Genomic DNA, 144,179 nt, shown 5'->3' with positions numbered 1-144,179 from the left:
CACTTCCTCCTCCCCCATCCGGCCACCCCTGGTGACTAACCTGCTTCCCATATCTATGGACTTGACTGTTCTGAACATTTCATACAAATGGAATCAGACAGTACATGGCCCCTCTGATTTCTGTGTCATGCCCCAGTAATGAACCCTTTCTATTAGCCTCTGAGCACTTTCCTCTAGGTCATCTCCTTGGCACCAAGCTAAGATGCCACTCGGCTCATGACAGGGGAGTTAGGAACATACCCAGAGTAATGAAGACCTGAAAAGTTGTTAGCATGAAGGTCATCTTCCCCCAGCCCAGGGATACCTGGGATGGTGGAATCTTGGTGCTGACCCCAGAGCAGGTGCTTACCGGACAGTATGGTATAGCCGAGGCCTTCCACATCTGTCCCTCATGCCATTCACACTATTGAGCAAATCTAGCTGCTCAGAACTTTTGTCCCCCAAAAGTACAGAGGAACATAACCCCAAGATATGGCTGATGGCCAAAGCATTCTGTACATCCTCATTAGCATGACCATCCAGACAGTCCCTAATCTCACGTCAAGATCTAAAGCTACATTCTGCTTTTCCCTCTCTCCTTTTAGGCAGATTTTTTTCTTTGTCATTGAGAACATTGGGGGAATCAGGAAACCAGCGAACTGGCCCCATGCGATTGGCTCTATCTCGGTATTCCGTACTGATATGTATGCAACCTTTTCAGTTGCCCTTGTTCCATTCATAGGAAAGTGGAATCAAACCACCTACTTCAGTAGGATGTTTTGCTTCACCTAGGTGTCTTGCTGTACCAAGGACACAGCTGGCACCTACCACTATTTCCCTCTCCGAACTGAGTCCCGCTTGCTCGTTCTCTTATAGGCAGCGTCATAGCCCCAGTTCTGCTGGCTAGAAGCCCTATGATCACCTGGAACTCAGCCCTTTCCTCTGTACCCACAAGGCATCGGCTCTCAGAACCTGTCCCCTCGACGCTGTCCTTACCGGTCCCTATGCCTCTAGTCCTGTCTCTTTCCACATCAGCCTCCACGCTGCTCCTGTATGAACGCTGGCAAACACTTTCAGCATGTCATGGTCACACCCACGAAGTGTCAAAGACCCCCCCCCCCCGCAATCCCTGCCATTGCCAACCCTAGCGGTCAACTGGGAAGCTCAACCCCATGAACGCAGTATGAGCTCCCACCAGTGGGTAATGCCCCCATCTGGTCTCTCTCTGCCTTGTCCCTGCTCCCACTTCTTAGAGCTCATGAACCTGTCACTATTACTAGGTTCCACTACATGCGCACCTACACACACATCCCCACCCCTCCACCCCCATACACTCACTCCCCAGCACTCCGCACTCTATTCACACACGCACAGCAGCCCATCACACACACACAATCTCACAACAGCCCCGCTCACACACACGCCACCACACTCACACACACATATGCTCCCCCCACTCACACGCACACACTCTCACAACACCCCCTCACCCACCCCACACCCCCACACACCCCACATACCCTCACACACACACTCCCTCCCCACTCATTCACACATACACATTCACCACACCCCCTCGCACACACACACACTCACCCCCCCAACCATGGGCTCAAGTTTTATGGGGTTTCCCCTACAAGAAAGCACAACCAACCCACTTCCGGGGAAACCCCTGCATGCCGGGCGCCACATCTTCCTCATCTTGCTTATCCCGCACCACAAGCCTCTGGAAGCAAATGCTTTCTTCATCTAACAGAGAAAGTGACTGGCTTTAGAGAGGTCAAGGAAATTGCTGGAGTGCTGGAGCTGGCGTTGGAGCCTAGATCTATGGACCCAGGGACCTTGAATTACCAGGTCACCGAAGACCAACAGTCCTGAGGTCACACGTCTCCCGGCATTCAAGGCTTTGCATAAGACAACGTATGAATCCCCAGTGCACCACATCCGCTCTAGCTGTTTATCGCCATTTATCTTGGATGCCTAGTCTCGGGTCCCTAACTAACAAAGAAGTTCCCTCAGGGCAGTGGCAAAGGCTTTACTCATCTTGGGGTCCCTCTCAGGCCCAGAGCAGGGTGCAAAGGATTAGCTCTTGTGGAATAAGAAGGAATTGCTTAAAATGCAATCCAGGCAATAGCAAATTTTGTAGCAGCGTTTCACAAAGACACGTTCTGTGATCTCTGATTACAAGCGGAGAGCAAAGCACTTCGGTGGAAACACTGAAAAAAAAAAAGCCCCAATTAAAACTTGGAGAGGAGGTAATAAAGAATGAAACAAAGTGTTGGTGGAAGGACAGAAGAAGAAACTGCTTATTAGAGCCCGTCTCTAGTGAGAGAGCCTGAGGGGTAACGGAGGTGGGAAGGAGGCTTTGCCCTGAATGCCTTTTTATACCTTTTGAGTTTTGAACCATGGAACTACCCGGACAATTTCAAAAGTCAATGAAGATTAAACTTTTTTTTTTTTTTAAAGAAAAACCACAGCTGAATGAGATATAGCGAGGTGATGGTTTTCGGCTCTTGTCCTGAAATGGTTTCATCTATTGCTCTGCAAATGGAACCCATTTGCAAATGGAGCCTCATCTGGCTCCGGGGTCTTAGGCTAGCACCCTAAGATGCAAGGTGTGCATCCCTAACTTTGCAGGGCACCGCGGTATCCAGCTGCTTCCCCTGATTTGTTTATCCTTCGGAGCCCTGAGAGCCCGGAAGTCAGTCAGCGTGGGGTAGAAACACACAAATATGGGGGAGGAATCTGATTCAACAGCCAATCTGCAGGAAGCTGGATTCCTCTCTTACCTCCAGAGGGCAGTACTAGTCCCAGGAGCTAGAGCTACCTGGGGACAGCTCTTAATGTTTCTCTGGGCCAGAGCAGGAGAAGCCTAGTGTCTGGGACAGCAGTTACTGGGAATGTTCCAGAGAAAATGCATGAGTCATTGGGCTGACAGAGGAGGTGGAGTAGGAGAATCAAGTCAAACTTTGTGCTCCCCTGGCCTGATGAAGCAATCAAAGGATGTTCTTGGTTGAGAAAGTCTGTGATAAATCAGTTAACGACTATAAAGAAACTGACATCATAAAATGATGCAAGATGCATTTTGATCTCAGGGTCCACTCTGTACCCCCATGGGGGTAAATAGAAGTTACTTGAACAGGGATTCAGGGCCCCCACCAAGCCCTCTTTTTCCCCACTCACCCCACCAAGCCCTATATACCTGTAAGTTTTCTGAGTTCCCACAGGGCTGCTGCAACCAAGTTCAAGTCTGCAGCACTCTTTCACCTGTGTACTTATTCCTTATATCGGACTTGGCACAAATCTGAAGTCAGAGAAGAGAGCCTAGTCATCATAGTCTGTCTCTAGACATCGTGATCCCCAGAAGATGAGTGATGTTCACATTCTGGAAACAGCCCAACTGCCTAGGGACTGGAAGCATGAATCAATGAGATCCAATGTGGGCTGAAGGACATGAAACTAAGGGACGATCATCCCCCGGGTTCAAGGTCTAGGTGAGTAGCTAGTGCTGTGGCCTTAATGTCTCTGCCTGTTGTCTTTTTAAAAAAAACTGTGGCACCTGTGTGGCTCAGTTGGTTAAGCTTCCCGTTCAGGTCATGATCTTGGGGTCGTGAGATCCAGCCTCAGGTCTGGCTTTGTGAAAGAGGTGGAGTCTGCTTGAGATTCTCTCTCCCTCTCCATTCCTCTCCCCGGCTCATGCTCTCTCTCTCTCTAAATAAATAAAATCTTTTAAAATTGTGATAGGGACACCTGAGTGGCTCTGTGGGTTAAACCTCTGCCTTCAGCTCAGGTCATGATCTTGGGGTCCTGGGATCGAGCCCTGCATAGGGCTCTCTGCTTGGCGGGAAGCCTGCTTCCTCCCCTCTCTCTGCCTGCCTCTCTGCCTACTTGTGATTGCTCTATCAAATAAATAAATAACATCTATTAAAAAAATTTAAAAATTGTGGTAAAATACATTTACCATAAAATTAATGCCCTTAACTATTTTAAGTGCATTGTTCAGTGATGTTAAATACATTGACGTTGCTGTGCAATCATCCGGCTCTGGAATTCTTTTCATCTTTTAAAGCTGAAACTCCACACCCATTCAACACTTCCTGTTCTCCCCTCCCCGCAGCCCCTGGCTACCACCGTTCTACTTTGTCTTTATGAATTTGACTGCTCTAAGTACCTCATATAAATGGAATCATAAAGTCTTTGTCTCTTTAATGACTGGCTTATCTCACTTAACATAATGTCCTCACGGTTCATCCATGTTATAGCATAGTGCAAAATTTCTTTTTAAGTCTGAATAATATTCCATTGTATGGGCACACCATATTTTTTTATTGACTCACCCCCTGATGGTCACTTGGGTTGCTTCCACATTTTAGCTATTATGAAAAAGTGCTCCTATGAACATGGATGTACAATATATCTTCATGACCTTGCTTTTGATTCTTTCGGATATATACCAAAGTGGAATTGCTGGATCCTATGGTAGTTCTATTTTTAATTTTTGGGGGAACTGCCATATTGTTGGCCACCATGGCTGCACCATTTCATGTTCCTGCCTACCATGCACAAGGGTTGCAGCTTCTCCATATCCTCGCCAAAATTTGTTTTCTGGGTTTTTATTTGTTCGTTTTTGTAGTAGTCATGCTAATGGATGTAAAGTGGTATCTAATTGTGGTTTTGATTTCCATTTTTTTAATGATTAGTGATGTTGAGGATCTCTTCATGTACTTTTTGGCCATTTGTATGTCTTCTTTGGAGAAATGTCTAGTCACGTCCTTTGCTGCCCCCCCTCCCTTTTTTTAATTATTGCCATGTAATGTATTATTTGTCTTTGGGATACAGGTCTGTGATTCATCAGTCTTACACACCTCACAGCACTCACCATAGCACATACCCTCCCCAATGTCCATCACCCAGCCACCCATACCTCACTCCCCCCTCTCCTCCAGGAACCCTCAGTTTGTTTTCCGAAATTAAGAGTCTCTTATGGTTTGTCTCCTTCTCTGGTTTCATCTTGTTTCATTTTCCCCTCCCTTCTCCTATGATCCTCTGCCTTGTTTCTTAAATTCTGCATATCAGTGAGATCATATGATAATTGTCTTTCTCTGATTGACTTATTTTGCTTAGCATACTACCCTCTATTTCCATCCATGTCATTGCAAATGGCAAGATTTCCTTTTTTGATGGCTGCATAGTATTCCATCATATATATATATATATATATATATATATATATATATATATACACATACCACATCTTCTTTATCCATTCATCTGTTGATGAATATCTGGTCTCTTTCCATAGTTTGGCTATTGTGGACATTGCTGTTATAAACATTGGGGTGCAGGTGCCCCTTTGGATCACTGCATTTGTATCTTTGGGATAAATAACCAGGAGTGCAATTGTGGGTTGCCCCTTTTTGAGTAGACTCCATGCCCAGTGTAAGGCTTGAATGCACAACCCTGAGATCAAGAGTTGCACATTCCACCGACTGACGCAGCCAGGTGTCTCTTGCCTGTTTTTGAATGGCTTTGTTGTTGTTGAGTTTTAGGAGTTTTCTATATATTCTGGATATTAATCTCTTACCAGATACATGATTTACAAATATTTTCTCCCATTTTGGGGGCCACCTTTTTACTCTGTGTCTTTTGATGCACAATAATTTAAAACTTTCATGACATCCAATTTGTCCATTTTTTGTTATTGTTACCAGTGTGTTTGGTGTCATATCCAAGAAGTCATTGCCAAATCCAATGTCATAAAGCTCTTGTCCTATGTTTTCTTCTAAGAGTTTTATTTTAGGTCTTACATTTAGGTCCTTGATCTGCTTTGAGTTAATTTTTATATATGCCCTGAGGTAAGGGCCCAACTTCATTCTTTTGCATGTGGATAATCAGTTTCCCAGGGCCATTTGTTGAAAATCTATTCTTTCCCCCATTGAATGGTTTTGGCACCCTTGCCAAAAATAATTTGACCTTGTATGCAAGGGTGTATTTCTGAACTCCCTATTCTATTCCATCAGTCCATATGCCTGTCTCTATGCCAGTGCCACACTACTTTAATTACTATAGCTTTGTAATAAGTTTTGAAATAAAGAAGTGTGTCTTCCAGTTTTGATTTTCTTTTCCAAGATTGTTTTGGCTATTTAGGATCCCTTAAGATTCTGCTTATTGTCTTTTGCCATTGGCTATAGCAATAAGAAATCTTGGCCACTCAAGAAGATGGAGGAGAGGGACCCCTGGGTGGTTCAGTGGGATAGAGCCTTTGCCTTCGGCTCAGGGTCCTGGGATCGAGCCCCACATTGGGCTCTCTGCTCAGTGGGGAGCCTGCTTCCCCCCACCCCCTCCTGCCTCTCTGCCTACGTGTGATCTCTGTCAAGTAAATAAATAAATCTTAAAAAAAAAAGCAGATGGAGGGGAAGCTTTGGGGTACAAAGGAGACTTTCTGCCATCTGAAGGGGAAGAAGGACATATAGGTTGCCACTTTCTCTAAAACAGAAGTTCTTAGGATGGGGCACCACAAATGCTCCTCAGGGAATTGCAAACACCCCCAAACTGAGGGCCTAACTGTGGGCCCATCCTAAGGACATTTTGTTTTTTACTGGGAATAAAGTCCAGAACTATTTCAAATTCTCAAAAGATTCTGAGACCCACTGATAGTTAAGAACCACTGCCTTTGACTGCTTTGTCTTCTGGTGTCCCCCTCCTCTTCCTGTACTCGGTCCCCTCAGGAGCCCAAATCGGTGCTTCAGCCACACTTTGGAAGTATGGGAGAGGAGGACTGAGGAAATCTGGCTAAAACTGGGGGTTCTCCGTGTACCTCCAATTCCTTACACTTTCATCCACACCTCAGTGTTCCCCAGAGAAAACTGCAGTAGGGAGTGTGGGGCTGGGGGCCTGTGGGGCTCATGCTTGGACAGGAAGTAAGAATAGTGTGCTCCTTGGGCTGGAGCAAAGAAAACAGTAGGACAAAATTGTGGCCCTTACTGGTGATGTCCTAGTCAAAATTCCCTTGCGGGCCAACCAATCTCAAAATCCCATCCTGGAGGCGGAAAAGAACTAATCAGCTGATCCCTAGTGCTTTGTCCCAGGCAACATGGAACTTTAGGTCAATGAAAACCCTCACAACCTGCACCTGAGTGGGAAAGACTTGGGGTCAGAGAGTCCTTTTTTCCTGGAACCTTTTATGTATTTTATTTTATTTTTTAAAATTAAAAAAAAAGATTTACTTATTTAGTTGAGAGAGAGAGGGTGAACAAAAGCACACATGAGAGGGGAAGGGGCAGCAGAAACTCTGCAAACAGACTCTTGCCTGAACATGGAGCCCCACACGGGGCTCTATGTCATGACCCATGAGATCATGATCTGAGTCAAAACCGTGAGTTGAATGCTTAACCAACTAAGCCACCCAGGCATCCCACCTTGTGCCCCCCCCTTTTTTTAAAGATTTTATTTATTTACCTGAGGTAAATAATATTTATTTTACCATGAGGTCCCGCCCGCCTGGCCCCTCCTTGCCTCTCTCCCAGAATGCATATATACTTTTAAAAGATTTTATTCATTTATTTGAGAGAGAGAGAGAGAGAGCAGGAGCTGTGGGAGAGGCAGACGGAGAAACAGACTCCCCACTGAGCAGGGACCCTGATGCAGGACTCGATCCCAGGGCTCTGGGATCATGACCTGAACCGAGGGCAGATGCTTCACGGACTGAACCATCCAGATGCCCCCCTCTCCAGAATTCATATTAAGCCTCTCTCTCCTGACTTCGCTCAGCTTCAAGCCCCGGCCTGCTTTGTGTTCGTTGAAAGTACCCGCCACGGGGCCTCTGGGCTCCCCCTTGCCGTGTCCTCTGAGAGACAGCCCTTCTGGGCTTCAAATCCTGCCCATCCTTCGGGGTTTCACCTCCTCAGCCCCGAGCCCTGCCTTGATGAAGGGACTTCCTCTCAGTCTCTTCCAAAGTATTCAGCATAACTGTAATGAACTCGTTCTTCATGAAATTCATTCATTCCTGTCACATCCGCTGGTGGGACTGGAAGCTTCCAGAGAGCCCGGGGCTGTCTAGTTGACCCTCTGAGCTCCAGTCGCCGGACAAGTGTTTGCAGTCTGTGGCCACGCTTGGATTCTTGTTGAGCACAAGAATCAGGGGAAGCAGAACTGACTGGTCCTAAGTTACTGTGACTTTAAAAGACGGGGAGGGACTCCGGGCGAGGAGGAGGAGATTGCTGAGGGACACACGGACTCCGCTCCACGGGCTGGGCTGGCCAGCTGTTCAAGGGGCCTCACTGCAGCCTCGCCTGCCCCTTTCCTCCCTCTTCAAACCTTCCTTTACAGGGTGAGAGGCCCTGAGAAGGGAGAAGGTTTTTATGAGGTGCTAGGGACCCATTTTTGAGTCTTTTCTGTCTGCAGATTGTTGGCAGTTTGAATGGGACACTTGGATTTCAGGTTTGGCAGCCCTGACTGGAAAGCATCTGTGGATCTTTACCAAGTAGGGTGTGGCCTCATGGTGGGGGGGGGCTCTTTGAACCACCCGATCTAAAGGAGTCCCTCCACTCCCCGCCACGACCCCCTGCGGCTGTAAGTTCCAGAAGGCACAGAGCCTGCCCTGTCCACCGCTGTTCTCCAGGGCCCAACACAGAACGGGCACTTCATAAGTATTTATGAAGTGGGGAAATGGTTAATGAGCGAATGAATGAATGAACAAATGAATGGTGAGGCAGGCTGCCAGAAAGGTCCCCGAGTTGCCTGGAAGCCAAGACTGGCTGGCCTGAGCCTTTGTACCTCCTGCCTCGGGCCTTCCCTGGGAGCTCTGGCCCCTCGTCCCAAACAGAAAGCAACATGAGGGCAGGCGCAGGGCCCCCCTACCCCGCGGGCCCATCATGGGGACAGGCACGGAGGGGGGGGTTCAGCACAGGCTTGCTTGCTCCAAAGTCCTCCCCGCAACCCCACCTCCTCTGACTCCCCGATTCGAACCTTCCCAGCCGCTGCGGAGCGCTCTGCTTTCCAAGTTGGCAACCTGCTAAGGGGTGACCGAATCCAAGCATTTCAGTCTTCTCAGAGACCTGGTGGGGGTGGCTGTGGGGAGAAGGGGTCCCTGGGGAAAGCATTCAGACTGGGGAAACGGGGGTGCCTGTGGTGGTTACCCCTCCCTCAGCCTACCTTCCAGAAAGGCCCTGACTTGCTCTCTTCAGTCTCTGAGTTTCTAAGGATACTCTGGGCTTTCAGGGCCAGGGAAGAAGAAAAGTGCCCTCCCTACCCCACCCTCAGTGGTTACCACTGAGGAGAAGCAGGAAGAGGGGCCCAGGAAGGCCCTGGGGAGCCACCTGTGAGAGGCACCCCGAGAGTGAGAGAGACCCAAACCCCAAACTGGTTTCTCTGTCTTTAAATAGGTCACCGAAAGCTCAGAGCCTAAAGGGAGGGAAGCCATCGCCCACCCGGGACAGCCCCCCGCCAGGCCTGCTGTGATAGCAGCTCCCTCAGAAAGCACATTGGCTGGAAAGACATGGTGAGGCCTGGCCGAAATTCCCTCAGGAGAGGCTCTGGTTGGGGCAGGGAAGAGTTACATTTTCTCTGTCTTAGTGTTTCCATTTGGACACCGTCCCTGCTGTGAAAGTTTCTGGCTCTGGAGTCTGGCCCCAGCTGTGCCACTGACTCAATCGCTGTGAGTGAGAGCCTTGGGCAGGCCTCAGCCCTGTCTCCCTTCAGCGTTTGCACATGGACAACGGGGAAGCCCCCTGCTCTGCCTGCCTCAGGAGCGCAGGGACAAGTAAAGGTGGTAAGGAATAGCAAAGTTCTTGGGCAAAGGGAGACACTTTTCTTCTCTCCAGTCCTCTCTGGTCCCCCAAATGGCAGCTGGGCTGTTCCATGGGCCCTGCCTCTCTGTGCCATGATGTCTCTGAGTGAAACTATTCCCAGGGAAGGGAACTGTTGACATGGGACGCTACCAAGGGCTCTTCAATGTCTCAGCCCAAGACACGGCCAAGGCCTGTGTCCCACGGCAGGGCTGAACCTTTCTTCTCCCCCATTACAGCTGACTCCTGGTTTTAAAGAGTCTGCCATTATCAGCATGAGCAACCACTTTCCAAGCACCTCCAGGGGCAGGGACTTGGGCTAAACCCTGGGAATACGGGAGAACGTCAGACTGCTTTCAGACATAGTCTCGTCCTCTGACTGGAAGGAATACAGACAGGGAAGGAGGGAGACAAGGAGAAAGACCTTCTCTGGTGTACCGCTTTACAATTTATCATGTGTTTTCACTTTTTCAGTTACTCTTTAAAATTTCTTTACAGGGGATGAGATGGAATCTCAGAGAGGCCAAGCACTTTGTCTGAGGTCACAAAGCCTAGGAAGACCAGGCCTCAGGGTAACCTGATTTTAAATTCAAGGCAATTTCTTCTTGTTGCCCTTCTGTGATCACCAGGAAGCCCCTGCTGAGGTAGGTAGGAAGTGTGGATACCATCAGTGCCTTTGCTACCCACTAGCACCCTGGCTGGATTACTATAGGAGGGCCCAAGAGGAGAAACAGTGGAACAGAGAGGTCTTTTCTTTTTTTTTTTTTTTTAATAAGTTTTGGAGATTTTTAAAAAAGATTTTATTTATTTATTTGAGAGAGAGTGAGCACATATGCAGAGGGCGGGGCAGAGGCAGAGGGAGAAGCAGGCTCCCCACTGAGCAGGGAGCCTGATGCAGGACTGGATCCCACGACCCTGGGATCGTGACCTAAGCCGAAAGCAGATACCCAACCGACTGAGACACCCAGGTGCCCCCAGGTCTTTTCTTTTGGAACTAAAATTTTTGTTTTGCCCTAGGTTCCTATGCGGTTGTAAGAAACAGCACAGAAAGAGAAGAAGTACCCTTTATCCAAGTTTTCCCAGTGGTGGCATCTTGCAAAACTATAGCCCACAGTCACAGCCAGGGTGTGGACATCAGTATGGCCAAGGTACAGAACGTCTCCATCGCCGCACGGATCCCTCCAGTTGCATTTTTACAGTCACACCCGCTTCCCTCCCACCTCACCCCTCCTCCTCCACCCTGGCAACGGCTAATCTGTTCTCCAATCTTCTAATTCTGTCATTTCAAGAAGGTTATCTGAGCAAAATCAGACCATGTAACCTTTGGCTTTTTTTGCTCACGCCAGTTCTCTGGGAGTTCATCTGGGCTGTTGAATGGGTCAAGACTTGATTCCTTCTTGCTGCTGAGTGGTTTTCTGTGGTATGGACGTAGCACACTGTTTGCTGAACCTGTGGGAGGACATCTGGGCCCATTCTGGCTTTTGGCTGTTATGAATAAAGCTGCTGCAGTCATTTGTGGACAGGTGTTTGTGTGGACATAAGTTTTCATTCCTCTGGGATGTGTGCCCAAGAGTAGAACTGCTGGATCGTATGAGACTGAAGCCATCAGCTTCAGTCATCCCAATGGTTCCGGCTGCCTGAGGTATGAGGTGCTGAGAGGGATGCATAGAGAGGCAGGTGTGAGGCCCCCACACATGGCCTGGACCTTACTACCTCAACTGGATCATGCTGAGGCCTCCAACGGCTTGGGGAGCCCCGGCTAGGGGCTCCTGAGGGAGTCCGCCATACTCCAGGCCTGTCTCATTTGGTCAGTGCCTCTGCTCTTGCTCATCCTTCAGATATAACGCCCTTCCCATGGCTGGCTCCTTCTTTCACTCAGAGAAGCTGCTCTGCTCACACTCTTTAAAATCACAGCCACACTCTGGTCTCTCCCTGTCACATCTGTGTGGCATGTAAACTTCTTCTTGTCTGTCCCATCCAGTAGATCATAAGCTCTCCGGGGCACCCAGGTGGCTCAGTTGGTTAAGCATCTCAGGTCATGATCCCGCGGGTCCTGGGATGGAGCCCAGTGTCAGGCTCCCTGCTCAGCGGGAAGCCTGCTTCTCTCTCTGCCCCTCCCTGCTGCTTGTGCTCCCTCCCTCACGCTCTCTCTCTCAAATAAATAAAATCTTAAAAAAAAAAGACTATAAGTTTCCCATGGACAGGGACTCTGTCTTGCTCACTGTTGGATCTCTAGTGCCTACGACAGTGCCTGGCACAAAGTAGGTGTTCCCTGAATGTTAGCTAACAATCCAGTGAGTTACTAGAAGTGACCTTGAGACTTCACCTGTTCAACAAGTGCCCGGGGGATTCTGCTTCCCCGCTAACGTCTGACGAGAACCAGAGGTAGACAGGGAGGAGACTGGGCCGAAACATGGATGTGCTCCAAACAATCCCCCCTTTAAAATGTTCCCCGCTGTCTTCTGATTTGGCTCATTTGCCCTCTAAGGGGTTAGCCAGGACAAAACTGCTGGTTATCAGAAGATGCTGACCCAGACAGTTTCCCTCCATCAAGGTTCAGGACTAGCCATTGCAATATTTTTATATCTCAGTCTCAGAGTTGATGACGGCAAACTTATGCCTTTGCAATCCGGTCCTGACTTACACTCATAACAAAACCCAGCAGGATCTCCTTGTCTGCACCACAGTTAGCATCAGGGATTTGGGCATTGGAGTGAAGTCAGTCTAGAAGAGTTGTTTTGAAATTCATTACCGTGACCCGTGCAGCATACAGATCTCATATGCCTAAGGTGAAGTGCCTTTGGCTGCATCTCTTGCCCAGCTCTGTGCCCTCCCCCATAACCCCCCACATTTCTAGCTGGATCCAGATTGCCCAGAAGAACGAGCTGCTTTGCTGGCACACGAGTTCCTGGGTTTGCCCGACTGATGTGTCTATGCCGTCTGGCCTCAGGCTGGGGTAGAGAGGCGGGGATATTAAAGGGGATCCAGAGGCATTGGTCTGTGTGGAGAGAAGTAAGCCAGTGGCAGAGCAGCGCCTTGAGACCACTGCTCAGCTCCTGCAGCGGTCAGATGGAAGGGGCACAGAGCACGCCTCTGTTAAGTATGGACCCGAGTGCGTATGCCACCATTTCCCATTTGTGGCTTTTCACAAGCACGCCTTACATCAAAGACAGCCAGACCCTTCCCAGAAAACTTGGGTCCCGGGCAGGGCAAGGCCCCCAAGAGAACAATGAGGCCAGTGTCACCCAGAAGGGCTATTGTTGGAGAGAGGTGAACAGGCTCTTTGGACTCTGGGCCACATGTGATTTGTCATCTGTTGACCTCTGCTCACCAGACCCCCAAAGCCTGTGGCTCTTCGCAGATGTGGCCTCCAGGGTCCCAGAGGAGTGTGGCGGCGACCAATGGCAGTAGGGTCTGTTTTGTCATGTAGCTAGACTCACCCTGAGCTGGCTGGCTACTCTCTCCTTGTGGTTTTTGTTGCATCCACTAAAGAAGGGTTTGTTTTTGCTTTTTAAAAATTCATCCAAGGGCGGGGCGCCCAGGTGGCTCAGTCGGTTGGGTGTCTGACTCTTGATTTTGGTTCAGGTTCTGATCTCAGGGTTGTGGGATTGAGGCCCGTATCAGACTCACTGAGCATAAAGAGTCTGCTTCTCCCTCTCCTTCTGCACCTCCCCCAGCTCATGTGCTCACTCATGCATGTGCTCTCTCTCTCTCTCTCGCAAATGAATGAATAAATAAAGTCTTAAGAAATGCGTCCAAGAGACACTCAAGACCCTATTTGGGGAAAATCCAATGCTCCACGGTGCTTATTTCCCAGGAGTTGTGGAGGTTTCTCATGGCGTTGTTTGTCAAAATGTCACCCTTACTAAGTACCATGCACTGGAAATCAGACTAAGAAGCAAGGTGTATGTTTAAGAGCCAATGACAAGGGCTTTCCTGCCAGTGGTGAAGACCAGGTGGACTGTAAAGAGCATCCTTAGAGGGTCAGGTTGCTTAGAAACGCCTTGATGCCCTTCTAGATGGAGAAACTATTTAAGGACACAATCAAAGTTACTAAAAACAAAATGAATTAAAGCAAGAGAACTGAGAAAGAGTAGGTTTCAGGAGAGGGACCATCTCTTCACTTGTAGCTCATGGAGGACTTCCATCTGGAGAACTCGAGGGAGGAAACAAGAGTTCAGGTCGCCATATTGGTAGTGTCGGCAAACCAACAGCCGGCCCCGGGTGAGGACTGAAGGGGGCGGGTCATCTTCTGGTTATTTCCCTTCCGGTCTAGTACACATCCGGATGGAATTGGGGGAAAATGTATTTCAAGGGGGGCAATCGCTCTGCCATATCCAAGGAATGACTCTGCTGGTGTTGTAGCCATCCAAAGAAACCACTGTTAATGAGAATTACTACCATTTGCCAAGGGCTTGTTCTGTGCCCAGACCCGGTTCCAAAGGCTTTACCTAGATAAACTCAGTGAAGCCTGATGTCTGTCCCCTGAGGTAGGGACCACGGTCCTCTCTATTTTCCCAGGAAGTTCCAGAGGCAGAGGGTCACATGCTGTAAAAAGGGAAGGTGCGGTTAAACCAACTCTGGGTTGCTGGGGGGTTAGTCATTTCCCAAGCAGGAGCTGCAGTATCCTGGGGGTGCGCACGAGAAGGCCTCTTTAGGTTTCACCCCACGAAGGGGAATGAGGGGACTCTGCAGATATTTGCTTCCAAGGACTGACGTCACTCCTTACCCTCCGCCCCCATAGCCTCCTCTCTAGAACACCTGTGGGTGTTTATTCTGGTGTCTGTCTTATTAACAAAACTCATCAATGGTGGCTAGCTTTAAGAACTGTTTCTTTTAAAATCCATTCTGGAAACTTCTTTCTTATTCCAGGCTTTCCACAGCCGGGAAGTAGGCCTGTTAGGGGATGTCTGCTACATTTTTTGGCCTCTTGAGAGAGAGTATTGGATACTCTTGGGGAAGTTTCTCTTTGTAAAGTGCTCTGAACATGGATGGTAAGTGATGATTATCATTACTGGGCTCCTTATCAGCACAGTAATGCCTATTACTAGAGGCGATTAGGCCTCTTGTCTGTGGTCCTTCATATTTAGCGACTAGTCTTCTTGATGCTCCAGTGAGGTCTGCTTGGAGGGCTCCTGTCACCTTAGGGAGACCAAGAGGTTCTGATTGTTGCTGTGACTTTAAGGAGCAGCAGTCAGGAGAACAGGTGATTCTCTCTGGGCCTTTAGTGTGTCCACTGACAGACTTACACAAGTCCAGAATAGGAGGTTAATTAAAATAAAACAGAACAAAAAAAACAGCTTTATGGGCACCTGGGTGGCTCCATCGGTTAAGCATCTGCCTTTGGCTCAGGTCATGACCCCGATCAGGGTCCTGGGATGGAGGCCCACACTGGGCTCCCTGCTCAGTGGGGAGTCTGCTTCTCCCTCTTCCTCTGTTCCTCCCTTCTGTTCATCTCTCTATCTCTCTCTCTCTCTGTCTGTCTCAAATAAAAAAAAAACTTAAAGAAAACCCCTAGCTTGAGATATAACTCACATAACACATAATTCAACCTAATTATTGATAGATTTTCATTATGCACAATTTTAAGCATATACAAAAGTAGAAAGGACAGTAGTCTGAATCCCCCTGCACCCAACTCTCAGCTTCAAAAATGAAGAACTTGTGGCCCATTGTGTGTCTGTCCTGCGTCTCCCCAGATGCCTCACCCCCACATAAATGACAATATTTTGAAACAAATTGCAGACAACTTATCATTTTCCCTGACACACTAGTGTGTGGCTCTACACTTGATCGTAGCCAAAAGGCCGAGAAGCCATTAGTGTGTATCTCTAACAGATGGGATTAGAAGAAAAACAAAAACAAAAACACAATCATAGGCCATAGTCTGTGTCCAGATTTCTAGAGCAGAAGTTTCTGGGATGCGGGGTTCTTGGGTTGAGCGGGCAGGCAGTTCATAAAGGAGCTTTAGATGATCTGTGTATCCTCTGAAAATATGCAAATGTGTGTGTGTGTGTGTGTGTGTGTGTGTGTGTGTGTGTGTGTATTTTGTAAGGGGGCCACCAAGGGAGTGCAGGCCTCTGTGTATATGTTTCCTGGTCGGGGGAGGAAGGGGAAGAGCCAGAGTTTTCGACAAGTTCTCTGAGCGGTATCTGATCCCCATAAAAAGCCTGAAATCTGTGGTCCAGGTGAAGGGTCCAACTGAGAGAACCCTGGTGTTCAGGGACCGGGACTGAGCAGCGGATGCCCAGAGAAGACTGCTAAGAGCATGGGGGCGGACACGGAGCCTTTAGTATTCTCACCTGTACCCTGGGCCCAACTCAGGAAGCAGCAGGGTGTCAACCAGGGTTGAAAATTTCCCTGTGCCTCAGAACACAGCCCACCCTACCCCTCCACACACCCGGTGTGTGATGTTGAGCACTGGGATTCCCGGGCCCACCCTTCAGGATCCTGTCAGTGGGCAACCTTCTCCTGTATCTAAGCTCCTGCTTTGAGAACCTTCTCCCATATCTAAGCTCCTGCTTTGAGAACCGCAGGCACAGCCGCTAAGAGCATGGGTCTCCGAGTCTCATAGCCCAGCGTCTGAATCTTGGCTCTGCTTCTTATTAGCTGTGTGGCCTTGGGCAAGTCACTCAACTTCTCTGTGAAGTGGGCCTTCTTATACGTAGCTGCTCTACCCTGGGGTTGTTGTAAGAAAGAGCATAGATAATACATGTAAAGCACACACATAGCGCCTTGCATGAGGGCTGGAGCCCAGTGGAACAGCCATCCTTATTAAAAAGACCTTGGAAGGGCTCCATTTTCTCTCCCTCAGGATTGTAAGGGTTTATTGTCTTTCTCATAAAACTGAAGAGATTTTTAAAGTATCAGAAAGCTTATCTGATTTGTGGGTCCTCTTGGCTCCCGGCTCCTGCTGACAGGAATGACACGCAGAAAACTGATGGGCTCAGGTCCTGTTGTGAAGCTCCATGGGCCAGAGAGAAACTGGAATGTTTCTTTCCCTGGGTGCCTTCCGGACACTGGTGGTCTTGTTATCTCAGTTGTTGGGAACAGGGTGCCTCCGTCAGAAAACTTCCGATAGCAAAGCCTGTCCCATTTGGCAAGCATGTTTCCTTAGCCGCTGTGAAGACTCCATGAGAGAATGTGGCCCAATCTCCCTCGTGAGGAAAAGGACCCAAAGCGCATGTGCAGCTCTCCGGGGAGCAGGGACAGTGCCACTAGCTAGCATCCCCTCCATGCCCCAGGGCTCACCATCACCCGCTGACCTTCTCTAGCTTCAAAACTGTGGTGGTCTTTGGGGGAACCCAGGACTGGAAGGCACCCGTGCTAGGTCTGGATTTCTTTATAGGAGGGACAGGCCATGTTGAGACTTCAGACTCCCGGAGGATGCGGTCCTCTCTAATAGGCCCCACCAGAAAACTGTAGCATCCATCCAGGTCCCCCTGGCTTTAATCTAGGATGATCTGCCCGTGAACCCTGAGGCCTATCTTTACAGCTTCCCTACCCCAGCCCTTTCCAAGGTGGTTGGACGTTCTCACTTTGCTGCCACTCTTGCTTTTCAGTCCTACCTCCATCCCAGGGTCTACCTGGTGTCTGAGTTTTCAGGTCTTACCTCTTGCTGCTGGCTTTGCACTAGCCCTTGGAAATTAACAACTGAATGTGGCCTTGCCCCTGTCCCTTGTCCCCTACCCCACAGACCCTCTGGTCTCCCAGGAGAGAGCATGTACTTTTGGGGGGGACTTCAAGTAATGGCCCCACCCCAGGGGCTCCTGCTCAGCAGAGCTTACCTGGTCACCTCTCCCCCCAGAGGGGTGACAGGACAAGCTATAGATGGAAATGAGCACTCACGGGCTCCAGAGGGCACTTGCTGTGCAGGTCACTACAAATGTATGACCAGCGAAATGAAGGAGTGAGTGACTCTTCCTTCTTCTAGCCTGTGGGCCTACCTGTCCAACTGTGCTCAAAGATCCAGGGACAGGACAGTGGCCTTTTGGCCATGGAGGGAACATTGAGGCCTGACTGGGGCTAGTCTTGTGTCTGTTCTCTGATGCTTGACAAGCATGGAGGCCACTTTTCTTCCCAGAGGCCTTTGGCTGCAGGTTCACGGAGCCCGTGGGGACGTAGGCCCTGAGGTGTTTCTGGCCGTCTTTGCAGAGGGAAGATTTGACCGGTCAGAATCTTGGGGGAGGGGCTCAGTGTGGATTTTCTGGGAAACTGAGGCTCAAGCAGAAAGCATATTTTGTCATCCTCTTTGTTGGAAGAGTTACCAAAGGGTCTGAGGCCACCTTCCTGCCTTCAGGAGCTCAAGCCGTGACTGTCATAGGCCTTTGGGTGGTGAGTAAGCTTCCTGATTGTCTGGGATCACCGCCGAGGCTGGGGATACACACCAACGGAGTGTAAGATTTTGACCCCAGTAGATGTCCGGGTAATCATGTGTTTGTGTGCATTTGTGTGTGTATGTGTGTGTGCTTTGGAATGTTGTTTTTTTTCTCCCAAAAGGGGAGTTAAGAAAAATGTTTGAGAGGGTCCAAGTCATTGAATCTTTATTTTCCTAGGAATAGAGTCTTCTGACCTAAAACTGTTTTGGTCAGGGATGACCTTGGCTCTGGGAAAATCAGTCAGAAAGCAGACTTTGGGGAGTACGGCTAAAGCTACCTCTTCCTGGGCGCCTTCAGATAGACTAACTTCAAGTTGGATTTCTTTGCTCATTTGAGTTTTCTCATGGGGAAGCAGCCCAGAGGCTACTGATTGAAGAAAACTTTATAGGGCACCCCTGTACTTGATGTTAAGGAAGACACAGAAAGCTAAGGAGCAAGGTTCTGTCATCTAGTACCTGGTAAACCTGTTGAGGAGACACAACACAAATGTAACATAGGGCAGCCCAGATTCCTCTACCAATACCCTCTACACCCTTATTCTGATTTCACGGATTAAGGGCGGGGGCAGGGACCTATTTGATCACACTCCCCAGGACACTTGCCATCTATGGATTCCCTGGGAAGCCAACTAAATTAAGCCAACAAGCTTGTCCGTGATGGGTACTGGACTTGTGCAGGCAAATAGTCTTCCAGAAGTTCAGAGGCGGAGAACCCCCTTGCTTCGCTGGGGTGAGAATGCTCCCCCCCGCCCCGCCCTGCCATGGATAAGTTCCAAACTAGGCCTCCAGGGATGAAGGAAGGATTTGGAGAGAGTGGAGGAATAATACCGCCAAGGACTCAAGGCCATTTGATTGCGTCTGTAGTTCTGTCTGTGCTTCTTATCTGGGGTGTGGAATGGAGAAGTTGAATTGAGGATAAGGAGTCACACGGAGTCCCAGCCAAGGCCTGAGCTCAAATCTCCTGATATTTCTTAGATCTTATGCCTGCCCAAGTCCAGGAACCCTTACTGGGCACTGACCTATTGTTATTGTGGATAGAGACTTAGTGAGGCCATTAATTCATCCCAAAAACCTTTATGGAATGCTTCCTTTGGGCTAGGTCTTGTGTTGTATGCTAAGGATACAGTGATGAGTAAGATACTTTTCCTGTCCCAAAAGGCCTCAGTTTGAGCAGACAGTGTCTATGTGATGGGTGTGTTCAAGGCCTTCTATGAAATATTAGTGCACAAAAGAGAGGCTATGGTTGTGGGGAGGGAACAGGGAAGACCTCCCAGGGGAGGTAGGTTAGACTCACCAGACTGGGGGAGGAAGAGGAGAGCACTTTCTAGGCAGTGGTGGAAGAGAAGTGTACACCAGTAATGCATTAGGGCAGTTCAGAGCCTTATAATCTGTCCCTTGAGGCCCCCAGGGGAAGAGGGAATGATGGGTACCATTGAGCTGGGGTCATTGCTTGTGTCTTATCAAATGTTTACACTTCACCCCAGAGCCCTGGAGAGACAGGGAGGGGCTTTGAAAGCAGGAATAGACTTGGGCATTTTGGAGTTTCAGAATGTTCCCTCTGGTGGTTTTGTAGATGGTGGGGATGGATTGGGTTGAATGATAATGTCCTGCTTAGGAAGGCTGTTTGATGGTAATTGGTATTGCTTTTCTTTCGGTGGGTCTTCTAGTTTTTTTTCATCTTCAGTATGTAACCGCCTGATTTGTCAGCTTGTCGATCAATAGCTAAGATTGCATACCAGTTTTAAAGGACAACTATGCTACGTGTTGAAGATGGGGTTTGAGACCAAAGAATAGAAAGCACCTTTTCTGTACCCAAGGACCTACCTAGCCAAAGACACCCAGGAGATGAATGAGATTATGCTCTCTGGGGCTAGGACTGGGTGGCATTCATAATAAGGCAAGGCTTCCTGGAGGAGAGGAGTGTTGGCTCTTTCCCCATCTAGAAGGAAGGGACAGAAAGATGGGAAGAAGCATGCTAGGTTCCTATCAGGACAACTCAGAAGTCATTGGAGGGTGAAGGGGCCATAGAAAACATCTGGTTACTAGATTCTGGCCCAAACTTCTCATTTCCAAGAGGAAGAAACATAGCAAGAGAAGAATGGGACCCTTCCTGGGTTAGGGTTCATGACATGCCAGCAAGGTTCTCTCCCCGGGGCAGGGGAGATGGAAGACCAGCATGAGCAAAGTCCCAGAGGTGCTAAGAGGTCTTGTGCAGGGAAGAATCAGAGCAGGAGGAGCCACAAAACCAATTGTTTTGGAATGCATGTCAGCAGAGTCGAGGAAGTTTTGTTTGATTTCCACTGACTCTGTGGGCTCCTCTCAACTGTGGTGATGGTGTGCGGCTGGCTCTTGTCACATGCCTCCGCAGCCCAGGCTGACAGCGAACAGATCATTGGCCTGCTCATGCTGAAGCCATACTGTCCGTGGAACATGCTTCTGGCTTTTATTTACCAGCACAGAATATTTCTGATAAGGAACTAAAGCTTTAATTCCAACAACAACTTACATGTTTTCAAACAAAGGAACCACAGAGTCCTCATTTATAACCGTCTGGCTGCCCTGGTGTTTGGTCAGGAAATACCAGTTTTTTACATGGTATCAAAAATTAATTGACTTCCCATCTCCTCCCACAGAAATGTTGCTCCACAGACATCAAGAAGTGAGGGTTACAATCCCAATGCGCTTGGCTTCCAGACTACCTTTTCATGCTGTCCTCATAAATCAGAAGTCAACCCTTTCGGCTGGGTCTGTATTTATCTTTGCAGATGAGCAGGATGCCAAGTTACGGAGGAAAAATCTCCTCTTTCTCCGACTCCCGTTTGGAATCTGCCAGCAGATCCCACCTGCCTTCAGTCAGTGAGGGCTTAGGGGCTGTGTGGAGACCAGAGGATGTATAGTCCTTGACTCCAGAGTGGGTATGCTGTACTTTTTCCTTCCATCCATCCTTGGCTTTTATCTCTCAGCCCCTCCTGGGCAGCTCAAAGGAACTGCTGTCTTCTTGCTGTGGCTTACACTGACTCTGGATCCTGCTTTCTACTTACTGGGCTAAAGGGTTGCCCCCCAGAGGATGGACACCAACAGAACACACCCCTGATATATGGGGAGGTGATACCTGAGGGCCGTAGGATGGGGTGGAGCAAGTAGAGATACGGAGGGAGGGAAGTGGATTTCGTCTCCACGAACCCGTCCTACCTAATAAGAATATAGTCATTTGAAGGGAGAGAGTTTTAAGGAGTTTTAAGACCCAGGGAAACATCCCACTGCTTTTATTTGGGATTCTTTTTTTAAAAATTTGTAAATTTTCTTTCTTTTTTAAAAATTAACATATAATGTATTATTTGCTTCAGGGGTACAGGTCTGTGAATCATCAGTCTTACACAATTCACAGCACTCACCATAGCACATACCCTCCTCACTGTCCATAACCCAGCCACCCTATCCCTCTCCTCCCACCCCCCAGCAACCCTCAGTTTGTTTTGTAAGATTAAGAATCTCTTATGGTTTGTCTCCCTCCCTGGTCCCATCTTGTTTCATTTTTTCCCTCCTTACCCTTCAGGAACCCACTACCCTGCCTCTCAAATTCCTCATATCAGAGATGTCATATGATAATTCTCTTTCTCTGATTGAGTTATTTTGCTTAGCATAATACCCTCTAGTTCCATCCACGTCGTTGCAAATGGCAGGATTTCATTTCTTTTGATGGCTGCATAGTATTTCTATCTATCTATCATCCATCTATCTATCTATCTATCTATCTATCTATCTATCTATACCACTTCTTCTTTATCCATTCATCTGCCAATGGACATCTAGGCTCTTTCTATATTGTGGCTTTGTGGACATTGCTGCTATAAACATTCGGGTGCATGTGCCCCTTCAGATTACTACATTTGTATCTTTAGGGTAAATATCCAGTAGTGCAATTGCTGGGTCATAGGGGAGCTCTATTTTCAACTTTCTGAGGAACTTCCATACTGTTTTCCAGAAAAGCTGCACCAGCTTGCATTCCCACCAACAGTGAGGGAGGGTTCCCCTTTCTCCACATCCTCGCCAGCATCTGTCGTTTCCTGACTTGTTAATTTTAGCCATTCTGACTGGTGTGAGGTGGTATTTCACTGTGGTTTTGATTGGTATTTCCCTGATGCCGAGTGATGTTGAGCACTTTTTCATGTGTCTGTTGGCCATTTGGATGTCTTCGTTGCAGAAATGTCTGTTTCTGTCCTCTGCCCATTTCTTGATTGTGTCATTTGTTCTTTGGGTATTGACTTTGATAAGTTCTTTATAGATTTTGGATTCTAGCCCTTTATCTAATATGTTGTTTGCAAATATCTTCTCCCATTCTGTCAGTTGTCTTTTGGTTTTGTTGACTGTTTCCTTTGCTGTGCAAAAGCTTTTGATCTTGTTGAAGTCCCAATAGTTCATTTTTGCCCTTGTTTCCCTTGCCTTTGGCGATGTTCCTAGGAAGAAGTTACTCTGGCTGATGTTGAAGAGGTTGCTGCCTGTGTTTCCCTCAAGGATTTTGATGGATTCCTGTCTCACATTGAGGTCTTTCATCCATTTTGGGTCTGTTTTCGTGTGTGGTGTAAGGAAATGGTCCAGTTTCATTCTTCTGCATGTGGCTGTCCAATTTCCCAACACCATTTGTTGAAGAGACGGTCTTTATTCCATTGGACATTCTTTCCTGCTCTGTCAAAGATTAGTTGATCATAGAGTTGAGGGTCCATTTCTGGGCTTTTTATTGGGTTCCATTGATCTATGTGTCTGTTTTTGTGCCAGTACCATACTGTCTTGATGATGGCAGCTTTGTAATAAATCTTGAAGTCTGGAATTGTGATGTCACCAACTTTGGCTTTTTTTTTTCAACATTGCTCCGGCTATTTGGGGTCTTTTCTGGTTCCATATAAATTTTAGGATTATTTGTTCCATTTCTTTGAAAAAAATGGATGGTATTTTGATAGAGATTGCATTAAATGTGTAGATTGCTTTAGGTAGCATAGACATTTTCACAATATTTGTTTTTCCAATCCATGAATATGGAACATTTTCCATTTCTTTGTGTCTTCCTCAATTTCTTTCATGAGTACTTTACAGTTTCCTGAGTCCAGATTCTTTGCCTCTTTGTTAGGTTTATTCTTAGGTATCTTATGGTTTTGGGTGCAATTGTAAATGGGATTGACTCCTTAATTTCTCTTTCTTCTGTCTTGCTGTTGGTGTATAGAAATGCAACTGATTTCTGTGCATTAATTTTATATCCTGACATTTTACTGAATTCCTGTATGAGTTCTAGCAGTTTTGGAGTGGAGCCTTTTGGGTTTTCCACATACAGTATCATATCATCTGCAAAGAGTGAGAGTTGACTTCTTCTTTGCTGATTTGGATGGCTTTTATTTCTTTTTGTTGTCTGATTGCTGAGGCTAGGACCTCTAGGACTATGTTGAATAGCAGTGGTGATAGTGGACAGCCCTGCCATGTTCTTGACCTTAGGCGAAAAGCCCTCAGTTTTTCCCCATTGAGAATGATATTCACTGTGGGTTTTTCATAGATGGCTTTGATGATATTGAAGAATGTACCCTCTATCCCTATACTGTGAAGAGTTTTGATTAAGAAAGGATGCTGTACTTTGTCAAATGCTTTTTCAGCATCTAGTGAGAGTATCTATGGTTCTTGTTTTTTCTTTTATTAATGTATTGTATCACATTGATTGATTTGCGGATGTTGATCCAACATAGGATGTTGGATTCTATTGGGTAGCATTTTGGTGAAAATTTTTGCAACCACACTCATCAAGGATATTGGTTTCTAATTCTCCTTTTTGAAGAGGGTCATTGTCTGGTTTTGGGATCAAGGTAATTCTGGTCTCATAAAATGAGTTTGGAAGTTTTCCTTCCATTTCTATTTTTTGGAATAGTTTCAGGAGAAGAGGTATTAATTCTTCTTTAAATGTTTGGTAGAATTCTCCTGGGAAGCCCTGGGCTCTTTGTTGGTAGATTTGTGATGACAGCTTCAATCTCCTTACTGTTTATGGGTCTGTTTGGGCTTTCTATTTCTTCCTTGTTCAGTTTTGGTAGTTTATATGTCTCTAGGAATGCATCCATTTCTTCTAGATTGTCAAATTTGCTGGTGTATAGTTGCTCATAATACGTTTTTATAATTGTTTGTATTTCTTTGGTGTTGGTTGTGATCTCCTCCTTTTCATTTATGATTTTATTAATTGGGTCCTTTCTCTCTCTCTCTCTCTCTTTTTTTGCTAAGTCTGGCCTGGGAATTATCAATCTTATTAATTCTTTCAAAGTACCAACTTCTAGTTTCGTTGATTTGTTGTACTGCCTTTTTGGTTTATATTTCATTGACTTCTGCTCTGATTTTTTTTTTAAATTGTTGAATGTTTTTATTGAATCAACTCATAAAGGTGAGCTAGGAAGTGCTAATATTGTCATCAAGAAAGTAGTACAGCAAAGACAAATTGCACAATTTATTTTAATAAAGGCAGCTTCCAAGGGAGTGGAAGATGATTGCATATTTAAACTCAGGCCTGAAGATGTGTGTGTAAAATAATTGGGACATCTTACTGGGATCAGGCCCTGTCAGGAAAGGGAAGGAAGCAAGGTTGGGCAGAAGGAAAGGTTGGGCTGTACAAAAGTCAATAGAAGAATACCTTGGCCAACCTATAGGGACTCTGAGGCTGGAATGAGCCTTCGGGTTGTCCCAAGTTAGTTTCAGACTTTGGGCTCCATTTTTAGATGCAGGTTGCCCTGTGAAGGGGGCATGATTCCAGCAAGATGGCTCTCTTCAGCCTGGTACAGTGGGTTCTCAACTGGGGTGATTTTCTCTCCAAGAGGACATTTGCCAATGTTTGGGAACATTTTGGGCTGCTACAATATTGTCAGGGGCAAGGGAGTCTACTAAACATTTTATGATGCATAGAATGGCCCCACGACAGAGAATGGTCCAGTCCCAAACGACAATAGTACAAGGTTCAGAAACCTTGGCCTAACATAAATCTTGAAAAGGCTGCCAGGCTTTCTTTGTTATTCTTTCTCCAGCTCCTTTAGGTGTTGGGTTGGGGTTGTATACTCGAGACCTTTCTTGTTTCTTGAAAAATGCTTCTATTGCTATATACTTTCCTCTCAGGACCGCCATTGCTGTGTTCCACAGATTTTTAACAGTTGTGCTTTCATTTTCACTTGTTTCCATGAATTTTTTCAATTCTTCTTTAATTTCCTGGTTGACCCATTCATTCTTGAGTAGGATGTTCCTTAGCCTCCATGTATTTGAGTTCTTTCCAACTTTCCTCTTGTGGTTGTGTTCTAGTTTCAAAGCATTGTGGTCTGAAAATATGCAGGGAATGGTCATAATCTTTTGGACTGGTTGAGACCTGATTTGTGACCCAGGATGTGATCTATTCTGGAGAATGTTCCATTTGCATCAGAGAAGAATGTGTATTCTGTTGCTTTGGGATAGAATGTCCTGAATATATCTGTGGGGTCCATCTGGTCCAGTGTGTCATTTAAAGCCTTTACTTCCTTATTGATATTTTGCTTAGATGACCTGTCCATTTCAGTGAGGGGGTGTTAAAGTCCCCTACTATTATTGTATTATTGTCGATGTGTCTCTTTGATTTTGTTATTAATTGGTTTATATAATTTGCTGCTCCCATGTTAGGGGCATAGATATTTGCAACCGTTAGATCATCTTGTTGGACAGACACTTTAAGTATGATATAGTTTCCTTCCTCATCTCTTATTATAGTCTTTAGCTTAAAATCTAATTTATCTGATGTAAGGATTGCCACCCCACCTTTCTTTCATGTCCATTAGCATGGTAAATTGTTTTCCACCCTCTCACTTTAAATCTGAAGGTGTCTTTGGGTCTAAAATGAGTTTCTTGCAGGCAACATATTGATGGGTCTTGTTTTTTTTTTATCCATTCTGATACCTGGTGTCTTTTGATTTGGGCATTTAGCTCATTTACATTCAGGGTAACTACTGAAAGATATGAGAGGCGCCTAGGTGGCTCAGTCATTAAGCATCTGCCTTTGGCTTACGTCCTGATCCTGGGGTCCTGGGATCGAGTCCTGCGTTGGGCTCCCTGCTTGGTGGGAAGCCTGCTTCTTTCTCTCCCACTCCCCTAGCTTGTGTTCCTCCCCCCTCTCTCTCTGTCAAACAAACAAACAAAACAAAAAAAGAGAAAGATATGCATTTAGTGCCATTGTATTGCCTGTAAGGTGACTGTTACTGTATTTTGTCTGTATTCCTTTCTGGTCTGTTCCTTTTAGGCTCTCACTTTGCTTAGAGGACCCCTTTCAATATTTCCTGTAAGGCTGGTTTGGTGGTTGCAAATTCTTTTAATTTTTGTTTGTTGTGGAAGCTTTTTATCTGTCTTTCTATTTTCAGTGATAGCCTAGCTAGATATAGTATTTGTGGCTGCATATTTTTCTCATTTAGTGCTCTGAATATATCATGCCAGTTCTTTCTGGCCTGCCAGGTCTCTGTAGATAGGTCTGCTGCCAATCTAATATTTCTACCATTGTAGGTTACAGACCTCTTTTCCCCCGAGCTGCTTTTAGGATTTTCTCTTTGTCACTGAGACTTGTAAGTTTTACTATTAGATGATGAGGTGTTGACCTATTTAATTGATTTTGAGAGGGGTTTCTCTGTGCCTCCTCAATTTTGATGCTTGTTCCCTTCAGCAAATTAGGGAGATTCACTACTATAATTTGCTCCAATATACCTTCTACCCTTCTCTTTCTTCTACTGGGATCCCAATTATTCTGACATTCTTTCATCTTATGGTATCACTTATCTCTCAAATTCTCCCCTCGTGGTCCAGTAGTTGTTTTACTCAGGTTCTTTATTCTCCATCATTTGGTCTTTTATATCACTAAATTCTCTCTTCTGCCTCATTTATCCTAGCAGTAAGAGCCTCCCTTTTTTTATTGAACCTCATTAATAGCTTTTTAAATTCCAACTTGGTTAGATTTTAGTTCTTTTATTTCTCCAGAAAGGGATTTTATTTCTCCAGAAAGGGATTCTCTAGTATGTTCCATGCTTCTTTTTGAGCCCAGATAGCACCTTAATAATCATCATTCTGAACTCTAGATCTGACATCTTACTGATGTCCATATTGATTAGGTCCCTAGTCATTGGTACTGCCTCTTGTTCTTTTGTTTTGTTTTGGGGTGTTTTTCCACCTTGTCATTTTACCCAGATAAGAATAGATGATTGAGAGAGCAAAATACTAAAAGGGTAGCAATGACCCCAGAAAAATATACACTAACCAAATTGGAAGAGACCTTAAACTGGGAGAAGAAAGGAGGAAAAAAACGTATATATATATTAGACTGGCGAACAGAACAGAGGCACACACTTGATTTTGGGTGTATTTTAGTCTGTTAGAAGAAACTGCCACTCAAAATTTTAAAGAAAGAAAAACAAATATATGTCCAAAAATAAGGGTAGACACAACAAAGGGATGAATTATGACTGTAAAGATGAAAATTAAAAAAGGTTCTAAAAAATGAATTGATAAGGAGTTGGTTGAAAAAGGAAAAAAATAAAGAATATGATCAGGCTGGAGACTAGAAAAAGCCATGTGCTAGATTTAGGGTATGTTTTCATCTGTTAGAAGAAACTGTATCCCAAAATTTAAAGAAAAAAAAAACCCTATATGTATACAAAAAATAAGGCTAAATAAAATAGATAGAATATGACTATAACAATGAAAATTAAAAACCATTTAAAAAGGTATTGATGAGATAAAATAGTTAAAAAAAACATTAATATAGGAAAGTGGAAAAATTTTTAAAAATAGAATAAGAAAAATATAAAATTAAACAAATTTAACTTTGAAAGACTAAAGAATCATGGGGAAAAAAGCCATGAATTCCATATACTGTATTCCCGTATTTCTGAGGTTTTGCACTTGTCATTAATTGGTGAACTTGGTGTAGGCTGGATGTTCTTGCTGATCTTCTGGGGGAGGGGCCTGTTGTAGTGATTCTCAAATGTCTTTGCCTGAGGCAGAATTGCACTGCCCTTCCCAGGGGCCAGGCTAAGTAATCTGCCCTGGTTCACTCTCAGGAGCTTTTGTTCCCTGAACGCTTTCTGTACAGCTTTGGAGGACGGGAATGAAAATGGTGGCCTCCCAATCTCCAGCCCCATAGGAGCTGAGAGCTCGGGGCCCCCCTCCTCAGTGCACCTTAAAAAAAAGCAGTCAATCACTCCCATCTCCCTGGTCTCCAGCCACACTCTGCTCACCCTGCCTGTGACCGATCATTTCTATCCCTGGCACACAGCCCCGTTTGGAGTCTCCAAACCCAGCAGATTCCTGCCATGCTCTTCCACACTGCTCCTCCCAGAGGAGGAAGGTGAGTCTCCCTGGATCTGCCACTTGTGGGGTCCCTGCTCAAAGAGCAGTGGCCTAACTGTGCCTTGAATCATGGTTTAAGGCAACCTCAAGCTTAGAGCTCCCTCCTTGCAGCCAACTTCCCTGGTCCAATACCTGGCAGCTCTACCACACTGAGACACTGCTGGTCTTTCTGTGACGCTGTGGGTTCTGAGACCACACTGTCCCCACGAGGGCTCCACCCACTGCTTAGCCTCTGGAGCGATGTCCCTTGGTAGAGCAGACTTTTGAAAGTTCTGATTTTGTGCTCTGCTGCTCCACTGCTTGCTGGGAGCTGGCCCCTCCCGCCATGGTCTATCTTCCTGTCACCTCGGATTCACTTCTCAGCATGTCCTGCCTTCCTGAAAATGGTCACTTTTCTGTTCCTAGAATTGCTGCTCTTCTTCTCTTCTATCTCCTGTTGAGTTTGAAGGTGTTTGGAATGGTTTGATAACAATCTAGCTGAACTCCTGGGACCCGGTGATATCTCCTACTCCTCTGCCATCTTGCTCCTTCTCCTTTATGTGGGATTCTTAAAATCAAAGATCTATACTTTGGAAACATGACTTTATACTATTTTAATTTTCATAAGTATTTCATTCTGTTCTTTCATCTATGCAGCAAGTATTTGTTAAGCTGTCTGCTAGGACCACGCACTGTGCAGGTCACAGTGAGGAGCAAAACCACACATGGTCCCGGCCCTCATGCAACTTATGGTCTAACTGCCAAGCCGGTTCTTGAGCACATAATCCTGGGAATGAATGTTAAAATGCACTTGCAGGAAGTTCTAGAAGGGGGAGGTATATGCTCTAGGGGTTACCTCCCAGTAAACCCAACATAAGTTGAAAGTGCATTGAATTTACCTAACCTACCGAAGAACATCATAGCTTCACCTAGCCTACCTTAGATGGGCTCAGAACACCTACGTTAGCCTGCAGGTGGGCAAAGCCATCCAACACAAAGCCTACTTTATAATGCAGTGTTGAGTATCTCATGTAATTTATTGAAAGCTATACTGAAAGTGAAAAATAGAATGGTTGTGTGGGCAAAGATTGGGTTTTAGTGTATTTGTTGTTGACTCTCATGATGGCATGGCTGACTGGTTGCTGTGGCCTCCCCTCCCCACCTGCCCTCCACCCAGCACCAAGAGAGAGCATCATACCGCCTTATCACTAGTCCAGGAAAAGATCAAAATTCAAAATTCAAAATACGGTTTCTACTGAGTGTCACTTTTGCACCATCATAAAGTTAAAAAATTGTAAGTCGAGCCATTCTAGGTCAGAGATCATCTGTATATGCAAAGGCCCTGTGGTGGGTCTGCAAGAAGGCCAGTCTGGTGGGGCAGAGAGTGGGGAAGCACAGTGGAAGCTGCAGCTGCAGTCAGCAGGGCCCCAAGGCCAAACAGTGCAGGGCCTTGAAAGACCTTGCTAAGGAATTTGATCTTTATATTAAGAGCCACAGGAAGTTCTTGGTCAAGTTCTTTTTGAAAATGTCAGCCTGTTGGAGGGGCAGTTTACTACTTAAGAAAGAAAAGTGTTATTTTCTTACTCTGAGCACATGTGGGTCTATTCATAGGCAAATAAATCTCCTTTCTGACCTTCTTGGGTTCCAAGGGGTAAAATTCTCCTGAAATGGAGCAAAAAACTTTAGCCTCGGAAGAACCTGACAAGACAGCAGAGGAGACCTATGGTGCACTAGGAACTGTGGGTCTGGCACTCTTCCTTTAACAGTACTTGTCCAATTGACACTTCCCTTTTATAATCTGGCCCAGGTCTTACTGTCCTCTCCAGCCACTGCACTCACTTATATATTTTTTTCATTTTTAAAAATTGTGGTAACATATACATGACATAAAGTCTACCACCTTAGCCGTTTTTTTTTATTTTTTTTAAAAGATTTTATTTATTTATTTGATAGACAGAGATCACAAGTTGGCAGAGAGGCAGGCAGAGAGAGAGAGAGGAGGAAGCAGGCTCCCTGCTGAGCAGGGAGCCCGATGCGGGGCTCCATCCCAGGATCTTGGGACTGAGCTGATACCTTAGCCATTTTTTAAAAGATTCTATTTTTAAGTAATCTCTACATTCAATTGTGGGGCTTGAACTTACAACCCTGAGATCACCTACTGCTCCACTGACTCAGCTTAACCATTATTTTTTAGAGATCATGTGCCTACCTATGGGGGCATGGAGGGACATGGGGGAGAAGGGGAGAGAGAATCTTAAGCAGGCTCCAAGCCCAGAGTGGAGCCCGATGTGGGGCTTAATCCACAACCCTGAGATCATGACATGAGCTGAAATCAAGAGTCGGACACTCAGCTGGCTGAACCCACCCAGGAGCCCACATCTTAACCATTTTTAAGTGTGGAATTCAGTGGCACCAAGTACATTCACATTATAGGACTGTATCACCACCGTCCATCCACATGAACTTCATCTTACAAAACCGAAACTTCCCATTAAACAACAGCTCCCATTCTCCCATCCCCCAGCTCCTGCTAACCACCATTTTAATTTCTGTCTCTATTTTCTATTGCTTGAGGTACCTCACATACAGCATCTCACTGTATTTGTCTTTTGGAAACTGGTTTATTTTGCTCAGTAAAACGTCCTCAAGGGTCATCTGTGTTATAGTATGTGTCGGAATTTCCTTCCTTTTTAAGGCTAATATTCTAATATATGTATACACCATGTTTTGTTTATCCATTATGTTGATAGATGTTTGGGTTGTTTCCACCTTTTGACTGTTGCAAATAATGCTACTATAAACATGGGTATATGAATCTCTTTTCCAGTCCCTGCTTTCAATTCTTTTGAGTATGTATCCAGAAGTGGGATTGCTGGATCATATGGTGGGTCTATTTTTATTTTTTCTGAGGAGCCTCTGTAGTATTTCCCATAGTGGTCACACCATTTTACATTCCTAGCCATGGGGCACAAGGGTCCCAATTTCTCCACATCCTTACCAACACTTATTGCTTCCTGTTTTTTTTCTCCCAAAGATTTATTTCTTTATTTTAGGTGTGGGAGGGGCAGAGGGAGAGGAAGAGATAACCTCTTACAGCAGACTCTGTGATGAGTGTAGAGCCTGATGGGGGGCTTGATCTCATAACCCTGAGATCATGACTTAAGCTGAAGCCAAGAGTTAGATGCTTAATGGACCACACCCCCGTGGGTGCCCCTGTTTTTGTTGTTGTTGTTTCATAGTAACCATCCTAATGGGTGCGAGGTGGTATCTCATTGCAGTTTTGATTAACATTTCCTTAGTGAGGAGTGATGTTGAGCATCTTTTTGGGTACATGTTGTCCATTTGTACATCTTCTTTGGCAAAATGTCTACTCAAGTCCTTCACCCCTTTGTAAAAATTGGGTTGTTTGGTTTTTGTCGTTGAGTTGTAGGAGCTTTTTATATATTCTGGATATTAATTCCTCATCAAATATATGGTTCACAAATACTTTCCTCCATTCCATGGGTGCACTCATTTTCATAGGATGACTTTTCTTAGAACAAAGGTCCCGGTTATGGCCCTAACTCTACCATTGGCTAAAATGGGGATAACATACTCCACGTTGCACAACGATAACAATAACAAACATTCATCAGGCACTTGCTAAGTGCCAGACACCACTCTAAGTGTGTTCACATATTGACTTAATCTTCCCACCAATGCTGTGAAGTAGGTACTATTTTATTTGCATCTTTATTTTATAAATGAGAAAACTGGGTTAAGAGAGTTTGTGACTTGTCTAAGGCTACCCAGCCAGCCAGTGTTAGAGCTACAGTGTACCAAGGAGCTGTTTTACAACCCACATGCTCACCCATTCCACTGGGCTGCCTCTCTTACTCTGCTCTGGGGATGAGCCATGGTGTGAGGCAGGCCTGTAAACTGCTAAGTGCATAGAGAGACAAGAGATGGTTTGCATTGCTGGGCATATTCAGAGAACAGTGAAGCTTCAGTGATGTGGATAAGCCACTTCTTGGCACACAAGGACCATGAGGATTCAGAGGAAGCTTTTTCAAGGGACAGAGCCCTTGGTGTGGACCGCGGGCTTTCGAGCCCAGCCACAAACACAAAGAACATGAGAAGATATGCCTCTTCTCATGTGGCCTCCCTCAGCCAGGATCCCATTGTAAGTGTTTGTTCCTTGCATCTGTATAACGCTTAGAAAATTAAACATAGTCACCCACACATTATTCCCTCAGATCTACAAGGTGACCCAGCCAGCCAGGAAAGGTGGGGGTTATTGTTACTATTTTACAGATGGGAAAACTGAGACCCAGGAACCTTAAGTGCCTTGCCAAAAGCCCCAGTTGGTGGGCAAGTCAGGAAAAAAAAGATCTTTGAATCTTTTCCTTCATTCTTAAATTTATCTTTTGTACACTCATCAAAAGTGCCCATCCCTTCTCCAACCAGCAGGCCAAATGGGCAGGAAAAGCTGGGTGCATTTGCTTCCCCATGACCTGGACCAGAGCCTGACTCGTGGTTCCCACATCAAAGTTTTGCAGGTTATTGTTCGCTTTTGAGCTCAGCAGCGTGCCCTTGGCTAGAACCATTGCTCTGAGAGTGGGTTACACTGGCCATTATCAGAATTAAAAAGGATGAAAAAATTTCCCAAAGCTCTTAAAAATACATGTCATTTCCCACAGGCTTAAGGTGCTGTGATGCTGGAGATTTTTTTTAAGATTTTATTCATTTATTTGACACACAGAGAGAGACAGCGAGAGAGGGAACACAAGCAGGGGGAGCGGGAGAGGAAGAAACAGGTCTCCCACCGAGCAGGGAGCCCGACGTGGGGCTCGATCCCAGGACCCCCAGACTACGACCTGAGCCGAAGGCAGACGTCCAATGACTGAGCCACCGAGGTGTCCCGATGCTGGAGACTTTTTTTTAAAAGATTTTATTTATTTATTTGACAGAGAGATCACAAGTAGGCAGAGAGGCAGGCAGAGAGAGAGGAAGAAGCAGGCTCCCCGCTGAGCAGAGAGCCTGATGGAGGCTCAATCCCAGGACCCTGGGATCACGACTTGAGCCAAAGGCAGAAGCTTTAACCCACTGAACAACCCAGGCGCCCCGATGCTGGAGATTTTTAACACAGACCCTAACGGAGTTTGCATTTTTGGGTTGATTTTGTTGGACCCTTATGTGCCTGTCACTGTCCCTCATCACAAAGCACTTTCCTGTGTATGGGAGAAGAGATGTCAGATAAAAGCTGTGTTTGGTGTTGGGGAGTGCAGAGAGTATCTGGGCTTTTGGAGCTCTGCTCAGTCTAATGAGACTAGGTTAGGGATTGGAGGAAGGCACTCAGGAGTGAGCACCCCAAAATTAAGTGAGGTGGGCATGAAGAAGCCTCCAAGACATTTTCCAGCTGGGGCCCTCCATTCAGAGCACCTTTGCAACACATCAGTTTTCATTTCCCCATGCAATGCCTCTCTGTGACTTTTCTTCCCACTTATTTAAATTAATTAACTTTGGTAAAGACTTCATTTTTTTTAGAGCAGTTTGAGGCTCAATGCAAGATTAAGGGGAAGTTCCAGAGATTTCCTATACAGTCCCTGCCCCCACACCTGCATAGCTTCCCTCACTACTTACATCCCCCACCACACTGACACATCATTGTGTCAGTGTGGTGGACATTGGACACCCAAGTCCATAGTTTACAGTGGGTTTCACTCTATGAGTTTGGACAAACGTATAACGACACGTATCCATCATCATGCTATCATATAGAGGATTTTCATTGTCTTAGAAATTCTCTGTGCTCTGCCTATTTATCCTTCCACCCCAAATCCTCACAACCACTCATCTTGTTACTGTCTCCACACTTTTGCCTTTTTCCAGAATGTCCTATAGTATGCACGGTACATTACATGTAGCCTTTTCAGATTGGCTTCTGTCTTCGTTTGTCTGGGTTGCCATAACAAAATGTCATAGCACAAGTGGCTGATCAACCGTAGACATTTCTCACAGTCCTGGAGGCTGGAACTCCTCTAAGGTCAGGGTGCCAAGATGGTCAGGTGAATGAAGGCCCTTTTCTGGGTTCTGGGTCTAGAATGTTGGGTTCTCAGTGTGTCATCACATGGTGGAAGACTAGGCTAGCCCGGGGCCCCTATTTTAAGGGCCCTAAGCCCATTCATGAGGGCTCTGCTCTCATGACCTAATCACCTCTAAAATGCCCCACCTCCTAATACCATCATCTTGAGCATTCAGGTGTTCAACATGTGGATTTTAGGGGAATATGAACATTCGGGCCACAGTAGACTTCTTCCACTTAGCAATGCAAATTCCAGGATCTTCCATTCTTTTTGTATCTTAGTATTTCATTTCATTTTAATGCTGAATACTATCCCATTGTCTGTATATACCACAGTTTGTTTATCTAGTCACTTACTGAAGGACATCTTAGGTGCTTCCAAGTTTGGGCAATTATGAATAAAACGGGTATAAACTTCTGCACATACTTTTTTTGTGCGGGCATATAATGCACAACATCTTTCCATATGTTTCTTTGCCATCTGTATGTCTTCTCCAGTGAGTTGTCTGTGAAGGTCTTGGGCCCATTTTTAAATCAGGTTGTTGGTTTCCTTACTGCTGAGTTTTCAGTGTTCTTTGTATATTGTGGGTAACAGTCCTTCAGCAGATGTGTCTTTTGCAAAAACTTTCTCTCAGTCTGTAGCTCATCTTCTCGTTCTCTTGACATTGTCTTTCAGAGAGCAGAAATGTTTAATTTTTTTTAAAGATTTTATTTATTTATTTGACAGACAGAGATCACAAGTAGGCAGAGAGGCAGGCATAGAGGAGGGGGAAGCAGGCTCCTTGCGGAGCAGAGAGCCCGATGCGGGGCTCGATCCCAGGACCCTGGGAATCATGACCTGAGCCAAAGGCAGAGGCTTTAACCCACTGAGCCACCCAGGCGCCCTAGAAATGTTTAATTTTAATGAAGTCTGGCATGTCCATTACTTCTTTCATGGATTGTGCTTTTGGTGCTGTGTCTAAAAAGTCATCACCATACCTAGGTCATACAATGGTCATCTAGGTTCATTCCTATGTTGTCTTCCCAGAGCTTTACAGTTTTGTGTTTTACATTTAGGTCTATGATTTGTTTTGAGTTAAATTTTGTGAAGATTGTAAAATCTATGTCTAGATTAATTTTTTCTTTTTAAAGATTTTTCTTTATTTATTTGAGAGAGAGAGAGAGCGAGCATGAGCAGGGAGACCAATGCAGAGCTCTATTCCAGGACCCCAAGATCATGACTTGAGCTAAAGGCAGATGCTTAACCGACTGAGACACCCAGATGTCCCAGATGTATTTTTTCATATGTGGCTGTCCAGTGGTTCCTGTACCATTTGTTCAAAAGACTATCTTTGCCCCATTGTATTGCCTTTGTTCCTTCATCAAAGACCATTTGAGTATATCTATATGGATCTATTTCTGGACTTTCTGTTCTGTTCCATTGATCTATGGCTATTCTTTACCAATATCACACTGTCTGGCTTACTGTAGCTTTATCGTAAGTCTTAAAGTCGGGTAGTGTCAATTCTTCAACTTCGTTCTTCTCTTTCAATATTGTGTTGGCTATTCTGGGTCTTTTGCCTCTCCATATCAACTTTAGAATCACTTTGTAAATAGCCACAAGATAAATAACCTGCTGGGATTTTTATTGGGATTGCATTGGCTCTCTAGATCAAGGTGGGAAGAACTGACATTTTGACAATATTGAGTCTTCCTACCCATGAACATGGGATATCTCTCCCTTTATTTAGATCTTCTTTGATTTTGTTCATCGGAGTTTTGTAGTTTTCCTCATAGGAAATTTGAAAATCTTGTAAATGTTTTGTTAGATTTCTAGGTAAGCATTTCATTTGTGGGGGGCTGATATAAATGGTATTATGTTTTTAATTTCAGAGTACACTTGGTCATTGCTGACATATAGGAAAGTGATTGGCATTTGTGGATTAACTTTGTATCCTGCAAACTTGCCATAATTGCTTATTAATTTTAGTAGTCTTTTTGTTGATTCAGATTGTCTACATAGACAATCATATTACCTGTGAACAAAGGCAGTTTTTTCCCTCTTTCCAATCTGTATACCTTTATTTCTTTTTTTGTCTTTTATTGCATTAGCTATGACTTCCAATAGGATGTTGGAAAAAAAGTGGTGAGTGACATCCTTGCCTTGTTTCTGATCTTAGTGGGAAAGCTTCTAGTTTCTTGTCAAGAATGATATAAACTGGGGCACCTGGGTGGCTCAGTGGGTTAAAGCCTCTGCCTTCGGCTCAGGTCATGGTCCCAGGGTCCTGGGATGGAGCCCCGCATTGGGTTCTCTGCTCAGCGGGGAGCCTGCTTCCCCCCCTCCCCGCCTGCCTCTCTGCCTACTTGTGATCTCTGTCTGTCAAATAAATAAAAATCTTTAAAAAAAAGAATGATGTAAACTGTAAGTTTTTAAAAACATATTCTTTATCAGGTTAAGGAAGTTCTTTTTATTCTTAGTTTATTGAGAGTTTTTATCAGGAATGGGTGTTGGATTTTGTGACATGCTTTTTCTGTATCTATTGATATTCTTATGATTTTTCTTTTTTAGCCTGTTCAATTGATTTTTGAATATTGAACCAGCCCTATATACCTGGAATGCCTACCATTTGTGGAATAAATACCATTTGCTTATATGTTGTTGGATTCAATTTGATAAAATTTTGTTGAGGATTTTTGCATCTATGTTCTTGAGAGATAATGTTCTGTAGTTTTCTTGTAATTTCATCATCTAGTTTTGGTTTTATGGTAATACTGGCCTCGTGGGATGAGTTAAGAAATAGTTCCTCTGTTTTAATCTTCCAATAGAGATTTTAAAGAATTGGTATAAATTCTTACTTAAATTTTGGTAGAATTTGCCAGTGAACCCATCTGGGCCTGTTGTTTTCTGTTTTAGAAGATTATTATGTCAATAAGTAATTTAAATAGTCAATTTCTATAATAGATGTAGGCCTATTTAAATAGTCTATTTCTTGTGTGAATTTGACAAATTGTGCCTTTCAAGGAATTGGTCCATTTCATCTAGGTTATCAAATTTGTGGGCTTAGAATTGTCCATAGTATTCCTTTATTACCCTTCTAATGTCCATACCAGTGGTCGTGATGTCCCTTCTTTCATTTCTGATACTAGTAATTCGTATCCTTTCTCTTTTATTCTTAGTTAGCCTGGCTAGTTTTTGACTCTTAGAGTTGGCCACACTGAGTCTCCATCAGTTCGTTATAGTTCAGGGTTTGTTGGTTTTGTTTTGTTTACAACCCAGGCACCAGTTCCTGTGGCAGTTTCTGTCAGAGATCCTGGCTTTGAGAAGCCGTGTGTCCCTGTATTTGTTTGTCTGTCTCTCCAGTCTTGGGGACCACAATTTGCCCTAAGTGCTCCCCTCTCTTGTAGACCCAAGAAGAGTTGCTGACTTTTCAGTCTCTTCAAGCTTTTCACTTGTCATTAAGACAGAGTGGTGACTTCCAAGCTCGTACATGCAGAACTGGAAACTAGAAGTTCTACTGCATGACATTTTTCTAGCTTTGCTGAGATATAATTGACATATATCATGGTATAAATCTAGGGCATACAGCATGGTGATTTAATACACACACATACTGTGAAATACCGCAATACAGTTAGTTAACCCATTCATTGCGTCACATAATTCTATTTTTTTGTGGTGAGAACGTGTAAAATCTACTCTTAGCAACTTTCAAGTATAGAATACAGTCTCGTTACCTAGAGTCACCATGGCGTCCATCCATCACGTCCCCAGAACTTGCTCATCTGAAGTGTTGAGGAAGCAGGACAGAGACTCTGATGGTGAGTATAAGAGAGAGGCACTACGTAGAACAAAAGCAAATGTAAGAGCAAACCATGATTTGTTTGTTTCATTTCTGTTTTTGTACATAAATAACCCCAATATATACACATGCACACATATGTATGTACCCATACAACTTTTTTCTTCCCTGGAAGGAACCCAAGTCTTTGGGAGATGAAGGGTAGAGAGGGGGCTTTCATGTTTATTTTATACCTTTGTATGCCATTAGAATTTTTTAAAAGATTTTATTTATTTATTTGACAGACAGAGATCACAAGTAGGCAGAGAGGCAGGCAGAGAGAGAGGGGGAAGCAGGCTCCCTGCCGAGCAGAGAGCCCGATGTGGGGCTCGATCCCAGGACCCTGGGATCATGACCTGAGCTGAAGGCAGAGGCTTAATCCACTGAGCCACCCAGGTGCCCCACCATTAGAATTTTTTTAACCATTTGTTTTCTTTCTTATTTGGGGAGTTCTTAGAGGACAGCTGCCCTGGCTATATGCCTTTCCTTGTCCCACTGACCGGTCATTCAACTCGGGATGCCAAAGGCCTGGGAGGAAGGACTGGGAGGAAGGACTGGGAACTCCTTCTCCAGGATGTTAAGTAATGGAGGGGATAAAATGACAGCAGGAGGCTGTTTGGATAGGACCATGTGAATCACTAATTCCAGACCCTAGGGGTCGCTTCCCTCTCAGCTGCCTGGGCAAGGAAGCCAGAACTGTTCAGTGCCTGACTAGCAGGTAAAAACCCTTTTACTGGGCCAGGCAAGTCTCCCTTCTCCAGCAGGGGTGGCATTCGTGGCTGGGCCTTTGCTCCCTGGGCTGATGGTTGGATAGAGGGGAACGTGCAGGCTTTGGGCAGTGCTGCTTGTAGGGGAAGTGATGCTTGGCGGGGTCTCTGACCACGGAGGAGGCAGCTGTCCCCACAGTGGCCTCACACCTCCAGGCTCTGGACTAAGTGAGGTGTGAAGGTTAAATGCATGTGCTTTCTCTTTCCTGGTGATTTGCAGGTTCGGGATTACTAGTTTGGCCACGGCTGAAGGTGAGGGAAAAGAACGTTGGTTCCTCCTTCCTGAGCACTGTTCCAGCCCCCTGGCTTTTGAGGACCAGGGAGAGGAGGAGAGTGGAGGGGATCATTTTGGAGTTCTTTCCTGGCCAGGGGAAAGGAAATGAACACATCCAGCAAGGACCTGGCAAGGACCTTCCACGTCCTCCCACCTTCACTCCCAACATCATTGGCCCCGTCAGATTTCCAGTTTCTACTCAAGAAAAGGAGACTCTGAAATTGGGTCAATCAAACAGGCAGGCGGATGGATGGGTGTGCGTTTAGAAACATTTTACAGTGTTTACTTACAAACTCTTCTCTGTTCAGTCAGGCCCACACCTGGAGCCAAGTTCGTGTTATTGGATATCCAGCATAAGAGTAAGAAAACTACATTCTAAACATTCTATATAACACGAACTTCCTCAAATCTGGTTGTTTTTCACCACAAGGACAAGCCTAGAGCATGGTGAGTGATGGTGATTTTCCTGGTGTCCCCCTCCCCTCCCTGATCCAAGGTGTCCAGGAGGAAGGATATACTCAGTGACTCTGAAAACCACCTGATGGAGGAGGAAGAGGAGGAGGAGGAGGAGAAGGAGGAGAAGGAGGAGGAGGAGGAAGAAGGCAAGACTGGGAACTACTATTAGCAAATCTCTGCTATGTAAGCATTCCGTCTTGAATCCCTCCAACCCCGGGGAGGCGTCCCGCCCCTCCCCAGTTACCGGGTTCCCCCTCCCCATTCCTACCTCCTCCACCCTGAATGCCAATCTACATCAGACTTGACCTGTTTATAAATGTTGGGGGTTGGAGGGAGTCCTTGCCCTGAAGAGTGTAGTTTTCCCCAGTCCAGCTCTCTTAGAGAATTTCCTGGCTCTGTGGGTCTTTAACTCCTGAATCCCACTGTCCTGCAGACTCCCTAGTGGGTTGTGAGTGCAGAAATTCTGGCGGCAAGCTGAGATGTCCCAATGAATGCTTCCATAGAAGCCACAACCCAGCTCTCTAGCTTGTCCTCCTGGGCTTCGTGAGATGTCACTCTGTCTGGCTGAAGGTGGGTGCTGCAATCAGCAGGGTCACACGGAGGCAGACACTAAACAGCTTTGTCTCTCTCACGGCTAACCTCTAAATGCACAGCTTCATTGCCAGCCTTTAGCAGGAAGGGAACTTGTTCAGCGAGCCTCAGGAGGTATGACTGAGGGGAGGAGGAAAGAGGAAGGAGGGAGACAGCAACCAAAAGGAAAGGGAAGAGAGGCACGGACTGAGAGGAACCTTCTGGAATGGTCTGTATCTGTTCAAGAATGAGGGCATCTCACCATTCTCTGTTTCAGGCTCTTGTGCTCACAGAGATTTTTCAAGAGCCAGATGTTTAAAAGTCCAGGCAGGGTTTTTGCAGTCGGTCCTGAAGGTTTCAGTTGAATTTACCCTGCCTGTATTAGACTCACTGGAGTCAATGGTTGGAGCCAGGAAGATCAGATTCCCTCCAAAGGCAATGGAGGCATTCATCCAAGAGCTGGGGTGGGGGTGGAGGGTCCCTCGCAATGTTTGTGCTCTCCCCTTTGTTGGGAGGGAGCACCTGTCCAACTTGCTTAGTCAAGTTCCTCCTCATCCAGCAAGCCAAGCAGCAGAATGTAAATCCTCCTGGGATTTAAAAAAAGGTGGACGTTCTTTCCAAAAGTCTGGTGGTGCATGAAGGTATTGACCTTCAATCTGAAGAATTTTAGAAACCTGTTCCCCAGCCATTGTCTTGGTAGCCTGCCTTCTTCTCCAGCGTCCACCACGTGACGCTAACATTCTCTTCTACTGGTCTGTTGTCAGGAATGGCTGGCCCTTGGGCATGCGATAATTTTCCAGGCAATGCTATAGGACCACAGATGCCACAGAACGGTAACTAACAACGTACTCCTCTCACTAGCTCTGGGTTACTCAGGGCTGTGCCAGCAATGACCATAGATAAAAGAACAAGTGTAAGGAATGGATTTTGCGGGGACGTCTGGGTGGCTCAGTTGGTTAAGCAACTGCCTTCGTCTTAGATCATGATCCTGGAGTCCCAGGATTGAGTCCCAGGATGGAGTTCCACATCGGGCTCCCTGCTCAGCAGGGAGTCTGCTTCTCCCTCTGACCCTCCCTCCTCTCATGCTCTCTCTCTCTCAAATAAATAAATAAAATCTTAAAAAAAAAAAGAAATGCATCTTGCCCTCTGGAGGCTCAAATTGGAGTGAAGGATATAGGATGTTTGCATGTGAGACACGCGAGGACAACAAGAGACGGTATATGATCACAGGTGAAATGATGATGGCATGATAACAGCAGTTGCTCCCAGTTCTGGAGGGACAGGCCCCATGAAGGGCATGACATCTATTCTCCCAACTGAATCCCCATAAACAACCCTACATGGGGAGTTTCCATTAAAATGTCCATTTTCGAGCCGAGGGAACTCAGATTTGCAAGGAGTGAATAATCTGTTACCACAGGTGATCAGGGCAGGCAGAACTAAGATTTTATCCCCAACTTTTAATTTTGGAAACACTTCCAAACTACAGGGAAGTTGGAAGACTAACATAGGGAAGGTCCATACCATCCCCCCTCCAGTCACCAAGTGTCCACTTCTTACTACATGTGCTCTCTCAGTCCATTCTCTGTCTCTCCTCCCCCCTCCCACACACATCCCTACCCATTTCTTTTCCTGACCTACTTGAGCGTGAATTGCAAACATCATAACAATTCCCTTCTAAATACATCAACATGGACCTCCTTGGAACCTCTTTTCTCACTAAATCCTGATCCAGCTATCCCATGGCAGAAACTTAGGCGGGATTTGAACCCTGCTCTGGCTCCAGAGCCCCGACCACAAGCGAGACAACAGTTCAGTGGGAGAAGCCATCGGTGCGGTCTGGGAATTCCAGATTTTCTGTGGACTCTCGACTCCTGATTATTCCTAGCAGGAGCTGGCTAAGTGATCACAAAACACGTGTAATCAAAAAACAAAAATCTGAGAGTGGTGCCGGGGTGGCTCAGTTGGTTGGGTAGAGATCCCTGGGGTCTTGAGATCCAGCCTTGCCCCGGCCTCCCTGCTCAGCGGGGAGCCCTCTTCTCCCTCTCACTCTCTTCCTCCCCTGCTCCTGCACTCACTCTCTCTCTCTCTCTCTCTCTCTCTGTCAAATAAATTAATAAAATCCTTTAAAAAAATTCTGTCGTTTTCGAAATGCATCCTATTTGAGTGGGAGGGATTTGCATGGATTTGCCTTCCTAATTAGCTTCTTCTCTGGCCAGTATTAAAATGGGTCTTTCCTAAAAATAATAATAACAATGATAAAAATAATAAAGTAGGTCTTTCCCAACCACCTGCTGACGTGACAAGTCCGGGTGGACAGAAGTTATGCACTGATTAAACCATAATTGCAGAAAATCCATTAAGTGGGCAAGCCACATGTGAATCATAGAGAACGGACCATGAATTCTAGCTAGGCAGGAATTCTTGCTAGAAATCTTAGCCATGGGTGAGGATTAAGCATGCAAGGTGTAAATCTAGTCCTTGGGCAGTTGTGTTCCCCCTCAACTACCAAGTTAAGAGGAGAGGGGCCTACGCTCTGCTCTGTTCCAGAGGGCGCCGTCTGCCCGCCCAGTGAAATTTCAGAAGCGGGGTGTTGCCTATTGCGGATAGAAGGGAAAATTGCTACCGACTGGCTAAGAGCCCTTGAGGGACAGGGACCTGGTTTTCTTTTTTCTTCTAATCCGGAGAAGGCCTGTTTAGAAAGGCCGTCAGATTAATGACCCCCTGAACATGCACACAGGAGAAATCTTGACCTTTAAAAAGCCCTTGATTTCTCACAGTCATTTTAAAAAGCCCAAAGCCCGCATGTACGTTTCCTTGGCTTTTCACACGGTCACCAGACACTTCGCAAATCAAAATATTGCAAAATCAGATGTTGCCTCCACATTTCAGATGCCAGGGCGGAGACCCCTTTTTACTGAACTGGGGCTGGGAAAGAGGCCCCCACTGGGTCTTTCAGGTTGCAAGCCTTAGGTGGCACTTTTGCTCTTTCTCCAGTTCTCTTGGTTTTCCGCAGGTGCAACCCGATCAGCGATATCTCCGACTCCACCTAATGCAAACCGTGTTATAATGGGGATGCATTGTGCATACACGATCTCTGCTGGGGACTTCCATCTGAAGGGGATTGAGATTTTACAACTCTAAGGACGGTCATGCCCCTTTCCCTTTCCCTTTGCCTTTCCCTTCCCTCTCTCTTTCGGCTTTATGACTCCAGCCTAGCTTAGGGTGTAAATCATTTTCCTTAAGATTGAACGAGAACAGCTCAGAGGGGTAAAAAAATAGTGTTCAGATTGAGGGCGGGATGTTTGCAACAGGGCTACTTAAAATCCGCTTGGCCTTTCTCTTCTCCGCTCTGCCCCTCACGCCCCCCCACCCCCAGCCTGCAGAATCTAAAATGCCAGAAAGTGACTTGTTCACATGGCCTTCCCCAAGCCGATGAGTGTCCTTCTCTGCCCGGAGGTAAAGGTCTCGGCTAAGCCCAGAGGGCTTCCCACCTTGAGACTCCGCATACTCCTTAGCTCCGCTGGGATACAAACGGGCTAAGACTGAGCATCTGGTATTTTGCACTGAAGATGCTGCAGTAGCGGGAAGTCGGAGGCAGAGGAAAAAGGGGAGTTAACAGTTCGCAGCCTTGTAAGGAACAAGCCCGGCCCTTTTTGGACCTAGTTCAGAAGACAGCGAAAGGCCTCGAGCAGAAACTTTATCTGGGTTTGTGCACCGGCCCGCAGGCGTGGGCCGTGCGTGCGGACCCCTGGCTGCCGAGCTGTTCCGCAGACATGCCCGCGGCACCCGCCCCGGGGTGGCGCAGCGGTTCCGAAGAACCATGGCTGGCTTCTATGCCTGCCTGAAGAATCAAGAGTAAGTCGCGGAGGAGCCGATGGTGGCGGAGCGCTCGGCCGCAGCCGCTGGGGTCTCTCCCCGCCCAGGGTGGGGCGCTCGTTGCCGGCGGGGCCGGCCCGGAGTCAGCCCGGGAAGCCGGGGCTCGAACCCGTCGCCCTGTGGCAGCGCGCGCGGGGAGCCGGGCGCAGGTGGACGTGGGAAAGCGGCTCGGGCCGGGGGTGGGGGGGCGCGGGGAGGGCGCACTCTCTGCCCCCCACGGCCGCAGCACCTGGCTCACCTGAGTTGCCCCGGGCGGGCGGAGGGGTCGGGCGGGGGAGGCGGGGCGTCTCGCTGGGGCCGCTGCGGTTGTCGATTGGTCGCCTCGCAGAGGGAAGGAGGGTCGCCGCGTAGGAAAGAGGTGGCCAAGCGGCAAAAGAGTTGGACCGGGGAGTACCGCTATTCCCGGGGTCCCCCCCCGCCCCACCCCGCAGGAGGCCCTACCTCTCTCCCAGAGCCAGGGTCGTCCGCAGCACCCGGGCAGCCTCCCCGGAGCACGTGACAAATGACTCGAGGGTCTGAGAAGGGACAGCAGCGCCATGAGGACGCTTCCATCCCAGGGGGGCGCGCAGCCAGAGAGAGAGAGAGACGAGGGCCAAGCTACAGGTTCCCACGTGCACGTGTAATAAACGTACATCCCCATCAAATAAAGCGCCCAGCGGACCGGGATTTTACAAGGCTAATTTCATTGACTAGGGACACGGCTGAAATGGCCTTCGCCGTGATCATTCATTCAGTGAAATTGTGGGTTTCAGTGACACCGAAGTGTTTGGTTCTGGCCTTAGTCAGCAACTGGCTGGGCTGAAAATTCAGATATGGGGGGCGGGTGGGTTGGGGAGACGCTGCGGCAAAAAGTGAGAGAGACAAAGGCAGAGACAGGGAGAGACAGACAGAGAGAGACAGAGAAGAAGAAGAGAGAGGACAAAGGAAGGAAAGAGAGATGGAAAGCACAGAATTTGGATGAGTGGAGAAAAATCACTTTAACCTTTCTGAGTTGTCTTCTAAATTTTCTAAATTTGGTGCCAACTGTGCAAGCTGCAGGTTCCCTGTACCGGGTGGGCATGGGCTCCACACCGTTTACGCTCGCGTTGCACCCACCACAGTGACAACAGGAAAAGATATTAAGCCAAACGGACCCACTTGTACGGCTCATTAGCGGGGGTGCGAGGTACGTGATTATTCTCCAGTGCCATTCATGAAGCTGTCACTCTCTGAATCGGGGCCAGAAACTCACCTCGATCACAGCAGGTCTCCAATAGCACATGGCCCCCGCTGCTCTCTCCTCTCATGGCAAGGCACCGGACAGACAGAGACTGGCAGCCTCTGATGCGATTTTCCAGGGTGTCCCCCTTTGGAGGTGGTTCAGGCAGGGAGGGTGGGGACACTGGCCGCCCCCTTCCGCTATTGCCTCAAAACTGGCCCTGTAGCCTGTTCCTGTTGGGCCTGGAGTGTCTACCTATGAAAAGTGCCCTTGGCATCTTTTTGAAAACCCCGCCTCTGGGGCTCACCTGACTGCCCTGGCCTTAGCCTCTGGCCTTGGACACACACGGTGGCAATGAGGGCATTTTCTCTACGTAATTCACTGTGGCACCAGATGACAGAGAGGTTGGCCGTGGAGGCCTTGGGAGGCGAGGGAGATGGAGCCACTGCTGTGGTAAGTGATAAGGGCAAGGTTATCGCTCCTAGGTGAGCGTCGGGCCCTTCTTCCCTGGCCCGAGAGTATTAGATTCTCCTGCTTGAACCAGGGGCCTTCCCCAGGGCCCCTTCATCCCAATGTCTGCCTTCCATGGAGGGGATCCAGAGCAGCCTGAGGCCTTTGGGGTGGAAAAGCGGCCCTCATGGACCAGCGGCTCTTCCTGTCGCCCCGGCTGAAGGCCTGAGCTCATCTGACCGTTTACTGAAACGAGGCTGAAGGAACGGGAGACACCATAAGAAGGCATTTGAGGAGGTTAAGGAACCACGGTCTCTGTAAGTACGTGGATGGGAGTCCCTCGGGGGACTTAACGGGGAGAGAGACCCGTAGACCTTCGAAAACATGGCGCACCTGCTCCTTGGGAAGCCGTGTGCTCAGCACTGTGGGAGGAACGTGTGCTTTCCTTTCCCACAGCCAAGCAGGCACGGTGTCTGACACAAGCATTTGGTGAAGGCGTGTTGTCGACTGAACCAAGATCCCCTTGGGAAGCTTGTCTGCTTAGGGAGCGGCCAGCCGGGTAAAGGGAGGTCTGCAAGAGGTGGGGCGGGGGGTATGAGCTCAGTCCGGGAGAGGTTTCGAAATTTCTTCCAAGCTGTACGAGATGCAGCCTCCCAGCCTCCATCCCCTCAGCGCCTCCAACAAGAGGGGCTCCTAGAATCACAGCTTGGCCATATCAGGAGGGGAGCGCCCTTTCAAGGAACCCCAGTAGGCAGGACTTGGAAGTCGAAACGCGGGTGGAAACACAAGTTGGTTCAGTTTTCTCTGCAGATCGCACTTGCGGTCCAGATTTTCCAGGTGTGGACGGTTATTTGATGAGTTGGAGATGTTTATTTGTTTGTCCCCAGGGGACCGGTTTTGGTGTTTAAAATCTGAACTGGTTATGGTGGATATAGTTCTTGCTTGAGGTAACTAGCCAGTAAGTCCTGTTATTTTCACAGACATGGTGTGACAGCAGGGGACGGCAGGAATTTATCAAGGGATTTGTGAATATGCTTATTGGTAGAAGGGACAAAAATACTAGTGGTCTTGAATTATGTGCCACCGTAATTATGTGCCAGTACATGAGAAGATGAAGGGAAAGCAAAAGAACTTTTTTAAAAAGTGTTTTATTTATTTATTTGAGAGAGAGAGAGAGAGAGAGAGGGAAAGCTAGCAGAAGTGGGGGGAAGGTCAGAGGCAGAAGGAGAAGCAGACTCCCCATTGAGCAGGGAGCCTGATGCAGGGCTCCATCCCAGGGACCCCGGGATCATAACCTGACTCGAAGGCAGGCGCTTAATCTCTTAATTGCTTAATTGACTGAGCCACCCAGGCGCTCCAAGCAAAAGAACTTTCCTAACCAGACAAGATCCTATAACGGTGGCATGGGTGAAAATGTTTTTATTTTAAGGGTGAGGATATCGGGCCCCAAAGACATTAAGTGATTCTCCTTGGGCCACACAGTCAATGACAATTCCAAGATCAGAATCCTGAGTACCCTGACTTGCAGCATAGAGCTGTGGTGTGTAGCGTGTGCTAGAGGAAGGGTCATCTTTTGAGCAGAGAACCGGAAGCATGCGCCCCCTCCTCCCCACCACCCCAGGATGCCGTGGGATCTGGCTGGGGCTGCTGCAAAGGCAGCTCGAGCCCAAGGCAAAAGAGTGAGCTAGGGCAACTTTGTTCTTGGCGACCCCAATCTCTCCAGTTACAGCCCCTTTTCCACTATGGCCCCCTTCCCACTCCAGGTGTTCTGGGCCTGAACATTGCCCTTCCCTCCCAGCCTGTCTTCTCTAAGCCTCTGTCGTCCCTAGGCTGTGAACTTCCCCTTGGCTGACACCCTGGCATCCTTGGTTCTGGGGGCTGGATCTCAGACAAACTGACGTGCGATGTTGGATTCCTCCTGACAATGTGCGTTTCCATAGGATTTCAATGCTTCCGTGCCACTCTGATGCTTGGTGGCCATCTCGGGGAGCTTGCCAGGGCAGTGGGCCCCTCATATCATGCCAGTCGGCTTCTCCGACTCAAGAACAGGGTTCAGGAAGGTGAGGCTTAGTGCTTTGGCAACAGGCATCTGACAGCCGACCGGGGTGTAGGTATTGTAATGGATGGGCCAGCAGGCTCCCCTTGGCTGCAGACCTTCCCTGATGCAGACCTTCCCTGATGCTGCTGGAGACCAGAGGCTACAAATGCTGAGTTTTTATGAGTTCTAGATGCAAGGATTCAGGGGACCAATGCATTCCTTCTTTGCCCTGCGGAGGCCCCTGGCACCCAGAGGCTGGAGGAGGTCTCAACCCGCAGGTCCTTCCAGTAGCTGATGGTCTTGGAGCTGCTCCCCATCCACCTTCAACCTGTTCTCTTGTTCTCCTTCCCCTCCTCCTCCTCCTTTTTGTTTTAGAAGAAAAGCTGGGAAGTCCAGTTCCCTGGCAAGGGGCACAGCCTGGGTATTGCATTTTGCTAATCTGTGTTCTCCCTGTGGCATCTGCCTGAGGCAATTTCCATTCATGGAAGCTCTAGGAGAGCTGGTAGAGTGGCAGGTTCTAGTCTCCCAGCCTCTGGGGAGGCACTGTCCCAGGTCCCCCAGCCTCACTAGGGGCAAGTTCTTTTTTTTTAAGATTTTATTTATTTATTTGACAGAGATCACAAGTAGGCAGAGAGGCAGGCAGAGAGAGAGAGAGGAGGAAGCAGACTCCCTGCTAAGCAGAGAGCCCGATGCGGGGCTCAATCCCAGGACCCTGAGATCATGACCTGAGCCGAAGGCAGAGGCTTATCCCACTGAGCCACCCAGGTGCCCCAATATAGGTAAACTTTTTAACTCATAAAAATTCATTAGGAGGAAATTGTTCTAAAGCTGTTTTTTTTTTTTTTAAAGCTTTTGGAGATCTCTCTGAAGATGTCGTTGGCTCAGTTCATTTGGTCATTAGCAGTGTCCTGCGTGTTCCGTTTGCTGCAGGGAGGTTGAGTTTCCTCGAGAATACACTTAAAAATGTGGAAACGTGTGTTATTTTGTCAAGAACCAAAATTTCAGCATTTTATATGAGAATGTTCAGGCGGGTGTCATTTGAAGCCTTCAAAAGTCCATTTTGTGTTGGACCAGCTTTAGTATTTGGGGGATTCTTTCGCTAATTTCTCAAGGGGCACAATTTTTGTCGTTTGTTATTTCTGGAAATCAGTAGCCAAAATGGGGTATGTGATCTGGTCATTCCTGTCGTTTCCTCATTGATTTGCTCCTTTAACATTCTTCTAGTTTTTTAAACCAACCCGGTTGTATCTTTCCTTTACAAAATTTTTTTTTTAATTTTTATTTATTTATTTGTCAGAGAGAGAGAGAGAGAGAGAGAGCGAGCACACAAGCAGGGAGAAGGAGCAGAGGCAGAGAGAGAAGCAGACTCCCCATTGCGCAGGGAGCCCGATGCGGAACTCGATCCCAGGACCCTGGGATCATGACCTGAGCCAAAGGCAGCCACTTAACCGACTGAGCCACCTAGATGGCTTCCTCCTTTACAAATTCATAGTTATGGTTGGTGGCTAGGAAACTGGAGGACCTAATTGAACAGGACATTCCAGGAATCCCCTCTTGGCATCCTCACTTATGTTCTGTTGCTTCCAATGCTTTTACTCTTTTAATGACGTCTCCAATTAAAATCACCCATTCAAGGCAAATTGCTGGAAACCCTGATTCAGTAGGAGACAAGAGTTTGGGTGAAATAGCTTGTTTTCAGACAGTGAGGTTAAGCTACTGAAAGATTGGCCATCTGATTACTGCAAATACACTGGTAACCTTAAGCCAGAGGTTCTCAGCAGGGACATGGGGTCTGATTTTGCTCCACAGGGGACCGCATGGCAATGTCTGGAGACACTGTTAGCTCTCACGACTAGGGGGAAGGTGTGCTACTGATATCTAGTGCACAGAGGCTAGGGAGGCAATTGGGCATCTGCAGTGCTTGGGAAGAGTCTACCCCACCCCCCAACCAAGAATTCTCCAGTCCCCAATGTCAGTAGTGTCAAGACTGAGAAACGCTGCCTTCCACTAATAATGGTTTGCCCAAGTGGAAGTCCAAAGATGAGCACCCTAAGCGTTCAGACCAGCATTATCTAATAGAAGCTTCTATTGGTGATGGAAGTTTCTGGGCTATTCTACCCAGGAACAAGAACCACTAGCCACGTGTGGCTACTGAGCATTTGACATGTGGCTGGTGTGATCAGGGAACTGAGTTTTTATTTTATTTTACTTAAACGAATTTAAAGTGAAACAGACACATGTGCCAAGTGACACTGTAGCCCTAGGTGTGCGTGGCTCCGGGGCCAGACAGTCCTGAATCCATGCTTATGGACCAACCACTTTCTTTGACAGTCTTGAGTCATCTAAGCCTTCTGAGCCTCAGTTTCTTCATCTGTAAAACGGGGGTAATGATGCGGCCTACTCCTTCGAAGCTGATGAATATTCCATGCAATAATGAATATTGCTCATGCAAGAAAACATGTAGCGCAGCACCCAGCGCAGAAAGCATTTGAACGATGTTAATCATTGCCCGTGATCTGTGGTCAGTATAGTAATGGTCGTCATGTAAGTGGGACTTGCTCAGGGCTTCTAAACAAGATGTCGCCTGCGATATACTTGAAAAGCCACCTCAGAGGCAGAGCCCTAACTCTCGGCTCTCACTGCGTGACCACAGGCGTGCCTCCTTGGGCCTTGCTGTTCTCATCTGTGAAATGGGAATAAGAAACGCGATCGTCACGATAATGCTACTTCCCTCGCCCTCAATTGCTGGGAGGACCAAATGGCTCTGGAGGTGGTTTGAAGAGGACAGAGCCCCTATAAGTGCGAGATTTATGCTTTGAGTTTACACGCAAGAATGCTTTCACTTAGAGTCGGCACAGAAGTTCTTGGGAGAACTTGGGAAGTTCTTGGGAGAATTGTCATGCATTCGAAACAAGGGTGCCTGAATGGGGAAGGTGCACTGGAGAGCAGCGGGGAAACCAGGAGCTCCTCACAATGTCACGCTCCCAGGCTGCTAAAGAAGGAGCAGGGCATCCGGCCCTAGGGGAGCGGGTGGGCCTTGAAGCAGCTCACAGCGGGCCATTCAAGCCATGCCCTCTGAGGGCATGACCAGCACAGTGTCTAGCCTGAGAGCCACACACTCTGAAAATCCTGGGCACAATAGAGTGGAAATCACCTGACACTTTGGAGCCAGACATGGGTTTGAATCATCACAGTATTACTTGCTAGCTGTATGGCTGTGGGTGAATGAAGGCCATAGCCTGCCTGAGCCTCAGTTGTCTTCTCTGTAAAATGGGTATAAGGATTCCTACCTCCCAGGGTTGTCACAAGGATTGAATTAGGTAACTGATGGGGCCCATAGGTGGCCCTCAGTAAACATGAGTTCCTTTGCCCTCTGATGAGCAAATGTTAGCCACTTAATCAGTCATCATCCCCTTTCTGTTCCTCTGGGATGGAAAAGAAAGTGAAAGTGTTGGCTGAGGGCCCTGGAAAACTGTTTAGGCCTTTCTTGAGAGGAGGAAGGGCAGAAGAGCAGTCTGGACCTTTTTGGGACAGGTGAGGGCAAAGGAAGAAAGTACGGGGCTCTGAGTGAGTCACAAATACAGTGTTAAGGAGGAGACTGAGCAGCCTTGCCTGAACTTGGGAGGGCCCTGAAAGAAGTCACCATGCTCTGTGTGCCCAGAGAGGGGCTTTCTGGGGACAGGGGGTTTCCCAGCATTGGGAATTTAAACTTCAGCCATATCCACGGCCAGCCGATCCAGTAGCGGCTCATGAGCAAAGGGCACATGTTAGACGCAGCAAACTTTGTGCTCCCGCAGCCACCGGGTCCCAGCTTTCAACGCCACGGCCATTTACAAAGCCCGCCACCAGGGGCCACCGGAGAGAGTATAGTTAACTGCAGGAAGTCTCATCTCATACTTTTTGGGAGAGAGACGGAGAACAGGGGACACAGGTCGTCAATGCCATGGGATGAGAATGATGATGAGAATAGCTAACAGGTCCTGAGGGCTGACTGTGTGTGACGCCCCATGCCGAGAGCTCTCTATGAGTTAGTTACCAAATCGCCTGTGAGAACGGGACCCTTCTCTTTCCTGAGCACTGTTCTGATCTCTTAGCGCACAGCAGGTGCCCAACAAACAGTTCTAGAATGAATGAGTCCTCACAGGTGGTGTAGGACGAAGGCACTACCCTTAGCCCCACTTCACGGATAAGGAAGTTTAGGTTTTGAACAGCTCACTGACTTGCCCCAGATCACAAGCAACTAATCGACAAGAGGCAGGATTCAAAACTAGATTTGTGTAGCTCCACAGCCTAACCCTTTCACAACTACATTATCCTTCCTCTTCAGAAGGTCAAGGTGCCAGATTTCTCTTTCTGCAAGAAAGGAAGGTCTGCATGGACAGTACTGAATCACACAATCAAGAACGTTGCAGAAAAACACGATATTGTGACCACCATACCTTCAAATTACCTACTCCCTCCACTTCCCAAATTCTGTCCCAAGACAGATTCATTTCATGGCTAAGGAAACTGAGGCATGGAGAAATTACACAATTTGTCCCAGGTCACACAGCTCGTGAAGATCATTATTAGTTTGCATTTCTGTCCTTTAAAAGGCTCAGAGCCTGATAGGGAGAGGAGGAGTTTCATCTATTGGGGCCAAGGCTAAACTGGAAAAAAAAATCAACAAAGGATGCCATACTATTAAAGCAACTTACTTGACTTTTCTTTTGAAAGTAGAAACATAAACCATTTCACTCATCTGATTTGAACATTTGAAGCTGTATTCCTTGTTACAAACACGACAAGATTATAACAATATAATTCATTTATCCACTAAAGCATAGAAGGGAGATGTTCAAAATGAGGAATGGAAACAAGAGGGAAGAAAAAGAAGAGATACAGGGCATGGGAACGTCTAGATATGGATTAGGAAAGAGCAACAAACCAGCAGGCACTGTGTCTCACAAAAGATTGCTACTGAAGATGGCTCAAGTCATGTTGCATTTTTCCATCAATAGGGTCATTATCTCTTATTTTCTGTCCTGCGGACCTCAACGGCCAAGGACTAGCCTATCCTATAAGCTATGGGTCATGTTAGTTCTCTACCCTGCATCAGCTCTCGCTGCTTCAGATCTCCCTTTTCCCTAAGCTCAAGCCTTCTGGACGAATGGAGAGAAAAGTAAGTCAAAGGGGGAATCTCCTTTCTTTAATGCAAACGGACAGAGCTTTCTATGTGAGTTCCTTATTCATGTGTGCTACTTACAGTTTGTCTCCAGAAGCCCTCTAAGGGAGAGAAGTGGGGGGAGATCTCCACGAAGCCTCCATCCCCTGTTTTTGAAGAAGATAGTTTTACTTTGACATGTGAGGAGTGTTTCCACTGTGCCCGTGGCTTCAGAAGCCCAAGTGTCAAAGACCTAAGACCTTATTTCATGCAGAGATGGCCTATGTTCTCTCTTTCAGACTCGGAGAAAACAGGAGGGTCTCTAGAATGAGGTAGTTAGCTCCCCCATAGGAATGGGTTTCTGACTTGAGAAGATTTCAAAAATATATTTTTTGAAAGGGCTGAAAGAATGAGTGGGGAAGTTTAAGTCAAATCTCCTGCAACCCTGGCAATTATTTTGTTGTTTTTTGAAACTGAAGTGTAATTAACATACAATGTTATATTAGTTTCAAGTATACAATATAGTGATTCAACAATTCTGTATGTTACTCAAGGATCATCATGATAGTTGTGCTCTGAATTCCATTTCCCTACCCACCTTCCCTCTGTCAACCAAGCTTGTTCTCTGTATTTAAGAGCCTGATTTTTTTGTCTCGTTTTATTCTTTGTTTATTCGTTTGCTTTGTTCCTTAAATTCCCCATATGAGTGAAATCATATGGTATTTGTCTTTCTCTGACTTATTTCACTTGGCATTATACCCTCTAGGTCGATCCGTGTTCTTGCAAATGGCAAGATTTCATTCTTTTACAGCTGAGTATTATTTCCATATATATATGTGTGTATGTATATATAGATATAGATATAGATATCACATTTTCTTTATTCATTCATTTATTGATGGACACTTGGGGTACTTCTGTGTCTTGGCTATTGTAAATAATGCTGCAATAAACATAGGGGTGCATGTAGCTTTTCAAATTGGTGATTTCATTTTATTTGGGTAAATACCCAGTAGTGTAATTACTAGATCATATGATAATTCTATTTTGATTTTTTTTTTTAAGGAAACTGTTTTCCACAGCCTCTGCTTTTTTAAATGGAAAAAAAAATAGCTTAGGGGGTAGTTGGGTGGCTCAGTCAGTTAAGCATTTGCCTTCAACTCAGGTCATGATCTCAGGGTCCTGGGATCAAGCCCCACGTTGGGCTCCCTGCTCAGTGGGGAGTCTGCTTCTCCCTCTCCCTATATGCACTCTCTCTCTCTCTCGCTTGCTCTCTCTCAAATAAATAAATAATATTTAAGAAAAAGACAAAGAAAAGGAAAAAATTGTTTTCTAAAAATCCTTTCTAAACAATCAAAAAGTAGGAGAGTTTTCTGAAAATATTGACAGGATTCTGAAGGGTCTGTTCTGAAGGCTGGTCCCCTCTTGGCCAACTCAAGCTGGGCTTAGATGGGCCTCTCTGGCCTCTCCAGGGATGTACTGGGCATTTTCATCAATTATCTCAATGAATCATAAAATCCTAGAATGCCCAGGCTAAAAGGAATCCTGGACTCCTAGGTCTAATTGAATCCTTTAGTTCTCAGGTGAGAAAACAGGCCAAGAGAAAGCACCCAACGTGCCTAGGCCTCAGGGCTCATTAACAGCAGAGCTGAGACATCAACTCTCCAAAAATTGCTGTGGTCCTCATTGGAGGGTCAAGTTTTAGAGATGTTTATTAGAAGAACGAAATACCTTCCTTTGTGGTCACAGTCCTCTCTAGATATCATTCAAGTTGCTTTTTCTTCACCATCCGGTCCTGCCATCGATGTCTTATGGCTTCCCACTTTGGCTTTTCTGTCCCAGTCATGCCCAGTATCCCATGTGATTCACAGCAGTGTTTCCCTCAAGGGGGTTGCCTGGACCCTCTACCACAGGATTGCCTGGGAGCTTAGAAAGCAAGCAGGTCTCTGGGCCCACCGCCACCGCCACCGCCAATGAGGAGTGAGAGTCCCCAGGGCTGAGGAGGGCCCAAGCATCCATGTTTGACAGACAGGATGTTGAGTCAAGCCCATTTCTCACACCCAAATCCCTACCTGTTGTAGTTCTTTCAAAAAACCTACTGTTCAGTGAGCACTTCCTTTGTCCCGGGCTCTCACAGCGCTCTTTTGCACGCAGTATCTCCTTTATTCCTTAGATGCTGGCCGGGTCTTTCTCTGTCACTCTCAAGTGGGCAGCAGAGTGGCGTCCATGGTGGGGAGAGGCCAGGTGTCTCCCGCCCCCACTGTAGTGCTCCTCCCAGGTGCTCCCCTCAGTGGGCCTTCTTCTTCTCCTAGGCCATTTTGACCCAAAATTCTTCAATTTTAAGGAAACTTGGGAGATAGCTGCTCTCCAGTTTCTCACTGCCACTCTCCTTTCCCCTGAGGTGGTGACCCTACTGGGAAGAGCTTTGCACACCTCACTGACTTCTTCCAAGTGGCAACCCTGTTCCTTTCCCTGCCAGGGAACTGCATAGCGGGGCGGCGGGGGGAGGGAACGAATGGGCGTGAGAACGTCTTGAGAAAACTGTGCGTTGGGCTCTTCTCTGCTTCTGCGGCCAGAAGTGAACACAGGAGAAGGGAACCCGGAAACTTTGTTCTGCCCTTGGCCATCTGGGCCTTTCTCCCCTCCTCAACTAGCAGCCTTCTGGCCTGGCCTGGCTCCAGGCCCTCCTTCAGGAGATCCCCACCTTCTCTGCCCTCCTGGTGTCTGGAATAGTGCCAGGCTCTGGGCCATTGTATTTTCCAGTCAGTTGCCGTCTGGTGTCCCCTGTCCCAGCACCTCTTCCCGTGGCCCATTGGTATTGGTCTGGGAGCTTCTGGCTTCTTTTGTTGGCGCTGGACCAAAGAGGTGGGATAGTCAGGTATGAGAGCAGACTTGACCCTGGGGCAAAAGGGATGTAAGGGGAGCAGGGGCCGCCATGCCTCATTGTCCCAAGCATATCTTCCTGGGCCTGGGTTCTCAGGCTCTTTCCAGTGGCCCAGGGTCTGTGGCTGTCATCTGTCCTCCCTGCCCCCACCCCTACCTCCAACTCACCTATGCTGACTTTCAAGTAAGTGCCTCAGTGCTCAAGCTGACAACAAATTATTCTGCCCAGCAGAAGGCCCATCTTAAGGTGGGTCTTATCTCTCAGGCCTTTCATGATTCCTCCAGCCTTGTGCTACTTTAAAGGGAGCCACCCACAAAATCACCTTCTAGAACTTTCTGCGGCTACACACTTTCCATTCCCGGATTCTTTCACCTGCTCTTTCCCTTCCCTCTCACCTTCCCTTGTTCTTTGACTTCGAGATCTTAGCTCTCTGGCTTAGTTTTGCTGTTCCCCTCCCCCCTTGGCAATGCACATTCGGGCTTCCTGTTCCCAGACTCTTGGGGCCTACAGACCTCTCTTCTATGTAGTCAGTACTCTAGAGTTTAGCCTTCAGGTCATTGTCATAAAAACGTCATAAGAGAGCACGTGATAATTTAGTCTCACCTCCTCACGTTACAAGTGTGGGAACTGAGGCCACAAAGGTAATCTGTTGGAAGGGCAGAATCAGGACCCAGGCCTTCTGATTCCTACTCAGAAACAGTTCTCAAATTTTTCACGTGTGCTTGTTTCTCGTCAGTGGGGAGTGGGTAATTTTATGTAGATCACATGGGCCCTGGAGTCAGATGACTTCGCCTTGCCTATGGACTTGCCCGTGACCCTGGGCAGTTACTTAGCCTTTCAGGATCCTCCCCACAGAATGGGGAGGATCAGGAATCAATAGTACCCACCTCATAGGATCGAATGAGCTGATGTGTGCCCACATTAACTGTCCCTTAGGTGCTAACTTCTGTATTTCGTCACTGCAACTCTGAACCCATAGTAGGTCTGCAAAAAGACTTTGGGGTTGCAAAAAGACTTTGGGGTAGCAAAAAGAGGGGCCTTGAGAGAGACAGTTCTGACTTTGTGACCTGGTTCAGAGGGAGTGATTCCAATGGTGGGGTTCAAGGCCATGTGGAAAGGGCAGGCAATGCCATGGCTAGGGGAAAAGGAGAGATTTGGGGATCAGGGAACCTTCGGGTAACCCTTCCTGTGACTCTAAGTGCACAGCTGCCTCTGCCTGGCTGTAGGGCTGTCTGTGGGGTTAAGGGCTAAGGAGATCTGGGGTCTCGGGCTCTCAGATATCACCTTGATCAAGAATGGCCAGGGCTCTCAGCTTCTTGGGTGCATCTTTATTTCAGGGGGCACGTACGCTTTGGGGACAGCAGCCTCCTCCCCCAGGCTCCACTCCCTCCCCGTTAAGGCACAGTATGTCCAGAGACCTCTGTTCCCTGCCCTTCAGAACTGGGAGGCCAGGGCTAGTTACCATAACCATGAGGCAAAACTGAGATTGTGTCCCCTGGCCCCCACCCGGTGGGCTTAAAGGGCCTTAAGATGAAACCAAAAAGCTACAAGTTGCCTTTGTCAAAGGTATGGATGGTGCAGCTTGGCATGGGGGGGCATATTCCTGGGGCCTGGTTTTCTCCCTCCTTTAGCTCCCCTACCTCCTCCCCAACCCCTTGCAAAAAATGACTACCTGTGTCTCATCTTCTAGGGGCCTTTCGAATTCAAAAGTCAGGAAGCCTCTGGGCTGTAGCCCACAGGCTCCAACCAGCCCTGGAGAGCTCACTCCCCGCACCAGGGCCACCACCTCCTTTCTTCTTTTGCCTTCCTTCCCCGCCTTGGAGAGTTTTCACCCCCACCTCCCAAACTGATGGATTATGGACTGCTAGGAGCTATAATAATACCAACTACAGCAAGCACCTCATAAAATAAAAAGCCACAGACACACTCTGCTTGGGATGGGCTTGAGTGCTGACGGAGAGGTCGGGTGCAGAGCCCTTGGTGCCCAACACACACTTGAAGCTGTGAAATCCATCCTTGGGGCCCCTTGACTCAATCCTGGCTCTCCCCTGAGTCCCCCAGGGCCCCCACGCTTCCTGCTCCCCTGGCTGGTACCCTACTCCAGCCTGGCAGCCCAGGGGCCCATGCAACAGACATGTCCCCTTCAGTACGTGTGAGAGCTCATTGCAATACGTGTGGCTAGTGAGCCGCTGGGGGCAGGATTCTTTGTTGTTAAACTGGCCCACGAATCTTGATCCAGATGTTAGGGGCTGAGGTTGACCCAGCTAGTTGTCCTAGTTTTGGGTCCTGTCATAGGCCAGCATGGGAGATTCTTTGGGGGGCAGGGGTGGGGGTGAATTTAATGTTTATCAGATTTTGCCAAGTTTGGAGGAAGGAGAGGGTGGTGGTCAAACTTCGGTCTCCCCGGAATCTTCCAGAACTGGGTTTGAGTCCTAGTTCTATTATTCCTTGTGCGACCTTGCACAGATGACCTCATGTCAGTGAGACTCAGTTTCCCCATCTGGGAAACAGGAATGGACATAACAGTGCCCAGCTCACAGGGCTGTTGTGAGGCTTTGGTAAAGAATGCACGTAAAACCAGTTTTCACAGTGCTTACCTGGCACAGAGAAGGGCTCCGCAATTTCATTAACACAAGACTAACTGTGTAATATCACTTGCCCCTGACTGCAAGAACAGAGACTTTAATCATAGGATATGTGGGCTGACGAGACATAATGAGACTCCCCATCAGCTAGGCTCTGGGGCCACTGGACAGATGGCGGAAAGAAGCTTTCCGGCCAAGCTCCTTACATTTGCAACCCTTGGAGGATGGAAGGTGTTAGGGGTGGCCTGAGTTGGGTCTTTCTGAGCTTCTACTGGTTTATTTGGGGGGGGCGGTGGGGTGCAATGGGGAGGGAGGAAAAGCAGACATGGAGGCAAGATAAATAGCTTTTAAATGGAAGCCTGGGAGGAGGACAAGGCACGAAGAAGGAAGAAGAAGGAAGAAGAAGAGGAGGAGGAGGAGAAGTTGCAATCCAGGGCAGCTGCTGTAGCTGCCCCCCTAAGATAAGGGGGGGAATCTTTCCTCTGATGATCAGGGTGCTAAGAGATATTCCTGAAATAGACTTCCCTATCTATGGTAGGGATGTAGAGGGTGGCAGGCTTGCATTTTTCTCTGGCCTCCTCGAGTGGGAGAAAGGCCCGGGTGACAATTTTTCTAGAGCAGGTGTCCTCGGCAGGAGTCTCCTAGAGCATGCTTAGACATCTCTTTGACAGTTGTGGCGGTCATACGCCGGTAGGCGAGGGTGTGCAGTGTAGAGAAGTGACTGTCTATCCCTCGTCCGTCTTCCTCCTTACATCTTTGGGCACTCAGAGGCATGGCTTTGTTGAAGTCACTGAAGATGTCACTGAAGGTGGCCTAAGGCTCCCCGCCTTTAAAGCCATGCGGCACTTCCTGCTTCCAGCAGCTCTCTAGCCAAGGGCTCTCTGAGCCAGACTAAATGGCCATCAGGATTGTTTCCCTCCACCCAGGATATAGGCAAGCAGAAGTTCTAGAGCTAACTGGGCTGGAGGAAGGGAGCAGAAAATCCCGAGGGCTGCTTACCAAGTTCTGTGTTTCATCTTCTGTGGCTCTAAACCTACCCTACTTCTGCCTCCTTCCTCAACTAGAGCTGACTTGTATTCATTTTCTATTGCTGTGTAACAAGTCATCTGCATTTCAGGGTCTCGCACAACACGGATGTACCCCCTCCTGGTGTCCGGGAGTCAGGTGTCCCGGCAATGTGTACATCAGGGCTTCAGCTGTGGCCGAGGACTCATCTGAAGTCAGAGCTTTTCTTCCGAATGGGCTGGTGCATGGCAGAATTTAGGCTTTGGAGATGGTAGGACTGAGGTCCTCCGAGGCTTGTTCTCAGTGACTGGGGGCCACCTGCTAGGCCCTGCCACGTGGTCCTCACACCCCATGACATAGCGGTTTGTTCCTTCCAACCCACCAGGAGAGTGTCTCCCATGGCTTTGAATCTCTCTGACTTCTCTATCTGACCTCTGGACACGCTTTTTAAAAAGAGCTTACCTGATTAGGCTAGGCCCACCCAGACAGGGCACGCCCACTTAGAATTCTGCCCACCACAGACTCTACTTCTGAAAAGCGTTTCAGCCTACTAGATTATTTTCTACAAAGTGAGGCGTAGCATTCTCCACACTGGGAAGGCGGCAAAGCTGTCAAGCAAAATCTGCTGAAACCTTGAAGTTGAACTAGGCTGTAGTTAAAAAATTTCAACGACCTTGGAAGACAGGCATTAGTCCCTTGTGGTTTCTCTCCTTTTTTTCCCGCCTAGAGCCCTTGTTTAGCCCTCAAGTCAGACAGTCTGAGAAGCAAAAGAGAACTGTGAGGCCTAAGCCTCCAGGGTTGGCCAAGGGCAGGTAAGCATTTAAATGATGACCGATAATGAAACTTTATATCCCTGCTGGGTCAGGCTTCCTGACAACCGTTATTACATGACTTTACGCTCCCTGGAAGTGGTTCTGAAGGCCTCTCATTTACTGGATAAAAATGTCCTTTATTTCATCTTTCCCTATTCAACTTGCCAGCTTTTTTGTGGATTTCGTGCTGAGGGGATTTTTACCCACAATGTGTTTTGTATTGTCCCAGTGTGTTTAAAAAAGGGGACTGCTTTCCCTACCAATTTCCTGTTTGTCAGCGCAGCACCCCCTACTCTCTGCTCTTGTGTTCACCCATCCAGAAAAACACGCAGCGCATGCCTCCCGTGCACCTGGCCTCGTTCTAGTTGTTGGTGACATCTGGAGAGGCAAGACATGGTCCTTGTCTTCAAGGAGACATCAGGTGGGATGGAAGCATGCACAAAGGGCCATGAGCATGGGGCGCGGGTAGTGACCTGTGAGCTGGGTCTGGAGGAAAGGGTAGGATTTTAAGGATGTGGGGATGAAAGAGTTGACGTTCTAGGCCAAGTGGACAGAGCACTGAACTTGACAGAATATGGTGCATCTGGGGAATGACAGGTAATTCGGGATGTGAGGGTATGAGTGGGGGGTGGACTTCTAGTACAACGGAAGGGGGGCAGGGGACACCAGATTGCCGAGGACTTCAAGAGTCAAGGACTTGGCTCCCATTCTGCCGGAAGCAGGAAGTTGATGAACTAGTTGAAACCAGGGAGGCTCACGGTCAAGCTGGTATCTGAGACCAAACATTATGACTTTTTTGAGATACCAATGAAATGATAGCAGTTTTTGCTAAGTATCGTACACAAAAGTACAGAGCAGAGGAGGTGGCCCAAAGGCCACTCTTAAAGAGGCTTGGTATAATGAAGGAACCAATACACCTTAGATTTATATTAGCTGTCCTGAGACACATGAAACAAATACAACAATGGGCGCCTCGGTGCCTCAGTTGGTTAAGCGACTGCCTTCGGCTCAGGTCATGATCCTGGAATCCCAGGATTGATCCCACATCAGGCTCCCAGCTCCATGGGGAGCTTCTCCCTCTGACCTTCTCCCCTCTCATGCTCTCTCTCACTCTCTCTCAAATAAATAAATAAAATTTAAAAAAAAAGGAAATACAATGATGCCTCTGTGGAGGGGGGTACTTGGGAAGCAAAGCTCTGGTTAATAAGGTCAGCCTGAAGGCAAGCAAAAAGGACTTTTGCCCGTGGTGGAGGGCTGTTAAGTAGGAAGAGGCAGGATATCTGTTCCTGAAGCTTCCTCTGTGAGGTTCTAGGCTTAGCCCAGCTGAACAGGGCTCCACACCCAAGGTTCTTGTGGCTGGGACACGTAGGAGTGGATTCTCTACAATGAGGACAGGAGGGGCCTGAGCATGCTTGGTTCTGCATAGACAAACAACCTAGAAGCAGGCCCCACCTCACTAAGAGAAAAGGAAGGCCCTGCAAAGCTGGGAAAACAAGGGGATCCCTCCCCCCGGATAAGTGATCCTATAGCACACCTCTACTTCTAAGAAATTTCTGACCACAAAGATGGCTCCTGTGTTACTTCCCCTTCTTTTACTGAATTGAGGCATTCATGCACCAAACATTTATTGAGTGCCTGCTGTGTGCTGGGTACCGTTTTAGGGGCTGGGAGATCCAGTGATGGGCAAAATACACAAGGTCCCTGACCTTATGGAATTTACCTTCTACTAGAGAAGACAGACAAGAAACAAGTGAATTACTATAGAATATGATTTTAAGTACCACTGAGGGCTGTAAAGGTGTTAATAAAGAACCATGTGATGGAGAGAAACTGTAGGCTCCAGCCAGGATAGTCATGGAGGTCTTCTCTGGGAGGGAACATCTGAGCTGACTTGAAAGCTACAAAGGAACCAGCCATGGAACTAGTCAGGGAAAGAGCCCTCTGGGCAAAGGGAGCAACAAGTGCAAAGGTCCTGAGATCAAAAGGGGCTGGGTATGTTGGGTGAGAAGGCCAGTGAGGCTGCAGCAGAGGGAGGAAGGAGGGGTGTGGCAGGATTGGTGGTCAGGGGGGGCACGAGCATGGGGCCAGATCACATAAAGTCCGGGGGTGGGGGTGGGTAAGGAGCTGAGACTTTGAGCATGCTGGCAAGCCACTGGGGGGTTTCTAGCAGGGGGCTGGTAGGACTAACATGGCCACCGTGTGGAAAGTAAGGAGGCAAAAATGGAAGCCGGGAGATGGATAGGTCATTGCCACGAAGCAGCAACCAGATAATGGTGGCTCAGATGGGGCCAGAGATGGCCGGATTCCAGAAATACGTGGTCCTCCCAAGGAGGAGGACTCCCAAGGTTTGCTGTTGGATTAGATGTGGCATAGGATGGAAAAGAGAGGAATCAAGAGCTCCCAAATTTCAGTCTGAGCATTTGGTTAGTGGCATTTTTCAGAGCTGGGGAAAACTGGGGTAGGGGGAAAAGTGAGTATGAGGGGAAGCACGAGTTCCACGCAGATGTTGGCTTGGCAGTTGGTTATGAGGCTATGTAGTACAGAGGTGTATAGATGGTACTTCAAATCTGAACGAGATCATTTAGGATGTGGTAGCTACTAGTCACATGGGACCGTCGAGCACTTGAAATTGAACAGCTCGAATTGAGATGAGCCATATGTGTGAGATGCTAACTGGATTTCAAAGACTTAGCATCGAAAATTAAAAAGAACGTAAAATATCCCCTTGCTATTAGTTTTATGATGATTACCTGTCGAGTCACTACTATCTTGGTTCTATTGAGTTAAATAAAATATGATAATGTTTGGGCTCTGCTGAGGTCAAAGTAACCACCCCCCCACCGTTTTCATTTGCTTTTTAAATGTGACTAACTAGGAATTCTGCAATGGCACATGTGGCTTGCAGTGGTGGCTCATGTTCAGGTTTCTACCAAGGAAGAGGTCACAGATAAAGAGGGCCAAGGACAGAGGCTTTAAGGGCTACAACATTTCAGATCCAGGGAGAGGAGAAAGATAAAGCAAAGGATTTTGAGAAGAATCAGCCAATGAGGTTGGAGGAAAATCAGGGAGTATGACGGTCAAAAAGGCAAAGTGATAAAATTATACAAAAAAGAGGGAGTGTCACATGTTGCTGGGAAGTCTGGGAACCCGCTGTGGCATTCAGTAAGAACCCTTTTGGTAGAGTCCTTTGGAAGGAGTTTGGGTTGGAAGCCTGAATTCACTCTCTGAGCCCAGGAGACTGAGAAGTGAAGACATAAGGATAGTAAGTATAGATGACACAACTTTTAAGTTTTCCTTAAAAGAGACAGGGAGAAATGGGGTGGTAATGGGAAGAGAATTTCAAATCAAGGGGAGGCATGTGTGTTTCGCTGTGGTGGTTTGTTGGTTGGGTGGTTGAGACAGGGAGACAGTTCAGCTGATAGTGGTGTTGTCTACAGGGCCCTTGGGATTCACTTTAGAGGGTGAGGCAAGGGTGCCAGGAAGGATGGGAGACGGTCTACCCTTGAGGGTTAGTCAAATCGAGAAATTCTATTAAGTGCTCTAAGGGATTCGGATACTGCCAAGATGTCCTCTTCTTTGTTCTCCCTCTTGGCTTCTATACTTTTCTCTTTGGTTGTTGCTTTGCTGTCTTCTGCTCCCACCAGTGTTGGGTTAAGGACAATAACCAGGACCACGGCCTGGTAATTTGGAAAACATGCTCCTTTTCTATGGACTTCTCCAAAGCTCAGAAAGAGTTTATTTCCCCAGTGTCTAAAAAGCCTTCTTTAGTTTTGGAGGGGCGGGGTGCTGGTATGTTTTTAAACTGGCCCAGGAACTCACCCATGATGTGAATTGCCTCTGGCCCAAGGAATTCTCCAGTCCTCCCTTGGAATTTCTGAGGCAATTCTGAATTTCTCCATTACTTTGCTCCTCCCAAATCTCCAGGTGGAATGTGTGTGTGCGTGTGTGTGTGTGTGTGAGAGAGAGAGCGAGAGAGAGAGAATTTGTGAGCGTTGTATGGGCTTGGGATTAAGTCATCTGCAGGCAGAACTGTGATATTGGTTCATAGAGTTTGAGTGACTTGAACATAGTATCAATACTTTTCAGCCAGGGCCGGCCGAGACACACCTGTCATCGAACGAGTTGGGTTTATTACTCACCACGGTAAGAAAGAACACACACCCTGGGAAATCACAGGATTTCAAAGTGAGAGGGTCTGTAGCCATCTTGACAGCAGGGCCCTCTCAGCCCTCACCGTGGTTTGGAAGCATTCGCTTTCCAAGGCCTCAGTCACTCTTGCTGGTGACCTCTCAAGTTGGCCTTAACCTCAGAGCCCACGGGCATCCCTCTCTACTTCCGGTGATGTATGGGTGGGGGGTGGGGGTGCATGTGGCTGGGGGCAGGACAGGACCTGCCTGGAATCCATCCATGAGACAGCAATGGCAGTTTGACTATGTCTGGGGGCTGAGCAGATCAGGGGTGGGGAAGGGGCTCCAGAAACTACCTAACCCCCACTTGATGGACCTTCAGCTAGTCAGATCAAGACCCTTGGGGGATTTCTTATGAGGCCAGACTCTGCCCGCCTCTCTACAGCTTCCCATGAATATAGCATCCTTTGTCTGGGCTAGGGTGCTGCTCAGATTCCCCCTCCCCAATCCGCATAAACTCCCATAAAAAATTTCAATATTGATTTTTAATGATCTGGTTATCCACAGACAGGTTTCCCTAGACCTGTCAGCCACCCCCAAGCTTTTGCTAGAAGGTTAGATTGAGGAGAAAATTTACAGTTGATGCTTAATCGATTATCTGTACTGGTGGAGATGGGTGATTCTCCCATGACGTAGAATCAGAGTAATGGGAGAATTAGCCTTTTGATGGTCACTTGGATGGCTTCCAATTTTTGGCTATTTAAAATGATGCAGTGATGAATTCTTGCATGTATATGTCTGTGTATTTGCCTGTTCTAGACATTTCATATACATGAAGTCATGATCTTTTTTTAAAGAAGAGTAATTCTCTCTCATGGCAATTCTTTTTGTCTGGTTTTCCTTGAATGGTTTAAGAATCTAATGGAAGGATAAGGAGTGAGGTAAAATGAGTGTGTTATGCCCAGGATATCAAGGATGATCTTTTGCTTTTTCACTCAATATTTTCCTTTAGTGATCCTACTATGGCTGAATCCCTTAGTGAGGTTTCTGGAAGTCTGGAAGTTCTGGAGGCCAACGATGAGGGTAAGTAGCCCAGTGGAATCTTGCCAACTAGAACTTGATTTGTTTACTGTGTTTAACTCCTAGGAAAAAAATGAAGTCACAAGCAAGCAAGTTACTATCAAATTTCTAATAACATTAGACTCAGTCTGCATTTACTTTGCAATTTTTTGGTCTCTTTTTTGGGGGGATCCATCTCTGATGTCACAAGGTTTGTCTGAAGCCCTGTAATCTACTTTGGGGATGGTTACCAGTTTCTACTTACTAAGGCAGGAAAAGTATTTCTGCTTAATCAGCAAAAAAAATTGGAGCAGAACCATGATCTGAGAGATTCGACTGAGGTTTTACTGTAGATATAATCCAGATTTAACCAACAAATTTGTGGTTTGAAGAATAAAGAGGGAATACAAACAAAAGATGTCACCGTAGGCCTCTATTAAGTGGGACTCAATTTACAAAACTTCTTTTTGTAAAATTTACTCAGACGTGTGCCCATTCCCTAAATTCTGGGGCCACTTAGGACTGATATGTGACTGTGAGTGAATATCAGTTCAGTGAGGCAAAAGTCACTAGACAATGATAAACCTCATTGACATCCCTCATCCCCACCACTGCAAAGGAACCATCAGGCATAAAATAAGACTTTAATTTGAATTTAAAGACAGGACTAAACGCAACAGTTTGCGGGGTTGTTTTCAATTTTTTTTAAAAGATTTTATTTATTTGTTTGACAGAGAGAGATGACAAGTAGGCAGAGAGGCAGGCAGAGAGAGAGGAGGAAGCAGGCTCCCTGCCAAGCAGAGAGCCCGATGTGGGACTCGATCCCAGGACCCTGAGATCATTATAGGAGCCAAAGGCAGAGGCTTAACCCACTGAGCCACCCAGCCGCCCTATTTTCAATTTTTATTGAAGTAGAGCATGATGTGGAAGACTTGATTTGGAAGAACAAAATGGAACCTTCTTGTGGCTTCCTAGAGCCTGATTTTACTGCTGATGTGGAGCTGATGTGTGTGGGGGGGGATGTTGAACCTGGGGCATGGATCCTTGAGGGCAGGGCCTGGGTCTTCGTTTCCGTGTCAACCATTGTTTAGTACTGGGTCTCAGAGAGAGAGGGACCTTAGATATCACAAATATTCAATCAATAAATGGATTTAAAAAAAACAATGATGGGCCTCTTCACCAAGGCAGCCCCCTACCAAACCAACTGACCTATTGTTTTGGATATGAGCTAGACAGATGGCTACAAAAGAAGGCAATGCAGTACGACTTGATGACGAGTGAAGGTAAGGAAATGCCTTTTCTCTGTTTGCAAGATTTTGTTGTTTAAAAGCCCAGACAGTTGGGTATGTTTTTAGAGCTAGTTGTTGCTGGCCAGAGGATAGTATGGCTATTTGGAGGTTGATGGAGAGAAAGGCCAGTTAGAAATTTTTTCTTTCTAAGCAGCGATGCAAGAGAACAAAGTCACTGTCACACGATGCATTTTTAAAGCCTATCAAGTTAAATCCAGGTGGTCTGCCTGTGTGCGCGGTGGATAAGCAAATATACGACCCAGCAGCGATGATTTCTTCATTAGAGTTAACTGTGTTTTTTTGTGGCATGTGATACATTGTCCTCATTGGATGAGGATGTTGAGAGCTCCTGCCTGTTTGGGAATAAGTAGTCCTTGGACTTGGACAGGGAATTCAGTGGCTTTGTTATAGGAAAATTCCAGAAGCTGGCAGTGGGCACCTCACTGCCCACTACTGCAGTGCCTCGGGGCCGGGGGAAGAGGGCACAAGTTCCCCAGTGTGGAGGTGACCTACATAAACATTGCTGGATACAAATGTGGGCTGCGACCTCTACGTCTACCTGCTGCTTAAGTCTATCTAGCCTTTTGGACTACAGCAGCTTTTGAAAACCAGCCTGGGCGGGGCTCAGCTGCTGATGATTTAAAGACACCCCTTTTGCAAAAGAGAGCTTGAAAGGCAATTCATACTCTCCAATATAGGGCAAATGTCTCAGAGTTCAGTGGGGTTTCAGGAAACATAACGTGTGGACCGTTCCTGGACTGGTAGCTACTTCTCAGGGCCCATCTCCACACATGGGGTCTGATGTGGATGGGGCTCCAGAATCTCCCAAGCCAAAACCATCTCTGCCAACAAAGCTCTTACCCCGCACCCTGTCCCCCCAACCTGGTCTAGTCCCAGTACTCAGAGCTATCCCACAGGGACGAATGGAAACATTGTTTTCCTTCTAATGCCCACGGTTGAAAGAGATACACAGTACTTAGGTATTTTGGATCCTCATGGGAAAATAGGTTGGTTTTGGTCAGCAAAAATAGAAAACTGAGGAGAGGGGGACGGAAATTGAAATACATGCATCATTAATGCTAGTCCCTGGTAGAGTTCTAAAGTCACTAGCCATTTTGCTGATTTAGGGACATAAAAAGGTGTTGGTGCCTAATTTTGTCTGCCCATACAATGATTATGGTTGGTACATTCAGTTTTAGAGACCAAATGCTTATTAGAGGTGTTTTTATTCAGTTATTAAATGTTTGTAGATTGCATCATAAGTGCAGCTACTAGCCGCTGATGCTCTCCTCTCTGCCTTTGCTGGTTTGTGAAAAGCAGGTTTGCCCTCCTCCCATCTAGTTGGGGATTTTGAAGCAAGAGAGGCAACAACCAATATGTTTCTAAACACTCTGAGCATAAAGTTGTTCCTCTTTTAGAAAACCGGAAGGAGACCACACGTCAAGAATCAATAAATCTTATTGGTTCTGGGTGAAAACTGGCAGGGACTTTTACACCAGAGAAATAGGCAAATACTGCAGATAAGGGCATTTCCCCCAAGATATCCAGTTGATAAATCTTTTCCAGCAAAGACTCGATTGTAGCAATCAGTACAGTAGAGTAACTCTCAATCATTTCTGAGCCACCCCCAGCATCTTTCTAAATAATTTATCATTATAGAAATTAGTTGAATTTTTCCTGAAAAAAAAATTACAGAAGGAAACTTGAAAAAAATATGTTTCCTTCAGTGTCTTCGTGTTTTAATCTTTCTATCCGCAGATAGAATTGCCAAATTGGTCCCCATCATGACCCTATTTAGATACATCCTGGTAGATGAGAAATGGCCCAACTCATCCCAAACAGGAATTACTTAAGCAGAGATTATCAAGCACACAGTCCTCTGTCTTCTTGTATTGTCCCACCCCACACCAGCTTCTGCTTCTAATCATTATACTGTACAGATCACTATTGATTGATAGATACGGGGCTGCTTCTCCTTATCTATAGATAAATAGAACTGATAGACCAATTGTCCAGATATAATTGATTCTGGTCTTAATGAACAAGTAATTATTGGGGCACCTGGTCGACTCTGTGGAGAGAGTATGCAACGTGTTGATCTCAGGGCTGTGAGTTCAAGCCCCATATTGGGCTTTGAGTTTATGTGAAAACAAACAAACAAACAATTTTTTAAAGAAATGAGTAATTATTGATTCCCTCGTACTAGCTCACAGTTACTAGCACTTGCACCATGCCAGATCCTATGCTAAGCTCTTTACCTACACTTTTTACAACTTATATGAACCCTGACAAGGGCCAGTGTTTAAATTATTGGATGCTTAAGGATGACTCTGCTTGGTGACCTCAATTTAAGGGAATTGACAGATGTCCCTTGGGTGTATGCCTTTCATGGTGCTGGTTGCTGAAGGGATGTGAAGAAGGGCCTGCCTACAGCCTTGATGTGGGGGACAGTAGCTAAGACAGGGAACTGTATCTTATTCCTTCCTCATTGGTCTTAAATATTTGTTGGATGGAAGGATTGGTGGATGGATTGGTGGGTGGATAAATGAATGGATGGTTGGATTGGTGGATGGATGGATAGATAGATGGATGGATAGATGGATTGGTGAGTGGATGGATGGATGGATGGGCTGGTGAATGGATGGATGGATGGAAGGATGGATGGATAGATTGGTGGATGGATGGATGGATGGATGGATGGATTGGTGGGTGGATGGATGGATGGATGGGATGGTGAATGGATGGTTGGACTAGTGAATGAATGGATGGATGGATGGATGGATGATGGATGGATGGATGGATGGACGGATGGATAGATGGATGGATTGGTGGATGGATGGATGGATGGATGGATGGATGAATAGATGAATAGATGGAAGGATTGGTGGGTGGATATATGGATGGATGTATGGATGGATTCATGGACTGGTGGATGGATGGATGGATGGATGGATGGATGGATGGATAGATGGATGGATAGATGGATGTGATTGGTGGACATTGGACTGAAGGTAGGCCTTGAAGTGTAGAAACCTTTCTCATAGGCCATAGGATTCCAAGCTAGAAGGAACCCTAGTTCAGCATTTCCCAAAGTGTGTTTTGCCAGATATTTTGCTGACATGATTTTCGGAGACAACATGGATGCCCAGTATCTTAGAGCATTACTATTCACACAGGCATATTGAAGTTCCAGAAAAGTCTTATTGGAAAGCAGAGACCTAAACTTTGCTTAATCCAGCATTTTTCAGAATGACTGGCCTACAGATCCCTTTGTCATTCAATAGACCAATAATAGCTCTCTGAACACACTTTGGGAGATGTTGATTTGTGTGATCCCTTCATTGCCCTGCTTCCTTCCAGGAGGTTGAATGACTTACCCAAAGTCACTGAGCTAATTGTTCGTAGAGCCAAGTCGAGGATTCCAAACTGTTCTGACTCTTGGGTGGTACTCTCTGTTACACCGCTGAACCTTTGTAAAGGCTGCCCCATTGACAACTCCCTTGCCTGGGCCGTTGCCTGCCAGTGCAGCATTGCTGTGTTGGCAAGAGGCCTTTCAGAGACCAGACTGTTGGGAATTTGGACGAGACACCTACGCTGGTAAATTATTGCATGTGAAAGCAGTCAGAGCTGACTTCTTCCCTCAGAAGAATGCAATACGCGCTCCCCTCTCCTCGTCCCTCTTCTGCTGAGCCCCACTAAAGACACATGTGCTTGTTAGGAAACTAAGAAATGCCCTAACAGATCCTTAGGAACATTTAAAACTCCCATGCCTCACTTCTGCCCTGGTGGTTCACGCAGATGGAGCAAACTTGCAATTATTTACAAGTGCAGAGGGTGGTAGCTAACCCAGACAAAACAGCAATAATGAAAGAACACACACAGTGCACATGGCGCATGCATGCACGCACCCATGCAGACACACACGCACTCACACATGCACACAGTCACTCACGCATGCATGCACGCACTCTTTGCAAAACACTTTGGTATCTGATTCTGTCAGCCTTTTGCACGGGCAGCTTCTTTGCCCCATGGCCCTTTCTTCCCAATTCCAAGCCCTCTCCCTTGCTCCCAAATCCCCTCCTTGAGGACGGCTTCCCTGACTGCACCGGACAGCCCTTACCCCGTAGATCTGCATCCTTTCAGCACACAAATCTGACCAGTCCCAGATCCCACCTGCAACTCCAGGGGTCCTGAGGGGCTTTCTTGCATGTAGAAGCTCATGTGAAATCAGGGGGGTGACCTCTGCTTAGGTGGGCTCAGTAATTACTGTAGATGAGTGAATTTCTTGGGTCAGGAAATCTCCCCCAGAAACTCAGACACTTGGTCCTATGGAATTATAAAAAAGGGAGCAGGCCACACGCATGGTGTCACGGTGTTGTGGGCCCAGGAAAGGGTATGGGGCAGGGCGGGGTGGGGGGAACGAGAACCAAGTCTGCAGGCCACCTGGGATCACGGTCCTTGTTCCTGTCCCAAAGGCCCCATTTCCTCCCCATCTTCCCTTCTACTGTCACACTCTGCCTCGCTTTTGTTCCTTAACTTCCAGTAAAGAAGAAATCCAAATTCAAAGCCTTCAAGAACTTTTTTGGCAAGAAGAAGAAGAAAGAGCCGGAAGGTGCCCGGGGAGGGAGGAGGCTGAAGCCAAGCTTGTCCAGCGGCAGTATTAACATCTCTTCTCTGAAGCCGGTTCGGGAAGGTCAGCGTGCCGAGACCAGGTAAGGGCCAGTGGGTGGCAGTCACTGCCCGGGGTGGCCGGGGCCTGGGGGCCTTTCTCCATGCTCACGCCAATGCTTATTATTGGGGCATGTGGCTCAGTAGGTGGGCAGCTGCAGGACATTGACCCCGAGAGTACTGGCTACAGACAGACCAGGGTGGCCCTCCTGTGTCAGAGCTGAAGGAACTTGACCCACGAGGTGTCTCCCTAACGAGGAGCTGGAGGCCTCCCTCCATTCATTACAATAAAGGCAACCTGCCTCCTATAGGCAGCCAGGCCTGGTTTGCCTGCCCGGCCCTCAGACTATAGATCTGCAATTCCTTCTCCTAATGTGGGATTCAGATATCAGATGCTGAAGCCAGTCTAGCCTGAAATCACTTGTGTTACTGTAAAAACAAACAAAGAAAGGATCAGGCAACAACCCAGGAGACAGGCGGATTGTGGGGGTGGGGGTGGGGAGAGGAAGATGCTCTAACTGGTCCCAGAATGGGGAAGACCGTTTCTCGGCCACCGCTGTCCCACTTTTCATCTGTGATGCGCCCATTTCCGTATCTGACCATCCAGTACCCCCGGGTATTCCTGGTTGCATCAGCTTCCCCCTCTGCACAGTTCCCCTTTGGCCTGTTCGCCTGGCCCGAACATTCCAGACTTATCTGTGCTGCCCACCGAGCTCACCTGTGCTGCTGGAAATGGGACAGTCAGCAAACCTGACAGCACCTTGGCCTCCTTCAGGAGGTCCTTCATAAGTGGGTTGGCTGTGAGTAATTTCAGATAGCTTTGCTGGTGGGGGGATGGTTTGGGACAGAGAGACTTGTATCATACCTCACAAATCATGCCATGATATAGACCAGAGCAGGGAGGAGGGTAGAGGGGAGTTTGGGTCTACTCTGCGTTGTCTGTACGAATTGGCAAGGGCCATCTCCACTAAAGTTTTGGGTTTCCCCCTTCCTACTTGTCCCTCTGCCTCCAAAGTGGCCAATTGGTTCTGATGCATTCTCCACACTAAGAAGGCAGGTGCATGCAGAGCTTGCAGGTTGTGGGGAGGATAGGAGGGAGTGGGGGGACAGGAAGAAGGAGAGGAGGGGGTGAATGGAAGTGTGTGAAATAATTTATACATGAGGAAGAGTGTTTTTCTAAGTGTCTGAAATAGGTCTTTTTTTGAGGGGGGAGAGGGCAAGGAGCATAAATTAATTAAGAGTATAATGTAGTAGTTCTGACATTTACCCCTGACCCCAGTCACTTGCTTCACGTGTTAGGGGGAAAACCCTGGAGAATGTCACTCAGCAGTTGGGAAGAAAAATCAGCCTCTATCCGTGGAAGCTAACAAAACGTAAAGCCAGCCCTCCCCTCGCCTATACGATAGGACCAGTATCCATTTCTAAGTCTGTATTAAGCCCTACCTGATAAAGTAGAGAGATCTCATGCAGCCATTTTGATATTTTTAAAAAGATTTTATTTATTTATTTGAGAAAGAGAGAGAGTGAGAGAGAGGATGAGAGGGGAGAAGGTCAAAGGGAGAAGCAGACTCCCCACGGAGCTGGGAGCCCAATGTGGGACTCCGTCCCTGGACTCCGGGATCATGACCTGAGCCGAAGGCAATCGCTTAACCAACTGAGCCACCCAGGTGCCCTTGATTTTTTTTTTTAAATGGGTGCTGACATGATGCACTTTATTGCCTTTAATTAAGGCCAAGGTTTTGTTTGGAGTTTTAGATGCATTTTCTTCCTCTTGTCCCCCCAGGAAGCCAATTGGTAGGTGTTAGATAGGTTCAGCGGGTGGGCAATTCAGTTTCTGACAAACATGGCCACAGCCAGAGCTACAGGAATCCTTGGTTTAGGGAGGGTCTAGCTCTACAGAGCCACTTCAGCAGCCGCACTCTGGCTGGAAATGACGGTTTCTAAGCCCACCCATGGCCCAAGATTTCCTTGCAGATTTTCTGCCCAAAGCAGGGGAGGCCAGGTAGTCACAGATGGTCCTAAGGCTGGGACATCTGTGGGACCACGATACTGGTCCCAGGCCTGATTTGAGCTGGCAGGTCATAGAGCAACAGTGAATGACAGCATCTCTGTGCACAAAATGAGGGAAAGTGTGTCTAGAGAGGGTCTGGGAACTTTGCTCTCTCAATGCCGCATCAGTCTTGTGTCATCATTAAGCATTTAGTAAGAGTCCTGTGAATTTTCTGCAGGACTGCCATTTTGATAAGACAGAGCATGTTGCCCTCACCACCAGAGCCACCTGGGTAGCAGAGTTTTATAGGGAAAAAGTGGGTAATACAAAGGCATCTGCCTCCTCTCTTCTTGTGGACCTACAAGCCACCTTAGTATGGGTGCCATTTTAATCCCCATAACACCAGATTGTCCTCAGAGTGTGTTGTGATCAGATCTAGCCATGCACACGTCCCACAGTCAGATGAGCTCACGATGATCGGGTGGGTACTGGTCCTATAGAGCCCGAGCTGCTACTCTGGGTACCATTTACAGATTGTTTTTTAGGGGGGCACCTGGGTGCCTCGGTCGGTTGAATGTTGGACTCTTGATTTCAGCTCAGGTCATGATCTCAGGGTCGTGAGATTGAGCCCTGGGACAGGCTCCACACTGGGCATGGAGCCTGCTTAAGATTCTCTCTCTCCCTCTGCCCCCTGCCCTGCCACTCATTCTTGCTCTCTCCCTCAAAAAAAAAAAAGATTATTTTTTAGGGGCTCCTGGCTGGCTCAGTAGAGCACACAACCCTTGATCCCAGGGTCATGAGTTCAAGTGCCATGTTGGGCATGGAGCCTTACTTAGGGGAGAAAAAAAAGATTATTTTCTAAAGCACTAACCTATATGTATTACAGTAAATGTTTCATAATGAAGGTAATATATACCAAAAAAGTATATGAAATTTCAAACAATTATTTTATCTAATTTAAAAACATTTCCACCCCTCCATAAAAGAAATCGTGGACCCATTAGCAATCAGCCTCCATTCTTCCCTATCCCCATTTCACCCCAAGGTGATCACTTATCTAGTTTCTGTCTCTCTCAATTTGTTTATTCTGGATACTTCCTATAAATGGTATCATACAGTATGTGGTCTTTTGTGACTGGCTTATTTCCCTAAGCATGTTTTTGTTTTCCAAGGTCATCCAGGTGGTAGCATGAGTCCAATAGATAATTTCTTCATACTGCTGAATAGTATTCCAGAGTATGAATACACCACGTTTTATCTGTTCATCAGATGATAGATACTTAGGTGTTTCTATCCTTTGGCTATTATGGAGAATGCTGCTATGAACATCTGCGTACAAGTTTTTGGACGGATATATGTTTTTATTTCTCTTGGGTATACACCTAGGAGTGTATTGGGTCATATGGTAATTAAAGGCTCAAGTTTTTGAAGAACCATTAAATGGTTTTTCTAAATGCCTGCCCCATTTTACATTTCCACCAGTAGTGCATGGGGGTTCCTGTTTCTCCCCAACCTTGCCAACACTTGTTACTATCTGAGTTTTTGTTTCTAGCCATTCTGATGGGTCTAAAGGAGCATCTCATTATGTTTTGGATTTATATTTCCTGATTGGCTAATGAATGGTCAAGCATCTTTTCATATGCTTGTTGGCTATCTGTATATCTTCTCTAGAGAAATATCTATTGAGATCCTTCACCCATTTAAAAAATTGGGTTATTTATCTTTTTATTATTGAATTTTAAGAGTTCCTCGTGTATTCTAAATATGAATCCTTTATCAAATATATAATCTGCAGGGTCTCCTGGGTGGCTCAGTCAGTTAAGCATCTGCCTTCAGCTCAGGTCGTGATCCCAGGGTCCTGGGATTGGGTCCCACATTGGGCTTCCTGATTGGAGGGGGGAGTCTGCTCCTCCCTTTCCCTCTGCCCCTCCTCCCTCTATTCGTGTTCTCTCTCTCTCTCTCTCTCTGAAATACATAAATAAATAATCTTTTTAAAAAGATATACAATCTGAAAAGATTCCCCCCCTTTATGTGTGTTGTCCTTTCACTTTCTTGCTAGTATCCTTCAAAGCTTAATTCTGATCAAATCCATTTATTTATTTTTTTCTTCAATTGCTTAAGATTTTGGAGTCATAGTCTAAGAATCCATTGCCAAATTCAGGTCATGAAGATACACCCCCCCCAATATTTTCTTCTCAGAGTTTTAACTCTTCTATTTAGGTCTTTGATCCATCTTGAGTTTGTGTTTATATACGGTATGAGATAGGATCTAACTTCTCCCTCCTATATGTATCTATCCAGTTTTCTCAGCAACATTTTTTGAAAAAACTCTTCTTTCCCCATTGAACAGTCTTGGCACCCTTTTTGCAAATCAATTAACCATAGATGAACGAGTTGATTTCTGGACTCTTAGTTCTATTCCATTGATCTATATATCTGTCCTCATGCCAGTACCACACTGTCTTGATTATGGCAGCTTTGTATTAAGTTTTGAAATTGGCAAGTGTGAGTTTTCCAACTTTGTTCTTCTTCAAGATTGTTTTATCAGTTTGTAGCCCCTTGCATTTCACTATGAATTTAAAGATCATCCTGGTCCACTTCTGCCAAAGAAAATTAAAAAGGCAGCTGGAATTTTAATAGTAATCGCATTAAATCTGTAGATCAGTTTGTGGACTATTGCCATCTTGACAAGATTGAGTCTTTCGAGCCTTGAGCATAGGTTGCTTTTTCATTTACTTAGATTTTCTTCTTTAATTTTCTTTCATGAGTGTTTTAGAGTGCTCAGAGTATAATTTTTACACACTTTTCATTAAATTTGTTCCTAAGCATTTTATTCTTCTTGATGTTATTTGTAAAGGTTGAAAATTGGAAGTGTTTTTGTAATTTCATTTCCAGGTTCTTCATTGCCAGTATATAGAAAGACAATCAATTGTTGTATATTGGTTTTTTATCCTCCAACTTTGCTGAACTCATTTATTAGTTCTAGTAGTTTTTATTGGATTCCTTAGGAGTTTTATATACAAGATTGTGTCATCTATGATTGGAGATAATTTCACTTCTTCCTGTCCAATATGGATGCCTTTTATTTAATTTTCTTACCTAATTGCCCTGGCTAGAACCCCCAGTATTGAATTGAAGTGGCAACAGCAGACACCTCGTCTTCTTTCTTCCTGCTCTGAGGGAAAAAACATTCAGTGTTTCATCATTAAGCATGACATTAACTGAGAGTTTCTCACAGATGTCCTCTGTCAAGGTTGAGTGTATTTATCATAAGTGTGTTTATTATGTATTTGGATTTTACAAATGCTTTTTCTGTATCTATTGAAATCACTACATGGTTTTTGTTTTTATTCTGTTGATATAGTGTATTGCATTGATTTTTACATATTAAGATAACATTACATTTCTTGCAAGTTCTGCTTGGTTAATAGTGTATAATTCTTTATGTTGCTGGATTCAGATTATTAGTATTTTATCGAAGATTCTTACATCTATTTTGTAAGAAATATTAGTCTGTAGTTTCCTTTTCTTGTGATGTCTTTGGTTGAAATTTTTAACAGGTAAAATACATTCCCACATTCCTAAAGGAGTCTTTCGTGCCTTCAGCTTTTCATTTGTTCCTAACTTTTCCCTGATTTGCCTTAGCACTTAACTGTCATCAACCTGGCTTAATTCCCAGTCAGAAGGTATTTCCTTCTGGGTTTAGCAAGCTGGGTTGGGGGGTTGGGGGGATGGGTGCCTAAGATGGCTTTGAAAATGAGACAGATGTATCCCAGAACCCTTGTGCGAAAGAGGAAAATATCTAGTGAATGAGAGTCTCCAGTATCTGGGCAGATGTTTGGTATTTTAAATAAAAACAAAACCACCAGAGAGAAATTTGGGTGTGAAAGATACTTTATGACTCTTACCTTAATAACAGAAAGACTTAGGGTCTCCCCTCCCATTCCACTTCCTTTCCATTCCTGTTGCCACTATTGTACACTTGAAATGGGTGAATTGTATGGTATGTAAACCATAACTCAAAACCATTATATAAAGAAGCTATGTGTTGATAATTTAAAAAATCAAAATTATACAGAATTACATAAAGTAGGAAATTAAGGTTCCTCCCCCCGGCCCCTAGTGCCATTCCCCAGAGGGAACTGCCACTAATTATTTGGTGGCTATCTATGAACATAAACTACATATGTATGTAATATACATATATATGCACACACATATATTATATATAATATATACACACATATATATATAATTTATTTAATTATTTGTTTATTTGAACGAGATAGAGAGAGCACACACAACTGGGGGGAGGGACAGAGGGAGAAGCAGACTCCCCGCTGAGCAGGGAGCCCGGTGCGGGGCTGGATCCCAGGACCCCAGGACCATGCCTGAGCCAAAGGCAGATGCTTAACTGACTGAACCACCCAGGTGCCCTTGGTTATATATATTAAATGAGACCATACTATTCCTTATTTTTTCACTTAATATCTCATGGAAAACCTCTGTCAGCCCATGTGCCTCCTTTCCTCCTTTCTGAGGTGTCTGGTATGTCATGCTATGGGTATACCCGTGTCTTCAGTTCCTACGGCCCTTGGGCTGTTCTTATGAGACCTTTTTCCTTCCTGTTCAGGGCCAAGAGCAGCATGGGCAGCAAAGCCCTGTCCCATGACAGCATCTTCATGTTGGATCCTGAGCCTGAAATATCAGTGCATAGAATCTGCCCCTCTCCAGAGCGCCAGAGAGGCAGACCTCGACAGGTAACCATGAACTCAAGCATCAGTGCCTGATTAGACCCCTCCTCTTTCATCCTCCCCACCCCCCATCCCAACTGCCAAAAAACAAAGAGTGGGCAATTTGGCCTTGCTCCCCAGCTGATTCTACCCTACAGGGCTACCATAAAGAAGGGAGAATGTAGAAATACGCAATGTGTTGACCTAGGGCCCAGCACAAGGCGTTGGCTGGCATTACCATATTCACTAGACATGCCCCAAGAATGAGCTAAGTTTTAGGATGGTGACATCCCACTGTTGGTTAATGTGCAAGCATTCCAACCACCATGTTCTTTCATTCTTCTACAGAGATCTCAAGCTTCCAGAACTCTGCCTAGATCTGGGACTAGTGATGTGCATGGAGGTGTTTCTGGACTTATGTTTGGAGCTGTGCCACGATATGTGCCCAGAAGTGGAATCTGGATTGGGGGCTCCAAGGTCTCTGAGGTAATAGAGTGGAATTGTGCCAAGTATGACAGCCGAGTGGGAGAGACCTATGCTTGAATCCTCGCTCTGCTACTTACTGGCTCTGTGATCTTGGGCTGGTTGCTTAACCTCTCTGAGCCTTCCTTTCCCCACCAACAGTGGGTATAATATTAACATATACCTCAGACTGTTGCTTGTGAGGATAGAAAAAAACTCAGAGAGGTTAAAGAAATTGCTCAATCTTCCCCAGAGAGTAAATGGTAGACCTGGAAATCTGACCCAGATGTGTTGACTTCAAAACCCAGTCTTCCCAATATCCCAGGCTTTAAGATATTCCATTTCTTTGTGCCTGCCTCAACAGGGAGAAGGGTCTATGCTTAGAACTGTCTCACCTCTGGATAACCCTAACCATTGCTCAGTTAGACCCATATGGAGCTCTAATCTAGAAATCTCGCAGCGGGGAGCAGGAAGCATTGCCAGGGAGAAAACCCTAAGCAGCTCCCTTCCTCCTTCTCTCAGCTTGTGGGCGGGATGATACCCAGATATCCCTGAGTAACTGAGAAGGCCACACAAGCGGGGGAGACCCTTTTCCATTGAGGAGCTGATTAGTTTGCATTTGGCAAAAGGTAACTGGGGCTTATTCGTGACATGTCTGTAAGACCCCCTATCTCTCACTCTGGTCTATACTGCATGTGAAAGTTCCACGGGCTACATTATCCATGGAGGGTCAACAAGCAAATGCTGAGATGGTGACCAATGGGACCAATCTTATGGCTATAAGGCAGCCCCTAGGTCAGCAGACTATGGTCCTCTCGCACTACAACAGGAAAAGTCGCTTCCAGTCCTCGGTTTTGAACATGAGGACCAGCTTTTGCTTGTCTCCACAGCGACACTCTCTTGCCACATGACCAAATGCTAGAGGGTTATTTCTCGCCTGCAGAAAGGGGAAGCCTGTGTCCTGGAAGCCTCCTGCTCGCCCTCTTCTCTTAGTCCCAGCCACAGAGAGACTCTCATAACAGAGACATGCCATTGCTCTAGAAAGATGATTTGGGGGTAAGTGGGGGGATGAAGATTAAAGGTAAAGATTCTGGGCACATTTCCTCTCACAACGAAGAGGGGGCTAAGGAAAGTCACAACAGCCCAAAGACAAGTTTTCTTAAATGGCTGGTTTGGGCCCAGTCCTCACATCTTTGGCCTTTTCCATAGTCCCTCTTCTGAGAAACAGGGCTGAAGACAGGGTAGGGTGTCAATGGAACCTAAGCCAGCCACCGCCAGATCGACCTTTGCATGGGAGACTTCCCTTAAGTGCCAAGGTCACAACCCTAAATGATATGGTGGTTGATAGCATTAAGTCAAGAGTCCTGACCCCCCCATCCCAGTGCTGCACAGACACTGAGCAAGTATGGAAATGGCCAATGTCTGGGGTTCTCGAAGGGGCAGGATCCATAATGCATTATGTGACTTTCTGAGCAGCTGGAAGATTGTGGGAGAGGAAATTCCAGCATATCATTTTGTTAGAAATACCAAGGCTGAGCTGTGTTTTATTCCCTACCAGATTTTCACCTGCTCTTTTATCTGAAGTGTTAGGAATGTGGGTGCCTAGATGGCCCTCCGAGACGTTGTATGTTCTTTTTGTTTGAGAACAAATACATAAGAAGTACTGGCAGGTTGTGAACACCTTCTTGTGGAATCAAATTGAATTGAGTAATTTAAGAGACTGCAAAGGTTGCAAAGCAGTCTTCTTACTGCTCACAGACCTGGCGCTCCCTCTGCAGCCCTTCTTAAGGAAGGAGGCACACCCTCTCTTCTGGTTGTTGCCTTTAAAGTCCTTGAGTATGGGACATTCCCCCCCTTCCTGGCTCTTACAGTCAGGAGACAGGAGTGTGCAGGGCTTAAGAACATGGGCTTCACAGGCAAGCAGACCTTTCAGACACTTGCTAGGCCAGCGGGGAAATTAGGGCCAGTCATGTCATCTCTCAGACCTGATCTTCCGCATCTGGAAGGAGCAGGTGTTTCAAAGAATCGTCGCAAGGTTTGCATGACATGCATCTACGAAGGGCACCCCCTGCCTGGCAGGGAGAAAGACTTCAAACCAATTACCTAAACACCTAACCCTTCACCTGAAGGAATGGGAAAGAGAAGAGCAAACAAAACCCAAAGCTAGCAAAAGGAAGGAAAAATACAGATTAAAGCAGAGTAAAGCCCTCAGTAAAAGTGAGTTGTCATTATCATTATTAGAATTGGGCTTGGCACTGGTGAAGCTCCAAGACTTCTTCTCAAGAGTCCCCAGTGGGGCCTGGTGGTGATAAGGGGGCACTTCAGACACTAGCCAGGAGTGATCCAGGGGCAGAACCTTGGACAAACCCTCCTCGGGGCCTCTTGTCTTTGACTTTGAGAGTTTGAAACTCATCTGTCCTGAGCAGGAGACAGAAAAAAGCATGTCAGCACCAAGACAAGAAAGATTTTGTTTTGTTCATTGCTATAGGCCCAATGCTTAGTTAGAATGGAGTATGGCCCACTGTAGATGCTTAACAGTATTTGTTAAAGATCAAATGAGAGATTTAGATCCACATCCAAATGACCATGGCAGAGGCCAGCATGTCAGATTCAAGTGTATCATGAGGTTCAAATTGGAATGAACTAAATTAGTGTGCTGAAGTCCAAGGGAAACCCAAATGATCCATTTCATCCCCTTAGGAAAACTAAGAAAGTAGTTCAAAGCAAGGCTAGTTCTGTAGATTTTCTAATAATTCCAGAAGATCGATCTTGACAGGATTAAGATAAACAGCCAACAGAGTCAAGATCTGATCCAGGCAATTCCTGGAATGATAGGAGCAAGGATTATAGTTTGGATGCCAAGCCTAGATCTTAACCCCAAAACTCAACCTCCATAAGAACCAGACTTCTGAAGACAGGGACAAAATAAAAACAAAGATCAGACTCAAAGAAGATTTATAGTTAGCAACAGAGAGAGAGAACACCAGAATTCTGTTTTTTTTAAAGATTTTATTTATTTATTTGACAGAGATCACAAGTAGGCAGAGAGGCAGGCAGAGAGAGAGAGAGAGACAGAGAAGAAGAAGGAGGAGGAGGAGGAGGAGGAAGAGAAGGAAGCAGGCTCCCTGCAGAGCAAGAGAGCCCGACTTGGGGCTCGATCCCAGGACCCTGGGATCATGACCTGAGCTGAAGGCAGAGGCTTTAACCCACTGAGCCACCCAGGTGCCCCCAGAATTCTGGTTTTGATCAAACAAGCAGTTCGAAGTTTCTGTCTTTGGGGATTAGCAAAAGTGTGCTGCAGCCCAGAGAGTGACTCAAGCCTATTGGTCTTTGGTCTACACAGGTCAAAAAGTGAGGACAGAGGGGAAGGAGATTCTTTCCATGGCTTGTTTTTCCATGTTGGGGTCTTGATACTGCAACCATTAAGCAACAATAGGACACCAGTAATTTGAAGGAAAGCACACAAGTTCTAACATTTTCCTTCTATTCTCCTCCTTCCCAGCTCCCCTCACTGCGCCGACGCCACTCAAGCAGCAGTCCCCCTCTGATCCGATCTCACACAACCTCTGCTGACTTTGAAGAAACCTCTGTTGATGAGGAGTCACCTAAGATCCCACAGAGGAAAGATTTACCAATCAAGATTATGTCAATGAGGAAGGTGAGTGTTAGCCACATTCCAAGTGGTAGGTTTGGTTGGGGGATCCAGGTCAGAAGCATAATCCCTTTTGCTCTCTTCTGCTGTGGCTTAGCACTAGGGGGCCACTTGAGGAAGGAGCAGCCATTTTTGACTTCTGATTTGCATAGTGATTTACATTTTCTGTCCAATTTTACAAATGAAATTATCAGCACTTTGGTTTATAAGCAATGGAAGACAGTATTTCAGAAAACAATAATAGTTTGCAGGTGTTTTCAGTTCTTTTGAGAAGAAAACAATGGAGATTTTTGTGGAAGTAAAGTCTCTATGTTTTCGAATGCCAGAATCTCAAAGGTCGGGGCATGTAGTATTGTTTGGTAGACACGCACCTATAAGAAAAAGCATTCGACATGTACATTTCATACATCTAGGTTGGTCAACCAAATAATATCCATCAACAATTGAAAAATTAATAGATGGTGCCCATATCAATACTTCCATTCTCAAACTAATGTGTGGTTAATTTAATTGGTTGTTGCTGAACTTGAGAAGACTTTTAAAGATTTTATCTATCTATCTATCTATCTATCTATCTATGAGAGAGAGAGCAGAGGAGCAGAGCGGGAGGGAGCTGGACAAGCAGACCCTATGCGGAGCCCAACCCGGGGCTCGATCCCACCACCCTGAGATCATGAACCAAGCTGAAACCAAGTCAGAGGCTCAACCAACGGAACCACCAGGCATCCCAAACTTGAAAGGACTTTTAAAGTGAAGTAGAGTTTAGAATAATCAACCTTGGTTATTGATAGGTAATTAATTGATAATAAAGATCATTGGTCAGTTAGCACAAAACTGCTTTGATGCTAGAAGATCCTATGGAATGAAGTAACCTTTTTTAGATGTGTCAACAAGAAGAAAAAACAATCAAGTTAGGAACAAAGTTAAAGCACAGGCAGGTGGTAGGGGGATATGGATGCTCACTGATTTATGGACTTAGACTATATGTATTTTCTGTAGAATACCGCTAAATCAGACAAATTAGTCTCATTTGGTAGAAGGATTGAATTAAGATAACATTTTCACTGTGATAAAATAAACATAACAAAACTTATCATGGTACACTATACAATTCAGTGGCATTAAGTACATTTACTACGCTGTGCAACCATCACCACTATCTAGTTCCCGAATGGTTTTGGTTCCCCCAGACAGAAGCCCCCTATGTATCATTCCTCTCTCCTCTCAGCCCCTGGCAACCACCAATCTGCGTTCTGCCTCTGGATTTGCCCATTCTGGATACTTCATAGAAATGTAATCACACAGGGGCGCCAGGGTGGCTCAGTGGCTTAAAGCCTCTGCCTTCAGCCCTGGTCATGGTCCCAGAGTCCTGGGATCGAGCCCCACATCTGGCTTTCTGCTCAGCAGGGAACCTGCTTCCCCCTCTCTCTCCGCCTGCCTCTCTGCCTACTTGTGATCTCTGTCTGTCAAATAAATAAATAAAATCTTTAAAAAAAAGAAATGTGATCACACAGTATATGACCTTTTGCATATGGCCTCTTTTCCTTAGTACAAAGTTTTTGAGGTTTTTGAGGTTGTACTACCATGTTGTAGTACTTCAATCATTTTTGTGGCTGAATAACTCTCCATTGTATGGATATATCGTGTTTTGTTGAGCTCTTCATCAACTGATGAACATTTGGGTCCTATCTCCCTATTGGTTATTATGAATAATGCTCTCCGAAGCTTCATATACGAGTTTTTGTTTGAACACTTGTTTTCAAGTCTTTTGTGTGCATACCTGGGAGCAGAATTGCTGGATGGGATGGTAATTCTATATTTATCTTTTTGAGAAACCACCAAACTGTTTTCCCCAGCAGCTACACCACTTTATATTCCCCCCTGCTTAGGTGTAAGGGTTCCAATATCTGCAAAAGTTGCCCAATGCTTGTTATTTTCCACTTAAAAAAAATAGTCATTCTTGCGACTGTGAAGTGGTATCTCATTGTGGTCTTGATTAGCATTTCTCTAGTGGCTGACAATGTTAAGCATCTTTTCATGTATTTATTGTCCATTTGAATATCTTTCTTTGGAGAAAGGTCTATTCAAGGCCTACGCCCATTTTTAATTGTGTTGCTTGTTTTTTTCATTGTTGAGTTATTAGTCCTGCACGTATTCTGGATACTAGACCCTTTTCAGATATATGATTTGCAAATATTTCCTCCATTCTGTAAGTTGACTTTTAATTCTCTCAAAAGAATAACATTTTAAAAAATAGTTTAATTTTGATGAAGTCCAATTTATTGATTTTTTTTTCTCTTGGTACTTGTATTTCTGGTGTCATGTCAAAGAGATCATTGCCCAATCTAAGATCATGAAGATTTACCCCTATGTTTTCTTCTAAGAGTTTTACCTCTTATAATTAAGTCTTTGATCTATCTTGAGTCCTTTTTAATATATGGCGCGAGAGAGGGTCTAACTTCATTCTTTTGCACATGGCTATCCAGTTGTCCTAGCACCATTTGTTGAACAGAGTATTATTCCCTCCATTTAATGTTCTTAGCACGCTTACTGCAAATCATTTAACCACAGAAGAATGGATTTATTTTTAGACTTTCAATTCTATTCTAATGATCTGTATGTCTCTGCTTATGCCAGTACTACTCTGTCTTGGTTACTGTAGCTTTGTAGTAAGGTTCAAAATCAGGAAGTGAGAATTCTCCTATTCTGTTCCTTTCTTTTTTTTTTTTAAGATAGTTTAGGCTTTTTGGGGTCTCTTGCAATTCCATATCAATTTTACAATAAGTTTTTCCATATCTTCTAAAGTTCACATTGGGAGGGGCACCGGTGATTCAGTGGGTTAAGTGTCTGACTTCAGCTCAGGTCATGATCTCAGATCCTGGGACTGAGCCTCACATTTGGTTCCATGCTCAGTGGGGAGTCTGCTTCTCCCTCTGCCCCTCCCCCAGCTTGTGTGCATGCTCTCTCTCTCTCTCTCAGATAGGTAAATAATATCTTAATTTTTTTTAAAAAGCATATTGGGATTTTGACTGGGATTGCATTGAATTTTGAGGTCACTTTGGGGAGTATCACCATCTTAACATCAAGTCTTCCAACTCATGAACATGTGATGACTGTTCATTTATTTAGGTCTTTAATTTCTTTTGGTGATGTTTTGTAGTTTATATGTACAAGTCTCACACCTCTTTGGTTAAACATATTTCCAAGTATTTTTTTAAAGATTTTATTTACTTACTTGAGAGAGAGAGAGAGAATGAGAGAGAGAGAGTATGAGAGGGGAGAGGGTCAGAGGGAGAAGCAGACTCCTCACTGAGCAGGGAGCCTGATGTGGGACTTGATCCTGGGACTCCAGGATCATGACCTGAGCCTACAGCAGTCGCTTAATGAACTGAGTCACCCAGACACCCTAAGTATTTTTTCTGGATGATTTTGTGAGTGGAAGTGTTTTCTTAATTACCTTTTTGGATTGCTCATACCTAGTGATTTTTGTGTGTTGATCCTGTAACTTTTAATTTTGATTAATTCATTTATTAGCTCTCCTAGATTTATGGGGATTCTTTAGAATTTTATTTTTTGTTAACATTTTAATTTCTTCTCTTCATATTTTGCCTCTTTTATTGAGTTCTCTCTATAAATTCACTTGGTATTTTCTCTGCTTTTATGAGAATGCAAAATCTGTCTGGGATTTTTCCCCCCAAACATTGTAATTTTCAGTTCTAGGATTTTCTATTTGGTTCCTTTTTAAAAAAGATTTTATTTATTTATTCATGAGAGACAGACAGAGAGAGAAGCAGAGGGAGAAGCAGGGTCTCCACTGAGCAGGGAGCCTGAGGCAGGACTCAATCCCAGGACTCCGGGATCATGACCTGAGCCAAAGGCAGCTGCTTAACCATCTGAGTCACCCAGGCACCCTCTATTTGGTTCTTTTTTTTATAGTTTCCATTTCTCTTTGAAACTCCCCACCTGACTATTATAATTATATTAACTGCAACTATATATACATATATAATTTTTTACATATGAGATCGTGTCATTTGTAGATATAGTTTTACTTCTTCCTTTCCAATTTGCATGGTTTTGTTTCTTTTCCTTACCTAATTGGCTAGAACTTCCAGTAGAATGTTGAATAAAAGTGGTAAGAGCAAAAAAAAATGCTAAGAGTGAACGTCCTTGTCTTATTCTTGATCTTGGGAAAGATTTCACTGTTTCACCATTGAGTATGATCTTAGCTATGCATTTTTCACATAAGTTCTCTATCCCTAGTTTGTTAGGTGTTTTTGGCATGAAAAGATTTTAGATTTTGTCATATGTTTTTTGTATCCATTGGGATGATCATGTTATTTTTTTCCTTCATTTTATTAATATGGTGTATTACATTGAGTGATTTTCATATGCAAACCTCTTTGCAATCCTGGGATAAATCCCAACTTGCATGCTATACAATTGACTTAATAGGCTGGTGGATTTGGTTTGCTGGCATTTTTGCATGTGTTTTTATGAGGGATATAAGTCTATAGTGTGCTTTTCTTGTGATACCTTTATCTAGCTTTGAAATCATGGCAATGTTGGCCTCACAGAACTGGGGTATTATCTCTTCCATTGTTTTTGAAATATTTGTTTCAACTGGTGTGAATTGGTGTGAATTATTGGTGTGGATTGGTGTGAATTATTCCTTAAAAGTTTGGTAGAATTCACCAGTGAGGCCATCTGGTCCAGGTCTTTTTTGTTGTTGGAAAGTTTTGATTACTGATTCATTCTCTTAACCTGTTATAGATGAATTCAAATTTTCTTTCTTCTTGGGTCAATTTTGATAAATTGGGTGTGTCTAAGAATATATCCCTTCCCCTAGGCTATCTAATTTGTTGATATACAATTATGTATAGTATTGTCTTATAATTCTTATTTCTTTAAGGTCACTAGTGATTGTCTCCTTTCACTTCTGATTTTAGTAATTTGTGACTTCTCTTTTTTAACATAGTAAATCTAGCTAAAGATTAGTCAATTTTGTTTTACTTTTCAAGGAACCCACTTTTGGTTTCATTGATTTTCTCTATTGTTTCTCTATTCCCTTTTACATTATCTCTGCCTCTAATCTTTATTATTTCTTTCCTTTTGCTAGCTTTGGGTTTAGTCTTCTCTTCTCCTCCTAGTTCCTTATAGTGGAGAGTTAGGTTATTGATTTGTGAACTTTCTTCTTTGTTAATATAGGCATGTATATCTATACATTTCCAAGAACTGTTTTTACTTTATTACACACATTTCTTTATGTTGTGTTTTAGTTTTCATTCGTGTGAAAGTATTTTCTAACTTTCTTTTTGATTTCTTCTTTGAGCCATTGGTTACTTACGGCTGCGTTGTTTAATTTCCACCTATTTGTGAATTTTCTGGCTTTCCTTACGTTTTCTAGTTTCAATCCATTGTAGTTAGAGAAGATGTTTTATATGATTTCCATCTTTTAAAATTTATTAAAATTTTATAATTTTATTATAATTCTATATAATTATAATATATAATAATTTTATAAAATTTTATAATTAAAAATTACTAAGACTTATTTTGTGGCCTCACATCTGGTCTATCCAGAAGAATGTTCCATGTGTACTTCAGAATAATATGCGTTATGCTCTTGCTGTATGGAATGTTCTATATATATCTGCTAGGTTTACTTGGTTTATAGTATTCTTTCAAGTCCTTTATTTCCTTATTGATCTTCTGTCTAGTTGTTTATTTACTATTGCAAATGGGATACTGAAGTCTGTAACTACTGTTGTAGGACTATTTTTCCTTTCAATTCTGTCCATTTTTCTTCATGTATTTGGGGGAGCCTGTTGTTTGGGGTGTACAGGTTTATGATTGTTCTAGCTTCCTGATGAATTGACCCTTTTATCAGTGTATCCAATCTATCTTGATCTCCTATAACAATTTTGAAGTTAAAGTCTATCTTGTCTGATATTGGTGTAGCCACCTGGCTCTTTTGGTTACTATTTGCTTAGAATATCTTTTATCTTCCTTTCGCTTTCAACTTATTTGTGTCTTTAGATTTAAAGTGAGTCTCTTATATATGCATATAAAGAAATCATATTTCTTAAATTCATCTTGCAAATTTTTGTCTTTTGATTTGAGGGTTAATTTATTTACATTCATAGTAATTGCTAATAAAGAACCGCTTACTGCTGCCATTTTGTTCTTTTTCCCCTGTGTATCTTATATCTTCTTTTGTTCCTCAGCTCCTCCACTGCTACCTTCTTTTGGATTTAATTGCTTTGTCTTAGGGTACCCATTTTCTTTTTTTTTTTTTTTTTAAGATTTTGCTTACTTGTTTGAGATACAAAGAGAGCCCAAGCAGGGGGAGGGACAGAGGCAGAGGGCGAGGGAGAAGCAGACGCCCCACCAAACAGGGAGCCCAATGTTGGGCTCCGTCTCAGGACCAGGAGATCATAACCTAAGCTGAGGGCAAACACTTAATGGACTGAGCCACCCAGGTGCCCCAGTGCACCCTTCTTATTTTCATTCCCTTATTTCCTTCTTCTTATATTTTTAAATTCTTTTCTTTAAAAGTACGTAACATTTGAAGACATAGGGTTTTCTCTTTCTGGAATTTGAGTAGGCTATGTATTTTTAGGTCAAAAACAGAGTTAAATTATTTATAGTCAACATTTCCAAGCCTCAGTCTAAACATTTGCCCTACTTGAATGTAACCAACTTTCTTTCTTTTTTAATTTTTTATTAACATATAATGTTTTATTAGCCCCAGAGTTACAGGTCTGTGAATCGCCAGGCTTACACATTTCACAGCACTCACCATAGCACATACCCTCCCCAACGTCCATAAGCCAACCACCCTCTCCCTACCCTCCTCCCCCCAGCAACCCTCAGTTTGTTTGGTGAGATTAAGAGTCTCTTATGGTTGGTCTCCCTCCTGATCCCATCTTGTTTCATTTTTTCCTTCCCTACCCCCCCACACCCTCCACTCTGCCTCTCAAATTCCACATATCAGTGAGATCATATGATAATTATCTTTCTCTGATTGACTTATTTCGCTCAGCATAATACCCTCTAGTTCCATCCATGTCATTGCAAAAGGCAAGATTTCATTTCTTTTGATGGCTGCATAGTATTCTATTGTATATATATATATATATATATACACACACACACACACGCACACACCACTTCTTCTTTATCCATTCATCTGTTGATGGACATCTAGGTTCTTTCCATAGTTTCACTATTGTGGACATTGCTGCTATAAACATTCCGGTGCACGTGCCCCTTCGGATCACTACATTTGTATCTTTAAGGTAAATACCCAGTAGTGCTATTGCTGGGTCGTAGGGTAGCTCTATTTTCAACTTTTTGAGGAAACTTCATGCTGTTTTCCAGAGTGATGTAACCAACTTTCTATCAATAAATCCAAGTATTCAGTTTGCTTGCAATAGGTTACATGTTGGGCTGCCAGGCAGAAAGTCTATTCCTGGGTGGTATGGTCAAACCCCTCCCACCCCAGGCACAAGCGTTTCTCAACTTTCTCCACCATGCTCCCTGGTTCATTTGTTCATCATGGTGAACACGAGGGGGCAAGTGGTAGCAACAGCAGCAACAGCGGCATTCCGAGAAGCAACTGTAATCAGTATCCCAACCAGATGTGCTGGCCCAGATGCTAGTCTAAGCTTTCCATAAATTATGACCCCCAAGTAGTCTATCTTCAGAGGCTTTCCCACAAACCCAACTGCCTTCTCGCTGAGGATCAACTAGGGAGCTAGGCGGAAAACCACATCAAGTACCGACGTCAGACTGAAAGATACGAGTCTCTGGGTGGGTGCGAGGAGCTGGGGCAGGCTGCTGAGGGCGTGGGGGGAGGGTATATTTCCAAGCTGCCCATTTTATTTTCCCCTCTAAGCTGCTGCCCCCTGCTGGTGGCAGGAGGAAACACGTTCTCTTTCAAGAGCTAAGACCTGTAATAATTAAAATGGCAAAAAAATAGCGATAAAGAGAGAATTTTAAAAGGACACAGAAGACCTTTTACCTTAGGATCGCTTTTTTCTTTCAAACTCCTGGGGGCAGAATAGGAAGGATTGCCGGAAACCTTGCTGTCTCCGCCTCTTCCTTCCCCATTTCCCTGAGTGAAGAGTTGAGTATTTTTCCCCCTTTGAGTTTTGGTTGAGCAAAACTTGCTATTTCTTCCCTGAGTGATCTTTCTCTGGGGGCGTCCCAGGCCTCTGTCCCAGTTCAAGGGCTTCAGTTGAGTACAGGCAAGACAGGCCTTGAGGATGAACAGGTGTCCCTGCGGAACGTGTGTGCCCTGACGGGCCACCGTGACACTGCTCGACCTCAGCTTTTCCTGAATAGAAAGACGCGAAAGCCCAGGGCTCCTGCAGCAGGCAGTCTACCTTAGCAGGGCCTGGCTCATCCACCCCACCGGCCATCTTTAGCCCACCCTTGGAGCTAGAGCCAGAGGATCCTCCTACTTAGCCCTTCCCCCACCCCTCCCACTTTCCCAACCCAACTCCTCTTCCTCTGTATTCCCTAATGAGCAGGTCAAATATTTTGCTTCAATAGTGTTCTTCATGGGGAAAAATAGTTGTGTGGAAAAGAAGGCATGCACGTGCAACCCAATCAGTTTTCACTCTTGTGAAAGGGATGTATCAGCTACTTAGTGCTTAAAATTTGAGCTGATTGAACTCCTGGGCCCATAGGGTTCCCCTGCAGGACAAATGTCACTTTTGAACATGGTAGGGGTTAAGCAGCTCCTAGTTAGGGGCGCCTGGGTGGCTCAGTGGGTTAAAGCCTCAGGGTCCTGGGATCGAGCCCCGCATCGCATCGGGCTCTCTGCTCAGCAGGGAGCCTGCTTCCTCCTCTCTCTCTCTGTCTGCCTCTCAGCCTACTTGTGATCTCTGTCCGTCAAATAAAAAATTTTAAAAATCTTTAAAAAAATTTAAAAAAAAAACAGCTCCTAGTTAGCCCGTCGTATTGGCTGCTGAAGAGTTCATTTAGATGGCTATAAGGCTGCCTCCTTGTCATGTCTCTTTCTTTATTCCGGGCGGCCTACTCCATAATTCACCTTTGTTATCTACAGATCGGTCTCTGATACAACAAAGGAGAGCATAGTGCCCCCCTCACCACTGTTGCATAGAAATTCATAGCTTACAAAGTGATTTTGTATCTATAGGTGCATTTGATGGTCTCAGGAACTCTGTAAGATAGATGGGAAAAGATTGCATTATTCTTGTTTTAGGAGAAAAAAAAAGGTTCAGAGAGATGAAATGACTTTGGCCAAGGTTACAAGGCCAACCAGAGAGAGAGAGCTGGGATTCAAATCCAGGACTCCTGCCTAAATTCACAGGACTTTTCACAAAACCGTGTGGACTCTAGCAGCTTTCTAAATTTGTACAAATAACACCCACGACAGCAATAGCCGCTCACACTTACTGAGACTTTCTTCTGTGAAAGGCAGTTCCCTTGGATTGTTGAATTCCATCCTTCCAACAGCACACTGAATTATTATCATCCCTCTCAGAGACATAGAAATATGTTGTAGAGACATAGAAACTGAGGCTCAAAGAGGTCAGGTAACTTGTCCCAGGTCAAAGGGCTAATAAATGGCATGACTAAGACCTCAAATTCAGGCCTATTCATTTCCAAAGTTCATGTTCTTCCTTCTCCATGCTAGTTAAGAAACTGAAACAGGCAGAGAACGGGGCCTGCAGGGAATATGTGGAAGTCCACCTCCCAGAACTTTCTAGTTGGCAAAAATCATGACCACAACAGGTTTTATGAAACAGAGATTCTGAATGAAGCAACAGTTGCACAGGAATTCTCAGGAATGGGCACAGAAGCCCCATGACACACCTGGGAAATGAAAATCCCAATGGCCAATATCGGGTCTCATACCCTGTGTCAGTAGTCTTGGTAGAGAAGATTCCCACTGAGAACCACTGTTTCCACCAAGAGCTGCCGCTCCTTCTGGAGAGCTTTCAATGGATACTTGCCTTTCCAGCCTTTGGCTGAATGACTCACACGGAACATAGCTCTCCAACGTCCCAGTATCAAAACCCCCCTGGCAGTCTCAGAGGGAGCTTTTCCCCAGGATGACAGTTTTGGGGGCCCAAAGGATGATGAAATCTGGGCCTAAATAGCCAGCAGTTCACGCCCTTATATAAGATGTAACTGTGGGGGCTCTCCTTTGTTCTGAGAATCAGCCAAAGTACTCTCTAGCCTCCTTCAAGTGTTTCTTATCAACAGTTAAAAGAAAAGGGGGAGACCCTAGCATTATACAACAGATAAAGAAACCATCAAAAGGGTGGATTATTGACTGAACTATTTTGCACCAGGTCTAGAAATTTGACAGAAGGGAAAAGGGGGAACTGAAATGTGTTTTAATTTTCCGAAGAGCAGCCCTTATCTGAACTAATACAAAGGGGTATCTGGCACCACTACCAACCAATGCTGAAGGATCCCTTCCTCTGGCCCAAGGCCTGACCCAGCCTCCTTCCCCAGGAAGATTCTGGGTTAGTAGGGGCCAGGCCTAGCACCTCTCCTGGATGTTGAGGCAAAAGGAGCTCATTTAACTCCAGCTGTTAGTCCGAAGCTGTCTGCGCTAACTCCCCTCTAAAACCGAGGAGAAAGAATGAAAACATCTTGTCCTTCCTTAATAAAATGCGCACCGGGTAGAGAGTGGGTGTGTTAGCTCTCAGAGTACAGGGAGGGAGGCCAGAGGTTGCATGAGGGGAAGGAAAAGTAGAGAAAGGAGTCCCATTTCCTTCACTTGACTTTCTTGCAGAAACCTGCCAAGAAGGGATTAGGCTTGCTTTTCCTGGGTAGCTCATAAAATCCTCTGGTTGGCTCCTGTGGTGACTCTTCTAGGTTTCTCTTAACCAATATGGCTGAAGGAAAAGGTAGGGCCTCAGGAAAGGGCCCCACTTCCCAGAGGGAATCCAGATATGGATGGTTCCTGTTCTGAGGCAACTGGTGGGGTTATTTAGGATTTTGCTGTGCTTCTGTTTGAAAATGAGAGCCTTTCTCATCACACCAGAGAGTGAGGAGTGAGTCACAACCCAAAAGACTCACTTGGAGAGGCCCACGGAGCCACCGTCAGGCCCCTCCCCTGACAGGCTTATTCATCAGGTCTCTATGTGTCCTTTAAAACACATTTTTTTTCAACACTCTCTCCAGATGATTCTGATGCTGCTTGTTAGGGGAATCCCAGACCATACTTTCAGAACCACTGTCCAGAGTTCCAGACAGTTTATTTGAATCATTTATTTAATGAACTGCTTATTTGATTCACTTCTGAGTTTCAGGGAAATTGTAAAATATACACATACTCTATTACCCATACAACATACTCTGACCTCAACAATAGAGATCCTCTTAGGGCTGTTTCGAATCCTGTGCCTGAGCTGGGGTGCCATAGTCCAGTGGGAAGAATGCTTGATGGCTTTGCTCTCTTGATTTTAGCCCCGTTTCAAAGATAGTTGTGGGTCTGTGTTTAGAGCTAATACCCAGAGATTCCTTAACGAGAGTCATTCAAGCACATAGAGACTAGTGGCTATTTTTAAGTTTGACGGACGCTTGGCATAGGCTGTGGCTGCGAACAGCTAAGCTCTGTCTTGCACACACTCAGTCTACCATTGGCCAGAAGTTTGCTGAGCCTGATTTCTTTGTTTTGCTATAAAGTGAGTTTCCCTAAACAGTGCTTTTGTCTATAGTGTTTACCCGACAAGGTTTAGGTTGCCAACCAAAGTGAAAAGATTTTTAAATTCAGTGTATCTTTGCTTACTGTCTAGGCATCATAAGTTCATCTTCATGGAAAGCCAGTTGCTCCGGGGTCCCTTTAGGGTTTCTGGAGCCACAGACCTCTTTGACTCTTTCCATTTACCTTTGGGTGGAGCTAGGGAGGTTTCAGGAAGAGTAAAAGGATAACAAGAGAACCGAAGAGATTTCTCTGGCAATTTCTCAGACAGGCAACATCTGGTGGAAGCTTTTAACATAATCAATTCACTGGTTCTGCAAACATTTATTGAGCAACTACTATGTACCAGCACGTTTCTAGGTGTTAGGGATCCTGTAGTAAATAAAACAAATGGAAGCCCTTCTTCATGGAGTTTATAGTTGTCATGGGGGATATGGACAATAAACAAGAAAAATAAGCAAAATACACAGTATATTAGTGATCAAAGTGCTGAAGGAAGATTTGTCAGGGTGAAAGGATAAAGTTTTGACTGGGTTAGCCAGGGAAGGGATCAGCAAGAAGAAGAAGATGGCTTGTGTATGGAGACCTGAAGGAAGTGAGAGAGGAAGCAGCATGAACAAGGAGGGAAGAGCATGCCTGGCAGAAGGAACAGCAAGTGAGGATGCCCCGAGGGAAGGGCACGCATGCCATGTTTGAGGCACAGCAAACCAGCAGTGTGTCTGCAACAGAAAGTCACAGGAGACACAGGCACAGAGACAACAGGGAGACAGATCATGGGAGGTTAGTAGGAGTATAACGTTGTCGTCCAGTCCCCAAATACCAGAACTGTGCGACCCTCCTGCCCCGAAGCATGAGCTCCTTTCGGAACCACAAAACAAGAGACCTTACTCTGTACACTAAGTATTCAATGAACAATTCCTCCAGATAACACAAACAAATATACAGTGCCCAGAAGAAGTATTCTCTAAATTCACGGATGAGAGTTGCATGAAGAAGTTAGAACAGGCCTGGGGGCCACTCCTAATTTTGCATGATTCATCCCACCCAAAATAACTAGCATTCCTTCCCCTTTCCCTAGAATCCCAAACAGAGAAGGGACCTGGATCTCTCACTGGCCCCATTAGCACCATGTTGTGCCTCAGGCTTTGGAATCCCAGGCCATAAAAGAACCACAGTTGGGGGGCTCCTGGGTGGCTCAGTGGGTTAAGCCTCTGCCTTCGGCCCAGGTCATGATCTCAGGGTCCTGGGATCGAGCCCCGCATCGGGCTCTCTGCTCAGCGGGGAGCCTGCTTCCCCCTCTCTCTCTGCCTGCCTCTCTGCCTACTTGTGGTCTCTCTCTCTCTCTCTCTGTCCAATAAAAGTAAATTAAAAAAAAAAGAACCACAGTTGGAACCAAGATAGTAGCTGAGGTTATCACCCGACAGTGGTGGGGAATTGAGGAGAGAGTTCAAAGCTGCAAATGCCACAGGTGACCCGTTGGTGTTGTGGAAAGCTAGAATGAGCTAGTAAGTAAACAGAGATGGAGATTGTGTCCACATGCTAATCTACATCCTTCGCCATTGCTGTCCAGGAGAGAGATGATTTATCACTTGGTCTTTGAGGAGGCTCTCCTGACACCAATATTGGGAGCTGCTCACGAGTGGGATGTGTTCTGGGGTGTGTCTTGGAGGTGTAGAGAGTGCTATGTCAAGATACCCAGAGGAGACCAGTTTGAAGCTCCTACAGAGGAACTGAACTGGGAGCCCTGGGACCACACAGTTTGGAAAGGTGGAGGCCAGCCATAATGAGGACAAGGTGACGGGCTTCCTCCCCACCTCCTTGGAGATGGGGGCACACACTCCTCAGGGTCCTCCCGTCGGCCTGGCGTGCTTCAAGAGTAACCAGAAATAAAGGTAGCTCTTTAAAAAAATTCCATTAGCCAACATATAGTACATCATTACTTTTGGATGTAGTGTTCAATAATTCATCAGTTGCCTATCACACCCAGTGCTTGTTACATGCACATGCAGATGATTACGCACAAGCCCTCTTCCGGCCTGATTTTCTCCCCTCCACTCAGACCTCTTATGGAGAAACCCCACAGCCCTGATGGATTTTCCTGACCCACACTGTGCCTCTCACCCCAGCAGGACCCTCCAGTTAATCAGAAGGGCATAGGGGACAAGAGAAAATGCAAATCCTTTGCCTTTATAAACTCCATTAAATGGTTGATTTCCTGTCCTGAGGGCAAAGGGGAGCCCCCGAGTCCTTTCTAAGCAGGGGAGCAACCTGGATTTCCTCTTTCTCATTTTTCACCTATAAGGAACCCAACAGAAGTGTGCACTTTGCCTCTAAGGAGCCCATGAACTAGAAGGGTCAATATTGCTGGAGGACAAGGGACAGTAGTTCATGAAGGATTTCTTCTTTATTTAATTTTTTTCAACTTTTTATTTATGTGTTTGTCAGAGAGAGCGAGTGTACACAAGCAGGAGGAGCAGCAGGCAGAGGGAGAAGCAGGCCCCCAGCCGAGCAAGGAGCCTGGTGCAGGGCTCCATGCCAGGACCCTGGGATCATAACTTGCACCGAAGGCAGCCGCTTCACCGACTGAGCCACCCGGGCGCCCCAGGGATTTCTTCTGTAGGAGCCCTTCAGCCAGAGAAGTTCCCAGCTTTCGGGACCAGCGGTAGCATAGGGAGTTGACCCATTCCTTTTCTCCCCCTCTCTCCAGAGCTCCTTTGAGCCCTCACCAGGACCCACCCGCTCACAGTGCATGAGCACATATGCCATGATTGCCTCTCCCAGCCGCACTCACCTGCCCATGAGTCTCAGCAGCTCGACACAAGATGGCCTTAAACCCCCGGAAACAAAAGAAGAGAAAGAATCCTCAAGCCACTGTAAGTCCTTCAAGAGGCCTGGGGATAAGCTCCCATATAATAAGAGATGAGTTCTGACCTTCCCAAACTGTTGCTAGGGGAGTGGTATGGTTTGAGGAATCCAGGCCCTAAGTCAGGATGGTGAAGTCAAGGGCACTGTCCCAAGCTTGATGCTGACCTCCCACCCCTCCCTGGAGAGGTGGGCAAACTTGTGTCTAGTGGGTGGGATGTCCTCTCCATGTGGAACTTACACATAAGGGACTGAAGAAAGCAGAAGCAGGGACCTGAACCCCAGGAACTGCTTCTGGGCTTAGCATCTGGAAATCCACTACACCCTCCTCCTGGAGGATATTCAACCGTGGTCCAGAAGCCTGTTGGTCTACCCCCAGAGATCTCTCAGTGTCTCATAGGTGTCCCCAAGTTATGTCATGTGATTTCCTAGCCACCAGAGCTGCGTCGAGGCAGGCCAGTTATGTTAAAAACATGGCCACCAGACTGGGAGATCTGACAACAGAGCGATGGGACCATTGATAGCAGAGAAAGAGGGCAGAAATGGTTTGGGAGCAGAGGGTTCCAGAACCTTCAGTAAAGCCCACCTCAGTAAATCCCTCAGGGCCACACCTTATCACAGTCCAATGTGATAGATCGTGTTCATTACTTATCCAGGTTATCAAGAAATGTTTACCCGTGTTTCTTGATACCTGTTTAAGAAGAGAGGGAAGTAACGTCTTTGGGAAAGATTTTTAGCAAAAGGTAAAACGTTGGTGTTTAATTTTAATTTACTGAAGATGTCAGTGTTTAAAAAGATGGGTCAGTTAGCTGCAAGTTTCACTTGGGTCAAACACCCAATTCCTCAGTGACTCTGGGCTATAAGTTAAGGGATGTATTTAGAGCTGGAAGTCACTAAAAGGTCTTCCTATGTGGGAGTTTATTCCCAGGCCTCTTGAAGGATTTACAACCCTTTTATAGGGAAGGACATTAAAGCACAAATAGTTGACGAAGGTCACACACCCTGATGGTAACAGATCTGGGGCCAGAACCCAGTCTTGACTTCCAACCCCGTACTCTCTTCACCCCACCACGTTGCATCGAGCTCAGACACTTCAATTTAGCTTTAAAAAGATAGCAAGGGGGGGCCTCCATGGCTCGGTCCGTTAAGCGTCCGACTCTCGATTTCGGCCCACGTTCAGATCTTGGGGTCATGGGATTGAGCCCCACGTCGGGCTCTGCGCTCAGCAAGAAGTCTGTTTGAGGTACTCTCCCTCTCCCTCTGCCCCTTCCCCGACTTGTGTGCTCTCTCTCTCTAAAAAACAAACCAAAAAAGTCTTTAAAAAAGAGAGAGAACAAAATATGAGTTAAAGAACAGTCAGCAGGACAGCAGGTCCGGGGTGCCCTCTGGTGGCTCCGAGAGGATCTCCTTGGTCGGTTGTCAAGCAGAAGGTGGCCCATTACTAAACACTAAACCCTATATATGCGTTTTCACCCGGAGGCCTCACCACAAACCGGGGAGATGGCAAATGTTGGCTAAAGGAAAGGTAGTATGAGCCTCTGACTCTCTTCTTCTACATAGCCTAATCAAAAAAAGGTCCGGGCAGACCACCTGGGTGGCTCAGTCCATGAAGCGTCTGCTTTCGGCTCAGATCATGATCTCAGGGTCCCCGGATCGAGCCCTGCATCGGGCTCCCTGCTCAGCGGGGAGTCTGCTTCTCTGTCTCCCTTTGTCCCTCCCCCTGCTCATTCTTTCTCTCTATACATATCTCTCTCTGTCTCAAATGAATAAATAATAATCTTTTTTGAAAAAGAAGAAGAAGAAAAGGCCTGGGCATCCCTCTCTCAGAAGGTCAGGACATCTTCCACGTGACTCCCCCAAGACATGGCTGAATGTAAAAGGGTCTAGGACCATGTTTGACACGAAGGCCACTGTCATTTGCTCCTTGATTTAGAGTTTCTCAGGTTCCCCCCACCCCTAATTTTCAGGTGTGGGCATAGAGATTTAGCGAACAACCCGGCCAAGCTCACGTGGTGAGTGAACACAGGAGCAGAGATTGGAACCCAGGGCTGCCTCACCTCATTCACTCAAGAATGAATCCCTCCGTGCTGAGTGAGTCTGCACAGGCACCATGAGTGCGAGCAGAAGGCGTAGGACGTTAGTCTTCAGAGGCACGTCACAGAGGCTTACACGTAGCAGCGTCCGGACGCTGTCCAGGGCAGCTTTGCTCTGACATTTCCAAAGCTGCCCCATAATCATCCGTAAACCTTGTTTATATGAAACCAACTTCAACCCTCTCAGCGGAAGGGCTGAACCCTTCGTCATTTTCTCTCTCCTTTCCCAGCGAAACCCCAGCCCTCTTCCTTCTCTGGAGCTGGAGAGACATACTTCATGCTTTCACTAAATTCCCTGAAAAGAAGCCAAATGGGTTTTGAGTTTGGCTCCCAGATCCGCCGAAACGAATGTGGGAATTCCGGTGTTGCCACCAGTAGGACTGCCGTCGGGCTTGTTGTGTGGTTCAGCAGATTTTGGGCTGTTTCTGCCAACCCCTCAGAGATCAGAAGCTTCCATTCTGGGCAAATCACTCCCAATGGGTAAAATCACTTCCAGTAGGTAACATGATCGGCAAGGGGATGGATGCCACTGGAAATCATTTCTGTGGTTAACGGTGTGGTTGTGTTCCCAGCAGAGCCCTTTGGAGATCAAGGACTTCTTTTCCTGAGGTCAACCTCCTCGGCAGCCACGCAGGGGTGGGTGGGAAGCACTTCCGTCTGAAGCTCTTTCCCTCTTTCAGGGGAAAGCAAAGCAAGAGGAGCCCATCCTTCTAGTGGCTTCTGGAGAAGAGAAGAGTACAACCAAGCCAAGAGAAGCGGACAAATGGAAACCGAGAAGAGACGGTGCAGGTTAGCGCACACTTACCCTCATTCAGAAAGGTGTATTGGGCACGCTCCGTGACAGGCTCTGTGGAATGAGATTTACTAGGCTGCTGTCTGTCCCTGGCCCTTAGAGCGCTTTTGGTTTAAGATGCATGTCAAAGGGGGTCTGGGTTCCTCCAGCTAAACTGCCCGACTCTTACCCTTGCCACTGGTGTGGGATTAAGGTAAAAGATGATGCCTGGATCACTCTTTTATCTAAACGAATTTGCAACCAAAGAGATGTGCTGTGCTTGCTTATTTGTTTGTAAGCTTGCCTAATCCTCTCTAAGGCTAAGGTATATCTGAAGCAACCAGTGATCTTCCCCCCTTCCATAACCCTTGAGCTCCAGAACCAGAGACTAATAACAGAATTAGCTCAAAACTAGTTTTTTTAAAAAAGATTTTATTTATTTATTTGGCAGAGATCACAAGTAGGCAGAGAAGCAGAGACGCAGGCAGAGAGAGAGGGGGAAGCAGGCTCCCCTCCGAGCAGAGAGCCCAATGCGGGGCTTGATCCCAGGACCTTGAGATCATGACCTGACCTGAAGGCAGAGGCTTAACCCACTGAGCCACCCAGGTGCCCCTCAAAACTAGTTTTTTTTTAAGATTGCTATTCTCTTCCAGTAGAGAGAAAAAGGTTTTGTGAAGAGTGAGACCAGTTCCCCTATCCATAGGCAAAGAGGGTTCTGGCAGCTGTAGACAGATGTCCTTGGCAGCAAACACCTGCTAAATCCCCCAAGCCACACAAAGCACTGTAGCAAAAAATCTGTGTGTGTGTGTGTCTGTGTGTTTGTGTGTGTGTGTCTGTGTAGGGATAGTGGTTCCCGCTGACAACAACCTAATTTCAGGTGATACTTGATAAAACAAAATTCCAATTCCACAATTGGAATTCCACAAGTTGAAGAGTTCTTTCCTATTTTTTGCTACAAAGGATTTTACACTTGGGTTCAAAAAAAAAGGGGGGGGGATATCCCTAAATTTGTTTTTCCATGAAAACTAACAAAACCACCAAACTGTCCTGAAACATACACACACACATACAGAGAAGAAATGGAAGTAAAAGTTAAATTTACTTTCTTTTTCATCTTTTTCTCTTACTTATTTTTAATAATTATCCTTTTTACACCCAGAGGATAGAACCCATTCGGTGTCCTTGGGTTCAAAAATCGTGTTTCACACCTAACGGTGGCCCAGACCTTTGATTGGCAGTTGATGAGATGACCTCGTAATCCGTTCATAAAATTGGGATTTCGCTTTGATGTAAACATTTCCAACTGCAGAGGCTAATAGCAGCCAAGTCCCTGACCCTGTTCTGCCTAGAAGCTTCTTTATACCAAGAGATTCGGTAGTGACTAGGTACCCACAGGGCGGGGGCTGAATCCTCCGATTTTAGGACGTCCCAGGCATGCATATTTTTCTTTCCCTTATTTCTATTGGGTACAGGTGTCTCAAGCCTGAAACGCAGCAAGAGAACCGAAATGCAGGATAAGAAGCCAGTGGACAAGGCTGCATGGGCCGGCGTGGCCTGGGGTGAGAGCCGGGAGTCAGCAGCACAAGGGAGACTTCGCAGCAAACAAGGATCGAGTGCTTCAGGATCAACTGAGTGTGCACCCCGAGGAAGAAGGTTTAAACCATCCAGTGGAGGGCTTGTCCCCAGTGAGAGGGCTGGGTCCCCACCCACCAAGAAGAATGCCAGGGACTGCCGTCTCCGGAACCTGTCTCTGGAGCGACAAGTCATGGAGCAGCCCGCGACTCAGCAGGCCCAACGTACTCCTCCCCAGGAGCCGCTTCCAAATGGAGATGGCAAGAGAAAGAAAAAGGCTGGTGTCGATTTGAACACCAGAAAAGCCCCAGTGTCCCAGTTTGTACCCAAAGCCCAGGCAGAGTCTGTGGTTTGGGGTCCATCGCCAGGCCGGGAGGACGGGGCCTCCGGAGCCGAGTGGCCAGAAGCCAGAGCTCCTCTTTCATCGGGGACGGAAAGCCTTTCTACAACCCCGGAGGATGTCATCTTCTCGGTGGCTATGGAGGCGCAAGTGTTTATGGATCCCTCCCACCTCCAGTCAGAAGGGGAGGAGGCTTTCAGCTTTGATCTGCAAGCTCTCAAGTTGAAGATGGAGTCGGTTCAAGATATTCCAGCCGTCTGCAGAGAAAGGTCACCCGCAAACATTCTCCGGGCCTTCACAGCAAGCATTTCAGGCCCGGCCAGCGCTCGGGCCGAGGGAGGCATTTCTGCCGAGAGGCTGACTCCCAGAAGCCTTTCCTGGGTCTTGAGAAAGCCCAGAGCCGGAGACAGGTCCTCGGATCCCGAAAGCCCGTCAGAGGAGGAGAGCGGGTCCAAGCAGCAGCTGCCCCCCCAGCGTTCTCTCCAGTCCTCAGGGAAGCCTCACGACGACCAAGACGTCTTCACAGGATACGAGAGTTCGGCTATGGAGCTGAGCAGCCCCGAGCGGCAGCGGGCCGCCAGATACTTGGCGGGGGCCTTCGGGAACGCCGAAGCCGAGGAAGCATCCTCGGATCCAGAGAGCGCGTCGGAGGAGGAGGAGAGCGGGTCCGAGCCGCAGCGAGCTCCCAGCCACCCCTTCCAGCCCTTGGAGGAGCCTGACGATGACCAAGAAGCCTCAGACTCAGAAAGTTCCAGCAACTCGAGCAGTTCTGATGAGCTGCTGACTCCCACCTCAGCTGCCCAGGCTTTGGGGGAGGCTGAAGACCAAATGTCCACAGAATCCGATGGCTACATGGAGAAGTACGACAGCGCTGAAGAGTGGAGCAGCGCGGACGAAGATGGGCCTCCTGGACCCCCTTCCCAGGCCTCGGCGAAGCCCGCAGACCAGCAACAGGTGGCCTCAGTTTCCCAGATCCTCCCGGCGGAGTGGGGTGTGTCCGTGGAGCGGCTGGCTCTGTCCTTCTTGAAGCCGGTCCTTCCGCAGCAAATGTCCAAGGGTTCGGCGAGGCCTCCCGCCCCCAGCAGCAGCCCTGTGGAGCCCGCGCAGCCCCGGCAGCCGGTCCAGCCCCGGCTGAGCCCTCAGGCAGAGCCACAGACCTCCGCAGGCCCCGACAGCGCAGCTGCACAGTGGGACATTCCTCCGGAGCCACTGCCTCCCAGAATCTGTTCCAAGCGCCTCGGGAAGCCTTGGGTGGAGCAACCAGTCTCCGAAAGTCCAGAAATTTGTACCGCTGTCGGGCTCTCTTCCGCGGAGCTGCTGCCGCCCCTGCCTCCGAGGCCGCATTCCCACCCGCTGCTGGAACCCATCACGGAGCAAGCGATCCAGGAGCCTGTGCGGGTCCCGGCTGTCGAGGGGAGCATTTGCGTGGAGCTGCCACCTCCCCGACGTCCCTGCCAGACGGTCCTGAGGCCAGTCGTGGAGCACCAGGTGTGCCTGGGAGCAGAAAGTGCTGGGGTCGATCAGAACGCCTCGGTGCAGCCGCCGCCGCTCCCCAGACACGACTCTCAGTCCCTGACGCGACCTCTGGTCCCACAACAGGCCCCCGACGGTCCAGAAATGCCGGCAGCTCCTGCGGAGCCTTGGCCTCCGCAAGGCCTTGCCCAGGCCTCCATGAACCCCATAGCGGAGCCCAGTGTGTTCTCAGGTCTGGAGGCCACCGCCTCCGCCGCCGAGAAGGTCATTTCGATGGAGCCGCTGCTCCCCACATACTCTGCTCAGGCCTTGACCAATGCGAGAGGCGCGCAAGCGTCAGAGGCTGATGGCAGCGGCACCGAGGGCGCATCCGTGGAGCTGCCACCCAGAGACCCCTCGCAGCCCGCCGTGTGGCCCAAAGTCCCGCCACAGCCCGCCCCACCAGAGCCGGTGGGCGCCTCCGCCGCAGGGTGCTGCCAGCCCAGCCTGGGCCTTGCCCCGGGTGCTGCCCTGGTGCCGGGCCGGGCATCTCCCAGAACCGTCTACTGGTCCTGGTTGAGCTCCTCATTCGAGCAGCAGGACTCCGAGCGCGAAGAGAGCGCTGCTCTGGAGTGGGGCATTTCTCTGGAGCCACGAGCTCCCCTGCCTCCACTGCCTCCCAGAAAGACTTCTCAGAACCCCAGGAGGCGGGCAGTGAAGCGAGCCGACTCCCAGCGATCAGCGAGCGCCCCCCCGGAACGGAGCACGCCTCCAGAACAACAGAGCGTGCTTCCCGAACAACAGGGCGGGCCTCCAGGGCAGCGGAGCCCGCCTCCAGAACGACGCAGTGCCCCTGCCGAGCCAAAGCTTCCCAGATGCTCTGTCAGGTCCCGGGGCAGCACAAAAGTCAAGCAACCTGTCTCAGAGGCTCTAGAGGGCGCGGAGGCCCTGAGGAGAATTGCTATGGAGCAGCACTCTCTCAGAAGGTCTTCTAAGACCAAAGCAGTGGTCAAGCAAGCAGCCTTCCTGGCTCCAGAAGGCTCAATGGCCCAGAAGAGCGTTTCTACAGAGCAGCCCCCTCCCAGAATGGCTTCGCAGGCCCTGACCAAAGCAGTGGTCAAGCAAACAGCCTTCCTGGTTCCAGACGGCTCCCTGACCCAGAGGAGAGGTTCCATAGATCAGCTCTCTTCCAGAATAGCTTCTCAGGCCCCGACCAAAGCAGTGGCCAAACAACCAGCCTTCCTGGCTCCAGAGGGCTCTGTGGCCCAGAGGAGCATTTCCTCAGATCAGCTGTCTCCCAGAATGCATTCTCAGGCCCTGACCAAAGCAGTGGTCAAACAACCAGCCTTCCTGGTTCCAGATGGCTCCCTGACCCAGAGGAGTGTTTCCACAGATCAGCTCTCTTCCAGAATGGCTTCTCAGGCCCTGACCAAAGCAGTGGTCAGGCAACAAGTCTCCGCGGCTCCAGAAAAGTTTGCCACCGAGAGGGTTGCTTCTACAGAGCCTTGGCCTTCCAAGAAGACTTCCCAGTCCCCTGGAAGATACAGAGTCCAGCAAATATCATACAATTTTGAGAGTGTTGCCACCCAGACAACCATGTATGCGAAGCCAGTGGCTTCCAAATATCCTACCCAGTTCTCATCAAGGTCTAAGGTTCAGGAGATGTCCTCACGTATAGAGAATACCGTTGCTGAAAGATCTGCCAAGAAACCACCAGTGTCCAGGCATCCTTCCCAGTCGTTTGTGAAGTTTATGGCAGAAAAAGTGTTTTCGGAGAGTGCTGCTAATTCTCTATCTACAAATCAACTTTCCAAATCTCTGTTGAGGTCTAAAGTCCAGTACCCAGTTTTCTTGGGCCCAGAGAATGCCAGTACCGAAGGAGCCATCTCTTCCAAGCTGCTGCCCCTGGCACACCCCTTACAGCCCTTGGGGAGGCCGGAAGGCCCCAGGGAAGTTATCCCATGTTCAGAAAGTGCCTCCACCAAGCCGAAGCAGAGCAGTTCCAAGGAGCAGGTGCCCTCCAGACACCTTTTCATGGCACCGGCCAAGCTCAAGTACCAGCAAGTCTCCTCAGCCTCTCAGAGCTCTCCTGAAATACAGAAGAGTTCTGAAGAGCCACTGCCTTCCAGAGGCCCTCACCAAGCCAAGGAGGAGGCTGAATTACAGCCACGGCTTTTCTTGGCAGGTCCAGCGAGCGTCCCTGGAGATTGGAACAGGTCTGAGGAGCACCAGCCTCACCATTGCAGATACCCTTGCCAGGTGTTGACAGAGCCCGAGTACCTGCCACAAGTCCATCCGGGTTCCGTGAGTGCCGCCGCTGCGGGCGCCACCTCTGAGAGCCATCCTGGAATCTGGTCCCTCTCAAGAGGCCCAGCTTCTCCAAACAAGACCAGGAAATTTCGACAAGTCTCTGAAGACCTCCCTAAGAATACCCTGCTTCCAGATCCCAAACCCATGAAGCTCACTATGGCTTCTACCAGGCAGGCCTCCACTGTGGGGGGCACTTACTCCAAGGGAGAAGGTCTCAAGAGCAGTGATCGAAATAACAGCCATCCAGATGAATCCACCGGTGAAATTGGTGTTGAAACCATTTTTGGAGTTCGCCTGAGAAAAGTCCCTTCCTTGAAGAAGTACAAGAGTGAGAAACAAGATGATCTTTTAAAGTTTTCTTCACTCGCCTTGGGCCTGATTTCATCTTCCACAGAACAGCAAATCAAAAGAAGCTTTTCACCGGGGCTCCAGGGCACTGCAGAGAACCCCAGCACAGCATCTGACCTTGCAGAGAAGCAACAGACCAGGCCCCAATCCGAAAGCATGGCCAAGAAGCAACCCATTTACAAGGTCCCAGGTGAGACTTTCTCTCTCTGGAGGACCTCTGGAGGTACCAAGTAGAGATCAAAGCCTTGCCTGCTGAGCTGTCATTTTGATAGGGCTGGCTTGTGGCTTGATGGATTTGGGGATGGGTAATTTTGAGTCTTCCCTTTCCCGGGGGCATCCATCCATCCACATTCTGTGATGGACACACCACCATCTGCCTATTCCTTCTGGGCACCTTCCCTTTCGATAGAATATTATATCTTTCCCAAAATACTTAGACACGTATTATGCTCCCCCCACAACACCATGTGTTTTTTAAAAGCCAACTCATTAGTAGAACACTCCGTTCAGACTCTCAGCTTGAAATCTTAATTTACTTCCACAGCTGCTTCCCACACCTGAAATGCCTAAGAATCCAGAGCTAGGTGATCTTTTGAGCACTAATCTCTCTCAAAGCCTTTGTACCTTCACACGGACCATCCCATGGTCTTCACACCTAGAACCACACCCATGTAATCACATGATTGCATAAGGGAATATGTAGTGTCAAATATCATAAGATACTCCTTGGACTTCAAGGAATGATATCGATAGCCTGAACCTCTGGCCTCCTGGCAGTTTTCCCAGCCCACTCGGCCACCCCTGTCCTGCCCTGATCTGGGGATGGGAAGAGGGATGGACAAGGAAGGGCGAGGGACCATCAGAGGATAGTATGCAAACTGATCTATGCGAGGAGCTCCTGCCTTGCCAGGTTGTGGGGATGACACCAAAGAAGGGGACCCTTTTCGATGGAATCTCTGTTCATTTTCATCTGGCAATTAACAAGGATCCCATCTGTACATTAGTGTGGGTGGGCTCTAGCCCAGCTCGAGACCCTGCCTGCCTCACTTCTGTTCTAACTGCTCTCCTTCCTTTCTCAGGGAAGGCTCTTGGCCAACACTCAGATTGTACAGCCTCAGAGCCAGCTTGGATAACCATGGTAAAGCAGAAGCAGAAGAGTTCCCAGGTCCAAATTCCCAAGAAAGAGACAAAAACCAAGAACAAAGCTGGAGCCAAGCCCGAGGCCAAAGAGCCTAGACATGGGGGAGAACTTGCGGCAACCCACAGAACACTCCAGAAGGTTACTAGAGTTGGTTGACTAAGCTTGCATTGGAAACTTTGCCGAGCCCACAGCTCCCCACCTTTCTGGGTGCACTAATCAAGGCGCGGGCTTCTTTGTGGGGAAGAGTCTTGCTTGGTACTCAGACAATAACGTGTCCAATTTATGCTCTGAAAGGGTTTGTGAAATGTAATGACTATGAGAAGTTTCCGTACATCAAACCCTGTCCTGATTATTATTCCAGAGCAGGATTCCATGAAATCAGTTGAGCAATGAGGAATGTTACAGAAAAAAAAAACCCAAAGGTAACCACTGGGGGGAGAATTGAATAATTATCCCTATAGGCATTTTATGCCTACGAATATGTGTGTATTGAAGAAGATATAAATGTGATCGAACCATACATACTATTTTTCATTTGACATTTCATTTCTGGGCACCTTTCCATATCATCCAGAATGATTGACTTTATAAAAGTAACGCTTGATATCTGGGGCTTTGACTATTGGTTCTCTTTAGTGAGGCCCATCCCTACAGGCGAGAAGCAGAGTTACGTGATGAACTAGATTAATGGTCCCCACCTGTGGATCAGGGATGACGGGATGGTGTCTAGCTTTCAACATCCCATTTACCATGTCTTTGGAGGTGCTGGAATGAGAGCCCCTCTTGTCAAAATCGCAGAACCCTGACCTAAGAAAACATATAACATTTACATACCAAGAGATATGTCTAAGTTCCTGTACTTTTAACTGCTCATTCTGTCAAGGGATCACATTAGGATCTGTTTAACTCTCCTCGAAAGATTTTTTTTCATTTTCATCATTAGTATTTTTATGGGAGTAGGACATACAGGGGCAAAGCATGCCTTGGTTAAAGTTTTCATCGGGAGAAATGCACTAGGGTACCTAGACTCAGTAATTTAGACCAGTTGTGGCAAGGTGCATTTGAAAAGCTTAAACTGTACAATTCTGGAAAGACCCGTAGCTATGTCTCTTTCTGGTACACGGAGGGCAAGTCAGAGGTCAACAGTTTTGCTAAGCGAGATCCTGCGGAACTCACTTCAATTCCTTGATAACATTTGTTCGTAATCCCCACACTCTGTTAGCGTGCTGTTAAGTGTTGGTAATGTGCTAGGGAGAAGGTTGTTTTCAAGTTAGATAATTACATTAACCTGTTTACACTATTTGTATGATTAGACAACCTTTTCTTCCAGATCTCAGAGGTGGTAAACTTGAACCAGCTGAGGTTTTGTGAACCTAAATTCTGAACCGAGGTCCTCTCAGTGCTATTTCCTTCCTTTGCTCTCTTTCCTTTTGCCTAATGTGGAGCTCATAATAGGACAGGGCTTGCTGCTTGTGGTTTTCTGAATAACCAATCACTCCTCCATGTCAGGCCTTAACAAGTTTTTGTTTTCATTGTTGTATTAAAGGGAGCTGGCCTTGCAACTGAAAACCAATCCAGAAAGACTTTTGCTTCCGATGTCAATAAACTGGAGAAGCCGGCAGAGAAGAAGCTACCTAAGTTTACCAAAGCAGGTAAAAACAACCCCCCTCCAAAGAAAGTCCTGGCAGCATATTGGGAAACTTCTGCAATTTCCACTTCAGACAAAATATGTCTTTCCCCAACCCCTCCTCCGCCCCAAATCAGCCTCGTAATTCACATGGCTCTTCCATTAGGTACAGATATTAGCTTGTTTCAGGAAAATCCAATTGTGAGGACCACTCTGGGTCCACTGTGTGACTTTCCCAGGGTCTCCCAGTCCTCTGCCTCGTCAAGGAAGCTGGAATAGACACAGAGTTGTGATCACTCACTAAAATGTTCCCATGGCTGTGATTCCAGAGGAAAACACCAAGCTCCTTTCCAGCTCTTAGCAAAGCAGTACTTTCTCACCTTCCACAGCCCCAGGGACACTGTAAAATAATCTACTATATGGGCCCAGTGGTGTCGAATTGCTCCTTTTCACTATTTCAGAGGCCTGCTTCTCCACCTTCTAAGCAGGGCATGGGAGGCGGGGAGATGTTGAAAGCCAAGCGAACACAGGGCTGGGATAGAATAGAATGTGGTCTCAGCAGTACAGGTGTGTGCCAGGGGGATTTTCTTTACAGCAGGAGCAGGGGGAGGGGAGGGTAGATTTGTACGGAATCATTTTTGTCCTCTGCCTTGATCCCCTTCATAAAGAAATTAGACCAGGAACTTAGGAAGCCGTGATCTGGCCATGAAATCATGGCACCTGGCCTGCTGATAGCTGTTAACAACCTCACGGGCCCTCTGCTCCTGTCAGGTGGTTCTCAACTGTGCATTTGAATCGCCTGCTGAGCTTTTAAAGCATTTACAAAATTACAGATGGCCCTGGCGCCATTGCGAAAGATTCTAATTCTTGTAGTTCAGGAAATGGTGTGGGCATTGGTGTTTTTATTTATTTTTATATTTTTAAAGGATTTGTTTATTTATTTTGCGGATGGAAGGGAAGGGCACAGGGAGAGAGAGAGAGAGAGAGAGAGAGAGAATCTTAAGCAGGCTCTACGTCTGGAGCCTGATGCAGGGCTTGATTGCAAGACCCCAAGATTAGGACCTGAGCTGAAATCGAGAGTCAGATGCTTAACCAACTGAGCCACCCAGGCACCCCCGGGCATTGGTAGTTTGAAATAAAAGCTCTAGCTGGGGCGCCTGGGTGGTTCCATCAGTTGGGCATCTGCCTTCAGCTCAGGTCTTGATCCCAGGGATCAAGCCACACGGCAGGCTCCCTGCTCAGCAGGGAGTCTGCTTCTCCCTTTCCCTCCGCCTGCTGCTCCCCCTGCTCGTGCTCTATCAAAATGATAAATAAATTCTCAAAAAAAAAAAAAGAGCTCTAGTTGTAAAGCAGCAGTCAGGCTTTTACCCAAATCTATGTATCCTGAACTGCAATTCTAATTGACCAAATAAATGTCTGATTGCTTAAAAAGAGAGAGAGAGAGAGCCCTAGGCGATTCTAATGCGTCCCCCCCAGGGTTGAGTCAAAGTCACTGAGTCAGTCAGTTGTAAAGCAGGATGAAGGAAGGAGTAGAAGCAGGGGACTGGGAGGTCTTCTGTTCGGCCACAGTAGTTGGTACAGTGTTCGTTAGCACAGACTTATACTGGGTGGATCTACTGAGTCCTTACTAGTCATTTCACACAACAAGGATCAGCAAAACAGAGATAACATGACCTGATCTGAAATGTAAAAAACTGAATAGATGACATATTTTATGTTTCCTCTCTGGTCTTGATTTATAAGTGTGAGCCAGTCCAGTAATAACCACCCAAAGCTTGGCTGGTATTTTCTCTTGGGCCTTCCCATGCCCAGGCCCCCATGGCCGGAGCCGGGTAGATCTTATCCCTTCGAGAGACCACACGTAGCAGGCCACATGCACGGGACTGTTAGAAGCCCAAGGAAACCTGAAAGGAGGAGAACTTTTACTGTATCCCATACACTTCCCCCATTGTCTCTGGAGCTTCCTACCGCTTGTGTGTCACTCGTTGTGGTTCTTGCAGGATTCAAAGATCAGAAGATAGCTCAAATGCCTGCCATGGCCAAAGAAACCAGGCGGTCTTCCATTCTCCCAGCTGCGGTCCAGGCGCCAGCAGAGCCGGAAGAGCCAGTCTGGTTCTCCCTGGCCAAGGAGAAAGCCAAAGCTTGGACCCATATATCGGAAATCATGCAGTAAACAGCTCCCGGTGGGAGGAATTGTTGCCAATAGTCGCATTAACGCTATATAGTGATTTATTTCCTATAACCACTTTCTATTAAGCAAAAGCACCTTAAAAGTACAATTAAAGCCAGTAAGTATTTTAACATAAGAAATGCCGTGAAAGCCTAACCCTCACTCAGTACAGTCACTGCCAACATCTGAAAACCCAGCCTTTCCTCTACAAAAGCAATGTGACATGATTTACTCTGGACCACGAGCTTTAGAAGAGAGGAAGCAAAAAACATTTTGTGAGAGCGACTGAAAGGTGGTGGTCATTTCCCTTGATCAAATAAATTCCCTCGGATGGAAATGGCCAGATGATCTGGCCCAAGGACTGGCCTTCAGGTTTCAGGAGCCTGGCTAAATGCTTCAGTTCTTTGGTTGCTGCTCCAAGCTTCACAAAGGCCCTGAGAAGAAGTGGTGGGACGGAAAATTCTGGGTCTCTGAGAAAAATTTTGCACAGACAGTCCCCCAGTTAGCCATTGCCCTTTGAGACACCACCCTTGTATACCTGCACAGCCCCCTCGAATCCCTGCAACTTCTAGAACGTTCTCTCTTTGCACAAGCCCCACATTGCCAGTTTCGCAGCAGTGAGCACCTCCCTAGAAGGCAGAACATTTCTTGACGATTCTCGTGCTCCCCTAGATGGTTAGCTCATCAGTATTTGACTTCTTATCCCAAGGCCACTGGGACTCTCTAGTTGCTGAGAAATATACCGAATGCTGTATATATGCTGTTTTTTAAGCACTTAAGACCCCGGGGTTCCTGGAGAGCTCTTTTCTCTGATGCCAGCTTTAAGGTAGACACCTTCCCGTAGCCCAGTTTCTAGTCTCTCCTCCTCAGCAGCTTCTGTTTCACAAGATTTTATCCCAAAGCCAGATTGCAACCCCAAAGCCTGAGAACAATTAACTTCCTGCAAACTGGAAGCCTTAGGTGATGAAATCAGATAAGCTTCTCCTTCCCCTCATTCCTGAAGGCACACACCTCAGAAGTCACTAGACTGGATAGGTCCCCACACACCTTATCCCCAATGAGACAGTCCCCCAAGTCCTTTCCCTCTATTCCATCTCCCAAACACACCAAACACTAAGGGAGTGCTCCCCTTGGATGCCTGGACAGGCCCTAGCTCATTTTCTTAGGAGACCCAGAAGTTTCTTCTCGCTATACCTCTCACTGTGTCTGCCACCTAACCGTGCCTTTAAATTCTGAGTGGGGTGCTGCCTTCTATAAGAAAAAAAAATCATAGAAGCAGTGAGGTGCCAGAGCGAATTTAAATCCTTGGAGCTTGGTTTTGATGATGATGGTATAACGTGACATTATGACATTATATAATAGAGTCATATGCTGGCTTTTGCATTTTCTTGATAAAACATCTCTTTTTCCTGATACTGTATCTTTGCCATTCTGATAATGTTAGGTTTTGGAATGACTGAGTTTGATTTCCTTTCTACTTCCATAGTGAACAGTTTATTTAGGTAGACGCCCTTTAGTCAAGTGACCCTGGTAATTAGTCCCTACCCCCTTTTTTTAGAGTAGACCACTATTAGTTTTTTTTTCTCACTCTGAGAGCTATCCATTAATAATTTCTTTTCCACAGTTAACCTCCTTACTTAAAAACAGAGTTTTGTTAAGTTTTTTTTAATGCCTGGATGCGCATTCTGAACAAGTTTTCAGCTTCTTTTAGCATTTGTGGTTTTCACTGTATATACGCAACGCAAATAAATTCAATAAAGCTTGTTCTGCAGTCTGTCTTGGTCACGTGGGGAGGGAAGCGAATAAGATACGGATAAGTCAGATCTGAGGGTTGTCTGAGAAGCAAAATGTTAGGAGATGAATGCCCACTCTTTTTATCGACATGGGTGGACCTGGAAGGGATTATGCTAAGTGACGTATGTCAAGCAGAGAAAACTATCATAGGGTCTCACTCATGCGTGGAACATGAGGAACAGCACAGAGGACTGTAAGGGAAGGAAGCGAAAACTCAATGGGAAGAGATTAGAGAGGGAGACAAACCATGAGAGACTCAGGACTCCGGGGGCGGGGGTGGGGAAACAAACTGAGGGTTTCAGAAAGGTGGGGGGAGGGGATGGGGTAACGGGCTGGCGGGGGTGAGGGGGGAGATGAGCATTAAGGAGGGCACATGTGGTGCCAAGCTCCGGGCATCCTACACAACTAATGAATCATTGAACACTACATCAAAAACTAATGGTGTACTATATGCTGGCTAATTGAACATAATAATAAAAAAGATAATTTAAAAAAGAGAGATTGTGCGGAGGACCAAGGGCCTCCACACAGGGGCACCTGGCCAAGCTGATGGCCAGCAGGTGGGTGTTTGGGTGGGTAAAAAGGGGTATTAGAGAAGTGTGGTGTATAAACACCTGGAGAACAAAGAAAGGGACCAGTGGGAAGAGAGGGTACTGCAGTTGGAGGGGTGTGTGGGGTGGTTAGGGGTGGGTGGTGGTTGGTGGTTGTTCTCCAGCCTGGGCTAGGGACGAGATCCAAGTCTTCTAGCAAGATGGGCTATTATAACAAGTACTTTCAGAAGCAGGGCCCCCCACCCCCCGGCCCCGGAGCCAAGAGGGGGAAAGGGGTGATGGACTAGATATTTAACCTGGACTTTCTGAACATTTGTAACATCTGCAACGGTCAGAAAAAGAGCTCAGCTGGGGACCCACATACCATGTATTTATGTATTTGAAATGTTGAAATCAGCACGTTTTATTGAATGATTTATCTCCCTTCCACGACATAAGTACCTCCATAATGACCTGAAAGGATTTAGAATTCTCAGACTCCTCTACATCCTGCTCCCACCATATAGGAAGAGCTGCCCCCACCCCCTCTTCCTAGACCACACCCCATCCCCTGTTTCAGGCACACGACCCCCTTCCCCTTAGGCCTGGGAGCACACACGCCCCGCCCCGTGCAGTCAGCCCTCTCAAGGACAGCTCCAAGAGGAGCACATAGGCCAGGGGTGTGGGGCGGGGGCAGGGCCCTGGAGCGTGGGCGAGCAGGGACACACCCCTGTCCCTGTTCCCCGGGGACTGGGCTTCTGGTCCAGTAGGGAGGGGCGTGGCCGGGGGCTTGGCCGGAAGAGGACCAAAGTGGGGCAGCAGGACACAGGTCCCCCTCCCTTGGGTCTTAAAGCAACAGTCTACCGCAGCTAGCACCGCAAAAACACCAACAAACTGGAACCACTTTGAAGGCCCTCGAATCACACCGTGCCGAATACTGTTGACCTGTCCTCTCCGTTTAGGTGCTAATGACCAGGCGTCTGTGTCTCTGTGTCACCCCCTGGGTCTAGTCATAAGGAACACGTGCGAATCCATTTTAAAACAACAACGGTTAAAAGGAAAAGTGTTCAGTTTACTTTAACAGGCAGTGGTGGAGTAACGACTAAGTGAAAAACTCAGGGCCTAGGGTTCTGGGGGGGAAAAAGATAAAAGCTTTTAAGGTCCCAATCATTTGGAAGTTCACTGTGGCGGGGGAGTGGGGAGGTGGGGAGGGGTCAATACACACATGTATGAATAATGCACAAATACTTGAGCAGGACTGTTCATAGGCACTGTTCACCGCAGCCGGGAATCAACAAATTGCCGCATAGACATACAATAAAACATGATTTGGTCATAAAAAAGAGTGTTCTGGTGCCTGGTATGACATGGAGGCGTCTTGAAAACGTGATGCCAAGTGAAAGAAGTCAGACTCAAAGGTCACATATCGTGTGACTTCCTTTCTACGAAATGTTTGTAAATTCATGGAGATGGAAAACAGACCGGCGGCTGCCCTGGGGCTGGGGGAGGGGCAAATGGGGAGCGGCTATTTTATGGGTACAGAGTTTGGGGCCCATGGAAACGTTTTGGAATGAAAGAGGCCACGGTGTCACAAAATTGTGAATGTCTTTGAAGTGCTCGCTTTTAAATGGTTAATTTAGAGGGAATTTCACCTCGATTAAAAAAAATAACCCTCGTGTAAGTTAGCATAGGAAATGTGCTGGCACATAATGTGAGAGAAGGTATCAGTACTGTCAAGGGGGTAGCAGGAAGCCTTAACTAAATGCAGAAATAGGCCCTCTCCTCTCAAACCCCCAGGGCCGCCATCCTAAATGAGTTCTTTACCCTTCCCTGTGCATGCTGTCACACATGCTGCATGTGTATGCTTCTCCCCTGTGGGTGCTTTTTACCCCAGACATCTTTAGCTACAATCCAGACCTGGTGGTCATTTTGCATGTGTCTTAGACGTCATACATGTGGTATGTCTGTATCCCTCTGGAAGCAGCTCCTTATGCAGCTTTCAGCTGCCATCTCCCCATCGGAGGCCCCCTGTGTCTCAACCCCTGTGCGTTCCGGCCTCCTCCCTGGGCCAGCCCTCGCCATCCTGTTCAGTTTACCTGCCAGTCCCAAGCCCGTGAATGAAGGCTGGTTCTACCATAGGTGAGTCTCGGCTTCTTCCCCTGTGGTTCTTAACCAGCGCTTCTGAGACCTCAGCTGCATCAGCGTCCCTGAAGGGTTCGTTCAAACCCAGAGTGCTGGCCTTACCCTCAGAGTTTCTGATTCAGTAGCTCTTGGGTAGAACCTAAGAATTCCCGGGTGACGCTGTTGTGGGGACCGAACTTCGAGAACCACTGCTCTAAGTCAGTGTCTGGGACAAGGCTCAGCAGCACCATCTGGCCTCAAGGCCAGTGGAGCCAGCAGGGAGGTTTCCTTCAAAACCAGGCTCTAGGGCACCTGGGGGGCTCAGTAGGTTAAGCGTCTGCCTTTGGATCAGGTCATGATCCCAGGGTTCTGGGATTGAGCCCGCATTGGCTCCTTGCTCAGTGGGGAGTCTGCCCCTCCCTGTGCCCCTCCCCTGGTCAGGCTTTTTCTCTCTCTCAAATAAGTAGATAAAGTCTTAAAACAAAACAAAACCATCCTCTAGAGCAGCACTGTCTAATAGACATATAACGCAAGTCACATGTGTAATTTTAAGTCTTCTAGTAGCCACGTTAAAAAGTAAGAAGAGGGGTGCCTGGGTGGCTCAGGTGGTTAAGCATGGGACTCTTGATTTCGGCTCAGGTCATGACCAAGCCCCACGTCGGACTCTGCACTTAACACGGAGTCTGCTTGTCCCTCTCCCTCTGCTCCTCGCCTCCCCCTCCCAATAAATAAATAAAACCTTTTTTAAAAAGTGAAAGGAAATGGGAAAATTAATTTTAATAGTACATTTTAACTCAATATATTATCGTTTCAACATGTAATCCATATGAAATTATCAGTGAGTTAATTTAACATTTTTATATTTAACAGCACATACCAAGTTAGACTAGCCATATTTCAGTCACCACATACGGCTAGTTACTAATGTCATGGACAGTGTAGCTCTAAAGACTTGACCTACATCTCTCTCCTTACAACAATTGTTTTAAACTTGACATTTTCTTTTATTTGGGGCTGTAAGAAATTAATTTAAAACAGGCTCACCAAATGGTGGAGAGTGATACCTTTCAGTGACGGTACAGTGGGCCAAAACAAAAAGGAAAAAGAGAGATCTGAGTCAAGATAATTTATCTAAGTAAAATCTGCCTACATTCCATTGCATTAATTTAAAACAAACTTACTTTTAACTTGAACAAATGCTATCAGCTATATCTGTCAAACATAAGCGAGGAGTCACATTTCATTGGATATCACTTTTTGGATGATGCAGTTTGGAATGACATCAGTGTTAATAAAATTCCCATGGGCTTCTAAAAAATGAAAAACCTAAAAATAACGAACAACAGATTCTTTCTTCTTTCTTCATCTTCTTTCTTTTATGCCAACTGCAGGATGAAATGAGAGAAAAGGAACCGTGAGGCAGCATTAACCAGCACTAGTGACCTTCTAGGCCTATGAACAGAGCCCTGTGTCCATGGGCTCCTTCTGTGTGCTATATCTCAGCAAGGAGAAGACAACACACTTTCCTCTTGTAACCCGTGCCCTTGTGTAGAGGGTGCTCGTGCAACCCATGGCTTCAATTCTGGGATCATACCAACCTTGCCTCCCTCTGGCCTGACACCATAAATCCCCCCCTGCCCCCACATCCCCACCCCTAAAGGCCATTCTGGAATTAGAGGAAATCTCTTCACCTTAAAAGCCTCTGCTCATTCCACAAATGACACTCCCTTACTCTCCCAGACCCTCAGTTTCTCTATCTACCATACAAGAATGAGGCTGTGATTATGAAATACACAGCTGTGAAAATGCAAAGAAATGTACATCTTTCTAAATATTCAAAGATAAGATATTCCTCAAGACCTAATTGCCAATTCAGTGATAAGTAATAGCCCTACGATGACTAAGTGTCTTTGGACTGTCACATAAAATATGAACATCCACACCTGAATATCTAGGTATTAATCATTGTGTGGTCCTACTTGGAATTTTTGACTTTTTGCTATTTGTATGTAATCACCTTTGCAAAGGCACTGTCTCTCCTATGAATGTCTGACTAGTGCCCAGCCAGCCAATTTCCTTACTGCTTCTGCTAACTGTTCTCTAAAGAAATATTTTTCTCAGTTACTGAGACATTTACCACTTGCTAGTAGTCTTTCAGGTAGAGGACAAAAGGCCTCACAAGAACGAAAATGAGCAACCGTGAAATATATTTCAGAATATACTGTATTTTCTATTACTAGGTACATGAGTTTTCTGTTAATGGTCTAAGCTGATGAAACTTAATTTTTAAACTAATTTTAAACAAACTTCTTAATTTATTGGGAGAATTGGGGAGGGGGGAAGGACTGTCAGTAGCAGGTAAATGCCAGGAAAGGTGGGGTGATGTGCAAAGCTATTGCGATACCTGATCGTCTGGGGCTGTTCTCTGCTGGGGCAGATCTTCTTTAGATGGGTCCTTCTTGCTTTTTGTTAAATGTGTCTTTTTCTTCCTCCCTTTCAGAGTCGTTGGCCCCTTTGGCAGGCTTCTCATACTGATATTTAGTTGTTCCTTTGGTAAAGAATAAGACAGACGTTGGAGCAGACATTCCCGATGCATAAGGACTAGTGACGCCCAGTCCTCTCCCCGAAGCAGGAGCGTAGAAGTCACTCTGAAAAGCAGAGGTGGGAAGCCTCCTCCAGGCTGATAGCTCTGCGGCTCGATCCCTTACTTTCAGGGTGACATTCTTCCCAGTCACCCTGTGCAGCTGACTATTTCTGGCCCTTCCGAGAAGAAGGGATCCGAATCATCAGGGTCTGCGGCCTTCTCTAAGGTTTTGTCAGAAATTTCTCGCAAAAAGGTTTTGCCTCAACGACACATTCTATGGCAAAGCGCGTTCACTCAACCCCTGAATATTTCACTTGTACCAGGCCCACGCGCGTCAGTTCGTAATGCTGCGGATTGAACTTTGAGACTCTGGACATTTTCAAAGCCACGCGCAGAAACGAGGTGTGCCATTGGCTGGCTCTTTTCCTTCAGGCCCCGCCCCCGCCCCGCCCCCGCCCCGCCCCCGCCCCGCCACCCGGGCGGACAGTGGCCTGTGGCTCACCCGCTACCCCGGGGCCCTCAGCTGTCTTAGTGGAAGCTGCCAGAGGGCCTCACGCTTCCTTCTCAAAAGCTGTAGGTCCCCAGGGAATGGGGCTCCCGCTCAGGCCCTCCGCCTTGGGTTTGGGGGAACCCCGGCTTCCGCGTCCCGGCCACCCGCAGGGCCCCCCGCCGCCCCCGCCCCTCGGGCACCCGGGTCCCTCCTCACCCTTGGCGGTCGCCAGGCCCTCCTCAGACTCCTCGTCCGGCTCCTCCGCCGTCTCCCAGGCGGCCTCCTCCTCGGACGAGGCCTCGGTCTCCCGGGCCGCGGCCGGAGCTGCCCACGCCGGCGGGCCTGCGGGGGCTGCGGGGTGCCAACGGGGGCTGTCGGGCTGCCGGGCCCGAGTCCGGACCATCACGCGGCCGCGGCGGGGCCGCATGAGGATGTGGTTGTTGTGGTAGATCCGGTGCAGGAGCGAGTGCACCAGGTCCAGGAACATGAAGCGGAAGCCAACCATTGGGAACTGGTGGGCGTCCACAACGATTTCCAGACCCTCCTCCTGCTGCTCCTCCCCGTCCTCGTCCGCCGGCCCGAAATCCGAGTCGTCGTCCTCGGCCTCCGCGCTCACGCCCGCCGGGCCGCGGGCCAGACCCAGACCCAAGGCAGCCTCCCCGAGGCCTCCCACGGGCCCCTCCACTTCGGACACCTCCATCGGGGGCAGCCCAGAGTGGAGGGTCACCTCCATCTCGGGGGACCAGGACTCAAGGGCCACCTCCATCCCGGGGGGCCTGGACTCGAGGGCCACCTCCATCTCGGGCAACCCGGACTCGAGGGCCACCTCCATCTCGGGCGACCCGGACTCGAGGGCCACCTCCATCTCGGGCAACCCGGACTCGAGGGCCACCTCCATCTCGGGCAACCCGGACTCGAGGGCCACCTCCATCTCGGGCGACCCGGACTCGAGGGCCACCTCGGGCCCCGCCTCTCCAGCCACCTCAATCTGGGGAAACCCGACCCCAGGGGCCACCCCATTGCCACCTCCGGCCTCCGGGGACCCTGCCCCCACAGCGCTCGCGGGGCTATCCTGGCCAGGGGCCTGGCCGGGATCCCCGGAGGAGGACATGGCGACAAGCAGTACCTCAATGGGGCGGCGACCGGGCTGAGGCAAAGCCAACCGCAAAGATGGTGGCCGCCGAGGGGGCCGCCGCTGTCCGGAGGCCGTGGGCAGCGGGCCCGACGTGAGGTGGACGGGGAGGCCGAGGAGCCGGCCACAGAGGGGACGACAGTCTGCGGCGGTGCCTGTGGAGGCCCGCGACGGGAAGGGAAGGGGGCGGATGTCGCCAGCGGCCCACCCAGGCCTCCCCTCGGGTAACCGTGGACAGGGCTCCAAAGGGGCCCCTAGACCAGGGACGGGGGGCGGGGCCAGAAGCGTCAACAGTGGGCCGTGGCCCCGCTGCCGGATACCCAGGCTCATTTGTCGAGAAGCGAGGATTGACATGCGCAGCCTCCAATGAGTGACCGAGGCCTTTAGGTTCTAGGGTTGCTCGTGGTTACCTCCGTGTTCTTCGAGGCCTTAGGGTTCTCCATGACTTTCAGGTCCACACGACTCCTGGCCCTTTAATTGTACCAGTGTCTGAGAAAGTAGAGTGATCCAATACATTGACCACCTAGGTTGGGGACAGAAAGTGAACATTTGGGTTTGGGGAAGCTCAGAGGTAAAGATAAGACCATTATGTAGTTACTTATACAAAAAGAGAGAAAACAAATTTCCACAAATATTTGATTGTTGAAACTAAAAATATAATAATAATTGCATAGTTTTTTTTAATAGTAAAGGCCTATTAATGAGGAGAATGGAATTCTTTGGGGAGAATAACATTTTAATTGGGGTTCACAGTGTTCTCTGTCATCAAAATTGATTACAAATGTCCATTTGTTGATCTCTAATGAGGTTTTCCATAGTTCACCTTTGGAAATGTCTTTTCACAGAGATACTGGCAAATATCGATATCAGTCCACAAATATGATTTTCATTGAGCCTATTCATCTCTTGGAAGGCATTTACAGAATTCTATTAGAGTTTTTTTTTATATTTGCCTTTAGCATGTCATTACATTACAGATTAATCACTCCCATTTGAAATTTATGTGGAAGTCTTCAACTGCACAGTTAAGTGGGTTTGAAATATGAAAATGTCCTTTGTACTTGCATAGTAGTCCGAAAAACGCTGGGGGAACTATAGTCTGAGCTTGGATACCTATCCACTGCAAATTTGTGTGAGAATAGAGATCTCGCTTACTTTAACTTTTGACAGCATGGCAAGTACAAAAAGCAGCCTGACATTACTTTGATTCAAGCAATGTTAGTTGTCATTGAAATGACTTTGTCACAGTGTAAGTTTTGTACATAACCACTGTTTGCCTTGGAGTTTTAAGTTGAATTCATTAGGAAATATTACCAAATCCACAACAAAAGCTAATTTCCAAAAACATTCCCTGTTCAATTATAACAGTTGCAGGAGAATTTTCTCAATGAAGCCATTGAGTTGCTGTGTGATAATGCAAGTCAGGATATCCAGCTTCCATTTAGAGGTTCCCAGAACTGCAATGGTTAAATACAAGAGAGTGAACGAAGTTCCCCATCAATTTAGTAACACACGGGGCATTCAAGCATCATCAAAATAATAAATAAAATAAAATAATAAATAATATCATGAATAACCATTAGAGTTAAAGACCTTATATTTTCACAAGCTTTTGAATATTTGTTCACCAACCTTTTTTGTGCTCCATCAGTTGTAACACGTCATAGCAGGTTCCATTTCAGTTTATCCTACGTATTTTTTCAATTCCTTCAAAAATATTCTCCCCAGAGCAGTTCCCAGAGGACTGTTCATAGATACTTTATTTTTTTTAATTTTTAAAAGATTTTATTTATTTATTTGACAGACAGAAATCACAAGTAGGCAGAGAGGCAGGCGGGGGGCGGGGGGCAGGGGGTGGGGGAAGCAGGCTTGCCGTTGAGCAGGGAGCCTGATGCAGGGCTCGATCCCAGGACCCTGGGATCATGACCTGAGCCGAAGGCAGAGGCTTTAACCCACTGAGTCACCCAGGCGCCCCCAGTCACTTTAAACTCAGCAGCCGCCCACCTCTCAGTCCAGCTCTGCTCAGTCCCGTTATTGCCAATTTCCTGGGATTGGCAAGTATGACATTTTTGACAAGGTTTGTCAGTGTGCAAGTCCTGTTAGGACAGTGTCGGGCAGGTCTTGAGACTCAAAGCTCTCCCAAAGTAAATCATGCTCTCTGGCTGGCTACGCCCCTCAAATCTCTTAAGAAAAGCCCATAGCCCTGTCCCTAGGCATCCCAAAGATGAGCTCATTAGGGAGCTGCCACTGAAAAATGATGGCTATGAAATGATTGGAGATTACCATGAGTAGCCATTTCAGAGCTGAGTCACTAGTGACTAAGTCACACATAAGGGGCTGTAGTGCAAGTACAGGCTTTGGTGCTAACACAGTGCTTCAGTCCATACAATGAAAAGTGGGCTTCCGTTCTGAGTCCAAGTGACCTCCAAGTCCCTTACCCCTGACCCCGATTTAGCAACAAACTGTTACATGGCTTCACAGCATCAGAGTCCGTTGTCTAGGCCACTCAGCATGCAGTGGACACGCAACAGCTAAACCGAAGACATTGAAGGAACTCAAACCACTGTCAAAATACTTCGTAACAAATGTCCGCTATTGGTAGAAAAGCACAAGGTGTGGGCTGGCCTTTATATAGTGATTTCTGCCTTTTCTTTTTGTCAGTTTATTGTCAATAAGTTTAGCTATCGGGTAAGCACTTTATTCATGAGTGAGCACCATGCTTCACTGCATCCAATTCATCAGAAATTTCTCTGCCTCTTATGATCAGAAATGAGAAGCCTCACAACAGTTTATGGACTTGCTAAGAACAATCCCGTCCAGTGGACTCTGCCCATCACAGAAACACAGTGTAAAAAAAACCAAACCAAACCAAACCGAAACCAAAAAACCTCAACCACCAACAACTCAGATTGACTCCTCAAATAAAGAACAACTTAGCCATATTAATAATATCTGATGACTCAGAAAGCTTCAGGACTTAAACTGCAGACTCCAGTCATTCAGTCATTCACCAGGCATGTATTGAGCACCTACTGTATGCCCATTCATTAGTGAGTCCCCATTCACAGATGCCTAAGCTTTGTGGCTTGCCTTAGTTCCTGGTCTAGAGGGGCAGAACAGACACTTGGACACCGATGACGCAGGTGGCAAGTGCTAAAACAAGGATGAACACAGAGCACTATGGGAACACGGGAGAGAGAATGATTAGTGGCGGGGGTGAAGGGAGGGGACTGGTGCCTGAGAAGGTGCCCAGGAGGAGGCATTTCACCCGGATTCTGAAGGATCATTAGTTTACCTAGCAATGAAGGATGGCAAGGGAAGTAGAAGGAGGGAGGTCACCACAGGTGCAGGAAACAGCATGAATAGTACAAGAGGTATGCGTGTGTGGGGGGGGTGTGTGTATGCGCGTGTGTGTGGCGGGGAGAGAATATGTGTACCAGTCCAGGGAATTAAGTGGCTCCAGCATGGGCAGAGTGGCAGATAGGCCTGGAAAGCAGATTGAGGCCATAATTACTACTAATAATAATTAATTATTACTAATAATTATTACTAAGAAAGTCTTCTGCTTCCTTTATAAGCACATATCCCTCTTTGTGCCACCATTCCCTTCCCCTCCCGCCTAGCATGCTGCCTCCCATCCACTTCACCTCCTACCTAAACTCATCAGCTGTACTCATGAAATCATGCATCTACACATCTACCAAATTTATAGGGTACCTTCCGATGTTCCAGTGCCATGTCCCATTGGAACTGTCGCGTACCTGTCCTTGTTTGACACGTGCAACCCAAAGATGGGAGAACTGTCCGTGGGCCCCATCCTGGAGTCTCCCCCATCATCACTCCTGTGCCCCTCCGGGGTAGCGGGGGAGAGGGCTAAGACCTCTGGAAGCCAAGATTCCCCAGCTGCATGCAGTGTCAGCGTTGTGACAGATTCGCCAAGATTCCGTCTCTACTCAGTCATATCCTCTCTCGCCTCCTTCCCTGATCAGCGGGGTTGAAACACGGGATGATGAAGACTGTCGCTCATGAAGTCTCTGGTAAAGACGTGTGCACCTGCAGCCTCCTCTTCGCTCAGGGAGGAGGGCCAGGGCCCTAGGGATGCCACAGAGTGAGCTGCCATCAATGACAAACGACGGCCATGAAACGACAGGAGTGAGGAGGACCCTGCAAGAGATCGTCCTCTCACTGCTGCAGCAAGCAGATTCCCTTGGCGGCTGGAGTTGGCCGCCAAGTCTTTGGGAGGGAGACCTAATTAGCACCAGTGAACAGCGGAGGAAGGAAAAAGCTGAGCCTTCGGGAAAGGACCTGAAGCAAAACTGAGGGAGAGTCTCCTCCCAGCTCTGACACTGAGGCTCTCTTCATGACAAGTATGTGGCCCGGGGGTCCTTGGGACAGGGCCTAGGGCTTCAGTCAACTTCCTGAGCCTTTTCCAGGGGTGCAAACATGTGAGGGTGCTGCCCCCCCCACCCGCCGCAGGAACCTGCAGCCCTCAGGTAAAAGGCCTGGAGCCCAGCGGCCCCTGCTGCTGACGGAAGCCAGGGGAAACGGGGGACCTTGCCTCCGCCGTCCCAAGAGGGTCACCGCACAGGCCCGGCACTGGAGCCCAGGCCCTGTGAGTGGGGCAGATCGTCAGCTCTCCATCCTTCCTGGTCCTGGGCGAGGGGGCATGGCCGAAGACCCCTCTTCCCTCCCAGGCTCCCCTAGCTCGTGGGCTGTCCCAGGCTCGGCTGTCCTCCCCGAACTGAGGCTCACGCAGCCTTCGGGGTGATCTTAACAGCCACACAGACCGCCCGTTCCTCATCCTGGGCTTTCACCTCCTTGACCTCCTCTAGCCTTTTCGACAACCTTACATCGCCTCCTCTTCTCCACCATAGGACCCTACCCTCGCCTTTTTTTTCCCCAATCACCAGAAACGGCCGTGAAACAGTTTCTCCTCCAGCACTACAGTTTGTCAGTCCCGTCAGATACTTCTTCAACCCATTTTCCCTACCAGTTTTCCCTCTTCATCGCCTACCATTTTCTGCCTTTGCCTCCTTACCCGCCTTAGACTCCATCCGCTGACTTTCGTCATAACCACTCTGTGGTGGGCAGAACACTGGCCTGGCCCATCCGGCCACGGTGCCCTCATCCCTGGGACCCCGGGACTCTATTCCGTTACATGGCAAAGGGGAATTCAGGGTGCAGGTAGAATTAGGATTGTTAGTGAGGGGTCTTGTTCCTTTCAGTAGATCCTCTGCATGACAACCAGTGTGATTTTAAAAAGTTATATATATAAAATATAGAATAATATATAAAATATATTCACAAACTATATTATATATTATAGACTATATAAATACATTTTATTATATATCATCCATTTAATATATTAATTATATAATTAATATATAAAAATGTAATTAATATATTAGTATATAATAAATGTATGCTATATTAATATATTATATTTATATTAACAATACATTAAATCATATATTAATCAAATATTGATATATTAATAATATATGATACAGTAATGATATATGATATATTAATACATGATATGTTAATATATAATTAATATGTTATCGATGAATTTATATATTAGATATAATATATAATATATATTTATATAAAAATATATAATATTTATTTATTTATGTTATGTGTGTTCAGAGGGCAGTTCCTTTTCCTTTGAGAACAAAGGCACTGTAGGGGCCGGCAGAGGGCCTGGGTCAACTCTTCCCATAGCTGACTGCTCCTTCTTCCAAGTCTCAGCTCCAATGTCACCTCCTTCAGGAGGCCTGCTCTGACCTCAGGCACTCTCCACGCAGCCGTAGAGCTCTTTCCTTCGTAGGGCCCGTCAGCATCTGAAAAGTACAGACTTGCTCTCTGTCCTTCCCACTGTAAGCTCCGTGAGAACAAGGATGGCGTTTGTTGCGCGGAATACCGTGTCTCCAGCACCAGATACAGAATCACCCACCACCGAGGGGTGGCATGTGATGAGAGAAAAGGGAAGTCCGAGGAGAGAACGAGCCTCCGACTCCGGCTGCCTGCCCTGTCGAGAGATTGCCACTGGGTGGAGCGGTATGACTGTGTTTTGGGGTAGCGACTGGGCTTTGTCACAGGGAAGACAAATCCGGTTTTGTGGTTTGGGGGGTTTTGCTGCTGTCGTTTTCTGTTTGTGTGTTTTTTGGCGACTCTGACCTCAGATCCCATTCCGGGGGGCTTGGCTAGCCAGTGCCTTCAGGAAAGCTATAGTCTTGGGGTCTCCCTTTCCTTCCAGGTTCACAGTAAAAGGTCACGGACCTAGAGCTTCCCTCACCTCTCCTCACCCACCCCCACAAAGCTCAGCCACCATTTTCTCACCTCTGGGCCTCCTATTGACCTTTTTCCCCTCAACTTCATTGAGATACAATTGAAAGAGAGCACTGGGAAAATTCAGGGTCTATAATGGGATGGTTGGATACTGGTATGTATTGGGAAATGATTACATTCACTTAGGTTAACTAACGGGATTAGTTAACACTTTCAATATGTCACATCATGACCACTTTTCCCACTGAGAAGGTTCAAGATCTACTCTCAGCAACTTTCAAGTATATAAGACAGTACATTGCAACCGCAGGACTTACTCGTTTTAGAAAGTTAGAGCTCTTTGATCAATATCTCCCCATTTCCCCTTTGATCAATAGCTCCCCATTTCCCCCACCGCAGCCTCAGCCCCTGCTGACCACCATTCAACTCTGTTCCTATGAGTTTGGCCTTTTTATTTTTTTTTTTAATTTTTAAAAAAGATTTTATTTATTTATTTGACAGAGAGAGAGATCACAAGTAGGCAGGCAAGGAGAGAGGGGGAAGCAGGCTCCCTGCTGAGCAGAGAGCCCAATCCGGGGCTCAATCCCAGGACCCTGAGATCATGACCTGAGCCAAAGCAGAGGCATAACCCACTGAGCCACCCAGGCTCCCGAGTTTGGCCTTTTTAGAGTCCACATACAGGAGAGCGCCTCCAGCATTGGTCCATCTCTGTCTGACTTACTTCACTTAGCATAATGCCCTCAAGGCCCATTCATGTTGTCACAAATGGCAGCATTTCCTTGTTTTCTTTTTAATGGCTAAATAATATTCCATTGTATATTCCACATTTTCTTTATGCATTCATCCATCGACGGACACTTGGACATCGTCAGCTAAGCCTTGGTGTCACTGGGGGCTAGCCCAGCTCTAGGAGCAACACCAAACTAGGGCTTGGTGTTTGGCTGAACATAAGTAATTTCCCAGGACATCAATATCAGACAGGGCAACTCCACGACTGTGATGGATGAAGACAAAAACAAGACGACTCCATACTGTCTGAACCCAGACAAAATATGAGCATTGTCCAAACCACAGAAATGACCGACACACTCTCTCTCTCTCTCGGATAATATGAGTGACCACTCCTTCTTTACCAATGGCAGCTTCTGTTTCCTTCTTGTCTGCCCTCCCCCACCCCAGATAAAATGCACAGAAATAATAATAACAGTAACAACAATCACGGGATTGTCCTGCTTGCAGACAGTGCCCGATCTAGAGTGAAGCACAGCTTCCTTTGACCTTCACCCGAGTCACCCAACCAAAGCTTGGATCCTAGTATAATAAGTCATATAGATACCTCTTTCTTGAGATGCCTCAAAGCTCTCCATGGTGTACATTCTCTCTCACTGCAGCAAGAGATAAACCCAGTTCGGTCAGTACATGTGTATTCCTGGTAGTCTTTGCCCAAAGAGCATCGATATCCACACTAAAATGATTGAGGGCCGTGGGTGCTGACCCACCACCCAGTTTCATTTCAGAAATGCCCAGAAGCAGTTGAAGACAACCTGGAAGAAAAAGCAGCCCCAGCTCCTATGACACAGCATGGTAAATAAAATGACAGAGGCAATCCCAGGTGTGGCAGAGACAAGAGAAAGCCTTCCAGTAGCAACACATCATAATCCCACAATCCATCAGGCAAAGTGTTTTCCATTTATCTTGATCATGCCCCAGTTCCAGACATGACTAGACTCCTGCCTGTTGCTGGTCCTATACCAATACCTGGACACCGCCTTTGCACTTCCCAACAAGGCATTCATCTGAGGCTGAGTTTTCTCTGATTTCTGACTAAGGGTCCAGGGGAGATGGGGCCAAACTTCAAACTGGTTAAATACAGAACTCAACATAATTTGCTTATGGCTTTAGTGTCAGGAGAAAATTGCAATTAGTGCTTATGTGGGAGCCCTCTTATAGCTACTTTTTTTTCTAAGTAGGCTCCATCACCAGTGCAGAGCCCAACACGGGGCTCGAACTCACGATCCTGAGATCAAGACCTGAGCAGAGATCAAGAGTTGGATGCTTCACCGACGGAGCCACTCAGGCACCCCTGTAGCTATTTTTAAAATGCTTTATAGGGACAGAGACATCGTGTTTTGTGACTTCCCCAAGTATGTTCTCAGTTGTTTCTGAAGATATGTTTGATTCCAAACCATGCTAACCCATTGAGGTTGTGGAATAGGCGGTGTAGCTAAAGCATCTGACACTAGGGATGCCTGGGTGGCTCAGTGGGTTAAACATCTGCCTTTGACTCAGGTCATGATCCCAGGATCCTGGGATCAAGCCCTGCATTAGGAATCTCTGCTCAGTAGGGAGCCTGGTTCTCCTCTTCCCTCTGCCCCTCAACTCTCCCTTCTGCTCGTGCTCTCTCACTCTCTCTCTCAAAATAAATAAAATCTTTAAAGTATCTGACACTAATCTTATTCTCAGGGAGTGTACACACTGACTGGGGAGGTAGCAAATCGTTGGCAAACAGAGCAAGAACACGGGCACAGAAGACGATGCGAAATCACATGGTTCTTCAAATGCCATCTGAACTCGTCCCATAAATGCAGGAGGAATTCTCCTAGCAAGAGCTCACGGCAGGCCGGGTGAGTCTAGGAAGGAGGAACACAATTGGATCTAAATACAATTTAGATCCAAGGGTTTGGGGGAGGAAGAAGAATTTTATGCTTTAATTTATCTCTAGTATAAATAGAAGTGGGATAACTAATTAATTTTGAGGGGATTGTACAGGCTCCTTTAGGACAAGTGGAGCCAACGTGGGATATGCTAGAAATGTTCGCTTTTTATTGAAATCCCAGCTCCTGGGAAATGCCGCCAAGCAGCTATCTGCACATTTCATCAAATATCAATTTTCCTTACATTTGGAAAAATCATAGACTCAGAAGCATGCAAAGGCCTACGATTTTTTATCTGAAGTGACTGCCAGGGAGAATTCCTCTATCCCTGACATCCGCCAGCTCCCACCTGTCCCAGATGACTGATATTCATCCTCACCGTCATCATTTCTTGTCACCAAGTTTTACTTTAGCAATTCTAATAGATATGTAGTCTTATGCTTATTTTTATTTATAACATTTCACATACTTTGTTCTCATGCAGTTCTCTGTAGCTTCATATTTTCAACATGTTCTACACAAGATTCCATGTAGTGTGGTTTTGAAAATGTCTTTCTGACTGCAGTATAATTTTCTTTTTTTGGTCTTATTTCCTTTTTTTTTGATTGAAGTATAATTAACAATGTCATTTGCTTTTCAGGTGTACCACATATTGATTCAATAATTCTGTACAGTGGGGCACCTGGCTGGCTCAGTAGGTAGAGCATTCAACTCTTGATCTCGGGGTTGTGAGTTCAAGCCCCACACTAGGTGTAGAGATTACTTAAAAATAAATTAATTAAATCATTCTATACATTATTCGGTGCTCGCCACCATAAATGTTGTCACCATCTGTCACCATACCATGTTACTACAATACGATTGACTATATTCCCTAGGCTGTACTTTCATCTCAGTTTCTTACTTGTTTTATAACTCGAAGAATGTGATTTTCTTTAGTTATACTAATGGAGTACCTTTAGAGAAACAAAAGTGAAAGCTCTTCCTTCCAGCATGGTAGTTGACATCACTTTTAGTTATCTTTTTTTTTAAATTTTATTTAATTGTGGTAAGAACACCACATGCAATCTACCTCCTCAACTTTCTTTTTTTTATGTTCAATTAGCCAGCATATAGTACATCATTAGTTTTTGATGTAGCACTCAATGATTCATTAGTTGTGTCTGACACCCAAGGCTCATCACCACATGTGCCCTCCTTAATGCCTATCACCCGGATACCCCATGTCCCACCGCCCTCCCCTCTGTAATCTTCAGTTTGTCTCCCGGATTCCAGAGTCTCTCATAGTTTGTCTCCCTCTCTGATTTCCTCCCATTCCGTTTTCCCGCCCTTCCCCTGTGGTCCTCCATGCTTTTCCTTATGTTCCACATATGAGTGAAACCCTACAATTGTCTTTCTCTGCTTGACTTATTTCACTCAGCATAATCACTTCCAGTTCCATCCATATCAATGCAATTTTCAACTTTCTAATTGTACAATACATTATTGTCAGCTATAGGTGCAACGTTGTACACATAATTTCTAGGGTTTGTTCATCTTGCTTAATGGAAACTTTCTGCCCAGTGATTAGTAACTTCTCATTTCCCTCTACCCCCAGCTAGCAACCCCAGCTCATGGCAACCATGCCATGAATTTGACTATTTTAGATACCTCATATAAATGGAATCATGGTGTTCATCTTTGGAGCTGGCTTATTTCATTTCGCATAATGTCCCCAAAGTTCATCCATGTTGTTGCATTCTGAAGAATTTCTTTCCTTTTCTTTTCTTGTTTTTTTTTTTGAGGTTGAACAGTATTCAGTGTATGTTATATACCACATTTTCTTTATCCATGCACCTACTCTCCGTGTTTTTACTATTAATGTCATTCTTGATCTATGTTTTTATCTTACTTTCTTGGGTTATAGTCCACATGAGAAAGAAAAGGAGGAGATGTGTGTTTGTCACTTTCAGTATGTATGTCTTGTTTTCTCCACAATATTTGAACTGCTTAACACATCCCCCAACTGTGAAAATCAGATCCTATTTGGCTACATAGCTAACAAGAGTTTTTGACTTTTTAAATTTATTACTGAAAGGTGCATTCATTCCTACTGTTAAGGTTTTGCTTCTCCTATCAGTATAGGACACTTACGTTATGCTGTAGATGCAGCATGCTTCCCACTTTGTTTTTAATGACTATAAATATATATGCAAAGAAAAAAGACTAGGAAAGATAGTGGCAATTCCTGGGTAGTAGGGTTCTAGGTAATTTTAATTTTCTTCTTTGTACCTTCTAATTTTAATTTTTTAGAACAAGTCTATATTACTTTTAAAATGGGAAAAATATATCATTAAGGGAAACCAAATACAATATACAGGGAAAAGCATATTTCATAGTAAGCATAAACTAATGCTTATTGAAACTAAAAGATAAAATATTTGCACATTTTATACATTTTCCTTTTTTGTTGTTGTAAAACATAGGGTCATCAATGTACAGAAACCTATTGCATTTCTATACACTGATAATGAAGCAGCAGAAAAAGAAATCAAGGAATTGATTTTGTCTACAATTGTATCTTAAAACCGTTAGATACCTAGGAATAAACCTAACCAAAGAGATAAAAGATCCATACTCTGAAAACTATGGAACACTTATGAAAGAAATTGGAGAGGACACAAAGAAATGGAAAAGCATTCCATGCTCATGGATTGGAAGAACAAGCACTGTTAAAATGTCTATACTACCCAAAACAATCTACACATGTAATATAATCCTTATCAAAATACTACCAGCATTTTTCACAGAGCTAGAACAAACAATTGTAAAATCTGTATGGAACCACAGAAGACCTTGAATAATCAAAGCAATCCTAAAAAAGAAAACCAAACCTGGAGGCATCACAATTCAACTTCAAGCTGTATGACAAAGCTGTAGCCATCAAGACAGTATGGTACCAGCACAAAAACACACATAAATCAATGGAACAGAATAGAGAGCCCAGAAATGGACCCTCAACTCTATGGTCAACTAATCTTTGACAAAATAGGAAGGAACATCCAATGAAGAAAAGACAGTCTTTTCAAAAAACGGTCTTGTCAAAACTGGACAGCAACATGCAGAAGAATGAAACTGGACCACTTTCTTACACCACACACAAAAATAAATTCCAAATGGATGAAAGATCTCAATGTGAGACAGGAATCTATCAAAATCCTAGAGGAGAACACAAGCAGCAAACTTTCTGATCTCAGTCACAGCAACTTCTTTTTTTTTTTTTGGTTAATTATTTGTATTAATATATAATGTGTTATTTGTCCCAGGGGTACAGGTCTGTGAATCTTCAGGCTTACACACTTCACAGCACTCACCATAGCACATGCCCTCCCCAGTGTCCATAACCCAACCACCCTCTCCACCCCCAGCAACCCTGAGTTTGTTTTGTGCGATTAAGAGTCTCTTATGGTTTGTCTCCCTCCAGAATCCCATCTTGTTTCATTTTGTCCTTCCCTACCCACCACACCCTCCACCCTGCCTCTCAAATTCCGCATATCAGTGCGATCATATGATAATTGTCTTTCTCTGACTGACTTATTTCGTTCAGCTTAATACCCTCTACCTCCATTCATGTAGTTGCAAACGGCAAGATTTCATTTCCTTTGATGGCTGCATAGTATTCCATTGTATATATATATACCACTTCTTCTTTATCCATTCATCTGCCAATGGACATCTAGGTTTTTTTCATAGTTTGATTATTGTGGACATTGCTGCTATAAACATTCCGATGCACGTGCCCCTTTGGATCACTACATTTGTATCTTTAGGGTAAATACCCAGTAGTGTGATTGCTAGGTTGTAGTGTAGCTCTATTTTCAACTTTTTGAGGAACCTCCATGCTATTTTCCAGAGTGGCTGCACCAGCTTGCATTCTGACAAACAGTGTAGGAGAATTCCCCTTTCTCCACATCCTCACCAACATCTGTTGTTTCCTGACTTGTTAATTTTAGCCATTCTGACTGGTATGAGGTAGTATCTCACTGTGGTTTTGATTGGTGTTTCCCTGATGCCGAGTGATGCTGAGCACTTTTTCATGTGTCTGTTGGCCATTTGAATGTCCTCTTTGCAGAAATGTCTGTTCATGTCTTCTGCCCATTTCTTGATTGGATTATTTGTTCTTTAGGTGTTGAGTTTGATCAGTTCTTTATAGATTTTGGATACTAGCCCTTTATCTGATATGTCATTTGCAAATATCTTCTCCCATTCTGTCAGTTGTCTTTTGGTTTTGTTGACTGTTTCCTTTGCTGTGTAAAAGCTTTTGATTTTGATGAAGTCCCAATAGTTCATTTTTGCCCTTGCTTCCCTTGCCTTTGGCGATGCTTCTTGGAAGTAGTTGCTGTGGTTGAGGTCGAAGAGGTTGCTGCCTGTGTTCTCAAGGATTTTGATGGATTCCTGTCTCATATTGAGGTCTTTCACCCACTTTGAGTCTATTTTTGTGTGTGGTGTAAGGAAATGGTTCAGTTTCATTCTTCTGCATGTGGCTGTCCAATTTTCTCAACACCGTTTGTTGAAGACTGTCATTTTTCTGTTGGACATTCTTTCCTGCTTTGTTGAAGATTAGTTGACCATAGAGTTGAGAGTCTATTTCTGGGCTCTCTGTTCTGTTCTATTGATCTATGTGTCTGTTTTTGTGCCAGTACCATACTGTCTTGATGATGACAGCTTTGTAATAGAGCTTGAAGTCTGGAATTGTGATGCCACTAACTTTGCCTTTCTTTTTCAACATTGCTCTGGCTATTTGGGGTCTTTTCTGGTTCCATATAAATTTTGGGATTATTTGTTCCATTTCTTTGAAAAAAATGGATGGTATTTTGATAGGGATTTCATTAAATGTGTAGATTGCTTTAGGTAGCATAAACATTTTCACAATATTTGTTCTCCCAATCCATAAGCATAGAATGTTTTTCCACTTCTTTGTGTCTTCCTCAATTTCTTTCACGAGTACTTTATAGTTTTCTGAGTACAGATTCTTTGCCTCTTTGGTTAGGTTTATCAGGTATCTTATGGTTTTGGGTGCAATTGTAAATGGGATCGACTCCTTAATTTCTTTTTCTTTTGTCTTGCTGTTGGTGTGTAAAGATGCAACTGATTTCTGTGCTCTTCTGTCTTGCTGTTGGTATATAGAAATGCAACTGGTTTCTGTGCATTGATTTTATATCCTGACACTTTACTGAATTCCTGTATGAGTTCTAGCAGTTTTGGAGTGGAGCTTTTTTTTCCACATAAAGTATCATATCATCTGCAAAGAGTGAGAGTTTGACTTCTTTGCCAATTCGGATGCCTTTTATTTCTTTTTGTTGTCTTGATTGCTGAGGCTAGGACTTCTAGTGCTATGTTGAATAGCAATGGTGACAGTGGACAGCCCTCCCATGTTCCTGACCTTAGGGGAAAAGCTCTCAGTTTTTCCCCATTGAGAATGATATTCACTGTGGGTTTTTCATAGATGGCTTTGATGATATTGAAGAATGTACCCTCTATCCCTATACTGTGAAGAGTTTTGATTAAGAAAGGATGCTGTACTTTGTCAAATGCTTTTTTCAGCATCTAATGAGAGTATCAGATGGTTCTTGTTTTTTCTTTTATTAATGTAGTGTATCACATGGATTGATTTGTGGATGTTGAACCAGCCTTGCAGCCCAGAAATAAATCCCACTTTGTCATGGTGAATAATCCTTTTAAGTACTGTTGGATCCTATTGGCTAGTATTTTGGTGAGAATTTTCACATCTGTGTTCATCAAGGATATTGGTCTATAACTCTCCTTTTTGATCGAGTCTTTGTCTGGTTTGGGGATTAAGGTAATGCTGGCCTCATAAAAAGAGTTTGGGAATTTTCCTTCCATTTCTATTTTTTGGAACAGTTTCAGGAGAAGAGGTATTAATTCTTCTTTAAATGTTTGGTAGAATTGCCCCGGGAAGCCGTCTGGCCCTGGGATCTTTTTGGGGAGGTTTTTGATGACGGCTTCAATCTTCTTACTGGTTATGGGTCTGTTCAGGCTTTCTATTTCTTCCTGGTTCAGTTTTGGTAGTTTATATATCTCTAGGAATGCATCTATTTCTTCCAGATTGTCAAATTTGCTGGCGTATAGTTGTTCATAATATGTTCTTATAATTGTTTGTATTTCTTTGGTGTTGGTTGTGATCTTTCCTCTTTCATTCATGATTTTATTTATTTGGGTCCTTTCTCTTTTCTTTTTGATAAGTCTGGTCAGGGGTTTATCAATCTTATTAATTCTTACAAAGAACTAGCTCATTGTTTCATTGATTTGTTCTATTGATCTTTTGGTTTCTATTTCATTGATTTCTGCTCTGATCTTTAGTATTTCTCTTCTCCTGCTGGGTTTAAGCTTTCTTTGCTGTTCTTTCTTTATCTCCTTTAAGTGTAGGGATAGGTTGTGTACTTGAGACCTTTCTTGTTTCTTTTTTTTTAAGATTTTATTTATTTATTTGATAGAGATCACAAGTAGGCAGAGAGGCAGGTAGAGAGAGAGGAGGAAGCAGGCTCCCCGCTGAGCAGAGAGCCCGATGTGGGGCTCGATCCCAGGACCCCGAGATCATGACCTGAGCTGAAGGCAGAGGCTTTAACCCACTGAGCCACCCAGGCGCCCCCCTTTCTTGTCTCTTGAAAAAGGCTTGTATCTCTATATATTTTCCTCTCAGGACCACCTTTGCTGTGTCCCAAAGATTTTGAACAGTTGTGTTTTTGTTTTCATTTGTTTCCATGAATTTTTTAAATTCTTCTTTAATTTCCTGGTTGACCCATTCATTTTTTAGTAGGATGCTCTTTAGCCTCCATGTATTTGAGTTCTTTCCAACTTTCCTCTTGTGATTGAGTTCTAGCTTCAGAGCACTGTGGTCTGAAAATATGCAGGGAATGATCCCAATCTTTTGGTACCAGTTGAGACCTGATTTGTGACCCAGAATGTGATCTGTTCTGGAGAATGTCCCATGCGCACTAGAGAAGAATGTGTATTCTGTTGCTTTGGGATGGAATGTTCTGAATACATCCATGATGTCCATCTTGTCCAGTGTGTCATTTAAGGCCTTTATTTCCTTGTTGATCTTTTGCTTCGATGATCTGTCCATTTCAGTGAGGGGGGTGTTAAAGTCCCCTACCCCTACTACTATTGTATTATTGTCAATGTTTCTTTGATTTTGTTATTAATTGGTTCATAAAACTGGCTGTTCCCATGTTGGGGGCATAGATATTTAAAATTGTTAAATCTTCTTGTTGGTAGGTCCTTTAAGTATGATATAGTGTCCTTCCTCATCTCTTATTATAGTCTTTGGCTTAAAATCTAATTTATCTGATATCAGGATTGCCACCCCAGCTTTCTTTTGATGTCCATTAGCATGGTAAATTGTTTTCCATTCCCTCACTTTAAATCTGGAGGTGTCTTTGGAGTTTCGTGTAGACAGCATATCGATGGGTCTTGTTTTTTTATCCATTCTGATACCCTGTGTCTTTTGATTGGGGCATTTAGCCCATTTACATTCAAGGTAACTATTAAAAGATTGGAATTTATTGCCGCTGTATTGCCTGTAAGGTGATTGTTATGTATATTGTCTCTGTTCCTTTCTGGTCTTCTACTTTTAGACTCTCTCTTTGCTTAGAGGACCTCTTTCAATATTTCCCATAGTGCTGGTTTGGTGTTTGGCAGTTCTTTTAATATTTGTTTGTCCTGGAAGTTTTTTTATGTCTCCTTCTATTTTCAACGATAGCTTAGCTGGATGTAGTATTCTTGGCTGCATATTTTTCTCATTTAGTACTCTGAATATATCATGCCAGTTCTTTCTGGCCTGCCAGGTCTCTGTGGATAGGTCTGCTGCCAATCTAATATTTCCAACAGTGTATGTTACTGACCTCTTGCCCTGAGTTGCTTTCAGGATTTTCTCTCTGTCACAGAGACTTGTAAATTACTATTAGATGGCGGAGTGTGGACCTATTTTTATTGATTTTTGGAGGGGTTCTCTGTGCCTCCTGGATTTTGATGCTTGTTCCCTTTGCCATATTAGGGAAATTCTCTACTATAATTTGCTCCAATATACCTTCTGTCCTCTCTCTCCTTCTTCTTCTTCTGGGATCTCAATTATTCTAATATTGTTTCATCTTATTGTATCACTTATCTCTTGAATTCTCCCCTTGTGATCCAGTAGTTGTTTGTCTCTCTTTTGCTCAGGTTGTTTATTCTCCATCATTTGGTCTTCTATATCACTAATTCTCTCTTCTGCTTCATTTATCCTAGCAGTAAGAGCCTCCATTTTTTATTACACATCATTAATAGCTTTTTAGAATTCAACTTGGTTAGATTTTAGTTCTTTTATTTCTCCAGAAAGTATTTCTCTAATATTTTCCAAGTCTTTTTTAAGCCCAGCTAGCACTTGAGAATCGTCATTCTGAACTCTAGATCTGACATGTTACCAATGTCTGTATTGATTAGGTTCCCAGCTGTCAGTATTGTTTCTTATTCTTTTTTTGTGTGTGTGTGTGGTGAATTTTTCTGCCTTGTCATTTTATCCAGATAAGAATATATGAATGAGAGAATAAAATACTAAAGGGGTGGCAAAGACCTCAGAAAAATCTATACTTACCAAATCAGAGGAGACCCAAAATGGGGGGAGAAAAAAGGGGGTAAAAGAAAAAATATGTCCATTAGACTGGTAAATAGAACAGAGCCACTTGATTTGGGGTGTATTCTGGTCTCTTAGAAGAAACTACCTCCCAAAATTTTAAGAAAGAAAAACTTATATATATACAAAAATAAGGGTAAACATGATGAAGAGATGGAATATGACTGTAAAGATGAAAATTTTAAAAAAATACTAAAAAAGGAATTCATAAGATAAGTTGGTTGGAAAAAGGAAGGGAAAAAAAAGAGGAGAGAGTGTGATCAAGCTGGAGACTAGAACAAAGCCATGTGCCAGATTTAGGGTATATTTTGATCCATTAGAAGAAATTGTATCCCAAAATTTAAAGAAAAAAAACCCTATATGTATACAAAAAATAAGGTTAAATACAATGAAGGGATAAAATATGACTATAACATGAAGATTTTAAAAGATTTTTTAAAAAGGTATTGTTAAGATAAACAGTTAAAAAAACATTAAAAGAGGAAAGAGGAAAAGTTTAAAAATAGAATAGACAAAAATTTTTTTAACTTAACTTTGCAAGACTAAAGGATCGTGTGGGGAAAAGCCATGAATTCTATATGTTGCTTCCCATAGCTCTGGAGTTCTGCTGTTTTCTTTGATCGAGGAGCTTGGTCTTGGCTGCATGTTCTTGCTGATCTGCAGGGGTGGGGGGCCTATTGCAGTGAGTCTCAAGTGTCTTTGCCCAAGGCAGAATTGCACCACCCTTGCCAGGGGTCAGCCTAATTAATTTGCTTGGGTTTGTTCTTGGTAGCTTTTGTTCCCCAAATGCTTTCCATAGACCTTTGGAGAACAGGAATGAAAATGGTGGCCTCCCAATCTCCGTCCCCATAGGAGCTGAGGCTCCCCCTCCCCCTCCAGTGCACCCTCAGAGAAAAGTAATCAATCCCTCCTATCTCTCTGGTCTCCGGCCACACTCTGTGCTCACCCAGCCTGTGATGGAGCGTTTCTATCTCTTGCGCATGACCTCATTCAGAATCTCCAAACCCAGTGGATTCCTGCTGTGTGCTCCCGCACAACTCCTCCCAGAGGAGGAAGGAGGGGAGTCTCACTGGATCTGCTACTTGTGGGGTCCCTGCTTGAAGACCAGTGGCCTGACTGTGCCTTGGATCATGGTTTAAGGTAACCCCAAGCTGAGATCCCACTGCTCAGCTCCATCTCTGTAGCGGCTTACCTGCTGTGATACCTGGCAGCTCTGCTACACTCAGACACCCCTGGTTTTTCTGTGACCCTGCAGGTCCTGAGACCACACTGTCTTCACCAGGGCTCCACCCCCGCTTAGCCTCTGGAGTGATGTCCATCAATGGAGCAGACTTCTAAAAGTTCTGATTTTGTGCTCCGCTGCTCCACCGCTTGCCGGGAGCTGCCCTGCCCCACCACCCCAGTCTACCTTCCCATTGCTTCAGATTCACTTCTCTGCATGTCCTACCTTCCAGAAAGTGGTCAATTTTCTGTTCCTAGAATTGCTGCTTTTCTTCTCTCTGATCTCCTTTTGAGTTTGTAGGTGTTCAGAATTGTTTGATAACTATCTAGCTGAACCCCTGGGGCCTGACATCATTTCAGTCTGCTACTCCTCTGCCATCTTGCTTCCTCCCCTCTGATTTTAGAAACTTTTGAAGTATGTTAAGTGTTCTTAGTAAAATGTTCAGTCCTCTTATTTTTATGTCATTAATGGTTTTCTAGTAACCAAAAACCAGTTCTGAGGGACTCGTCTCTCACTGTGCAACCTTTCAGTTGTCTGCTAATGTGCAAATGTGCATCTATTCTTATTCCATTAACACCACCCTTTCATTTCAAACTGCAGCGCTGCCAAGCAACAGAGATCCGATTGCCTTAGAGGTATTAAAAACCTCCCACGCAGTTAGGGCCATACCCAGCAAGTGTTCCTGAATTTAAATTTCAAGTTGTAACAAATACAGAGTTGTACTGGAGCTAAAACTAGAAGCAACCAAGGTGTCCCTCAATAGGTGAGGAGATGAACAAACAAATTGTGGTATTTCCATGCAACGACATTCAATGATACAAATGAACTACAAATCCACACAACGTTATGGATGGATCTTGGAGGCATTTTAGTGAGTGAAAGAAGTCAGACTAAAAGCCTACATAATGTAGGATTCCATTCATTAACAGTCTGGAAAAGGCAAAAGTAGAGAGGTAGAAAACAGGTTTATGATTGCCAAGAGTTTGGAGAGGAGGAGAACTTGGCTAGGGAGGTCCAGGAGATTTTTCTAGTGAGACAGAGCTAATCAATATGGCACTACAGTGGTGATACATGATGGTATGCATTTGTCAAAACCCTTAGAGTTTTGTAGCACAAAGAGTAAAACCTTAATGTATGAAAAAAGATTTTTAAAATTTTTTTAAAAAAATTTAAATTTTTTTTTTTAAATCAGCCAGGAAGTTGGAGGATCCAAGGGTGAAATTCAGACTGTGGATAATGTCCCTGAAGGGAGTGTGGGGAAATGAGGCTGGCTGAAGTAACTTTGCAAAATGGTGTTTTGTCTGGTTAATATAAAGTTAAAGACAAACAAGTGCATAAATCCTCTACTCTGATTGTTTCCCATGGAGGCACAGGTACAATTCTGATACTGCTGTACAGGTCTGCATGAAGAAAGTAAGTAAATGGATGGCAGATGGTGGGAGCCAGGTTCCCACCTGTAGTGGAAGGTTGTAGGTAGGGGGATGCTACAGAGAAGCAAGGACAGGATGCTAGAATGACCCGTGTGATAATGAATTGGAGTTGGAGATATCTGTATGAACTCGTGTCCAGCTAATACAGATACAGGTGGATAGATACAGAAATAATTACTGATATGTGTATGCATGGGTTGGTATTCATGCAGATACATCCTAGCTCTGTTCACTGAAGGGGCCTAGAAACAACCGTAGCCCAATAGCAATGAACATACCCAATCCCGTGATGCTGGTTTATAAGGCTATTCTCTAATCAAAGGAGCCAAGTCTCCTTGGAGAAATACCCGATTCTAGGATGGTGGTAGGGAAAAGCCAAGATGAATCTGGAGTGGCTTATAGTGCCGGAAAGTAGGGAAGTGCTAAAATAAATCCCCAAATGATGGGGGGGATGTCCAAAGGATACAGAAGCCAATCTGAAATAGTTTCCAATGAACAAAGGTGAACCAAATATGCAATGCTAGCATTGGATTATAACCCAAACTAAAAAAAGCACTATCTATGTGTCCATACTGATATACATAAATGATTGAATAAATAAGTAAATATGAGAGGAGAGAGGTAAATCTCCCATGTGGAAGAATTCCAAGTAATTTATGTAGACATCCTGTCCTTAAATAGGTGAAACATAACTCCCTACTCTTTAAGCGTGGGCTGGGCATAGTGTGAGAGAGTGTGGTATGGAAAGGGCGGGTGGGGAAAAGTAATATTACAGTGAATAAAGCTGATAAACACTTCCTCCAGCCAGGTGACCAAAGTCAACATCAACAGTGATAAGTTACATTGACAGAATGTACTCTAGATATGATGTGAGGAGAATGGGGCCCGTGACTTCTGTGGTTTTCCTCTCCCCACACCCTTTTATAAACTCATGTTTGAAAAAAATGATCACATGTGGGGGTGCCTGGGTGACTCAGTTAAGCATCTGACTCTTGATCTCAGCTCAGGTCTCAATCTCACGGTCATGGGTTCAAGCCCCACACTGGGCTCCATGTATTTAAACAACAACAACAACAACAACAATAACAACAACAGATGTAAATCCAGTACAATTCCAACAAAATTTTTCCTTCACAAGATAATTGTAAAATTTATACCAAAGAATAAAAGGCCAAGAATAGTCAGGATAATGGCAAATACTAATGATACAATAATGAATACAGGATTGACCCCATTCCCCACGAAATCAAGACTTATTATAAAACTATAATTATTTTTAATTTTTTTATGGAATACATTTGACATAAGGTTATATGGAAAAAAAATCAGCTGTATCCCAACTAGGGACAGGCTAAAAAATATCTGACTCTAAACTTCAAAACTATCAGGGTCTTCAAGGTCTTTCCTCGTCTCTGACAAGGAAAGTCAGAAACTATCACAGCCAAGATGAGTACAAGGAGGTATAATGACTAAATGTAATGTGCTATCATAATGTCATAATGTGATCCTAGAACAGAGAAAGGATGGTAGGTAAAAACTAAGGTTTTCTGAATAAACTCTGGACTGTATTGAATCATAATGTGCCAATATTGCTTCTCTAATTGTAACAAATGCCTCATTCCAGTGTGTGATGGTAACAGTGGGAGAAACACAGCACACCAAGGAGAAGAAGTTCAACCGGAAATCTCTGTACCCTGTAATATTTTCTCAACTCTGAAACTATTCCAAAATTAAGTTTATTTCAATAATGATTTGCATGTTTAGCATGTGTTTAGTTTTTAGTGTGATTAAGCCATGGGAGAAAACACAGCTGTGGAGGGAACGGGAAAAAAAAATCCCTGCCTCATGAACTTGACATTCGAATGGGGGTGGGCAGACAAGGAGCAAAATCATTTCCTGTATGAGCTGATGATAAATGATATGAAGACACAGAGGCAGAAGAGATAGAGGTAATGGGAAGCTGAGATTTTTATTTTTATATATATATTTAAAGGTTTTTATTTTTATTTGTCAGGGATAGAGAGAGAGGTAAGCAGAGGGAGAAGCAGGCTTCCTGCTGAGTAGGGAGCCGGATAGGGGACTTGATCCCAGGATCGTGACCTGACCTGAAGGCTGGCACTTAACTGACTGAGCCACCCAGAAGCCCTAGAGCTTTTTAAACAGGAGTATTAGGACAAGAGCAAGAAAGAGGATTCATACATTTTTAAGGGAAATTGTTTTTTAAGGACCCAAACGTAGTAAATGATGCATTCTCTCCTACCCTCCATTACTCAGAACAGGGCTCCCTCAGGCATGCCCAGTGGTTGGTTTCCCTGCAGGTGCAAAGATGTTGTATATCTTTTACCCATTTGGGTTCTTTTTCCGCCAAATCTGTGCTGGTACCAAGTGAAGGAAAAGAGAATTGTGTGGATATAAAGAAAGTTATCATTACCTCAAACTATTTTAGGATTCTCTTAACTTGAATATTTATGGTAAGTTCAGGAAAGTAAGTAAATGCGCCTTCAATAGAAGTACATATTGGATAACTCCTGAGTTTGCAAATCTGTTTTTGTCCCCTTTATTTCTCAGGGCATCTGTGGCCTATATTTAAATATAGCTTTCGTCCTCAGTTGGTGAAAACATTCTTAAGCATGATCAGATAACACCAGTGATAATAAAATGGGCATTTTCTATTTCAGTATGTTATTCATGAAATGCAGTATAACTTGATTAGATGGCTAGAGATCATGTCATCTATATTAAGAACTCATAGGCTTCAACATATTAGTTTTCAGACTTTAGCAAAGGGACAACAGAAAGGCTAAAATAAATCAATAAACAAAATCAATCTGCGTAAGAACAAGCTAATACACAATCAAGGACAAAAAAAAATAACCTGAACTCATGTATCTGATGAGAATAAGACCCTTGAAAAACAATGGGGTTGAAAGACGAAAACAACAACAAAAAAAGAGAAGCAGTGTGGTTGGAAATTAAGCAAACCAATCTGTAAAATAGACATGGTCTCAGAGCATGTGGGGGCAGCCCGAAGGGTTCCTGTACTTGTTGGGGGAGGCAGCTTGAGGAGGTCAACTCTGGTTGCTACTTCCTCTGTGTGTTGCCAGGTCTGATGTATCCCATTTGTGTATGCCCACCTTCATGTCCACCCACAAAGACTGGGAACTCTTTTTTTTTTTATTAAGATTTTACTTATTTATTTGAGAGAGAGCAGAGGGAGAGGGAGAAGCAGACTCTCCGTTGAGCAGGGAGCCCCAAACAGGGATCGATCCCAAGACCCCAAGATCATGACCTGAGCCGAAGGCAGACGCTTAACTGACTGAGCCACTCAGATGCCCTAAGACTGAAGACTCTTACATCTTTATGACTTCAACATCTTGGTATTTTGGCACACAGTAGATGCTCTCTCTTTCCTTCTTCCCTCCCTACCATCCTCCCACTCTTCCTCCCTCCTATCCTCCTTCCCTTCCTCCCTCCCTTCTTCCCTCCCATACTTCCTCCATCCTCTTTCCTTTCCTCCTTCCCTTCCTCCCTCCTTACCTTTATCAGTCTCTCCTTACATATTTTTAATTACATATGTGTTTATGTGTGTGTGTGTGTTTAATTAAATGGTAATAAAAGATTAGAAGTCCTAGCTTTCTGAGACCATATGACTAACAAAAGGCTCAAAGCTCAGCAGAAATCCTGAGATGGCTAGGAAACAACTATTGAGGCTTCAGGATTGAGTAAGATTAAGAACTAAAGTCCTAGGGGCACCCAAATGGCTCAGTCATTAAACGTCTGGCTTGGACTGGGGTCATGATCCCAGGGTCCTGGGATCAAGCCCCGCATCAGACTTCCTGCTCTCCGGGAAGCTTGCTTCTCCCTCTCTCACTCCCCCTGCTTGTGTTGTCTGTCTGTGTCAAATAAAAAAAAATAAAATCTTTTAAAAAGAAGAAGAACTAAAGTCCCAAAGTTTACAGTAACTAAAAATTGTAGCACTTCAAAGATAAAAAGTGGCTGGAGGAAAAATCCTATGGCGGGGCCCTCTCAGTTCAAGGTGAATGCGCTTCAGCTCTGAATTGTGGCCGGACCAGGTGGCTCAGGGCTGTGGCCAAGCAGGACATGAACTAGGATCTCCAGGAATTTAAGGGTAATAAGGGGAAGGAGACATAAAACAAGAACCAATAACTACAATACAAGTTAGAGGATCTGCCCATTGAGAAGCGAATGGAAGTGAGGCTAGATGAGATCTGCACCTGGAGACAAGGGAGGAAGACAGTTGAGACTGAGCAAAAGGAAGGAGGAAAGGGGGGTGGGGTGATGGTTGCAGTTTACAGAGACGTGGCTTTGATATATAATTCATATTCCGTACACGTCACTCCCTGGAAGTGTACAATTGAGCATTTTCTAGTATAGTTACAGACCTGTGTGTCTATCAACACAATCCATTTTAACATTTTCATTCCCCTTAAAAGAAACCCA

General features: G+C 45.9%; 2 protein-coding genes across 3 annotated transcripts; one reads left to right on the top strand and one right to left on the bottom strand.

Annotated features, from left to right (window-relative positions):
• Positions 1-44,009: 44,009 nt before the first annotated feature.
• KIAA1210 (KIAA1210 ortholog) lies at positions 44,010-111,495 on the top strand. The gene is given in 14 exon segments (XM_032844780.1): positions 44,010-44,017; positions 44,104-44,295; positions 65,571-65,641; positions 71,453-71,621; positions 78,201-78,327; positions 78,649-78,786; positions 82,265-82,420; positions 96,814-96,908; positions 96,910-96,979; positions 99,742-99,850; positions 101,306-106,045; positions 106,935-107,134; positions 108,543-108,648; positions 110,624-111,495. Coding segments are annotated over 14 exon segments (6,354 nt in total). The 3' UTR covers positions 110,797-111,495.
• Positions 111,496-117,648: 6,153 nt separating this feature from the next.
• Positions 117,649-119,660, bottom strand: LOC116859458 (cancer/testis antigen 47A-like). 2 transcript variants are annotated; one of them, XM_032844770.1, is made up of 3 exons: positions 119,221-119,660; positions 118,529-119,088; positions 117,649-117,786 (listed from the first exon to the last, which is right to left on the bottom strand). In XM_032844770.1, exons 1-3 carry the CDS (start codon positions 119,421-119,423, stop codon positions 117,683-117,685), a joined length of 867 nt encoding a protein of 288 aa, XP_032700661.1. In that variant the 5' UTR covers positions 119,424-119,660; the 3' UTR covers positions 117,649-117,682. The 2 variants fall into 2 exon arrangements, with proteins under 2 accessions (XP_032700661.1, XP_032700660.1); XM_032844769.1 differs by having other exon boundaries at positions 118,529-119,171; positions 119,271-119,301.
• Positions 119,661-144,179: the final 24,519 nt, after the last annotated feature.

This window comes from Lontra canadensis, unplaced genomic scaffold (genome assembly GCF_010015895.1).
Source record: "Lontra canadensis isolate GAN:19392208 unplaced genomic scaffold, GSC_riverotter_1.0 scaffold155, whole genome shotgun sequence".
In the NCBI taxonomy this organism is placed as follows: Eukaryota; Metazoa; Chordata; class Mammalia; order Carnivora; family Mustelidae; genus Lontra; species Lontra canadensis.
This window is presented reverse-complemented; position numbering and strand designations above follow the sequence as displayed.

Coding starts and splice junctions, on each gene's coding strand:
- LOC116859458 (XM_032844770.1), bottom strand. CDS start 119,423: ATGTCCTCCTCCGGGGATCCCGGCCAGGCCCCTGGCCAGGATAGCCCC. Junction 119,089..119,220: donor GAGGTGGCCCTCGAGTCCGG/GTTGCCCGAGAT, acceptor CCTCGAGTCCAG/GCCCCCCGGGATGGAGGTGG. Junction 117,787..118,528: donor GGGCCTGGCGACCGCCAAGG/GTGAGGAGGGAC, acceptor TCTTTACCAAAG/GAACAACTAAATATCAGTAT.